General features: G+C 35.2%; 3 protein-coding genes across 4 annotated transcripts in view; 1 reads left to right on the forward strand and 2 right to left on the reverse strand.

Annotated features, from left to right (window-relative positions):
* Positions 1 to 395: 395 nt before the first annotated feature.
* Positions 396 to 39,218, reverse strand: LOC149785277 (sorting and assembly machinery component 50 homolog). The gene is made up of 14 exons (XM_089979146.1): positions 39,116 to 39,218; positions 34,412 to 34,465; positions 32,097 to 32,198; positions 29,163 to 29,250; positions 22,635 to 22,738; positions 19,967 to 20,100; positions 16,490 to 16,577; positions 14,487 to 14,615; positions 13,119 to 13,190; positions 11,907 to 11,990; positions 9,033 to 9,174; positions 6,436 to 6,582; positions 4,877 to 5,018; positions 396 to 971 (listed from the first exon to the last, which is right to left on the reverse strand). The coding sequence occupies exons 1-14, from the start codon at positions 39,134 to 39,136 to the stop codon at positions 926 to 928; spliced, it is 1,353 nt and encodes a 450-aa protein (XP_089835272.1). The 5' UTR covers positions 39,137 to 39,218; the 3' UTR covers positions 396 to 925.
* Positions 39,219 to 49,629: 10,411 nt separating this feature from the next.
* On the forward strand, positions 49,630 to 90,013 carry LOC149785278 (putative GTP-binding protein 6). Of its 2 annotated transcripts, XM_089979143.1 has the most exons (11): positions 49,630 to 50,256; positions 52,829 to 52,936; positions 57,771 to 57,877; positions 59,446 to 59,627; positions 62,746 to 62,835; positions 67,557 to 67,662; positions 71,185 to 71,302; positions 75,799 to 76,007; positions 80,345 to 80,499; positions 82,612 to 82,761; positions 88,318 to 90,013. In XM_089979143.1, the coding sequence occupies exons 1-11, from the start codon at positions 49,902 to 49,904 to the stop codon at positions 88,451 to 88,453; spliced, it is 1,716 nt and encodes a 571-aa protein (XP_089835269.1). In that variant the 5' UTR covers positions 49,630 to 49,901; the 3' UTR covers positions 88,454 to 90,013. The 2 variants fall into 2 exon arrangements, with proteins under 2 accessions (XP_089835269.1, XP_089835270.1); XM_089979144.1 differs by lacking the exon at positions 82,612 to 82,761.
* A 5,506-nt stretch (positions 90,014 to 95,519) lies between these two features.
* LOC149785279 (ankyrin repeat domain-containing protein 49-like) overlaps positions 95,520 to 120,463 on the reverse strand; it is a 31,573-nt gene continuing 6,629 nt past the window's right edge. Inside the window, exons 2-4 of the mRNA XM_089979149.1 lie at positions 116,883 to 116,979; positions 110,110 to 110,270; positions 95,520 to 107,285 (exon numbers count right to left, since the gene is read on the reverse strand). Coding sequence (XP_089835275.1) covers positions 106,938 to 107,285; positions 110,110 to 110,270; positions 116,883 to 116,979 — 606 coding nt within the window. The 3' untranslated portion in view covers positions 95,520 to 106,937. The remainder of the gene's footprint in view (positions 107,286 to 110,109; positions 110,271 to 116,882; positions 116,980 to 120,463) is intronic.

Raw genomic sequence — 120,463 nt, forward strand, 5'->3', positions numbered from 1 at the left:
CAAAAGATTTCATTAAGAAAAAAATGCAACTTTGTAACACGGCATGCATTGCCTAGTGTACAAGAGAAACATCAATAATGCAGAAATGGACATTACTGTCCAAGTAGCCACACCGAAGGAAAGAAACACTTGGAAGTAAAGAAAACAAGAGTCTGCTGTTATGATTTCAGCATTCATGGGGTCAACACCAGCAGTGTTCAATTCTTTGTAATCAACGTTGTCTGCATAATAAAAGTCAATTTCAACTTTATAAGCAGGTTCTACTTTTGCTATCTGGTTTAATTCAGCAATGTGTTGAAGGTTGAAATATGGATATTGGCTTCCTTTTCCAGGCAGCCAACAAAATGACAGAATAGAAAGGGAGAGTGTGTGATTTAGATTTTTAACAGCACTGATATTCTTCCTGTATTTTTTATTATGTATTTATATATATTATAAGAAAAATTAAATTCAGAATCATTACAAAATATACTACTAATGTATTTAATGCGGTCCATGTTCAAAACTGAATCTAGTTTATCCACAGATACAAAAATATTACATTTTGTTTACTAAATCACACAAATGCATTCACAACTAATGATTTTTAATACGTTAATATCATTGATGCTCCTCAAATTAGACATCAATTCATCAAAAAAGTTATTTTGGTTCTACACAACTTAAGATGTAAACTGGCAATATATTCATCAAACAAGTATATTTGAATCAGGGTCCAAGATCAAAGTCCTAAAAAAAAAAGTTGTACCAATATTTTTTACATGTGAATTTGATCCCTGCTAAAATTGACACATGATTATCTAAGACAGCATTTCCTTTGTCAACGTACATGGCAATTCCAAACATTTCTTTGGGTAAAAAAAAAAAACCCTCACAAATCACAAGCCACTTTCAATAAGTACCAGGTGTCCACACCAGGAAGATATCACAAGAATGTGAGCCCTATTCCAAACTGCAATCCTGGATTGGCACTGAAATAGGAAAAAAGTAGTACTTAATGAAAACAATTCAAACTTTACATTTTCAACAAAACTACCCTCAGTTTCAGTGTACATATAGACCCTGACCCACCTTAACATAATTTGCTGGCAGATCAGTTTGTTGTACTTAAATGATGACTTTTAAAAGAGAGATTTTTTTCAAAAGTAAATACAGTGTGACCCCGCTATAACATGGTAGTTGGGAGCCGTAGAACCCGACCACATTATAGACCAAACCATGCTATAAGCAACCAGGTCAGTTAGCTGAAGAAAATGTACCCAAAAAAAATTGGAGGGGGTGTAGGTAATAAATGCAGGCGGTAAAATATGTGCTTCATCAGCACAGTTACCATCTTAAATTGATGCATATTAAATGAGAAATACACCTGTAGCGAAAACAGAAGACATAATAAATAGTTGAATTTATTTAGAGAACCATGAATTGGTACATATAAGTGAATCCTGTTTATATATAAATGTCTAATGTATAGCATGAATAGAGTATCAACACCGTATACTTACCCGCAAACCTCATCATATACATTGAATCCACAATACAAGCGATTCCATTGAAAAAAAGCACACACACAGCATTAAAATATTCAATAATTTTGTAACAGGTCATATTGGTATGAATTCAGTGGAAAAACATAGCACAATCACGTAATGAATGACAAAGTACATTTACTTCTCAGTACGTTCCAAATTGTTAAAAGTTAGTTTGCGTTTTAAGCCACCGTTGGTAGCGTTCATAAACTTTTTCCTACAAAAAGGAAACTTTCCAAGCACAGTTAAAGTGTTCCAGTCATGTTGGAAAATGCAAAAATCCAGATTCCATCACTTTTGTTTAAGTTTGATAATGACTTCCTTTGAAGAAAAGTTCTTTGCTGTTATTGAAAGATTGTAGTCAGCTTTCTTTGATGAAGGGTGCATGCGCTACTGAAGTCACCGCTAAAGGACAACTTTGGAGAACCAAACAAATGTTCATTTCTTATTCTGGTGGCATCATCAAATAACAGTATTGCATGATTGAGACTGGTATTTTTTCCATTTGCTGAGTACGTTTTCATAACGGTCGGTGCTTCAAATGTAATCAGTTTCCTCTGAAATTTCAGCAAACCATTTTATCTTGGTACATTTTTAAAAAGGAATTGGCCATTGTTTGGACTATTCTAGTTACTGTCCCTCCATGCCTTTTGAATAAACCAATAAGTAAGATGTATTTTTCTTTTACATTTGTGGTAGCAGCAGCATGATGCAGCCTTCCACGCATGCGTCTGAAAATTAACAAAGGGTCAATGGACAATAGAGACGCAGGTTTTCTGATGACAGGGATTATTACAGAAAATGTTAGTGTTCTGAAGGATTTAATTCTGAGTGAAAAGAAGAGGAATTTTACTTACCATCCACATACAAATGTCAGTCTTTATAAATATATTAATTACTAGCACGCGGCCGAAAATCCGATGAAAGATAGATTACGAGACAATTCCTTGTTCGGTTGATCTCCGTTACCAGAAATGTCAACAACAAAAAAGCGGATATTTCACAACATAGAGAACTCATGCTAGCGGATTATGATATAACAATGCACTGTTTAGATGGTTTGTCAATATGGACAAAGAATTTGTTTATGTAACAATAGATAAATTTCAGTGCATTTTATATCCAGTTTGCGGCTTCCTTTCATGGGGCCTCTGAATTTCTGCACTCCAAACCAATGGTTGTATATAAAAGTTTAAACAGCCAACAATGTCGCCAATAAATTAAAAAAAGCCACATGGTATGTTTTGCAGCCAATTAGGAAAAACAATCCAAGTTTGCGACATTGGCGAAGACCTAACGGAACCCAGAATGCACTTTTTATGCGGTTTTTTCTTTGTACTTTTAAGGGGAAAAAAATACTTTTTCGTGGACAAGAAAAATATAAAATTTCAGGAGCCAAGCCACAATCATCTTGTATTATTCATATGCAATCTCTTCCTCAAAATGATAACAAACCTTTTGCTTTTTTTTCTTACTTTTTAAGAAAGAATATTTTTTGTGCACAAGAAAAATACATGTATATGAAATTTCGGGAGCCACACAATGACCATATTATATCCGAATTCGCGTTATAACGGAGCACACTATAGCAGGGTCACACTGTACCAGTTTTCTACGTTGCAATTTTAAATAGTCATCAAGCATGCCAGCATGAGGATATTATACTAATAAGAAAGCCAGGGCGACCATGTCAAGCCCATTATCAAAGCACTGTTGAAAAACCCTAACCAAAATCTTAACTATTGATGCCTCTGCTATCAGGAATGACTAATTTTTCACTTCCCAAAAAATACACCCTTGAAAAAATGTATTTATCTTCCAAAACAGATGCCTCTTTATCAAGTCATTATAAAACATGACATACAAACAAAATATGGCTTTCTATACTGTTCGCTTCATTGATCTAGTACTATATAATTGCTGCACATGTGATGATGTCAGAATGTAACAGCATATAGGACATTACTACTAGTGATGTGCAGGCTGCCAGAGATCTATTGTTCAATAAATTTTTTTCTCTGTGTAAAGTATAGGGAGATGAAACGGATCGATTTTTTAATTAATGCTAATAGCAACAGAACCTGCTCAGCTCACACTGTACAATGGTAGATCAGGGTCTATTATTAATTCATACAACTACATGTTATACATGAGAAATATGACATAATTTTTTGGTGTCCAATGTGTATTGGAAATGGATACTGTTGTACCATTTAAGTCAGGTCGAAAATGTCATGTCAACTACAAAAAAATTGACCCTGATCACAAAATGGCAGATTGGTGTCTATTTTGTTTGTTCTACTGATTACTCCTAACAAACTGCATAGACCCAGAACTGCAAGTGCATTATGTGACAGCAGATCTGGGTCTGTGCAGTTTGCAGTTGAACTCGGATTGTAAGCAAATATATACGGTATTCTACTTATTTCACTCTTGTCTGACAGAAGTTATTGCCAATAATAAAGGTTTAAGTAATGTGTTTTGATCCTGTTCATAACCAAACTTTCTAAGATGTTCTAGAAGATATAACCATATTTGCCAAGTTCTGTTGAAATCAGTCCTTGGCGGCTTAACAAGCTTAAATATTCAGGTGCACGATCACCTCATTAATATGCAGTTTTCACTTAAAATATTTATCTGAGACAATAATGATAAAAGCTTACTTACCAACTTTCAGCAAACTTCAATAAAAAAATTCTGTCTCGAGTGATAACAAGCTCAGCCAATCTGATACAATATTATCTTGTAATCAAGCTCATCAAACATTTTGATGAAGCAAGACTATTTAACAAGTCTGATCAGAAAATAAGTTGCTAGGATCACATCATCAATATGCATGGATCTTGTCCAGTATCAAAATCTTCCAAGATCTTGATGATAAAAGTCCATTCCAAGTTGCAATAAAATGGTACATCAGAGGGGTAACAAGCGTAGCTAATCAGATGAATGATGACCTCATTAATACGCGTGGATCTAGTTCATAACATTTCATGCTACGTTTATATATTCTTGGTCTGATCAAAATCAGAGCACAAATGTGGCATCCTGAGCAGTAACAAACAATTTATATAGACAGAAAATTATGATATGTATTAGATTCAAATCCATACAATAAACTTGCTTGGTCTAACAACCAGGTGAGCTAAAAACTAAATGTTAACATGAAGACAACATGCCTGATCAGAGAACTGCTAGAAGACATGAAAGGAAACCAAGCAATCTGCTTGAATAATATCTCTACTTCTTGTTTAAGTCTTGTGATGTATTGAAGAGTCGGCCATGCTATTTTGTTTTGTGTTGTGATTAACAGGCTAATAAATTGTGGCAAAAGAAGAGTTGATACAACTTACCTATCACATGACTGGAGCCATCTAGGAATTACATAATTCAACTCCAAGCGAGCTACTCCTCCTAACCGTAGAACAATACCTAATCCATAGGCCAATCGTATGTTTTCTCCCAATAAGCGGGCATTCTCCCTCATATCCCTATCTAGAAATAACATAAATTGAAATCAGGTAATATGGTAATGTTAAGATGTATTTTCTTTATTATAAATGTTCATTCTGTTCCATTACGTTAGTTTGCAATTTTGTACTGGATATTGCTAATAAAAATGAGTTTATACGATATCTACATTTTCTTTGTAGATATATGTAGATATTTCACCTGTGAAGTGAAAACATTGTATTGTCATGAGTGGTGAAGCCACAAGTGACAATGCAAAATGTTTCCAGTTCACAAGTGAAATATTTCCATGCTGTCTGCTAAATAAAGCAGATTTTCTTTTTATTATACATTTTTTATGGCAATTTGCTTGGGTTTTCTCCATTCTGTGACAATGAGATGAACAACTGCATTACTACATCAATAAAAAGAAGTTTTTTAATTTTACAATGTTCTGTGACTGAAATTTTACAAATTTTCTTCTATATTGCTTCTTTTGTCAAATTTTTTGTATACTATTCATACGTAAATAAAGAGATTTTTACCTTTGTTAAAACATTTTATGCAAGGATTGATACTGTTTGGTTGGTTAATGAAGAAATATTACACTGGTTATATCACAGTCTTCAGAGCATATCTTTAAACAAAAGATTTATTTTAGTTTACTTGTAAGGATTTTTATTCTTTATTTTGTTTATTTAGTTTTTTCCTTATAAATGCATACCATCTGTCAAAGAGTATTATGAGTGATACAAAGCAACAGATAATGTAGTTCAGTCACTGCCTGTTTCTGTGATTGATGTAGAAAACTAATTATAAAAAAGCAAGTAGCCAAAGTCTACTTTTTGCCATGTGGAATTGGTTTTTAGGCATTTCATGATGGCACCTCATTGACTGCATAAATGTACACTAGAGGGACTACAGTTGACACATTTTAAGATCTGTACATCCTGCTGTGGAGAGAGAGAGAGGGAAACAGAAGATGAAAAATGACACGGGCAAAACTAAGAAAATACAGGTTTGAATAACATACATAAGACCAGATATATTTCCAAAATGGGGGGAAAACGTTCCAAAAGTGATATCAGCACTGTGGCGACATCAATTTTCTCATAAAAATATATTTTAATATCTTGCTATGAAATGCATAAAAGAAGCTTAAACTTTTAAGAAATTTTAGACAGCTATGTTTGCAAGATGTTCTTCATAATAACTAACATACACGGTGACATCATCATTTATCCAGGCACACAAATCCATGCATTCCATTTATTTAGGTTAATCAATCATTTACTTGCATCATACTGCAGCCAATTATAAGAATGCTTTAATGTTAGAAAGCATTACTTCTGAGCTTTGCTATGCATAGACTGCTTCACCACTGTGTTAACTGTTACTGTATCAGAAGTGTTGATTGCATATACATGATGAACAATCAAATGTATTGTACTGCAATACCTACCGTAGTCAAAGTTGATGCAGTTGCCTACATTTACAAAGAAATGTGACTTGAACAGATCTCCAAATCCACCTTTGCCAGGCCTGAATGGAAGTGGAGTGTACAGATGTAAGGCACCAAGCCAGAATGTGTCAGCACCAAGGGCATTACCTTAAACAAAAAATGTGCACAGATACAAATTTGACACTAAACACAAATATGATTTTTTTAAAAACATATTTGCCAAAGTAACAAACTTACTGTTTGGTCCAAAATGACAGCACGAAAATTTACAATAAGAAAATATTCAACAAGAGTTACATCAGGACGCTTCATGTGTAATGTATATCTGCATCAGATCCTGTACAAAATTAATGTATGTGCTTGCTGGGGAGCAAGTCTTTATTTCAGGAAATTGTAAATGTCAATGCTGTTTTCAATGTTGCAAAAAATAAATCTCAAAAAATGTGCTGCCATGTTGCTGGAAAATTCAATTAGCAACACTAAATTCACTACTAGCAAAAATGAAATGACTAGTATCACATAATTTCATTCTACATGGGAAAAGCAAAATCTCTAATACGCTGAAGTCTAGATTAAACCTCTGATGAAACTGAACTGGGGTCCAGATTCAATCTCTGATGAACCAAGTCCAGATTAAACCTCCCAAAAACCAGTGAAGGTCAAGATTAAACCTCTGATCAACTTAGATCTGGATTAAACCTCCAATGAATGAGTGAACTGGGATCCAGATTAAACCTTCAATTATCTGAGGTCATGCTTAAACCTCTAATGAAGTGAGTACCATATAAAAAAATCAATCTAAATTTCACATCATCTCTACCTCTTAACAATATAAGGAGTTTAAAATGGAAAAGACTTTTACAAAAACAGGTAGAAATATCTTTTAAATATATTATTTCACAGGTACTTTATCTATTAAGACATGATACAGTATGCAAAATTGTGCTGTTTGGATGCAACCCTTATTGGTTCAGGAAGCATAATAGACCCAACAAGCAACTGATGGAGGCAGGAACCATGGTGGCTCATTGGTTAGCAGCCTAACTTTCAACCAAAGGGATGCAGGTTTGAATTCTATCAATGCATCAACTTGTGTCAGCTACCAAGGATTGTCCTTGGGTAAGGCACTTTACTCAAATTGTCTCGGCATGTCATAACATAATTTTGTTATTGTGCTGTAAAACAACAAACCAAACCTTTTTAGATATACATCCAAGTCAAACACATGCAACAAAATCTGACCCTGTCAAATGACTAACACTTACAAAACTTCCAAGTTATTAAAAGCTATGTAACTTACTTGGATAACAAAATATCAGAGAGCTATCATAAAATGGCAACAAAGATTTTGAGGCAGTGGTAGTGTTAACAACATTTTAACACATTCTTGGCTATATCATACCAAGGAATGGGAGTTATGCACCTTTCCCAAAGGCATTTTGAAGCAGGCTGGCCTGGACAGGTATCAAACCAATGAACCTTGGATTACAAGTTCCATTGTTCTTAGCAACAGAGATACTGTTGCTCCCTGACCACAAAGAAGCAGTACCAAGCACTAATTGGTAGGTTCAGCTGAATATGCTAAAACTCATGTTAAACTATGGTCATAAGATATGCCAAATAAAATGACAATACACAGAAAATTCAATACTACTGTCTATTCCTAATGCAAAAAAAAAAGGCAAAATCGTATCAAATGTTAAATACTACTGCATTTCCTGTGTGTTATTCAGATTATGCATTTTGATTGAGGGTGCTGGGCAATTTACTGCCAACATGCATGACACCAATGTTGCACTTCCAATTTAAATGTTAGCTACTGAAACTGGACAAATATACATCTCAAAAGTATGAAGGCAGAATTTAAAATAATCCCCTGCACAGTGACCTAAACATATAAATTTTTAGAGTGGACCAGTAATTTTTTAAAAAGTATTTTGCTTCTTGTTTCAACAGTAGTTGATCCTTAAATCCATCGAGTTCTGGAAGTTAATTTTAAATGCAGGACTCCTTCATTATAATGTCATTGTCCATGACAGCCATGGAGTATGCCATCTTATCACTAGAGTAACCTTATAATGAAGGATATTACGCATATATTTTTAATACTCTGAATTCATCACCATATTCATCATATGAAAGGAACCATGTTATAATGATGTGCCTTATAGAGCTGTATTCCATGTAGATGAATTTGCCATTCCATGTAGATGAATCTGCCATTCCATGTAGATGAATTTGCCATGTAACTATGGGCATTAATGCAGCTTCATTACCATTTAATCTTCCGATTTATATTGTCGCTTAGTTCACTCTGCCATCTTTCTGCAATCTAATTCAAATCTTTTTATAACTGCATCCTCTTTATGTAACCTCCATCTCAAGTTCACAAAATCTTTCTTTATTGATGTTTTCTAGCCTTCACCACATTTTCATACTGATCTGCTTCCTTGAATGTGAAAGGACCAAGTAACCTCCTCCTGGCACAAAGCATAATTGTTAACCAAAGTGGTAATTTTGCTGTGAATTTGTAAAGCTAAAACAAAGAAAAATTCATACTGCTGCAAAAATGTCCTTTTCATTGCACAAATATTTACCATTACTGTGAGGACCAACTCCATGTTTGCTGAAGCCCCTGAGAGTAAGGGGTCCTCCCAGGAAAAATTTATCATTGATTTTTATCTCCTTCTGGGGATCAGTGGACTTCATAAACCCTCCAGCCAAGGACATCTGCACAACCTAGAATGATATTAAGTGAAGCTGCTAGTTTTTGTTTTAAAAAAAACATTTCAGTTTAACTTTGGACATTTTACCATAAAAGCATGATTTAAAAAAAATTAAAAACAACAATTTCTGAAAAATGGGTGCAAACATGATCAAAATGGGAATTTTACAATATAGATATTAAAACAAAAGGCCCAAGTGAGTGTCATATCACTCACTTGCATACAACATTTGATCATTTCACAAAGCAGGCTTTTGTAATAGTAAGAACACATCTCTATGAAACCTACTGCCCACATTTTATATATGGATTAGATCCCAAAATAAAGGTATAACTCAAGTTATTTAGCAATGAGTGCATCACAAAGGGACCCAATCATTACAATTTTTTTTCTCTGGGCCCTAAATACAGGAACTTGAGTTAGGAAATCAAAGAAAGGAGAATAGGAATCTAGGGGACATAATAATAGTATGGAACATTGGAAATCCAGATCATTCAAAGTCTCAAAAATATAAAGATGTATGATAACCTTGGTTGAAATCTATCATCCCTTAGTAAAGTTATGCTGTATGAACCAGATGATGGACAATATAGAGATCTCAATGATGTTGTGAAATGCTAGAAATTAAACTTAAGCATAAAGCTTCAGGTTAAATTTGGTTGAAATCCAACAATCCTTGGTAAAGTAGTGCCGCAGAAACCAAAGTAAGAGGATAAGCTAACGGGGGACATAAATCCTGTTAATGATGTCACGGTGTACTGGAAATCTAAATCATTCAAGGTCTAATCAATATAAAAGCTAAACACCATGACTCACTTAAAATTCGTGCAGTACACATTTTCATGGGTTAGCTAGACCACAAATTTAAAGTCACAATGAAATATCTTCCAAACAGATATTGAATGTGCCCCTGGTAGTATTCATTATATTTATAAAGGTCTGAAAGTAAAATTTACCATAAAAGCGAGCTGAACATGGGAGTCATGGTTAAGGCTACTACTGATGACAATTCCTAGTACTAACTGCTGAATAATAAGGAAAGATTTATTACAATACATATTCATTAACTTTACATAAAATGAAATTTGAGAAGATAAGCTTTGTTATTTTTCTCTTAAATCTGTCACATCACATGTTACTAACAACATGATGGCATGGTCTAGTCTTTAAAATATATCAATATAGAGTGCCTGAAATAACCAAGGTGTGGGAGGATGGACATGAGGACACGCAAGGACAACACTGCTAAGATGAAGTATTAGGAATCTTTGTGTTCCCATTTTTACATGACAGCCTTTGGACATTTTACCTCCCAAAAATAATGTCACTAACCATAACTTTCCTGTTCCAGCTCACTTGACTTCTGCATGATTACATGTATGGATTGAAATTCAACTTAAAAAACTTTGCCCCTGATTACAAACTAACCTGACTCTGTAAGAATGATAGTTTCAACATTCTGAAGCAAGGCAACAAAATGCCAAAACTACTGTTTCTTCAAGATGTACTTCTGATGACCTTGATTCTGGGGCCTCAGGTGGCCAAGTTGTCTAAAGTGCTTACCTTTACCAACTACTGTCATATCACCTGTGTGTGGATTTAAGTCATAGGCTCAGCCAATGTGGCATATGGGCCAGTGGTTCTTGCAGAGGTTTTCACAGGTTCTTTCTTCATCACAGTATGATGTTTATCCTTCCTGATTTGGAACCAATAATATAATTAATTACTTTGAGGGATGACTCCACTTGTGGGTCATGAAAACAACTCAGTTCAGACATGACCATCATTGAAAGACAAAGGTATCTAGCAACAATATCATCACTTCCTTGTCAGTGATCTGTATGCTGTCCTTCCTTACTTTCTGGATGCAAATCCAACTCCTTCCCACTTAACACAGAAACATGGTAGACACTAGTTTTGGCAATAGTACTTCAAATCTTTCTGACAAAGATAGCAAAATTCCATATCATACTGGTCCAACTCTTCACTTAGCATGTCAGATGCTCGAGTTGTCCTTATCATAAAAATATACCTGCTTTCTCTGCAAGAAATACATAATAAAGAATATATGCAGTTTCTTTTTGGAGATGCTGCTCCAAACTCCAGCCATGATAGAGTAGTTCAAGTCTTTCTGGAAAACATCAAAAAATGCTAATCCGCTTGCATTCAGTTTTCTTACAAATTGACCAACTACTTCTCGTCAACTTTGTGTTCAAGCTATTCCCATTTGCACACATTTTTCAAACCATTATCCATACTTTTTGTTTCTGTGTCTCTATCTCTAGCTTTAATTCAAGATGCCATATTTTGTAACCATGCTTCTTTCTTTCCATATCCATCAGTTTATATTACAAAACGATTCATTGGATGAGTAGAAACTATTGACCAATCAGAATGCTCTTCACAACAATCATCTGTTAAATAATATATGGAATGAATAATATTACAAGGATCATTGTGGAATGGGACCAGACAAACCGTTATTTAAACTGATCTCCTCCTTTACAACCTGAAATGCCTATGCAGCAAATGAAATAAGATGAAAAATTGTCATTTATGCAATTCTACTATTGCATACAATTTACCCATATACAGAATTCTTCCAAACAAATTTTTTTTGAAATTCCAGTAATTACTTTCAGCCTATCAGCAACCTTCATTCACTTAAACAGAATATTTAATACTGCACCAAAGAGAGACTGGTTCCATAGCTCATAAAATAGTCAGTTCAATGTAACCACCTACAGTGTCCAGGAACAAGGATTTGTTGGCTTGAAGTTCAATGTCTCCCTTCACAAATTCAGCTGTTCCTCCAAGGCCTGCAAACTCCTGGCAAACAGAAAACAAAAAAATTTCAAAATATTCATATGTAAAAATGCTTTTCTTAAAATTGATAATATCTGAGTGAAAACAAGTTTAAAAATTAATGATAGTTATAATATTTCTAAAACGGATTTTGCTAAATTTTTTGCAAAATTATGAAGTTTCTAAAGAAAACAAAAAAACAAGTAAACTTAAATAACAGATTTAAAGAAGAGGATCAAGAGATTTTACTAACTGATTCAGGTCATATAAACACTGTTACCTATATGTCTAAGAATAAAATGTGCTCAGAAATGGTTTTAACAGGGTTCCTACACAAATCTTAGTTTTTGCTCCATGACATCTCCATGACAAATTTCTGATTTTGCTTTCCTAAATTATTTAATTTTTATTATGAAAAGGATGGAAAGTTGGATCTGCACAGAGGAAATAATGATAACATTGAACAACATGATAAGAAAGATAATCACATAGTCAGCTAATTTATCAAGGTGGCCTCTACTCCACATACAGCCATATGATTCACCCACTTTAACACTAAAGAATGGCCAGGTAGTAAATAGACTTTCAATTTGTGGTAATTTTCCATGACAAATTTCTTTCCCTAACTATTCCATTACTTTCCATGACAATATTTTTACAGGATTTTCCATGACCATGGGAACCTTGTATTAAAGAATTAAACTAGATTAAAAGCCAAAAAATTTGCAGATGATCATGAATCTGTATCACAAAGATGCATACAAATGCCATCATTTATCAAGACTGGTAAAGTGCAGCTCATGCATGACCAGAATCTTTGGAAATCAAGCTGAAAGAACCATCCCACCCAACCACCCACCTGCAAACTTGTACTAATAGCTTGGTCCAGGCAAGTAAAATAGTAAAACATTTGCCCAACTATGCGAGTGAAATTTTTTAGCTTTCATATACCCAACAGAGCCTAACACCCCACCCCTTCTGGCTCTGCAATATAGGATGAAGACAAATAAACACTGTTTTGTTTCTCTTTGCTTTATAAGGCAGAAGGGATACATTTTGAAATATCCTCAAATAAATGTGTTGATATTCAAGTTTAATGTCTTTGATATTTTAGCTATCAGAAAATCTAATCAACTCTAAGGATGTTCTCACCTGAGAAGTTTTAATAAATGTCCCTGTGGTTGGAAGAATGGCATCATCTCTTCTGTCACGAACAAAGGTATGCTGCAGTGAGGAATAAAAAAAAAGTAAATTTCGCAAAAACAGTATCAAATGAATCCACATAAATTGTCTATATATCCTGATCTGTCAGTTTTTCTATTTTTACTGAAACAGCTGTACTATATGTTTCCAAGATAGCAATGTCAATTGAAGTGCGGGTACTTGTGTGATTTACATTAATTTGTAATAAATATCACTCCCAAAATTAACTGAATACACAAAAAGCAGGCATATGTTCAAATTCTACCATAATGGTTTCATTAAATCATACATATATTTAGAAAAATATCCCTTTTCTGAAATGGAAGAAACAATTCCCCCGCCACAACTTTTTAGTTGTATAATAGACCCTGAGTTGGAATGTTCAATTCCCTTGGATGATCAATCAATGAACAGTAGAATACAGTGTGCAGAGCTTAATTTGGTAAAGGACTTATATCAACAAATTAAATCAGTAATTTCCCAAATTATAAGATTTGCTTCATTTTTCTTTTAAAATGACACTGCGAGATAATAATTCTAATTTTACTCTACTCAGACAGAATCAGTGAATTATCATAACCTCTGACTTTAAATTAAAAATATTTACAATAGGCATACTGTACATTGTTCGAGTACATACTGTAAGTTGTTCGAGTACATACTGTAAGTTGTTCGAGTACATACTGTAAGTTGTTCGAGTACATACTGTAAGTTGTTAGAGTACATACTGTAAGTTGTTAGATTACATACTGTAAGTTGTTAGAGTACATACTGTAAGTTGTTAGAGTACATACTGTAAGTTGTTTAAGTACATAGAGCCTGTACAGTCAATGTAGAATAAATATAGCTGAAGTTTACAATGAGTCAAAATAACTGATCTATTAGAAATGGATACTACTGCAAACACATGCATGTTGTTTTCATTTTCTTCTGCCCATAGGGTTTAAATCCTTCACTATCATTTATTTACACAGTAAAATGTCATACAAGTTATGGTCACCATCCCTCAATCATTGGTCCGGTTTGAGGGAACAGTAAATATAACTTATTAAAATATGACCTTTAGATTCCAAACATTATCCATCTACCCCTTGGGACTCCATCATGGATTCAGAAACCTGTGTAGTCATCTGCTCATCCAAACGAAACATGAAACCCAATATGATGAGACTTAAAGTTTGTGAAGTCCATGTTCAGCTTACAAGCAGAACCAGCTGGCACGCACCAACACTTGGATTGATGGGCAGACAGACAAACAGACACATTACAACATATCTGCACAAGTGTGAATACAAGAACTTGTGATGCTCAACAAACCTTAAGGCTTGATTTAAGACTGTGTCCAGCCTGCTCTCTCACAGCAAAAGATGTTGACCTTGACAAGGATTTAATTTCCCTCCACTCGCCAGCCCATTTTATGCCATGTGCACCCCATCGGGTTGGAAACTGTGAACAAAGATCAAAACAGAAATGATAACTGAAATGCTTAATCTCGTGACCAATATGGAGGATGTATGGAATGCTGTCCCAAAATAAGAATTTTGTTCAGTTTTTTTTGGTCTATCATTAACCAAGGGAAACAAATTTGCAAATAAAAGGAACAAATATATAAAGGTTTTTAATGGTGATCCCTAAAAGTGCCTATTATGAGCAGGTGTCTCCTACAAGGAGATGTCCACTAAGACAGGTTTTACTGTATTTTGAAACCTCTTTGAGATTTATAACTGTTAATTGATGATACACTAAAATTCTTTTATAAAGTTGAATTTAGAATGAGTATTGTAGCAGTTATGTAGCTGTACGGGTGACCCAGCTAAAATGTGTTAATTCCAGTTCATAACAACTGATAATTCTATGTAACTATTTATGGTATAGCGAGAATGATCAAAATTGTATGAATACATATATAAGTGTCAGGGATGGGGACAATCAATACCAGATGGATGTTCAACTTTACAACCTGCGAAGTTACTTGACAATTAGAATTAAGATAGCCCAGTGAAAACTATTCACTGCTGTCCCAAAAAATTAATTATGATCCGAAAGATATAGTTCTGAAACTTAACTGAATTATTTTTACATTCATCAACATGACTAATGTTGCAAGTAGTTTCATGAATAAGAAAAATAATTGGGTGCCATGACATGACCATGTTATATCTTACTTCCTGTTATAATGAAGCGAATCATCAGTGTTCTCCTGCAGCAGGTAAAATAAGACTGTCTTTTTAGATGCTTAAAGAGGCCTTGTTATTTACTTCATTCATGGGATAAAAAGACAACAAGTTTATATCATTTAATCTATGATTAACTCTACTGGCTTAAGGCACCAATAATCATAGACTATACCATGATACACTATTACCAGAGAAAATATTGCACTTTATCAATGCATGGATGCTGACCAACCACCTCTAATACTGAGAAAATAGTACCAGTGATTTCATCAACATCATCATAATCATTATTGTCATCATTCCTATACTCACCATTTTTTGTTCTCATCATTACTACTGTCATGAATTTTTGCTAGTTTAAACAGTATCAGAACTCAATCATAATCCTATTTATTCTTTCATCATAATCCTTGATGTCCACACTGTCATAATCCCTGATGTCAGCATTGTCATAATCCTTGATGTCCTCACTGTCATAATCCTTGATGTCCACACTGTCATAATCACTGATGTCAGCATTGTCATAATCCTTGATGTCCTCACTGCCATAATCCTTGATGTCTGCATTGTCATAATCCTGTCTTCACTGACATAATCAGATGTCCTCATCATAATCCAATGTCCTCATTGCCATAATCCCTGATGTCCTCACCGCCATACACCTTAATGTCCTCACTGCCATAATCTCTGTGCTCATTGTCATAACCCTTGATATCCACAATCTCATAATCCTTGCCATCCTCACAGTCATAATCCCTGATGTCCCCATTGTCATAATCATTGATGTCTTCACTGTCATAATCTGTGATGTCTTCATTTTCATAATCCTTGATGTCCTCATTGTCAAAAGCATCTGCAGCTAAGTCATATGCTTTTTTTTACTAATGTCATCTTTTTGTACTAGTAGATTTAAATATTATGCTTGCATTTTTGATAATGATTATTCTAACATATCACTGTAGGATGTTTATGGTAAGGAATACAAAATTCATGCTTGCTTTTTCCATTTTAATTTGCACCTACTCAAACAATTTATTCAGCATATTGCAACTGACACCAAATTTATCTTCATGAGTAGGATATAATTCTTATCTCACACTGCTAATATGTAGATGAGTCTAACGATAGGAGATAAATACTTACAGAGAGATCAAGAGATACACCTCTGTCAGTCTCCTTGTAGCCACTCCAAGGATACTCGCCTTGGGTCTGATACACACTTCCTCCCAGTCTGTACACAAAAAACAAAACAAATAATAAGGAACTTGATCAGTAATCTGTAGTGAGTCTGCAACATCAGCAGCTGCACAAGACCAGTTACTGCACAATCATTTCTAACTCCTAAATCTCCAAAGTAATTTTCTAATGATTTATTTTGATTATTTTACAGCACCTCAGTACAAGAATAAGTAATGTCATATAGTAAATGGCAACTACTGCAGTATTACTAATTTACGTGATGTATCAATTTTTGTGGATTTTGTTACCATGAGCCACAAATTAATGACCAAATGAAAACTTAGCAACATATGATACAGAAGCCCACCCACCCATTTTTTCTGCAATTCGGTCCAAGAGATCTTGCTATTTGATAATTCAATGTCATTTCTGTAATCTGATAATAAAATATTACCCTTAAATGTGTTGCTTTATTTTTTTAACTATTAAAAACAGAATTATAATGCATTTTATGTTTCAACACACATATATCTATATCATATCTGGTAACTGTAATGTGCACTTACTGCCTTAAATCAATATGTTGTTAAACTATTTCGGCCCCGGAGATTTTTGTCATTTTTGCATGAAATTGGGGTAGTAAACACATTTTGGGGGTTAATTCTTAATACATACAAATACATCTCCTTCCAAGAGGTTTTTGCTTAGACCAATGCCTAGCTGTGCTATAAGCAATGTTTTTCACTACTACTGGGGTCATGCATGTGCAGAAGGGTGAAAGTTGGAGTTTTTTTTCTTTCTTTTTTTGCTTATTGGACCCATGTCTCCTGGCCACTTCTTACTCCCAATCCTCAACTAATTCTATGTTTTGCAAGGTTTCATCTGTCTCAAACCAGTCTGCCTTAGATCACAGGCCAAAAAGTCTAAAATCTGGACACAAAATCCAATCCCGACAATGGGCAAATTTTTGGTTTAAAAAACTTGGGTCTCAAATGACACACTTTTCCATCTGCATTTTGTACTGCAAGTAGAAAGACCAGATTATCTGGTATCATCTGTCTGCTTTTTTGTAATACCACCCACTCTGCTGTACCTCAAATGACCTTTACTATACAGAGGTCAGAAGTAGGGTACAGCCTCATCACACCTACAGACAGGATTGGGGCTGAATGAATTAATAATGATACAGAAAAGCAAGAAAAAACTTAAGGTATTCAGACACTATTATTACTGAAAATGAAAGAAAGAATATAAAATGATACTAGCAGATGAAATTAGATTAAAATTTTATTTAAACTGATTCTTCAAACGTATGAAACTGTTTGTCAAAAAATTTAAATCCTCATGAAAGCATCTCTCATTTTATCCATCCATGCTTAATCCCATGAACAACACGACTGCAAAACACTAGAACTATTGCTTGAAGCACAATTACTAATGAAACACTACCTATATAACCAAATTACTCCAGAATATTGAAGGTCACACTTCACTGACTTATGGACAAAACCACTGGATCACCATCATGTTAATCAAGTCTGCTGGTAGACACAAATGTCTGTCAGGTAAATAATCCTGAAATTGTTTATCAAATGAGTCCAGCATTCTTAAAGCCACAGATAATTAGGTCCAATCTTTCAAAATCTTGTGTGAGCTGCAATTATCCATTCAGTATGAATTAGCTTGAATGATGAAGTCTTAAGTAATGTCTAGTGACTGAAGCTAATTTGTTTATAAGCCAGACTCAAATAAAGGAATGATTCCATTATTTTTCAATTTAGTTAGCATCTTCACACTTTGATGGGCTCTGAATACCTCAAATGCTTGTTAACTGCATTGAGCCATGGACAGTTGAGTCATGTGTTTAGTTGACATGTGTACATCTGAACTGACAGGGATCTAAGTTGAATTTTACCATCCTTAAGCCACTGTGCTAATGCCTTGATCATCAGAAAGTAATAGATAGTGCAACTTTATGGACAGTGCTTTAAGGAAGAGATCATACACTTATACTTTATTAACCAATTAACTTCGGTGGTTGTCTTGGCTCCCTTTGATGCTGAGCATAAGCGATTGATCTTGACAGATGTTTGATCTATGCTCATACTGGCAGTAGTGCTGTTTCATCCATTTAAGTGACCACTATTTGTCGTCAGCATGGTTTTGTTCTTTTGTATTCTTTATCTGGGGTATTTGTAGAGGTTAATCGATGAAATTAAATATCGACAAATATTCAAACTTTGAAAGGCAAAGCCACAAAATTAAGTACCCTTGAAAATATCCCTTTTTTAAAGAACCACAAATTGAGACCCACAAACAATAAATGATACTATGGTACTGCAGACCATCTAAAGTGCTCAACGTTTTTTCCTCCATTAGTACGATGCTACCATTTATTATTGGCCTTTATTTGATTCTGTCAATCACATATTTTCAGAACATAAAATTTTCAAACTTAGACAAACATTTCAAAACAAGGACAACTTGCAAATACTTTATTCAATCTCATAAAAACATATCACTAATAAGCAAACTGCATAGAAACATATCACATGTAAGAAACCGCATAGTAACATATCACATACAAGAAATTGTAGAAACATGTCAGAAATAAGCAAACTGCATAGAAACATATCAGATATAAGAAACTGCATAATAACATATCACATATAAGAAACTGTGTAGAAACATCACAAATAAGCAAACTGCATAGAAACATATCACATATAAGAAACTACATAGAAACATATCACATATAAGAAACTGCATAGAAACATATCATGAATAAGCAAACTGCATAGAAACATATCACAAATAAGAAACTGCCCAGAAACATAGCACCAATAAGCAAACTGCACAAATTTTCAATCCTATACATGCTCAGTTTTACTTAGGTCATCAAAATATAATAACATTAACATATGATTCATAATATTGTCCTACCATCCTGCAAACGTCTGTTACAAGTGTACATGGGGGAAGCGAAGAGGGAGGGAGTGTAAGTGTATCTCTGTGATTAGGATTTTTAACATAGCTTTAAAATAAATTCAGTCATATCACTACAATGTCTGCAGTGTGGCAGTTTCTAGTGATGTCTAGCACTGGTACATCATGCCGCAGACAGGTAGCATCATGTCCCACCCAGCCACATTATCCTGACACAAGGCCGACCAGTCCTAACACTAACCTCTTAATGCTGAGTGCCTAGTGAGACAGCTGTAAGTACCATTTTTGTAAGTCTTTGGTACAACTCAGCCGGGGTTCAAACCCACGACCTCCCGCTTCTGAGGCAGATGCTCTAACCACTAGGCCACCAGAGCGGTCCAAAAAAGAGGGAGGGAGATAATGGTTTAAGCTTTATCTCAAATTAAAAACTACAAATAGGGTGAGTTTATGTTCAAGTTTAGTGCAAATACAAGAAATCAAAGCTGTAACCTTTACCTGGTATCTGGGTCTCCTCCAACTGGCTTCTCTAATTCAACTCCAAATCCACGAGTGTTGTTAGTGCCATAGGTGTGCTCCATACTAAGCCTCTCTGCTCGACCAAATATATTGGGAAATTTAAATGCAAAAAGCTGAAAATGGAGAAATTATATAAATATAAAATACAGTTGTTTGCCTGGATTTAATGGAACTTTTGAACACATTATTGGCTATATCATGCCTATCAAATGGAAACATGTTTTTCCCAGTGACACATCATGGGAGCTGACCCAAGATGATCTGTGTAGGTATCAAACTTGCAAACCTTGGTTCACAAGTTTCAAGCTCTATTAACAGAGATGGCACATCTAAGAATTATAAAAGAAAGTGATAAATAAAATACAATGTACTTCAAAACATAGATCATGTCTTTACAGACCATGTCAATCAGTAGAGGTCATGTCATTATAGGCCATGTCTGCACAGGCCATGTCATTAGAGACCATATCAATCAGTGGAGGCCATATATGTATAGGCCATGTCTGTAACAACCATATATGTATAGGCCATGTCAATCAGTAGAGGTCATGTCTGTAAAGGCCATGTTTGTCAAGGCAATGTCTGTATAGGCCATGTCTTCAGAGACCATGACTATCAGCAAAGATGTGTGTATGTTTTGGACTTTTGACATAGCTTTAACAAGTTTTTAGTCATACTGCTATGATGTCTGCAGTGTGACACTTTATAGTGATGTCTAACATTGGGGGATCATGCCGCAGAAATGTAGCATCATGTCCCACCAAGTCACATAATCCTGCACCAGGCTGACCAGTCCTAACACTAACCTCCTAATGCCAAGCACCAAGTGAGCTGTGAGTACCTTTTTACAAGTCTTTGGTACAACTCGGCCAGAGTTCAAACCTGCGACCTCAGGCATCCAAAGCAGATGCTCTAACCACTTAGGCCACCAGAGAGGTCAACCAGTAAAGGTCAAGTCTGTATTGGCCATGTTTGTATAGGCCATGTCTTTAGCAACCATATCAATCAGCAGAGGCCATATCTGTATGGATCATTATGTAACAACCATATCTGTATAGGCCATGTCTTTAGAGACAATGTCAATCAGTAGAGGTCATGTCTGTATTGGCTGTGTTTGTCAAAGCCATGTCTGTATAGGCCATGTCTTTAGAAATCATGTCAATCAGCAGAGGTCATGTCTATAAAGTCAATCAAAAAGAGACTATATCTGTATATCTTTTAGGACACATTTGTGAGGATATATCTGTATAGGCCATGGTTTTAAGAGCCATGTCTGCATAGGACATGTCCATCTGTAGAGGCCATGTCATTCTGTAGAGACTGTGTCTGTATATGCCATATCTTATAGAGGTGATGTCAATAAGGGACGATGTCAATGACTGAGGCTATGTCTGTATATTTGTCCTATCCATAAGCCTAAATTCAACACATTTAAATACTTCTATACTTAAAAATTAACTTATGATATAGACATGTATTTTAAAGGACATCATTTTACATGCACGCATAAACTGCATCATTATTTATCACATGCCTTTCAAATAAGGACATCATTTACATCCGCACATAAATTGCATCATTATATACCAAATGCCTTTCAAATAAGGACAACATCATTTACATGCACACATAAATTGCATCATTATTTATCACATGCCTTTCAAATAAGGACATCATTTACATCCACACATAAATTGCATCATTATATACCAAATGCCTTTCAAATAAGGACAACATCATTTACATGCACACATAAATTGCATCATTATTTATCACATGCCTTTCAAATAAGAACATCATTTACATGCACACATAAATTGCATCATTATTTATCACATGCCTTTCAAATAAGAACATCATTTACATCCACATATAAATTGCATCATTATACATCACATGCATTTCAAATAAGGACAACATCATTTACATGCACACATAAATTGCATCATTATTTATCACATGCCTTTCAAATAAGAACATCATTTACATGCACACATAAATTGTATCATTATATATCACATGCCTTTTAAATAAGGACATCATTATTTTGCACCCACACATAAATTACATCATTATACATCACACAAATTTTAAATAAGGACATCACTGTATATACAAACATAAATTACATCATTATACAACCCTTTTAACACTTTTAAAGGGCAACTTGATTGTACATATACACATAAATATATATCACATTTTTTTCCTTTAAAAATGCATTGTATGGAATTATCTAAACATTTTCTTTTTAATGGATTCCAAGCCTTTTCAACACAGTGAAATTAACTACAATTTACATGCATTTTGTCTTGTTTCAATTTGCTTAGTTAATACATAACTATTGAGCTGCCAATATACTTAAATTCTCACAAAATCCTGTTTTATTTACAAATAATGTAGCTAGTCATGCAAACATCAATATACATACATGGGCCTGTTGACACTATGCTGCCATGACGAATTCTGAAGGCTGAATCAATCTTAAGGTAAATCTACCAACCTAGCATGATGATTGGTTAATGATGTAATGGGATCATAATCAAACAAACTGACAATTACATTATTTAATCCATCAGGGCTTGATTTAGAGCTCAGCACTAAATGAAAAATACCCCCCAAATCTGAATAATAAATATTTACATACCAGACTACCCTCGTTGTTTCCGATTAGAGTGTTGACACTGCCTGAAAAAGTCCGTTTCTCTTCAACCTCATACAATATTTTGTAGCCATCATTTCCAAAGGATTCTGATAGGAATAGGAGAATATACACTAAATTAAGTTTAAATGATGAGAAAAAAATTGTCAGATTGACAAAATTTATTTAGATTTGATCTCTTATCGTAAGAAATTCTCAACTGTGCACAAGACAAAAAAAATGTAATCAAATGGGATACCCTTTAATTCATTCTTTATGAACTAGAGGCATTGTTCAGACTCTGCTCACATAAATATATCCCCACTTATCCAGCATGCCACCACTATACCCTTGATGGAGTCTATAGCACAGAAACTGTGAAACTAGTTGTCTTAAGTCATGGTTAATAACCCTAACAAAAATCATGAAGCACAATGAATTGTCAGAAGGCAAATTTTCATATGATGACCATGCTAAATCTGTCAGTAATTGCAAAACTATTTCAGTTCACATGATTCTGTCATGTACCAAATCCAGCTATATGTCAAGTCAACAGGATTGCTATAAACAGTAAATCACGTGCACCCCATATTTTAAAGATCTCAACAACTTTGACCTTTGATTAAGCTTCCTTCTCATCTATGTGCAAGTAATGAACATGGTCCGGTCAATGAACTTTCTAAAAAAATTTTTTTAATAAAAGTCCAATTTTTTTTCTTCAAGTTACAATGACTACGAACTTTGTTCTTTAAACCTCCAAATAAAGAGACTTTTATCTTAACTCGAGTGCATGACATCCAAAAAGTTTGTAATGCAGAATTTCCTCTTCTTTCAATCTGTACCATTGACCTTTAGACCTTAAAATCAATATGCTTCTTTCTTACCCAAAGTGTCAGCCATCCACAAAATGTTAAAAACGTTGATGGTATAAACCTAGTTATTTTGCAAAAATGAATAATTTAAGATGTGGACAGATAAATGGACTGACAATGACATAGTATTATATTCCCCATGTTTTTATCTCACGTGGCCAGAAATCCAAATGAACTTATGATATGCCTTACATCCATTATATGTTATAAATCATGTGTCCATCAATATTTGCTATTTATTTAAAACTTCTCAAAAACCACTTGACCTGCTTAAAACAAATCTGGCCCAGAGAATTTTGTCATGAAGGACTTTCAATTTGTACAAATAATACTGATCTGCCATCAAATATGACTGCTGTTATTAAAAATAGTAAAAACCATTTTTAAAGGTTTGATCAAACCTGACAGAAAACATACTGTCAAGAAGATATTACAAGTCCATCAAATGATGATGATCCACCTTCAGAGATGGCTGCTGTTACTAAAAAATAAATTTAAAAAACTTCAAACAATTTCTTTCTAAATCCTCTGAAGAGAATTGGACCAAACCTGACTAAAAGTATCCTTCCTAAAGAAAATAGGTCAGTGCACCCAGCCTTAATCTGGGCTGGTTCAGAAAGACACAAGGAACACCTTTTTAAGTTCCATTAAGAAACACCTTTTTTAAGTTCCATTAGCACAACCAGCTACAGCTGTGGATCTGCCAGTAAGATGAAACTTCCATTAATATTAACCTTTAAACAAATTAATTAGTATTAAAAAAATAGGTCACTGAAACCTGGGGTCTTTCAGAATAATGCTAAAAACAAACTGACCAAGTTCCATGAACTATAAATACAGTTGGAGATTTGATGGGAAGGCAAAGTTTTTACACATACATAAACCTTAAACAACAACATTAACTATGCAAACAAGCACCTCTGTATGGGTCTGATGCTCTCATGGCCAAAGCGAATTTCCAGGAACCAAATTTGGTAACAGAAATACCTTCGTACATGACTGAGTTAACATGTTCACAAGATGACTGTTAAGTGCAGGACAAAACTTTTTGTCATGGCCAATGACCTTGAACCTGGTATAACTGATAGAAAAACATTCAACTCAACTCAGACAATGTCATGATATAAGCAATAAATTTGGTCAAATCTATAATTATTATTTCTAGGGGAAATTGATTAAGAGGCATGATTCCTGATATTTGTTGACTATATCCACTTGATTTTTTAAATTCATTCTTTGTGTTATCATTCTCACAAGCTAGTACAGCACGAAAAATGGGACCTTAGATCCAGGAGGTCATGAAACTGAAACCCGGCCAAGTCATACCAAAGACTTGTACAAAAGGTACTAACAACTGCTTTGCTAGGTGCTCAGCATTAAGAGGTTAGTGTTGCAACTGGTCAGCCTGGTGTCAGGATAATGTGACTGGGAGGAATATGATGCCACATGTATGTGGCATGATGCCCCAGTGCTTGACATCACTATAAACTGTCACACTACAGACATCATAGCGATATGACTGAAAATTGTAAAGCTATGTTAAAAATCCAAATTGTACACAAACACACACAAAAAATGAGTCAAGACATTAAAATTAATTACAGTGAGGATTATTAATTTGTTCATTCTAAAGTCTGGCCAAACTTGACTTATATGTACATGTCACTCTGTTCATAAGCTCAGTGCAGTACAAAAATGCAATAAAAGACCTTTAACCTGACTCGGTTCTAAAACTTCTTAACAAAATTTTGATTAAGATGGTGCTCACCCTTTTTGTTCAGAACCAATTCAATATTGCAATAAGTGTTGGCATGAAAACCCTGTATCCAAGACACCATTCATGACATGCAGTGATAAGATTTTCAAGATGGTCACTAGGGTGCTATGTTGGACGTCAGATGAACATCATCAGCTACATATTGCTACTATTGTGTTTCAATCAAAGCATCCTTAAGACTATCAGCTCAACAGAAACAGACATATAAATATTTTGAGTGTAACCATCAAGACAGCCATTTTAGAGGTTAGAGCAACATCATTTTAATATAGACAAAAATACATATTCCATGGAAGTTGTTTTCATTTTAATGCTAGTATTGCCATTACTGTTGAGAAAGCAGAAGTTACAAGATATTTCACATTTTAGGTACTGTGTTTACTGTATATGTTGGGACACCAAAAATTAATTTTAAAAGTATTTGTTTTGGTGCACTGCATGTTCTGGGACACATCATTTTTTTCAAGTCATAAGTTGTGGGACACCTTTTAAATCATTCGAAAATTAATATCAGAAATTGCACTCCAACTGAAATTTTATTTTAAAAAATATAAAACTGTGTACTTGAGATAAAACTCTTTAATCCACTGCAGCAGCATCTCATCAACACAACCCTTCACCTGCACACGTACGATCTATTCTTTCGGTACATGAATATTTTTTTAGCTTTCTCATACCGTGAAAATTTTTTACAGGCAACACATCACCTGAAGCAGAAACTGCAAGGACAAAAGTCAGATTTGTTCCAATCTGCACTAGTCTTGCTAATTCTCACACTTTTGACCCCCATCTTATCGTCAGTCCATCCAGGAATGTGATCAAAGTACACTAGAGTTTCATCTATGTTAATGATCATATTGTCGGCGAAATGATCTGTTTCTCTTCTGGCCTTCACAAATTATCACATGATTTTATTTTCTCCAAATCTTCTGGGTGATGCTGGGTTATCAATGTCCGTGCACAAAGCACTATATTGTGTAACTTTAAAAACTGTTCCATTGGTTTCACTTTATTTTCAAAATATTCATGAATACCAGTGAATAGGAACCGAAGTTAGCTTCCATATCTCAGCCATCTCTGTATATTCAAAAATAAAAAATAAAAAATCAGCACACTTAAAAGAATCCATAGCTGGCTTCTGATTTCAGCTTGCTTTGCAATAAAATAACCTTTGTATAGACATCCTTTAAAAAAATTCTGGCTTATAAGTCCAAAGATGGCTTCTGAGGTCGGCTTGCTTTGTCTTTGATGTCCTGTTGGTCAGTTCAAAGAAGAAGTTTACTGCTGGCTGCCAGTTGTGTTTATTTACCACCAAGGCTTCTAGGTGCTTGGCATCTGTAGTAACAATTAATACTAAGGTGCAATGATGTCTGCGGGTAAAGAGTAATGATACTTTTGTAATCCGCGCTGGAGAAAAGATTGTCACTTGCACTCAAGTGAATGTGTTTTCAAATAATGATTTTTATTTGCGAGATACTGTCATACAGTAGACCTGGATATAGTTCAATCTTTGCTATTTTGCACCTAATACTGTGTCATGCGTAAACGGCAGTTGTCTTCAATATATCAGTTGATTATTTCCCTCTCGTTTGCGAAATCATTTGCTTCTCTTCTGGCCTTCACAAATTCATCACCTAATTTTATTTTCTCCAAATATTCTGGGTGATGCTGGGTCATCGACATCTATGCACAAAGCACTATATTGTGTCACTTTAAAAAAATCCATTGTTTCAATTTATTTTCAAAATTCCCGTGAATACAGATGAAAAGGAACCCAAGTTTGCTTCCATATCTCGGTCATCTTTGTATATTAAATTTTTTTTTTTAAAAATCGGCTCACTTCACAGAATCCATAGTCAGCTTCCGATGTCGACTTGCTTTGCAATAAAATAACCTTGTATTGATATCCTTTACAAAAAAAGGTAACCAAAGTCAGCTTCTGAGATCGGCTTGCTTTGTAATAAAAAAAAAACTTTTGTCTTTGGCGTCTTGTTGGTAGTTCAAAGGAGGAGTTAACTGCTTGCTGCCAGTCATGTTTATTCACCACCAGGGCTTCTATGTGCTTGGCATCTATGGTTACAATTAATACAAAGGAACATTGATGTCTGCGGGTAAATAGTATGGATACTTTTGTAACCAAAGCTGGTGAAAAGATTGTCACTTGCACTCAAGTGAATACGTTTTCAGATGATGATTTTTATTTGCGAGATACTGTCATACAGTAGACCTGGATATAATTCAATCTTGATTATTTTGCACCCAACACCGTGTCATGCAAGAATGGCATCTTCAAGATATCGGCTGACTATTGCCCTCTTGTTTCCGATTTTGTTGGCTCTAGTTTTCAGTCAGATAACATGTTCAAACCTTTGAGCACTACCACGCACAACTGTTTCTCAATGTTCATGTCAATGAACAACATGGTGTGTGGTATCGGACATAATTGATACATGCTACAGTATGGAAGCATACGCTACTTATACGGATTTTGTGGATATATTTTATTCTTTAATGCTCATGTTGAAAAAAAGGAATAAATGATAACAACACAAGGTTAGTTTCTTTCTTTTTATTATCAATTAAGTGTTTTATTTATCTATTATATTGAAACGTGCAGTTGGGGGGGGCAAGCACAAATGCAATAAAATAATTTTTGTTTCTTAAGTCTTGGGACATATGATGAAAGTGAAAAAAATGTTTCAATATAAGTTCTGAGACAGGAAAAATAATATTTATTTTATTGTGTCCCAATATATATGGTAAATTCGGTAGTCGCACTGGCATCGTTTTCATTTTGGACCAACAGGATGTAGTAAGACATGTTCTAATAAAAAAGAAAACCATGATGAAATGACCTTCCATTTGATAGTAATTGTAATAATAAGATTGTCAAGGCAGCCACCACTGATCAGCACCACTTTTATTTATGACCAACCAGACATCGAATCAAGATTTTGGGTGGAAAAAAACCATGACCATCCACTCAAGAGGAATAGTGATATCAAGATTTTCAAGATGGATGCCATGGCAGGCATACTGACTGTCAGATTGGCACCAATTTCATTATAGCTAGTCATTATAAGAAGTCTTTTGGTGAAAACTTCAAGTCAATATGACCATCCTCTCAGGATGAATAACAATATAATTTTCTAGCTGACCATTGTGGTAACCATACTGGATTTCGGGCTTGCCATTCAGGACCAACTAGACTTCATATGAAGACTTTTAGTGAAAACGCCATGTTGATATGTCTGCTGCACAATCACTGATGACAATAACAATATGATTTTCAAAAAGGGTCATTGCGGCAGCCATACTGGATGTCCAAGTGGTGTCATTTTCAGTTATGACCAAGCAGGCCTTGGAATGAATGTGTATGTGAAGTTCCAAGCCAATCATCTAAGTTTTTCAGGAGAAGTAGCAATTACGAACTTGAGCAAATGGACAGACAATGGCCAAATGGATACTCCATAAACTCTGATAGTCTGTGACCAGTATAGCTAGAAATATAGGTCAGTGTGATCTACTATCACCTGAGATGATTCAAAAAGCTGCTACTAATTTTCATGATAATCTAGATGCAGATGATACTGGCAATACCAGTGGTATAGCCTAAGCTATTCTGTACTTCAGACATGAAAGTTACAACACACAAGAAAACACAAATATTTCCAATATGGACAAACACAAATATTCAATAATAAAAACTTCCATTACTTTCAATTGGACTTGTGAATGACAACTAATGTAGGTCTACACAACCAAAATAAATCACAAAGGTCTAAAGAGATGTCCTGTGTTTAAGAATTTCAATCCATTTGTGGGGGGGGGCCTATATGCATTGATGTGTGGACTTATAAATCGATTCTGTCAGCTTCTGCTTACCATCAGCGGTGTCTATTGTCATTTGTACCCTTTTAAATATCCCCAGTCTGTCTAGTGTGGACTTTACTTCAAGGCTCTTAAAAATCAACTGGAAAGAAACAAAGGGTGTCCATGTTAAAAAGATATTTCTTTGTCTTTGAATCCTGTGTACCAGATCTAAATATTATCAAACTAACCACTGATAACACAGCTTGTCTCCACATATGATTTAGTAATCTTAAGTAGCAATTATAATGATGTACAGAAATATATGAAGGCTAGAATGACCTTGAACGCTCGGTGGCCTAGTGGTTAGAGTATCCGCCCCAGATGCGGAAGGTTGTGGGTTTGAACCCTGGCCGAGTCATACTAAAGACTTCTAAAAATGGTATTAACAGCTGCCTCACTAGACACTCAGCACTAAGAGGTTAGATTTAGAACTGGTCGGCCTGGTGTCAGGATAATGTGACTAGATGGGACATCATGCTACATGCCTGCGACATGATGCCCCAGTACTAGACATCACTTTAAACTGAAACACAGCAGACATTGTAGCGATATGACTGAAAATTTGTTAAAGCTACATTAAAAAAAACAAAGTAACAAATCAAAGCACAAAGAATAAGCTTGAATTTTGACATCTGTATTCAAAATTATATAAGGGCTTAGACAATAGGTGAAGACAAGCTTGAATTATTATGCAAAAACAGTGTCTGAGAAATGGACTTAATTATTAACCCAACTCAATAAAACATGAAATATATGTAACTGCAAACTACTATAATTATGGTAGAGATGCCAACATTGTTACTATGAAAATGGAGTCCTCATTGGCCAGTGGTATGGTGGCCACCTAGACCACAAATGGAATCCAGGGGAAAATGTCCCAATGTAGGAACCAACACAATCTCAAGTGATGAACCCCAACTACCACATTATTACATATAAGATCTGTAATGCACATTAAGTACCTCTAAAACACTACTTTCATAATGAATTTCAGCAAGAATTATTATGGGTTGGTGGTAATTTTATCATTACATCCTTATTTCTTTAAAAAAAATCGTGAACAGCCATTGAATCTATATTTATACACTATGAAACTGATATGTGACTGACAAAAATCAATAAAATAACAGAAAAGTTGTATTCTTGGAAAGCCTCATATGTTTTCATGCTCAAAGTTTCTATTTTTCCTAGTTGATGTTCCTAATTAAAAGTGTACTTGACATCCATTCATAAAAATGGCAACAGTGTAAATGTTAAACATCTTGAACATAACTAAAGATGAGGTTATCATGTGGGTGGACTAATCCATCTTGCCTTTAAAGCTGCATTTCCTCTTGAAAATGGTAGACTGAGATAAAATGATTATTGTGTCATTATAATAAGCTTATGTGATTTACAATACATTCTCTTCATGTATGCATACCATGATGAAAAAGAATCAACAAAACTGACCAAGTAGCACATGCAACTGTAAACAGCCAAGAGATATTAACTTGGGGGGGTCAACAATGCAAAGTTTTGTGCATGTACTTGTTTTCCAACTCTCACTATTGGACAATTTGCATGACACTGCTACCAGACTTACCTAAAACTACGCAATGGTCTCATTAAAAAAAAAAACAGAACATTCTTGTGGACATGATGCATTTTCACAATCTGTCACCAATACTTGAAAGCTGGCCTCATTTTCAAAACTGCTATGTTTCTGAGTGCAATCAATATTTTTAGTCTGCAAAACTGATTTCCTGAACAGTAACAGCGATGTATCTGAGAGGACCACAGTACTAGATGGTATGGGGGAGTATGGTACAAACTGGGTGATCTGGGTGGATTACAGTATGATCTGGGTGGATTAAAGTGACAAATGAGTGACCTGGGGGAATAATTGTACATACTGACTGATCTGCATGGATTACGTTAAAAACAGGATTATCAGAGGGAATTACAGTACAAACTAAGTTATATGGATGGATTACAGTGCAAAACTGGGTGATTTGGGTGGAGTAAAGTACAAACTGGGTGATTATGGTGGATTACAGTACAAACTGGGTTATCTGGGTGGACTGCATTACTAACTGGGAGATCAAATGGATTACGGTACAGACTGGGTGATCTGGGTAGATTACAGTACAAACTGGGTGATCTGGGGGATTATTGTACAAAATGGTTGATCAGAGTAGACTATAATACAAACTGGATGATCTGTGCAGTCTACACTGCAAAATGGGTGATCAGGAGGGGTTATAGGACAAACTGGGTGATCAGGGAAGATTACAAACCAAAACTGGATATGTGGGGGTTTACCCTGCAAAATGGGAAATTTGGAGGGACTACAGTATATACTGAGTGATCAGAGAAGATTACAAAACAAACTGGATGATCTGTGGGGATTACACAACAAAAAGGGTGATCTGGAGGGATTACAGAACAAACCAGGTGATCTGGGAAGATTACATCCCAATACTGGATGATATGTGGGGGATTACACTGCAAAATAGGTGATTTGGAGGAACTACAGTACAAACTGAGTGATCAGGGAAGATTACAATATAAACTACATGAACTGTGGGGCAGTACAGTGCAAACTGGGTGATCTGGAAAGATTACAATCCAAACTGGATATGTGGGAGATTACAGTGCAAAATGTGTGATCTGGAGGGATTACAGTGTAAATTGGGTGATCTGGGGGATTACAGTGCAAACTGGGTGATCTGGAGGGATTACAGTGCAAACTGGGTGATCTGGAGGGATTACAGTGCAAACTGGGTGATCTGAGTGGATATCAGTGGCCAGACAATCATTATCAATAGTTAGAAGCTAGGCAGAAAATGTCATTTTGTGAGCTTAGAGCTGGATTGGGAGAATGCAGCATGAATGAGGAACATTTGTCAGCATCTTGAGATCTAAGGTATTACATAAGTCACTATGCATCTTATCTATACATACTTCTTCAAAGTTGTTGGCACCAAAAACTGGTTGAATAGCCTGGACAACCAAATCATCTTTTGTTTTTGCAAGTCCATCTATGACAACCTTCTCCACCTTCACCTAAAGTAAAACAAAATGAAAACAAATTAATTAAAATATGTTTAAACTCTACTACTATCAGATATATAAGAACTTAATAGCTCTTTCAAAACATACACAAATTTGTTTTTAGTACTCAAAGTTATATAATCCATGTGGATACATGTACAACAGTCACATGTACTCCTTCCTTTTCCATCATATCCCAGACTACATCATTTTTTGGACATAATATCAAATTAAAGAAAGAAAAAACTGAGATACAAGTATAGAAATACAGGTATACCGGCTTTGTTTCTTCATCTACACTAAAATGTCCGGAACTAACTTCTTACAGACCACTGCCTTCCATCAGGCTTAGCATTGTTATCAACATGGCAGCTTCTAAATTTTTAGGAGTTCATAAATATAACCCAAGAGCAGACAGTTCTATTTGGAGTTTGGCACCAATTCACTTGACAAATCAGTCGCTGTTTGTAATATGTGCAAACCTGAAATCAAATAAGTAGGTGGAAAGATTAACCTCTCAACTCGTTTATGATGCACCATTACCGTGCAACAACATGAGACAATCCTGGCACAAGATTCCAATAAAGACACACCTAACATTTCTGGTTGCATTATGCTAGTTGCAAAGACTAAATATAAATCTTCATCACAAACAGCCACAGCCATCACTTATGACATTGCCAGTTCATCAATTATGACTTGCATCACTACAGTATTATGGAAAAAAGGGATTCTTAAACAATGCATTGGTGCTTGATTCACGATGTGTTGTGCCATCTAGACATGTTCTAGAAAATTATCCCAGATAAGTATTTAAAAGTAAAAGAGGACAAAAAAGTCATGCCTTTCCCTGGCATCTAAAGTTGCATTAATGGACAGGTGTTTGTATCTCAGGTTGAAATCATTGATATTACTAATTTTCTATATTATAAATTCATGTTTCCAATCAAAGCCAGACATTTGTCGATGTGAAAATTTAAGATTACATGTATCTTTTTACTTATTTTTGTTCCTTTCATGATTATACTGCAGTATATGAACCTTTTAATCATTTTATTTATTGACCAAACAATTTTTTTATAAAAAAAATAATACTGCCACTCTTCTGCAAATTTTTCTTTCTGGCTGATTTAAGTTTTCACTCGTGTTTATTGTTTACAAAATCATTCACGTAATTATTATATTTAGTGGGTGTTTTGGTGAAATAAAATGCAACATGATTATATTGTCTTTATTAAATGCAAGGAAATTGCTATTAATACAGGACAAAATAACCAAAATTAACATTAGAAACATAAATGCTGTCAATGATCAATATGTATTGATATATAATGTAATATAAACATGCTGTATTGCTATATATTACAATACATTTTTCCTGGCAATATACTCATCCCTATTCATTAATGTCACAAAATTATATTAACACTGTCATGAAATGTATGAAACACATGTCTTAGTTATTCTGCTAATGCATAGCAGATACACTATGTGCTTTTATACTTAGGGCTGTTGCATACAGACATACACGGAATGCATTTTTTTTCTTACAAATATATAAGAGACTCTGATTACTGAAAACAAAATTCTAAACTGCATCTATGGGAGACTTCTCCACATTGGAAGATAGAAAGTGCCTTCCCAAAAGTTCCACGTAAATTTTACTGGAACAAACCTAAACATATTAAAGTATGATTTATTATTATATTTTGTATCTACAATAATTTTTTATCCTAAGTGCATCAAGGGAGAATATTAAGTTATAACCATGTCACCAAATAAATTAAAATTATTATTATTCTATGAGTAAAATAAGTATTTCAAAATAATATTCAACAAAGCATTGTAGGCACAAACTATTAATTATTACAGCACTTCTCCCATAAAACAAGTGAGCCAGACAAACAAATTTGTTAAATTGTAGTCAATGGGCTTATCAGCCAAACATAATCAAAATAGATATTTGCCAAACTTTTGTTACAGTGGGCGTGGGGGTATCAACAAGCATGGGCTCTTCACTGGGTAGGTCAGAAAAATTCCCTCATAGTTACAAATCCAGCATCTTTTTTAACTTATTCTACACAGTAAATAACACTGAACCTACTTAAAATTCTAGTCATTCAACTGGATGATCATCCTGAAAAAGTGATGTGTCCTTCTTCAGTCATCAATCGTACATACAAGTAGTTAAGTGCTATTTTTTAACCTTGATTACTGATACTCACAGGGAGATTTTTAATATTTGCACTCCTCCTCACATTTGGTGGCTTCTCAGGTTCCTGAAAACATAAATATATAAAACCATCATCAATTATAACATTTATACATGATAGAACAAATTAAAATGATGTAGATTTAGCATTACTAAGACCATTGTGTGAAAGGACCAACATTACATGAACTCCTTTACCTGTGTGACATAGCCAACATATGTAACATCACCATCTTTGGAGCTGAACCTGAACTATGGGGCATCAGAAAAGAGTGAGAAGAGGGAATCTTTGCAATAGAAGCAGGTAAGAAGTACCTAATTGATAATAATCCTCTTCCCCCCCCCCACCGAAAATAAATACATTTTAATAGCAGTAACACATTACCTTGTACCTTTGCATCGCTGAGTTTAAAAGTTAGAAGGGAGGCTGGTGGCCTCAACAAATCTGGTGCAGAGAACTATTATCCTAACATTAGAAGTATTAACTACTGTATGCTGGTAGAAATGTTGGGCCACATGTTGTGCTGTCACTATAGAGCCCAATGAAACAATGCCTTTACTCTGATGTGCCAAAGATCAAATGAAAAATGAGAAAGTAGTATAAGACTGCCATCATCCAAAAAGGAGTGGTTCAAATAGCCCCTAATTTCATGGGTTTGTTCTCATGAAAGAAAGGTTCATCTCAGTGAGGGACTTGAAAGCTATCTTCAAAGTTAGAATATCCACCTGAAAATAGTCGCCCCAAAAATATCAGAGACACCCTTAATAGAGATGCTTCAGAACCTTTCATCTTCCTTTAGAAGCCAATCAAATAAAACCTATGAGAACTATGGGTAAGGTTCTCAAAGGTAGCTCACCTAAAGGGTTCATAAGGAGATTTTGTCATCACCCAAAGAACACAAAAAGATCCTCACTAAACATTGGTACATGAGATACCTGTCATTTAAGATCAAAATAACCAATAAGATCAGAGAGATATGCGTCCAATCCAATGGCAGAACCCCAAGAGAACTTGATGCCCGATAGCCTTTAATAGTGGACATGAAACATGAAAGCTACAAAAAATATGCAACTGTGCTCCTCAAAGGACAGCTAGGATGAACATGTTTCCTACTGCACCAGTTGAAAAAGATTCTCCACTCTGCTTCATAAACCCTGGAAGAAGAATGCTTCATAGCCCTGAAAATGCAGTTGGCAACCTTGCTTGAAAACTGGTCCTGGCAGACTGATCACTTCAAATGTGCCAAGTATGAAGGTGGAGAATTTGGGGGCTGCGGTGAAAGAGAGACCTCTGTACTGTGCTGGGGGATTTCCTCAGAGAGCTCACCTACCAACAGGTACAGTAAGTTGTTGAACCAAGACCATTTGGGGCATGGGGGTGGGGGTAGGTTGTGGCTACCAATATCAACTGAACAACGGAGATCCAGACTTGGTGTAAGAATCATTTTCAAAGGTGAGATGTGTGTGAACAGACAATCCCACTTTAGACTAAAAGCTTCCGCCACCCAGGTCTCCAATCTGGTACTGAAGAGACATAAAAAGGCAGCTTGATGTTCTGTCTTATAGCAAACAAATTCACCATGGGTCTTCTCTCTCTCCCTCTCTCTCTCTCTCACACACACACACACACAGACATGGAAAAGAGACTCTGCTACCAACTGGTGTAGAAAACATTATGAGGACCACATGGCTCCTTCTGGACAAACTGTCCACACAAACATATTCCTCTTACAGACCTGAGTAATCTCCACCGAGTCTGCCCAATGGAGGAGCTTCTAGACTTCTACACAAGGAGTAGTAATGTGTAGCTCCCTGATGCTTGAGGTATGCTACTAACAAAGTGTTGTATGAGACAACCATAATGCAGTGGGAATTCATGAGGTACGCTACTAACAAAGTGTTGTATGAGGCAACCATAATGCAATGGGAATTCATGAGATACGCTACTAACAAAGTGTTGTATGAGGCAACCATAATGCAATGGGAATTCATCAGGTTGACACACCCATACATACCTAGAAACACAGACCACATTTCCAAGCTGATTTTAAAAAGGGTCACTTCTTCCCCAAATCATTATCCCTAAAGAACTAGAACTTTTGGCTCCAGGTGAGCATCTCATCCTGAATATGATGCATTGGTGGACAGAAAAAATTGAGTTCAGGGATGCTGTTATACACATATATCTATATTTTTTGCAACAATTGGTAAATGATTTTACTTAATTTTATAATTTTTATTCATAGCTTTAAATTGTACAGAATATCTTTCGTAAGTTTTGCCTTCATGACCTAAGTTTCTTAACAGCATAATATTGAGTTATTAATAATAATCTTAATAATAAGACTTAATGACACCTATGGTTTAATATCTCATTGGATGATGGGGTATTGACTTTTTAGAAGAATTCAGTAATTTTTCATTGGTTGGGCTAGGTTACATGAGTAGGCAACTTTGACATAAAATGCGTAATGTGACTGTCACATGGGGGTATATTGTGTGTGTATAAGGAGTGAAGCAATCAGATTCCTTCCAATTTTGAAGACATTCTCATTTCTTGTGTTCCTATTTTTAGTCTGCATACATGTTTTATGCTGTGCTGGTGAGTTCGGAAATAAAAGGAACTCATCTCTAATGAATATACTAGTATTGAAAAACAATTAATTTTGTTCTGTTAAAGATACTCATCATCCTTTAACCAAATTTTGGGCATTCTCTGGCTTCCACTGCATTCCATACAAATGATATGTATGTCATCAGAATTTGAAAAAAATGCATCCATTTGCTTCTGAATTTGACTCCATTGGCAAAAGACATCAGAGTGAATATAATCCATCTAAGTAACTGGACTTTTACTTGTGAAAAATGTGCCAATAAGGGCTGACAAGTGTGTGAAATATTCCTGAAAATTTGGCCTCTTGTTCCCCTGTCAGTTAACCTTACTCAACACCATTTATTTAGGCAGTAAAATGTCAACCCAAACAACATAAAATATCAGGGTAGATGTCTTATATTGTAGAACTACACCTAGTTATGATATTGTTTTGGTGCTACATCTTACTGCCTAAATAACGGCATTGTGTAGCATGTTACAATGTTGACTAAGAATCTGTCATGCTTGGCTGCACATATCAAAGCTTCTCCACAAGCTAAAGCCATGTTGTTGTTGTTGTTGTTGTAGGGCTTAACGCCATTTTTCAGCACAAGATAGGCTATACATGGCGGCCAGTATTAATGGTGGAGGAAGAACCCGGAAAACCCCCGGAAAGAACCACCGACCCACGAGAAGCTACTGGCAAGCTTTCTCACATAACCACATTAGCCGAATCCGAGACTCGAACCGACGCAGACAGAGGTGAGATGGCAGTGATCCGTAACGGTGAGCGCTTTAGACCACTCGGCCACTCGGGGCCCCAAAGCCATGTTGATTTAGGCAGTCTTGATTTACTCAGTCTTCTTTTTGATAAATTCCAATTCTCATACAAGCACATGGAAGTGTTTTCAAGTTCTGTTGACCTATATTTCATTCGGTTTGAATGTGATATAAGCATGGAATGCCAAAACTGGTTAAATGGATGAAAAAACAAAGCTGTCTTAACATGTTCATCAATATTAGTATATTTTTATTCATTTCATTAAAGAAACATTCTTCAACCTAATCCAATTTCAGCATTCCCAGCTTCCATCACATTCCAACCATCTGAATGCAACATGAAGATGTGTTCATTTGCTACTGTCAGATTTTGATTCCTCAGGATAAACACTGCAAAGTAAGTATAATCACAGGAGTATGATGTTTTGTCAATAAAGAACAATGAAATCTCTGACATGAAATCACCTTATCAGTACTATAAATGAACATATGGAGTGCAGACATGACCACAACCCTCCGCTCGATTAGACTTTTCTCATGCGTCTTTTATCATTTCAGAATCGCAAGTCCATAATGGTGAAAATAAAGGTTAATTCGCCTGATTGGATTCATGTGATGGTTGACTGAGAGTTATGTGTTGGTATGTTACTGTCTTTTGAATGGATACGTATAATTTTTCAGTCTTCTTGCAATTCTGAAATGATAAAAGACACGTGAGAAAAGTCGAATCAAGCGGAGGGTTATGATCATGCTTGCTCTCTCTGTGTTCATTTATAGTACCGATAAGGTGATGTCATGTTGTCAGAGATTTCATTGTTCTTTATTGATAAAATGTCAGACTCCTGAGGTATAATCAATTAGGTTTAAATTTGTGTAAGAGTGTCTATATGGGCTGCCAAGTCTGTGGGATATTCCTGAAAATATTACATCTTGTTTTCCTGTCAGAGGACTTGGGAACATGCTTTACAAGGTTGTAAGACATAGCACCAATTATAAATAGCATGTAATACATCCTACATTGTAGGACTAGACTACACCCGGGTATGAAAATTTACACCTAACCCAAGACAGACACGTTTGTTTTGACCTCAGGATGGTTTAATTCCTTATGACAGTTATTGCCATCAGCTGACACGCAGCAATTAAAAACATCAGTTAGAAAAGAAAACAAAAACCAATAAGGCGGAGAGTAATTTGTTGGTCTCTACAGTACTAAGCGTCAGAGAGCGTGCCACATTAACATCCATAATCAACCACCCGTGCTAATACAATTAAATGCTATACTGATAACTTTTTAACAGAGTAAAATACATGCAGATATAACATTTCATATATTCAACAAACTTTTGCGTGTACTGTTCCCATGTTTGTTTAAATAAAGTAAAATTGCATTTAATGTAAAGAAGGTCGTCCGGCAAGGTTGAACTCTTCTCTTGCGAAGACAGAAAATGTGGTTTGAAAGGGAGGTAACTTTTCGAATTGGCAGCTGAGAGTTTTATTGATAAATGTTGAACAAATTTAATATCTAAGCCATGTTTCATGAATTTTTGTCACCATTAATACCTGCTTAATTAAAATCAAAATTTCAAATTTGTGGATGCTGTTTTGCATGGTTCCTTTATGTGGAAAGAATTAGTACAAGTAAGGTACGATTAGTGCGGTATTCTATTTTCGATGCTTTCTTCCAGAAGACCCTATTTTCGATCAAACAACGTTTTGCTTTTTTTCAGTGCATTTGTAACATCCAAATATATTGATTTCTGCAGAAGCTGTCATAAAATATCTAACAGATGAATAGCAATCATGTAACTGTCACATTCAAACTATATTATTTTATGGTAACATGTTCGTTACCGGAATGCAATATAACGTGCACTTAGTTCTTGACGTGTCATCAATATTTGCGTGTAACATTGTTTTGTGAACGTCGAACGTCGTCTACTGGTAAGAACGTGCACCTTTTTGGAAACAGAAGTGACGAGAATAAACGTGATGTGTGATGCTCCTTGTTTGTTATTCTAGATAAACTACTTGTTAGGTTAACTCTAATTGTTAGGTAGTTTTTGAATGCACACAGCGGAAAATGTGTATTTGGCAATTGAATAAAATCACAAGAAAGGTTTCCTGAAGATGTTCTTAGTGTTTAAGAGAAATTTGAACATTTGCACAACCCAAGATCTTAATTTTGTATATCATTGACCATCCCAACATCATTCCCATCCTTAATTTGTGTGTGGTGTTTCTTGCGAACTCATATGCTTGTTTGTGATTAATATCATTAGCTGGGCCACCAACATTTATTTACAGTGAAAGCAGGTGTTCATTAAAAAATATTTGGTGAAATGAGATTTAAATATGGCCTAATATTCAGATCAAAGAAAACACAATGTACCATGGTACCATATTAGTGTCAAAGTTTGTGGCCCTGGAGTGAGAGCTAGCAATTCAAGTCAGAGCCACCATTCTTAAGTTTTTCATTTATTGGAAATCCACATCAGACATTTATGAAACTTCAAAAGCAATGTACAAAAATTGGTTTCTATAAGATGTACTTCTTATATTTTTGAAAATATAATAAAGTATACAATAATCCTGTCTGTTTCATATACAAAATATACACACAGTAATACATAGAAAGAGAAATATTGTTACACAAATCAGATTGTATGTTTCTTACAAAACACTGTACAAGTGATTCTCATTATTCAACATGAGACAAGAAATCTTTAACATCATTTGTTTCCACCAATAACGAGAAATGACAGCTATGGGATCATGACTGTCCAAAAGAATTGACTCTCAAGATTTCAGTTTTGACTCTTGTGATTTTCATTTTTGCTTTTGAGATTTTGGAATAAAGGGTCAACTGACTCATCAGTTTTTGCAATCTATTGAGAACCTTGCATTGGTACATTACTGTTGGTGCTGTAGACAAACTTGATGCCTGTTTTGCACTTCTTTTTCCAATACACCGTGTGGCAATATTGTATTGTATTGTATATTGTATTCTTGGAGAACTTAAAAGTCTTTGAGTATAGAAATAAAATCAACTGCATTTAAAACTTCCAAATTGAATAAAAGCAAAATTTTTTCATTTTGGTTTTCATCAAAAGTACAGAAAAAACAATGTGCTGGTATGTGAAGAATTAGTAACATTTGTACCTTGTGACCTCAAGCCTCAAAGACACGTATCTGTTTATTCCTTTACAATTGTAGACTTGATGTATTACATCACAGGAATAATTCTGACTAGTTTCCTATCATTTAGGTTAACAGTAGTTAAAGTACAGAAAATATCTCTCTTTTTGCATGGTACCAAAGTTGTTTTTTTTCTTTCTATGTTGGTAGAATTTGGTACTAGTGCCAAATTTTCATTGGATGAAATGTGTGGTAATAATTGAGACAAATTGTATAAGTGCATTAGATACAAATATGTCAGCTATATAACTCATAATAATGATAAAGTTAGTTGTTGTTGTTGTTGTAGGGTTTAACGCCATTTTCAGCACAAGATAGGCTATACATGGCGGCCAGTATAATTGGTGGAGGAAGAACCCTGGAAAACCCAAGGAAGAACCACCGACCCACAAGAAGCTACTGGCAGGCTTTCTCACGTACCAATGTTAGCCGAGGCTGGACTCGAACTCACGCAGACAGAGGTGAGATGGCAGTGATCCGTAACGGCGAGCGCTTTAGACCACTCGGCCACTCGGGGCCCCGATAAAGTTAGTAACAGGATTGAAGCCATGTTGGATTGTATCTTGTGGGAACAAGAAACACAATTACTTGAATGAGATGTTTATTTCAATACATTTGAATGATGAATGAATGTGACACCTGATTTATGTGCATAAAGTCCAACAATGGATACAACAAAATGATATGCACAAAATTAACAATATACAGTATATAAGAAAATGATAGCATTCCTAAATGGAACCGATCAAAAACTGGAATATCAAGAAATAAATACAAATGATCCTGTATATGAATGGATATGATCAACATACAGAACTATCACCATATATGATTAGTATATGAAATTATTTACAAGCATTGTTACAGTAGTCCGAGTTTCTTCTGACCCTTGCCATTTTGACATTTATGTTGGGATGTACATACTAACATAAATGTCCAAATATCAAAAATGGGGTGCAAGGGTCAGAGGAAACTCCAACTAGACTAACAGATGGATCTATCAATATGATATGATCACTCTATGAAATTTATAAGCATGTATGACTGGTTCGTTGACAAGCATGGTGTGTGTGTGATTGAATTTCACTTCAATACTGACATTGAATTAAAGTTTCACAGAAAAAATGGTATTGAATTAAATTTTGCCACAAATAGTGATATTGACTTAGATTCAGTTCAGAAGTGGAATTTATAATGTTATCTCATGGTGTCTGGCTGAAATTGCAGATTCAGTAGCAGTAATAGCTTACCCATCACTGTTGTGAAGCTTAATCTTTTTCGTGTCAAATTATCAATAAAATATAGACAACTCATGCACCTTGCGTGCACTTGCATAGAAACAGTCATCTATTTATTTCAATGATGCTGTGTTAATGGTTGTCATTCATAACATAACCAGAGAAAAATTGTCGTTGAGTTTTAACCTGTCTGTTCTCCCTTCAATAATATTTCATCTAGTGTTGCATTCATCCATCTCATCTTCTGGGGGTTTTTGTTGTTGGTAATCCATGCCATTTTTCATTATTTAGTACTGGAGATGTCTTCTTGGGTAGCTACATTGTATCCCACCCTAAAGGGGCTAGGTTACACCTTTTTATTTTCAAAATCTAATTGGTTCATGGGTAAGGCTTCTTTATTAAATTATAATGCAACATGGGTCCAACTTTTATTAATAAGGATTAATAATTCCATTAATTAAATAATTCATTAACATAATTTGGTGGGTTTGTCTGCTTTACCATTGTATTTTAATCAATTTGTGACTCATTGCTTTGTTATTGTGTGTGTCTGGATTGCTCTTATTAACAATATAGGTTAACAATTGAATACCACTTTATTTAACAAAAATAGGAGAGTGAGAAGACAGGAAATTTCTCTCAATGAACCATTGTTTACCTTTGTGCAAATAAACAGGGATATATATATAGCATCCAGTACATACAAATAGATGACTTTCATTTTAAAAATAATATAGTATTATTATTACTGTTCTCTTTCAGATAACTTTTAATTTTGAGAACAGTTGTCTACCTTGTTCAAATACACTGGGGTGACCATAGCATGCTGTTCATTAATAATAGGTTAGATGTGTGAAAATAATGCAATATTGTTATTATTGTTCTGTGTTATTATTGTTCTGTGTAAAATGACCTTTATTTCAGAGAACATTTGCCTGCCATGGGCAAATACACTTGGGATTATAAAGCCCACCATACATACAAACTGTTGTCTGAAAATAATACAGTATTGTTATCATTATTATTCTTGTTCAGATAACATTTATTCCACTACTGTGAGAAAATGTGGTGATTAGAAGGACCCTTGAGACACTCACCATGACTGCCTCACATGTTCAGAGTGTGCATGTAAGAATCGTTGTACCTTTTGCACAAAATGGACAAATAAAGTCTGATATCTAGCCGATTCCAGGCGTACATATAAATTGTGGAAGAAACTTCAATCCCCTTTGTTATCTGAATTTTCAGAAATTTCTCTTACAGAGCCACAAAAAGGAACAGTTATTCAGCTCAGAGGAAAAGCTATGGGATCAGTATCTTCTGCGGTTGTTAAGGCATTTCCTGTAGAAGGGAATGAATGTTCAAAGAGTAGATCACCTCCCCCCCAAAAGGGAGAAGTTGAACAGGTTCACGGTAGCATGAGGAAGGAAGTATAATGTTCAAAACAAGATAGCTGATTGCTGCCTTACATGAGGGAGGAAGTGCACTGCTTGTCACAAGGTAGCATGTCATACCCTTGCAAGAAGGAAGATCTGCACCTCATCCAACACTTCTGAGGTAGTGTCATGTGCTTATGAATGGGAGAAGCAGCACCAAACTTTGATGAGTGATGAAGACAATCTAGTCTCTTTCATATCTAGGACCAGACTTTGATCACCATTTACAAAGGATGGATTTCTGGCTGGGGTCCCTGTGCATGCACCCAACTCCCAGTCCTAGCTGTTTTTCCAATGTATCAAATTCCATTTGGGTTGCTCATTTAGAGTCAGGGGGCATAATTCTTCAGGGGTTCATCTGTTGTGGTCTTCTCCTCACATTCATCTTAGCATATCTCCAATGCCAGGGAGGCACAAATGCTTCTCTCTTCTCTCTGTGTAGAGGTCTAGAACCTCCTTCACTGGAACACCTCCAAGCTTGCTACAGTCCTTATGGAATGGATTCTTCACTGCTCCATATATGAGTCCCATTTGTTACAAGGGGGAAAGACTCTGGTGGATTTGTTTATGACTAAGTTCAACAACAGACTTCCCTTTTTCATCTCTCCAGTCCTGAACCAGAGAGAAAAGGCAGTAGATGCATTCAGCTTCCAGTGGGAGTGTCTGTTCATGTACACCTTCCCACCTTTCTGAATGTTACCTCAAATTCTGCAAATAGGCATAGGGGCACCGAGTGGCTGAGTGGTCTAACGTACTCTCCGTTATGGATCACTGCCATCTCATCTCTATCTGCATGGGTTCAAGTCTCAGATTCGACCAATGTGGGTATGTGAGAAAGCTTGCCAGTAGCTTCTTGTGGGTCAGTGGTTCATTACGGGCATTTCCTGGGTTCTTCCTCCACCATTAATACTGGCGGCCATGTATAGCCTATCGTATACTGAAAAATGGCATTAAACCCTACAACAACAACAACAACAACAACAGCAAATAGGCATAAATTCACTGCTGATATCATACCCTTAGCCCCATTGTAGCCCCAACAGTCGTTTCAGCAATCTTCTAGACCTCTTGAGAGATCAACCCAGGACTCTTCCTCACAGGTTTGATCTTCTGTTGCAACACAGGGTCTTCCTTCTGCACAACAGCACACACCTTCTCCACCTTCATGCTTGGCTGATCTCAAATGATCTATCTGCCAGAACAAGTTTTTGGGGCAGATTGTCAGTTGCATCATTCAAGCCAGTAGAGCTTTGACAATAAGATCTATGATGCTTTGTCAAGAATCCTTTTTGATGATGCCATAGGAAAAACATTGATCCAGGCTGTCTCTGTAACTTCCATTGCTGATTTCCATTTCCTTTTCAAGAACAAACGATGTTTAGTATCAGCTCTGAAGGGCTATAGAGCTGAGATGCAGTTTGATTCATGCATTGTCTTTTGACACACTGTTTCCAGTTTAATGTCAGTTATGATTCCATTTCCTTCTTTTGTCCATTGGGAATTTTAGCCTAAAATCAGTTACCTTCGGTAGCTCCATCACCAGCAGCGATTCCCAGTCTTGGTCAGATCTGTGCTGGAGATGATCGAGATAAGCTTTCGAGCCCAGTTAAGGCACTGAATTTTTATCTAAATGGCTCAGAAGGGAAAACAAAGGGTAATAAACATATTTTCTTTCCTCTTAAAGGCTCTATTGATATTTTTATGTTTTGGCCTCCACTGTCTCATGTCACCACAATCAAAAGATTATCAGTCTCATAATAATAGAGACACCCCTTTTATGAAACTAAAAGCCCATGAGAGTGGAGCTGTCACAGCCTCGTGGGCCTAGTCTTCCTTAAAATCAGATCTCCACAGTCCTACACTGAGATCTGATGGATGGAGCCCCGAGTGGCCGAGTGGTCTAAAGCACTCACCGTTCCGGATCACTGCCATCTCACCTCTGTCTGCATGGGTTCAAGTCCAAGGCTTGGCTAGCATGGGTATGTGGGAAAGCCTGCCAGTAGCTTCTCGTAAGTCAGTGGTCCTTCCCTGGGTTTTGCAAGGTTCTTCCTCCACCTGTTATACTGGCCGCCATATAAAGCCTTTCTTGTGCTGAAAAATGGCGTTAAACCCTCGAACAACAACAACAAAGATCTGATGGACACCAATAAGAGGTCATGTCCTGTTGACCCTCCAGGTCACTAGTCAATTCACTGCTTTCAAATTTCAGAAAGGGATGCACAACATTCAGAAAATATTACTGAGAGTAACTCTCCCTAACTTGAATTTGTGATGCTTTAACTGATAGGATACTAAAATTAAGTGGACGGGAAATTCCAAAGGTCACCAAAATGTGTATGTCACATCTACACTTAAGATGCTGGAGATCTGATTTTAATCAGATTGTCATGAAGGCAGTATTTTGGTGATCCCATACTACATTCTGTTCTTTCTACCTCTGCTCATTAGCACAACAAAGCACAGGTATTTTCTCTCTGGGACCCATAGTTTCAGCACAACATGTGGCCCTGAGAAACACTAACATTCTGTAAAGAGGATTTCTCCCTGAGTCCAGAGCACTTTCCATTTTTCTTTCTATTTGATCAGTTTAGCACGTCAGCCTACCCACCTGACTGACAAATTCAGATGTGCAATAGCAGTGGGTAAGCTGTTGCTGCTATTAAAATGTTGGGGGTTGTGGGGTAAAACTAATTTTTTATTATCCAGTACTTACCAGTCATTATTGCCAAATGCTCTCCTCCCAAGCCGCTCTGATGTCCTGACATAATTGTCATTTATGAAATAGATGACTGCTTCTACAAACGCATGTGATAGTTGAATGAATAGATGATTCTCCGCTCTGTGGGAGTATGTATTCACTTTAAATGGATGGGATTTATTTTACATGAAAAAGAGTTTACAAAATAACATTTACACAGTTCCTGTCCAGTGGTGAAGGAACAGCCTCATATGGTCCACTCCTGCCAGAGCCCCCTTATTCTGCAGACCTATTGGTCCAGAATCTTTGGCCCCTCTCAATGTGTAGAACACAGCATACAGGTTACACAAAATACTCTGCCTTAAGTGATTCCCCATGAACAGCTAAAAATATAATGTCTCATATACATTACACTTGCACACACTTTGTTATGTATTAAATTATTTTTTAAGAACAACTGTTCAGGATTATTATAATAATAACCATGTTCATTTATGGATCTCTCTCTGGCAAGAATAAATACACTGGATTACATGAACTCAAAAACTACTCATCACTGAATGCACACAACGTATATTTGATTCAGCTGTCTGTTCAACTATAAAAATGGCTGATTTGAAACAGACTATATTCTATCTAGTAACATGGCATTATGTAAGATATGTTTGACTCTTTAAAATGTAGAATAAATTCCAAAATGTCCAATATATAAAGCAATTCTATCATATAAAATGAATAGTAAGAAATAGTATATTTTCATCTTTGCATACCTCTACAGCTGAAGATTGCTTCTGTAAAGTGGTCAGCTTCCTGACTACACTTATCTGTTTTGTGATGATATAGAAAATTTTGGCTATAAGTGCCCTGGTTGAGGTGAAATCCACAGCCAGAAAACTTGATAATTGTAATTCTTGCCACTGGCACTTTCTGTGTGGCATTGGGTGAAGCAAATTCAGTATTTTGAAGGAGCTGAGGTTGAAACTATATTCTGCATACAGCAAAAATAATCCATGTACATTTTTTTTTTATTTATTATTAAAAAAAGGTATTTTGGTACAGCACTTCTCAAAAACCCATTTATAACACAGGGTCAAGTGTGGATCAAGTTGTTTTTTTCTTCTTGAAAATACCCAACGAATTGGTTCCTATTTGTTGAAATTAAAGAAAATTGTTATCAGAACTGGTAAATGAAAGCTTGGCATATTGCTCATTTTATCATCAAAAATGTCTGGATATTAGAATCAACATCATGAAATTCATAACCTTTAATAAGAAGTCATATATTCTGTTAAATTTTCTTTACAGAAATAAAATTTTGAGTACACTGTAAATAAAAGTATGGGATGAAATTCCATTGCATGAAACTCAGTAATGCCTACTGGTGGCACAATTTATGAAATAAACAGCAAGTAAATAAGTTTGGTCAAGTAAAATTCATGTTTTAGTTTTAAAATTCATTCACCTTTTAAGAAAGTTTCAGTGCACTCATCATAAATATTCCCTCTTGTATTCAGACATGAAAAGTGTCAATCTACTATTACAGCAATGTCAGCAAGAGTTTTATGAGAACCTAATTAAGTGACAACAGTGTTTTGATCTCCAATTTGCAGAAGTGTTTGTTGTACATGTATTGTTACAATCAATTAAAAGTAGATCTGCTTTGTATTGTCACATTAATTATGGCTTTTGTGTCAACTGAAATTAAGGGGTGGATTAAAAAAGTTAAAAGGCATGCAAATCCTACCCATGTAAAAGCTAGCAGTGATGTTATTAGATTCAGTTCATTACTTTTCAATTGACCAGTCAAAGAATGTTATAAATATTGTCATGCAAGTAACTTAATTAAAATGTCTAACATTAATTAGTGGTTTATCATACTAATGTGATCAAGAATAGAAAGGGAAACAAGCATAAGGAGTACTCAGTGCATGAAGAGCTTTGTTTCACTGATGTTTCATTATGGAGAAGTGAGATCCATAGTTTTTACTATGGTTAAAATTCCCAAATTGATGAGCAGAAATTTCAATATTACTTGCAGTAAAATCACAGCATCAATATTTTACGAATAGAACAAAAAAATAGAGTTTCAGCATTGATGGTTGTTGTTTCATGAAATAAATGTCCCTATTTTTTTAAAAGTCAATTTTGTTTTGTTGTGAATCAGTATATCAACATTTACATGCATAATATGTGATGTGTGTTGGCAAATCTTAAAGTAATGTTTTTAACTGTCTGTCAGAGGTTGGTTATCCTGGAAATAAAGGTAATTTATACAGAAAAGTGAACAACTTCAATAAAAATAGACAATTAATCGTTGACAGTGATTCCCAACACAAAGGTAAAATGAATATTAAACCATCATCATGGCTACCCATCACATCTCTCACATCTTTTGCCATCCACTGAATAAGTATTTTGATGTCATCCTGACTCACCATGGAGGGCAGCATTTTCAGTGGGGTCTTAAAAGTTTCTACTCCTTGCAGTTTACGTAAAATACTGTAAAATAAGATTGATGTTGGCAGAAACCAATGCCAAGTTGGTATCATTTAATGCTATATTGTTTGTAGATAGATTGCTTCAAACATGATGGAACAGTTTGAGGAGTAGGCCTGTATACTCGGCATTGTGGGATAGGTAGCAGATGGGTCAGAGGCTTGGGCTTGAGCAGACTGATCTCCCAGTAATCTTGTGCAGAGTATCTCATCACACCTTGTCAGGTCCATTGTAGGCTGAATATAGCTAAATTATACTTATTTAAATTTAGGCTCACAAATATCTTGTAAAATTTTTCAATAAATGGAAAAGAGATAATTTATTTCATAGCATATGCATCTGCAAAGACGGGATTGTGTGCAATTTCAGTTTCCTTCTGTCTGTCAATGTTATAACTCACTCAGTTGGAAGAAAATAAATGTTTTTATGAACAGAATTTACTTCTAATTAAAAAATATATTTCAACTACTTTTGCTAATCTTAGATGCCTTGTTCATCTAGTAGTGAGAAAACGTGCATGTACTTTAAATAGTCTTATCTTTTTAGTTGCAGAATGTTGCGAAGGAATCCCACTAGAATTGAACTTAAAGTAGATGACATTGACAAAGAATATGAATTAATGAAAAGAGAAAAAGAACTGGACCTGAGGAAGCAGACACCTTTAACTGAGAGCCCTTCTGTGTCAGAAAGCAGTGTACTAAAAAGCAGGACTGAAATTATACATGAGAGGATTGGGTATGACCCAAAACCTCAACCTCAACCTTCCAGATTGCCATTACATTAATTGTTTTCTCTAGTTGACTATATAAGTAGGACAATTTTATCTATGAAATGTTTTTTTAAATATACATTTTACAATTTACTTTGTACTCTTCTGTATTGACTCTGAGTGTAATTAGAATATTTTATCATTAGAGGTAATTATTGACATGACACAGACTGAATTTATGTGTGCGAAAAGAAACTTTAAGCTTTAATTTGTGAAATACATGAATATATATACATGTGAAGTGTATATTTCATACTTTTTATCATAAAGGACGTAAGAACAGTACTTGTGAAAAATGCGAGCCTTATTATATTTCCCAGGATTAAAAATTCTGAAAGAGGCCTGCATGTCAAATATCATCATTAGCGGAAGATGCATCAATTCCCAGCTGTCAAGAAAATATGCAACATTTTACAGGAAAATCTCTTTATATCATGGTGTGAGTTTGCAGAAATGTCTGAAATTCTGGTCCAGTAATGTTTCTTCAGGTATCCTGCGTAAAAGCAGAGAATTGTATTCAGGCTGTCCCCATTATTTGTCTGCTTACGATTCATATGGGATATGCAGGTCTTCCATATCAACAACAGCAACAGTGAGATCAGACAATATATCAGATGAGGAGGACTTGTATATATTTGAAAATGATGCAGGTAATATTTAATTTCAGGTAAGTTGCCTAAAGTAAATTTATGTATTGTTTAGTATTTACTGTACCGGGCTGATCAAATCCCATAGCCTGACATCTGAGACTATATGTTTTTAAAGTTTTACATGTAAAATTCTCCAAGGTTCTTGTCTGAGACAAGTGCTTTTTTCCCCCAATTTTTCAGGCAAGCACTTTTTTCGTATTTTAATCACTTTATCTGGCCATTTATACTATCGGGGCATACTGAATGCTTGAATGTACCTGCATTTGTTCATTGACATCCACAGTAAGTGGTCATTGATAACTCTGTTACTGCTTGACTTCATATTGGGCTGTGTGACCAAATGATAAGCCAATCAAACCACTTAAAACAAAGAAATCCAGCATGATTAATTAGCATTGTTTCCAGAGATGGAAAATTCCTATGAAAGTTGAAGGGTAAAACATGAGGCTGCCACTGAGTCTAACGTAACTATTCCTTCAAAGATACATATCCCAGACTCAGGCAGCAAGAAATATCAAAGTTTACACTATTAAGAGACGAAGAAATTTTCAGCCACATTGGATTGATAATTATCCATGGATTGAAAACATGAATTCTGAAATAAAGATATTTTGCAGTTATTGCAGACAATATCCCAGACTGGCAAAAGTTGAAAATTCGACCAGTATATTTGTCAATAGAGCTGACAAATTCATGATTTAATCAGGCAAGTCTCATTACAGTTTTGGACCTCATAAACCTGTGCAGCCCATTAGCCTGAATTGGGCAATATGTGCAGAAAGTCACTGAAGTTAGAGTGGTTAAAACTCCACTAGGAAAAGCCATTTTAAAACTTACTATGAATGAAATGCAAAGCAAATAAAATGGGACCTCTTTATTATGGCCTGCATGTAACAAGATACCCAGGTTGGATTTTGGGTTTATAACAGAACAGTTTTGATGGTGATACAAGTACAATGTTTAATGATGAATGACTTGAATGAGAAAAGAATTATGATTACAGTGTGCATGTATAAGATCCAAATATTGGACAAATTAACATAATCCAAATGAACCTAATAATGCAACAAATGAAAATACAAATAAATGACCTTACACAGAACAAGGACATGGGTGAATGAGTCACATAAATTCACACGACAAAAAGAATGATGTATTTTACTCCAGTAGTAAAAATGAATTCACTCAAATAGCTAAAAATGAGATATTTTACTCAAATAGCAAAATGATGAAAACAGGGAAAGATATCATACAAAATATCTTTACAGTCCCAAAACACTGGGTATTACAAACCCCAAAATTAGCCCATGGCTAAAAGATTACATGTATGGAGTTACACACTCTGTTACCAGCACACATAGAAGTTGACCAAAGCAGCTGTAAAACTGAACCATAGCAGCCATAGAGCTGAGTGAACAGTGTTGCTGATCAAGTAGCAGGTGATCAGGCATTGCTGACCAATTGGTGGGCGCTGATTGCTTGATTGACCAAGGAACTGAATGGTGGTTGGAGACTACCTGGAATACTGACTGCTTGATTGACCAGTGAGATTGAAATTTGGGGGCACGTGAAAATGCAGGTGCGAGAAGTTAATTTTCTAAAACCACATGTCCTGGACAAGTGGTTGAATAAAACTTTTTATCAATTCTGCTCTGTACATAAAGGATCCATTGTAAACTTTTTGAATATGTTTGGGAAATATAGATTTAACTATGCCCACCCATATGTCCATCCAGTTCAGTTTTGTTTCATTTAGATTTTATTATAGTATTTTCCTTGGGAACAAAAACATATTTATAACTATGTACATAAAGCATAAGTCAATGTAAAGTCGTTACATATAGAGCTAGGAATACACATACATTTCGAACAAGAATTAGCTGCGTACAGAATCTTGTGTTTCATCTTTCATAATTCAATTAATTGTGTTCAAGTCTGCCAAGATTTTGTCATCCTGTTACGTATTGTGCATTATAGAGCAAGGGCCCCACATCCCAGAACATCACCATTTGAGTCATTATCTTTTTATATCCCAAAGTTGGAAGAGTTGCATTGAGTATGGCACAATCTGTTTTGCTTGCTCCCATTTTTCAGGTAGCCTCAACTCTGCCATTATCTGAAAATTATAATAGTATCTCCTCAAATTATGTAATTTCTGAATTAATACCATACATATCTCTTCTTCATTTTACAAAGTATTACCAAAAAGTAAATACTTTTGTGTTTTAAAAATTTCAATGGCTCTTTGTATGTACAAGAAAGCCCTTATGTCCCTGAGATCTTCCATAAAAATACAACATCTCAGATCCTGAAGAAAACATTGTTAGCTAGCTAATTTAAAATAAAGTTGCAAGTTTAAATCTTATTCAATGAAGTGAATGTTTGGAGAACCTGAATTTCATAGATGAGGCTTAGGAATTTATTAAGGTAGAGAAAGTCGGAGAATCCTTTTGAATCAGTTGGGACCATGGATCAAACTTGGGACTGCATAAATGTAAAATAAATATGTTACCAGTTTGTCAATCAGAATCATTTCAATGATTGATGAAACTTTTTTCTTTTCCCACCACAGATCTTGAGAATGAAGAGGAGGACCTTTTAGCCCATGAGATTGAACAGTACTTGAGGGAGTATTCTGCCATTCCAGGAATTGGACACAAAGTGTTTGTCATCCAGCCAGGTTAGATGTTTTCTTTAGCTCAGGACTAGAGTTGAAACAGTACATTAAAATTTATGAAAATATTAATATTTCTCAGGCATATAAAAGATATACATATTTTGATACCTGTTATGATAGACAAATGATGCAGCATTTTGTTTTTAAAGTCTCATTACATTTTTGAAATCATCATTTGTATTTTTATTTCATCTGGCCAGCGATAGTGAGAATAGTATATTATTATCCATCTTTATGTGTAACTATTCAGGAGGACATGTTTTTGATGCAGTTTTTATCAAACTTGGAACATAGGCTTATGTCATCATTGTCATGAAAAAGTTTGAATATTAGCAAGATCTGTGCATGTTAATGAGTTGACCTTGCATCTCATTGGTTGAGCATGTTTCCACTCCAGATCCCAAATATCTGATCCGATTTTTATTAAACTTGGAATATGTGCTTTTCATCATTAAAATCAATAATGAGCAAGAGCCACACATTAATGACAGTATCTTCCGTCTGATTGGATGTTCTTGTTTCCACTCTTGAGTCCATATTTCTTATCTGATTTTGATCAATTTTTTGCAACATAAACTTATACAATCAGATCTTAGGTTTGATGATGATCAACATACACACTGAAGTGGTATTGTGTCTGATTGAGCTTGTTACCATTCTATAAGCACTATTTCTAACATGGTTTTGATCAAACATGGAAAATGGGCTGATTAAACTCTTGGATAAGTTAGTAATGAGCACGATCCATGGTTGTCAGTGAGGTGATCTTGCGTCTGATTAGATGACCTTGTTTATCATTCAGGAGGTTACATTGGTAACACTTTTTTGAAAAAAGGCCTATTGGATCAAGATCTCACATGATTTTGATAATGAGCAAGATCAGTGCATATTTATAAAGTGATCTTACAACTGATTGGCTCAACATTTTATTACTCTATTGACTGTTTTTGATCCAAATTGAATAAACTTGCTGAATAGACTCAAATGATAAAGATGTCCACTAAATTATATTACAGTGCAATGTTTGAACATAATGAGATTCAGCACAGTTAGAATTAGCTCTGAAATGAAACAGTTCTTTTAACTTTTAAATGACCTGTTCTCTCTCTTGCTCTCTTTCTCTCTCTCTAACACACACACACACACACACACACACACACACACACATGCAGTTAAAGTAAGGGAAGTAAACCATGATGCTGACTATTGTGAATTGGATTTGAGGTTACATAGTTCTTCCCCAAGCAAAAATAATGAAAACCAGATATGACAGATACATTTTAGAATATAAGATGTATACATGTACTTTCAGTAGAAAATATTACAAATATTAGCAATTTAATACACTTTAAGGATTAAAATGAATAATTTCTGATGTAAAACTGAACAAAGTAGAAAAGAAGTTGTTTATAGTGACAATGCTCAGTTGCAAGCTATATTCTTATTAAGGATGAGAATTAGGTTTTCACAATTATAGGTATTTGTTTGCAGGTGATTGTGTTGCTTTTTTTTCAATATTGATTTTGTTCCAATAAAAACATACTTCTTTTTTTATAAAAAAACATGTAAAAGTTTATACATTTATTTGCATAAAACAATTTCTAAAAACCTTGTTGCATTTGAAAATTCTTAAATATTTGAAAGTAAGTTTGATATATTTGTGAAAATAGTTTGACAGTTTCTTGTATGGGAAGGTTAATGTGCTAGAAGCATTTGTCATTTATGTGTATTATTTTATGGCATTGCACATATTCATTGCCATTACTCACAAATTATTTAAAATTTGTTTTTTATATTTATATTTTATATTTCTAGCTTTTAATAAGGAAAATACCCCATTGATATAAATTTTGGGAAATACTTTACATAAATTGTGTTTTTATAATACTACATAAGCCTTCTTGGTGAATTTGGTCAGCTGTTATGTAAGCCAGGTGAGTGATTTTAAGCCCATTTGGGTTTCTTGTTTGATAAAAGGATTTGTTTGGTTCATAGAATGTTTGATTTTTATATATCCACTGTTAAGGTCAAGTGTATCAAGTTAGGATCTTTTCTGTCCACCCATTTATGTCTGTTAGTTTTAGCTTCTACGTGTTAATTGATGTTACAGACCATATACCCTAACCAGACCTTTTGCATATAATGTACTTGCAGTAAAAGGGGAAAAAAATCATTTTGCTTAAGAAAGGTTGAAATTTGAGGTCACAGAGACTCAAAGAAGAATATGGTTTTGACACAAAAACTTCATTTATTAGCAATATACTTGCTTCAGTTTTTATGGATGGAAGGGACTTGGCGAGAAAGAAACTTTTCATTCTGTGAGACAAAAAGTCAGAGGTTCTAAATGATGTATTTGTAAACAAATTTATATTACTCTATTGCAATAGAAGAATGGGGTATATTGCCTGCTATACATCCACATGTCTCATAAGTACATATATCCATCCCAAAACTAATTTAGCATGATAGGACAAAATGTATTAGGAGTAGTGCATAGATAACAACAATTACACTTTTGTCATAATCATTAGACTTTTTCACTGAATTATGTCTTACACTTGCATGTACATAATTATGCTATTTTGATACATTAAAAGAAAAATTACATACATCATATAAATTTGAGATTGTTCTTGAAAATAAGGCTTCTGCATAACAATTTGCATAAGAGTACATTTGTCCATCATAGATTTGCATGTACTTTCCCAATACTCTCATTATCTTATAGCAGCTGTATAATTTCCATAAAACAGGTAGGTTTCTTCACTTTAAAAACATCTCCTGCAGATTCAATATATTGTTATGAAAATAAACTTCTTCTTAAGGTCTGGTGGTTGCTTAATGAATTGGGAGTGGGTTGGTTCTCTATTCTTCTGTATACAACCTACAAGCATTGTTTAATCTTCATTTATTCTACATCTGGTGTTCAATGTTTTATATAGCAGTCTCATCCATACAAGATGAACATTGTGAAGTGAGTATTCAGCTGATGTTTTTAGGTAATACTCACTGTCCTCCCATTGTTTTGACGTGACCATACTTGATTATATTCGCATGAGCAGTCTGATTGCTTCCTATACATTGTTAATAGAATGGCAGGTATAAAAGCTGTGCAGAACAGTTCCCAGCAAAACAGATTCAATCTGGTTTGATTGCATTCAGCTAGAAGATATATAGCTCTGCCTGTCGTACTCACAAAAAGATGACTTCTGTTTCTGCTGCAGTAACACTACTGCTTTTCCCGCCATCCAAAAACCAAATTCTTTGACCTTGTAGCCAAATGATAAAAACTGTCTTGCTTTTAAATTTGACATTTTGACGCCTTTGACATACACTGTGAACACAACTGGAGCGTTATGAGTACAGGCGAGATAAGAAATGTTTGCACATTGATTCACATGATATTCCTTGATATAAACAATGGCTTCCTCTTGAAGGAAAAGACAGAAGTCAGTATAGATATATTCCTTTGACTGCTTAAGGCAGGGAGAAACCACTGTTTGGCTAGGAAACACCTGACCCCTGATTGCAAAAGGCAGGTAACATTTAGATACAGGACATTTATATAGGAAATTTGTAGAAGCAAATTAGAATGGCCATTGTGAACAGGTGACTGCTGAGTTAAGGTGACCATCAGGACAGGTTTGACTGTATGTGTTGTATATGTAATTTGTCACTGTGTTTTGTATTTATATTCAATAGCTAATCCACATGAATTTTGCCCATTTGTGATGAGATCTTGAACCATCTCTATGTTAATAGCAAAAAATGTATATGTTTGATTTACTTTATTGCGATTGTGAGATGTAATACTGGTATGTAGATTATACTTTTTATGTTCAGACTGTATGCGTATATCAGGATCTCAGATTAACTTTGTATGACATTATGCATATATGAGGATCTCAGATTAACTTTGTATGACAGTATGCATATATGAAGATCTCAGCTTAACTTAGTATGACTGTATGCGTATATCAGGATCTCAGATTAACTTTGTATGACATTATGCATATGTGAGGATCTCAGATTAACTTTGTATGACAGTATGCATATATGAAGATCTCAGATTAACTTTGTATGACAGTATGCATATATGAAGATCTCAGATTAGCTTCAAATATGAGCACATCGACACAAACTTAATCAGGCTGCAACTCCACTATGCAAAAAAAAGCCACCTATATTTTGGTTCTATGTCCCCCAAATGCTGATTTTGTGTGCCACCACCACCACCAATGGCATGCCTTTCCAATCAGGAAATAAGTTTAAAAATACACCTACAACTTTTCTTTAGTTGATGTCCATCCACTTCTGTGTTGGCACTTGCAGTGACCAAAGTTTCTAAATGTGGAAAGAAAGCTGGAAGATGACAATGAATATCCATCTTTAAAGAAGGAAAATGTGATGCCGGTAATACAGTTAGGGTTGCCACCTGATGAGCTCCAAAATATTGAACACATATGTGAACCCCTAGGAAACTGACATGTTATGACACTACTTTTTTCTTTTCAATACTGAACAGTTCCTTCAAATAGGTGGCAACAGTAAATACAGTTCAGACAACAAAGTTAGGGTGACAAATCTGTTAAAACCAAATTAGATTGTCTTGTTTTTAACACTGCTTATGCATTACGTACTACAATTTCCCTTTGTCCCCATAAAATGTTGTATGTTCCCCACATTTAGAGGGTGGGGAACACAGTGTCCCTAGCACTTGGGATCCCTAGGTGAATTACTGATGATATTAGACAAATTGACTATGAGCAACATTTATATGTGTTTATATAGCAAAAAAAAACAATAATGTTGACATGTTAATGGTTTTATTTTACAGCAATAAGATGGGGACCACAGAAAAATTACAACACCACACCAGCTCTCCAGTTAGCTGAAGCATGTGCACTTGTAGATTCAATACCAGGCTGGAAAGTTGCCAAAACGGTAAATGTAAATGCAATGGGCTCCCAACTGCAAATATTGTTGACACTAATCTATCATTCCATTTTGCATTATCAGATCAGTATGTATTGTACATTTGAAATCATGAAAAACTAACAACCCAGACCTGTTGGTGCATGAAATGGTGGTAGTCTTCACTGTTGCAGCTGGGGCTGCATTGTAATTACAGAGTTTTACACAACCTTTGTAACAAGAATTTAGATTGGTTAAAATCGTGATGCAGAAGACTAGAAGTTATTAGGAACCATTTATGTATTCATTCACCTTCTTGTGCACTTTGGCAATGTTTGTGAACAATTATTACAATTATTTCTTGAAATTCATTATTATTTTATAACCAGGAAATTATTTATCCAGGAAATATTATTTAAACCCACGAGAGCACAATAATAAATTCTTTCAACCTGCTGATATCTTTACTAGAAAATTTTACACCACACAAGACATAACACTTTTTTATTGCTTTTCCTGACAGAGTAAAATGTGTCAGTGAAACATATGTGCATTGGACCTCGACCAGTATAAGATTATTTGAAATATCAATTACACATAATCACTCCCATTTACTGAATTGAATAGTGAGTGAATTGTTTGAAATATGATCACCTCTTGATTCAAACATTTTTTTCACAGTCTAATTAATGGTCTTCTTTAGGAGGTTTTACTGTGTATGAATTAACACATGATTAATCAAAAACATTGACCTCAGTTTGATAATGATGGACATGTAAGGAACAGTGCTTACTTGTAAACTGGAAGAGAAGGTTGTATGCTTAAATCCAGAGTTTTATTTGTACTGTACAAGTTGCAAAAGTCATAATTGTTATGTTTTGATTATTGATCAACCATAGGCTTAGAATTATTTGTAGGTGATAATAATAGCTATTATAAGAGTAAGGGGGGGGGGCGGTGCAGTTGGCCAAGTGTCTAAAGCACTGGCCTTTATTGATCATTACCATCTCACATCTATTCATTTGGGTTCAAGTCTCAGTCTGTGTCAATGGTTCTTACTGGGGTTTTCATGGGTTCATCTCCACCAGTTTTTCTGGCCACCATGTATAGGCTGTAATGCACTTTAAAATGGTGTTAAACCCAAAACAGGGGCCCTGAGTGGCTGAATGGTCTAAAGCGCTCTCCGTTATGGATCACTACCATCTCACCTCTGTCTGCGTGGGTTCGAGTCTCAGATTCAGCCAATGTGGGTATGTGAGAAAGCTTGCCAGTAGCTTCTCAAGGTTCTTCCGGGGATTTCACTGGTTCTTTCTCCACCAATAATACTGGCTGCCATGTATAGCCTATCATGTGCTGAAAAATGGCGTTAAACCCTACAACAACAACAACAACAACAAACCCAAAACAACTATAACAACAATTAATTTTTGTCTGCACTGAATTTGTTTGGTGAATTATGAGTATCACATTTCTGCCAGTATTTGCATTATGTGTTTCAACAATGTTAAAGTTTTTGTAAGTCACAGGGATGACACATCAACAAAAGAATGAGTTTAAACACCATGATCCCTATTGGAATGCTTGTTTTTATTAAACAGGATGTTGTAAATGCTCGGGAGCCACACAGAAAGGATGTTTTTGGGACTGGTAAAGTGAGGGAGCTGAAAAATTTGATTAAGGAACTTTCAGGGGTGACTGCTGTCTTTGTGAATGTGAATATGCTGCAGAAACATCAGACACAGTTCTTGAAAGATCTATGGGAAATCCCAGTATTTGACAGGTAATATCTTGAAAAGTTTCCATCCTGTATCTTGTTTGTATGTGCTAATGATTCTTCATGTACAAGGGCACTACTGTTTTGGTGATGGGTTATATTTCTCATATTTAAGTTACTACTGTTTTGGTGATGGGTTATATTCCCCATGTACAAGGGCACTACTGTTTTGATGATGGGTTATCTTCCCCATGAACAAGGACACTACTGTTTTGGTGATGGGTTATATTCCTCATGTACAAGGACACTACTGTTTTGGTGATGGGTTATATTCCTGGTGTACAGGCATAACTGTTTTGATGGGTTATAGTCCTCATGTACAAGGACACTACTGTTTTGGTGATGGGTTATATTCCTCATGTACAGGCACAACTGTTTTGATGATGGGTTATATTCCCCATGTACAAGGACACTACTGGTTTGGTGATGGGTTATATTCCTCATGTACAAGGACACTACTGTTTTGGTGATGGGTTATATTCCTGGTGTACAGGCATAACTGTTTTGATCGGTTATAGTCCTCATGTACAAGGACACTACTTGTTTTGGTGATGGGTTATATTCCTCATGTACAGGCACAACTGTTTTGATGATGGGTTATATTCCCCATGTACAAGGACACTACTGTTTTGATGATGGGTTATATTCCCCATGTACAAGGACACTAATGTTTTGGTGATGGGTTATATTCCTCATGTACAAGGACACTACTGGTTTGGTGATGGGTTATATTCCTCATGTACAGGCACAACTGTTTTGATGATGGGTTATATTCCTCATGTACAAGGACACTACTGTTTTGGTGATGGGTTATATTCCTCATGTACAGGCATAACTGTTTTGATGATGGGTTATAGTCCTTGTGTACAAGGACACTACTGGTTTGGTGATGGGTTATATTCCTCATGTACAAGGGCACTACTGTTTTGATGATGGGTTATCTTCCCCATGAACAAGGACACTACTGTTTTGGTGATGGGTTATATTCCTCATGTACAAGGACACTACTGTTTTGGTGATGGGTTATATTCCTGGTGTACAGGCATAACTGTTTTGATGGGTTATAGTCCTCATGTACAAGGACACTACTGTTTTGGTGATGGGTTATATTCCTCATGTACAGGCACAACTGTTTTGATGATGGGTTATATTCCCCATGTACAAGGACACTACTGGTTTGGTGATGGGTTATATTCCTCATGTACAAGGACACTACTGTTTTGGTGATGGGTTATATTCCTGGTGTACAGGCATAACTGTTTTGATTGGTTATAGTCCTCATGTACAAGGACACTACTTGTTTTGGTGATGGGTTATATTCCTCATGTACAGGCACAACTGTTTTGATGATGGGTTATATTCCCCATGTACAAGGACACTACTGTTTTGATGATGGGTTATATTCCCCATGTACAAGGACACTAATGTTTTGGTGATGGGTTATATTCCTCATGTACAAGGACACTACTGGTTTGGTGATGGGTTATATTCCTCATGTACAGGCACAACTGTTTTGATGATGGGTTACATTCCTCATGTACAAGGACACTACTGTTTTGGTGATGGGTTATATTCCTCATGTACAGGCATAACTGTTTTGATGATGGGTTATAGTCCTTGTGTACAAGGACACTACTGGTTTGGTGATGGGTTATATTCCTCATGTACAGGCACTACTGTTTTAGTGATACATTTTATTCTATTGACAGTTGTCACTTTTGAATAAACAGTTAATTCCTGATTTAAGTATAAGTCCTTGTTGTATCACAGATGAAACCACATAGTTATGCATAGTTATTACAAGCTAATAAAATATACATTGTGATCTGGTTGAAACCAAATTATGAATGATTTGTTAGCAGATATGCTGCCCATGCAGTTGTGGAGAAATCAAAAATGGATTAAGTGTATACAGCACAGATGGTATCAGATTAGAGAGGCTATCAGTAGTGGAGAAATCAAAGATGGATTGAGTGTATACAGCACAGATGGTATCAGATTAGAGAGGCTATCAGTAGTGGAGAAATCAAAGATGGATTGAGTGTATACAGCACAGATGGTATCAGATTAGAGAGGCTATCAGTAGTGGAGAAATCAAAGATGGATTGAGTGTATACAGCACAGATGGTTTCAGATTAGAGAGGCTATCAGTAGTGGAGAAATCAAAGATGGATTGAGTGTATACAGCACAGATGGTATCAGATTAGAGAGGCTACCGGTAGTGGAGAAATCAAAGATGGATTGAGTGTATACAGCACAGATGGTATCAGATTAGAGAGGCTATCAGTAGTGGAGAAATCAAAGATGGATTGAATGTATACAGCACAGATGGTATCAGATTAGAGAGGCTATCTGTAGTGGAGAAATCAAAGATGGATTGAGTGTATACAGCACAGATGGTATCAGATTAGAGAGGCTATCAATAGTGGAGAAATCAAAGATGGATTAAGTGTATACAGCACAGATTGTATCAAATTAGTGAGGATATCAGTAGTGAATGAAAATAATAGCTGTTTGATGGACATTTTGGTTTTAGCCACTCATATAAATATTAGAATTATTTGCATGTAACAGTAAATGCATATTTGAAAAACAATATTGACACATGTATATAGAAATATTTATAATAAGAACACAAAATGTTGTTCAAGTATGATATTAAACATTTACCAACACAAGTGTACATACACACACACACACATCATTGGCACAGCACAACTTGTTGTCTCTGATTCTTGTAAAATGGCCAACTTTATAAAGGATATTCATTACCAGTACTGGTTAAGGACTTGTGGCTATAAAAGCCATTGTCCTGCTGCTGTTGAATATCGGGAGATACTATAGTGAAAACAAGACAACAGGCAATTATACATGTTAATTATTCTTTGCTTTTGCTGGCAAAACTAATCAGTGGGTGAATCAATGAATAAGGTTACAACAAAAGGTTGAATTGAATAAGCTTCAGCACAATGTTTGTGGTTGTCTTTAATGGAAATAATGAATGCATGTGATTACTTGCTGTAATTACATCATCAGCTGATATTCATTACATTACATTACTGTGAACACTACACATTTGTCTGGGATGTATAATCTTCCTCATTTAAGAAATCTTTGTTTTCAGATATACTGTGATACTTCAAGTCTTTAAGCATCATGCAAAAACTAAGGAGGCTAAACTGCAGATAGCTCTGGCAGAAGTACCATACATCAGGTGAGTATTTTTTAATGCTGATAGTGGTTTTGGTTGATGATTGTGGTTTTGGTGGTGATAGTGATGACAGCAGGTTTTTGAAAAAATTCTTACCTAAAACATTTAAGAAATCATATGCCCACAGGGTTCATACGGTCTTTGAAGGTCTTTGAGAGTTTAGGAAATATGAGGTAGCATTTTCGAGGCCTTGAAATTTTGGGAATATCGAGCAGATTACCCTGAGGTCTTTAAAAGTCTTTGAAAATTAAAATAAACCCAAATTTGTTAATTTCTTTCCATAATCACAAATAAAATTATCCAAGGTTGTTAGATTCGGATGTATAGTCTAAACATACCAACCCGTTTGTTTGTGCTCCTGTACTGATTTCAATAATGGAAACCTTTATTGTGATAAAAAGTGCAAGGAACTTAATCAATTCATTCATTGATTTGAAATTTCTAACCTGACTGTGAGTATACTGGCCCTAACACCATCATAATCTGCAAGTTTCATGCTTAACAGAAGTTTTCATTATAATAGACAGACATGCTCGAGATCCATTTACAGTTCCTGGACAAGTCCATTTTTATCAAAGGGGTATGTGCACGATTACAGATATATATACATATCTCATCTGCTTCTGATATTTACAATATCGAATCAAGCAAAGGAAAAGAATGAAAACAAAAAATTTGCCTTTCACATTGATTTAACAAGCAGTTTAATTTCTATGTTCATGTGTGCAAAGGGATATAATTCCAAACTCTCAACGTTATGGTAATTTTCAGAATTATCTGGCAGTTACCGAATAGAATGAACTACATCATTATGTTGTCTGATGGAAAAAAGTATCCCATAGTGTATGCAATATGGCGCCTTGTTGGTATGGAAAGTCTGTTAAGCATGAAAGGTGCAGGGGATGCCAGTATATGTGCCATTCTGGTCACAGTCAGGTTAAAAATTATAAATCAATGATTCAATTGACTTACTTCTGTGCACTTTTTATCACATTAAACGTTTTCGTTATTGAAATTGGTGGTGGGGTACAAACAAACTGGGATGTATAGTCAGACTACAGTCAGGTTTTCGTGGTTTCTTTCTTTTGATGACCCATTCATTTTCATTTGTGCCACAATAACAAGCAAGCATTTGTTTGGCCATCCAAAGGTGGCCTTGGCTGTGACTTCAGTAACACATCCACTCTTCATCAAAGTAAGCCTGCTACATAACAACCTTCTTCAGAGGAAGTCAGCACCATAACTGTTTTCAGCACATTTTTTTGTTTTTTAATTTCATGGTGTGTTTTTTGTAATCATATCATTATATATGTTTTTAAGTGTTATCTAATGTTGTAAAGCACTTAGAGTTTCTAAAGATTAGGCACTATACAAAGTCCTCATTATTATTATTATTAGTGTTATTATTATTATTATTATTATTATAATCACACAAAAAATTGCCTAAGGTCGTTAGATTCGGATGTAGTCAGTTTTCCTAGCTTCTTTCTTTTGATGAATCATTCAGTTTGATTGGACGAGTTCATCAGCTTTGGCCAATCAAAATGTTCATTACACTAATTCACTTTTTTTTTTTAACAAGACATTCAGCCAGTTGAATTTTGGTTACATTGAACAAGCACTCACTTTATGTAGAAAGTGTGCGAAAGTAACAATCGCGAAAGGATTCAAAATTTGTTCAGTCGATTTACGTCTTAAGTTTTGTTTCACCTTGTGTTTAAAAATGCCAGGTCTTTGCTCTTTCAACGATAACTGGCTTGAACAAGAGAAATACAAGGAATGGCTGAAAAAGGATAAAACATGTAATCGAAAGGCATTTTGTACATTGTATAAAAAGACGATTAACTTGTCTTTGATGTGAGAAGTCATGCCAAAGATAAGATGCAAATTAGTACCTAGTAACTACACACTATTATGAATCATGTATGAGCAGGAAGAGAAGTAGAGTCCCGATGTGATTTAATATTGACTCAGTATGGAAAATTAGTGGATTAAGTTATCCAATCGGACAATCATCCCTTGAAATGCTTCAGTAGAACAGATGACAGCCTTGATGAAGTGTTTGGAATGTTCTCCAGAAAATGTTGTTGTCACATGGGCAGGCAACAGAGGAGAGAGGATTTTCTGTCAACAAATAAGTATCTGTTGAGAACCTCAGCAGTCAGCAGAGAAGTCCTCAGAACTCAAAGGCTAATCATTGACACAATGAAAAAAACAGGTGGACCTTTGGAAATCATCATTAGCAATGAAATGATGACATATGCCTCCTCTGCAAGACATAAAAAGTACCATGCCTATCTGGATAAGAAGAAAGCAGAGGAGGAGCATGAGGAGAAAATCAGAAAAGGAGAGAAACAGGAGTCAGTCATGGATGAAGTGGAAGAACTTAAAGCCAAACAGCTGCATCTTGAAGCTGACATTGCCAGCCTACATGAGTCTTCTCTTCACAAGGCAGAAGAGGCAGAGTTAAAAGTATTCATTGTGTTTGCCACAGAGTCAAATGCTCTTAGGAGAAGAGCAGAGGAAAATATGACAGCGGTAGCTTCTCGTTCCAAAATGATTGAAGAGAAAAAACAGCAACTATAATAATGCATTTAAAGCAGTGCTGAGGTCTGTTAAGAGAACAATTTATTTTATATTAAATCTGATGCATAAGTTACATATTTCTGAAATAACAATGAATGTTAACCTATCTTCCAGATCATTATAAAGCAATTGTAGGAAATTAATTAGTTTGAATTTCATCTTTAAACAATATTGTAGTATTTTGCATTCATTGTTTTCTCATATAACCTGTATACAAAATGTTAGCAAAAATAGGTCTTGGAAATCTATGTTTGTGGTCTTTGAAAGTTTGGGAAAAGTCTTTTAATTTATCATTCAGAGTTCAGTGTGAACGCTGGCCCAGCTTAAGGCAGAGCATATTCTGTTATGATGTCCATCTGTCACAGATTTCATTTGCATACAATAGCTTTAGTTCTTCAACACATACAGGGACAAAACTTTGTAAATGGCATTGCCTTTGGGGTAAGGAAGAAGCCTGTCAATTACAGGGTAAAAAGGTCTACAGTCAAGGTCACTAAGACTGAAAAGGAAATATGGTTTCCTCACAATAACATCAAGTCTACATCAAATACTGGGGGCCTCGAGTGGCCGAGTGGTCTAAAGCGCTGTCCGTTATGGATCACTGCCATCTCACCTCTGTCTGCGTGGGTTCAAGTCTAGGATTCAGCTAACGTGGGTATGTGAGAAAGCTTGCCAGTAGCTTCTCATGGGTCGGTGGTACTTCCCGGGGTTTTCCCAGGTTCTTCCTCCACCATTAATACTGGCCACCATGCATAGCCTATTGTGTGCTGAAATATGGTGTTAAACCCCACAACAACAACATCACATACTTGGACCAAACATTGTGGATGGTTTGACCTTGGGGAAGGAATGAATACTATTAATTTTGGAATCTAAAGGTCAAAGGTCTAAAGTCAAGGTCACTAAGACTAAAAAGGATAAATGGTTTCTTCACAATGACATCAATTCTACATCACATACTTGGACCAAATCTTGTGGATGGCTTGAACTTGGGGAAAGAGTGAATACTATTGATTTTGGGATCAAAAGGTCAACGGTCTAAAGTCATGGTCACTAAGACTGAAAAGGAAAAATGATTTTCTCACAGTAACAACAATTCTATATCACATACTTGGACCAAACATTGTGGATGGCTTGACCTTGGAAAAAGGATGAATACTATTAATTTTGGGATCAAAAGGTCAAAGGTATAGATCGTTGTAACTGAGAGAAGAAAATGGGTTTTGCAGAATAACTTTCATTTTTGAGAAATTTCCTTGACCTCACTTTGTGGATGGTTTTCATTTAGTGTAATAAAGAAACATATAGATTCTGGTGTCTAGGTGTCAGAGGTCACAGTCATGGAAGTCTAATAAAAAAATAATAGTTTCTGCACAGTAAGTTTAGTGCAAGACTACATACTTTGACCAGGTGATTGCAGCCTAATTAGTGCTTACATAAAGGACTGTTAAACTTGGGATAGACATAATGAGTCACTCATGGTACACATGCTGAAATTGTGTAATGTGTTTTATATAAAATTCAGTTTTTAATTCTTATGCCATATTACTAAAAGGTAAGAAAGATAAGGTCATCATTGTTCATCCACAGTAAAATCTAATGACTCTCAACAAGTAAGTACCACTCATATTTCTCTTACATGGATGCAACTAGTGTGCTTCATTCTAATAATTTACTGTGTGAATTAGATAATTTATCAAATTTTAGCTTCCAGCATGACTATGACACGTCATCTGTGAAAGAGACCATGATACAGAAATTTAGCACCAGATCAGAACTGATTGGAAGCACCTGCTCATTTTTGTTAACAACATACAGTTATTAGTTACTTTTATCACATCATGCTTCTGTGGTTGAGATTAGGCAAGCAATAGTTTTAAATTCAGTGCAAAAGAGTAGTTTCTTGACATCAAAATGACTTCCTAAAAGAATTATTACTTTGTGTTAGTAATTGGTTTGAAATATCTATTGATTAACCAATTATTTGTGATTATTTGAATTATCTTGGCAATCCTATCACTTGTTGTTCTCAGTATAGTGTTTTACTTATCTGTTAAATTATGTTCATCTTGTAATGCAACAATTTGTCAAGTCTTAACATAAAAAGTAATTTTGTTTGATGATGTATTTTTCTACAGGTATCGAATGCGTCAGTTGCAGGAAGGGGATGTGGACCGACAGATTGTGAGCGCTAACGATGTAGGGGGAGACACATTCATACAGAATAGGCACAGAATACTTCATGTGAGTAACTTTTTCCACATTACTTAAAAATTCTCCCAGTCACCCTGCCTTTCAAGCATCCTTGTAGGTATTTCACTCAGCTTAAAAATTAACAACAGCCAAGGGCATCAAGGGAGGTAATAGGCAAGAGTTATTTCCCTTTGTCTATGATTTAGACAGAAAAGATGAATTTTCATGTTTTAATAGGATTCGATTCATGAGGTGGCAGGCTTATATCCCTAACAATAACGTCGTCTGGTAAAAATTCTTAGAGAAACATAATTTACTGAAAAATTTGCTTTTCATGTCCCTATTCACCTGGCCTCATGCAAGTTCCTTTGATTTGCCTTTCAAGAAGAAATATACGAATTTTGTGCACTCCCATTTGGGTTCAACATCATTGCATAAGCATTCACAAAAACTATTAGCTGCATCATCACCCTCTTCGGGTCAACTTCATCCATAGCAATTGCAGCATATCTGGACAATGTCCTCCAAAAGTACATGGTAAGTTCATTTCTTGTGAAGGGCAGGAATGATCCGACCCGACCCTTTTAGGTTACTTTAGCTGTTTTGTGAATTGAGAACAGTCAATCTCAACTCATCCCAGCATTTCGTAGTTTTTTATCAATCTCATCATCATCCTTCTCCCTGACACATGGCACAGATTATCAAACTTGTGAAGTACTGTACATTTCCAAGAAGTAGATTACAATAAAATAGGTCATATATATAATGCCTCAGTTTGCACAGTGCAGTAGCAAATCTGATTCTGCTTGGCGACCTTTTTATGTGACCTTTGCAGATGGCCCAACTGGCCCAGTGGAAGGAATTCCATTGCAAAAACCCCAACCAAAAGTTAAGGTATGTATGGACACCAGTTTATACCATTTGGGAGCCCACCCATAGCCATACATTGATACAGCCATTGGTAAGTGAGTACCAGAGGAATTACCTCTTCACATCAACCTCCTGGAAATGTGACTATAATCAATGCATTTCATTTCTGGAATGATCAACTCTTTTCCGCTGGTCACTTTCTCTCCCAGCTAAATATAACTATCCGGAACAGAAACATTCTGGGCAGACTTAGCATCTTAGATAGTTTGCTGTCAGGAAGGGGCTAGATCCTTCAAACTACATGGTTCAATTATCAATCAGCCTTTCATCGGATTTTTGCACATTGAGACATTCAGTGATAGACCTTGTTTGCAACAAGATGGAGTCATAAACTGCCCATCTTTGTATCTCTAGTCTTGGACTCAAAAACTTGGAAAGGGTTTTGTACCTTTGCCTATCCTCTCCCCCTGCTTATAGTTTTGGTACTGAAAATAATAACAAAAATTGAGAGGAAAAACTCCAAGCTGATTCTGACAGCACCTCTCAGATGGGACAGCTTATGGGTTTTCAGTTGGCGGAGTCTAGCCATAGATCTTCCCAAAAAGATCCCAGTGAAACAGAACTTGTTCAGATAGCCGCAGCCACAGGTATTTCACCCCATTCCAGGCCAACTACTCCTCCATGTGTCTAACTCATTTCAGGAGAGCCCAGCAATGAAAGGAATTTAAAATTTTGATTGGGAGATAATCTAGTGAACTTGAAGGCCATCCACTTTTGAGACTTAAAAGAGAAAGTGGCTTTTGTTTAGAGACTGGTATAAGGTCTGTAACATCATCTCTTTGAGTGTCTCAGTCATAAAGCTGGCAGATTATTTTCTCCGACTGTTTGAGTAGAACAAGTTAGCCCTGATTACTATCAAAGACTACCATTCCAAAATATCTGACACTTTTAGGCATCATGTCAGAGGGTATATTGGTCACGATAAAGATCTATCCGACCTGTTAGCCAATTATGATGTGAATAAGAAAAAATTTCCTTACTCTGTTTCCAAAATGGAACCTCTCATGGGTTTTAATATAGCCCTATTCAAATCCAGTTGAACCTTCAACCAGATCCTTGCTGAAGCTACGATCATGTGGGACTTGCTTTCGGATAGCTGTAGCCTTGGCATTCATGGTGAGTTACATGCCCTTTCAATGGACCCAAACTAAATACATCCAAACTTTATAGAATAAGTTGATTATAGCTCAGCTTAAATTTGGAACCACTTGAATTACAATATATCAAAAATTATTTTCCCAGTGTTAATGTCTTTGGGTAAGTATTATCAGAGAAACATAATTTACTGAAATATTTGCTATCTTGAACTTAATTTATTAAAATATTAAGTTACCTTTTTCAATTATCAGAAATAAGTTTGTTAAATTTGTCAGTTTTTGCTTGTTTTTTTCTTTATTCTCCAAAGCAAGTGAGGCTCAGCAGAGCTTGGGGCCAAAAGGGGAATTCTTAATTGGTCTCACAGTGCCAATTGCAGATGTGACATAGCATTCTGCAGAATCCTTGTTACACAGTTAATGTTAGAGAAAAATTAAAACTAGTTCCAAGTTATAATATTAGATGGGGAGTTTAAATTTACTTAACACTCACTGAATTTTATTTCAGTGGTGTATGCTGATTATATCTGTATACTGTGTATACCTGTATACTGTGTATATCTGTATACTATGTATATCTGTATACTGTATATATCTGTATACTCTGTATATCTGTATTCTGTGTATATCTGTATACTCTGTATATCTGTATAATGTTTATCTGTATACTATGTATCTGTATAAATGCTATGTATATCTGTGTACTATGTATATCTGTATACTTGTATATCTGTATACTGTATATATCTGTATACTGTGTATATCTGTATACTGTGTATATCTGTATACTATGTATATCTGTATACTGTGTATATCTGTATACTATGTATATCTGTATACTGTGTATATCTGTGTACTGTGTATATCTGTATACTGTGTATATCTGTATGCTGTGTATATCTGTATACTATATATATCTGTGTACTGTGCATATCTGTATACTGTGTATATATGTATACTGTTATATTTGTAACCTATATATAACCTTAGAAATCACCATTTCTGTATGCAATTATTTAAACTTGACTGCCAGGGTTTTTGTGTTCTGCATCATGATTTCTGGATGTGACAACATATTTTTAGTAATATTCTGGAAACCACAATGTTTAAGTTTATTGTCTGTAATGTTTGAGTTTATTGTCTGTGATGTTTGAGTTTGCTGTCTGTGATGTTTGAGTTTCTTGTCCATGATATTTGAGTTTATTGTCTATGTTATTTGAGTTTATTGTCCGTAATGTTTAAATTTATTGTCTGTGATGTTTGAATTTATTGTCTGTGATGTTTGTGTTTGTGGTCTATGATGTTTAGATGTGACAATATATTACAATTCTGGAAACGATGATGTTTGAGATTATTGTCCATAATGTTTGAGTTTGTTGTCTGTGATGTTTGGGTTTATTATCAATGATGTTTGAGTTTATTGTCTGTGATGCTCAAGTTTATTCTCTTTGATGTTCGAGTGTATTGTATGTGATCTTTGATCTTATTGTCTGTGGTGTTTGAGATCATTTTCTATTATGTTTGAGTTTTTTTATCTGTGATGTTTCAGAACCGTGAGAGGAAATTACAAAAGATGCTCATTGACTTGAAGAAGCAGAGAGAGGTCAACCGCAAGGGTCGCTTGAAGAAGATCCCCACAGTTGCTGTTGTTGGCTACACTAACTGTGGTAAATCATTAAGCAAATTACAATATAAATGTGACACCAGCTGTACAAGAATTTCTTTGTATGCCATATCTAGTTACTAACTGAAATTGAAATTCATTAACTTGTTCAAAATAAATGAGCTCGTATGATGTCAGGGATTATAATATTGCTATTGATTTTTGAAGTATTTGTACTTGAGTATAAGTCGACTCAGCTATAAGTTGACACCCCTCCCCACCCAATTTTATGGCTACAAAAAGCCAATTTCTCTTTTACCCTCCTATAAGTCAGGGTTTATTTTGCAAATCTGATCCATCTGAAGGTGTGACTTAATCAGCGAGTCAGAGTCACACTTTGTAAAAATAAAAAAGTAAAGTTGGATGGATGGATAAAGACAAAACCAAAGTCAACTTCATATATATTATTGAGTGGAATGTATCACAAATAATTTGACAAGTTACAATTTGTCCTGCTTTGTGTAATAAAATCAGTAATGCTTAACATTTTAATTCCATTTGTGTAATCTATTCTTCAATTCAATTATTGGTCACATACCAGTATAAAAACAGTAGTTTGGAATGGTCTGATTCACATTATCCCATAATGTTAATTCCAAACATCGTACAAATAAACAATGAAAGTTAAGTCCATTTTTTTGTATTTCACAGTATCCATAAATGTCACTTTTTAATGTTATCTGCTACATAGTCAAAGAAGTCATCTTCATTGTCTTATAAAGTTCTGAAATCCTCCATCATCATCTACTCTTTGTAAGTTATCACTGTCTGTCATTATAAATATCTGACAACTCTGTTTCCTTGCCTTCACTGTCATTATTTTGGTGCTTTTGAAGAGACAGAGCTTGGGCTGTGTAAGCAACACTTTGATCATACAGTCAGTGAAATCTATCAAAGGATGCAACTGAACATGTATCAATTGTGTGGCAAGATCACAGGGAGTTCAAATAACCACCTTCTGTCACTTGGCACTGAGCAAGTATCAAACTTGTGGCTTGATCAAAGGGTTGTCACATGGGAAAATAAAGATGGTGCTGCCTTTACAAGCTAAGCAATTAAGGTCAAACATGCACATGAAGTTGTAGAACTCTACTTGGCTCTAAGCAAGTATTAAATTCTTTGCCCAATCAAAAGGATTGTCAACTTGAAAGCAAAGTGAATGCTGCCTTTACAAGCGAAGGGCTTATTGGGCTACATGCATGTGCAAAAAGCTTGGGATATATGACTTGGAAATTAAATGACTTTTGGAAAAGGAAATTATAATTAAATCAATACTTTTAATGCATAAAACTCAGTGTTTGTCAAGCAAAATACAAATATTAACACAGGTTGTTCAGACTTGCACTAATGGAAACAATATACATGCTAGTAAACATCCATGGTAAGCAACATTGAATGAAACTTGATGTAGCTTTTGGTAGTATTTAATTTGCTGGTAATATTTTCAAATTATTAAATCCAAAAAACTGTAGATACAGGTATTGCTTCATGAATACTGTCAAGAAAATGATAAACACAATGCATACTATATATGCATTTCTTAATGGAATAGTAACATAAAAATGTACAATTATTTTAATTGACAGTACTTTTATGTTCTGAAAACATCTTGAGTTTCCAACATCACCCCTAGGTTTATCATATTTTTGGTGATGTGCTTATCCAGTGGTAGCTGTGGCTAATTGCTGTTTCTAGTTGGGTGATGCAATACATGTAAATACGGTACCTGATTTAGAGGTACCCTGGCAGTGGTCATGGTCAGCTTCTCATTGCCATTTGATCCTAAGTACAGAACACTAAACCTCTGATTTAAACCAAGGAACAGAACACTAAGCTGTGTGCCTCCCATTTGAAGCAGTGCAAAAGTTCAGCATGTTGCTGTTACAGTCAGTACTATTGATTAAAAGACATTCATTCAGCCCTTCCTTCAGTCTCGCTTTACATGCAAATGCTTGTACATTAGTGTTGAATAAGGTGTTTGAATGTGGGCATATCAATGCATTAACATTAGGTTTTATTTGGTGTAAATAACCAAGTGTTTTGTTATTTTCTTCTTGTTCTGTGGCCTTACCCAAACATTTGACTTCATATTCCTTATCTCATGTGATTTCTGGATTATGTAACCATGTTACATTCACCATTTGCTCAGTAGCAAGAAATTTTATGAGAAGGGAAGTTAAAGGTTAATGTGGTGTCAATTTTCATCACTTGGTAAAAAGTGGTATTTTTATATGTACTTATATTTATGGATCTGAGGAAGTTTTTTTCTTTGCTGAAGAATCATTCTTCTTTGAGTTTCTTATTTCCTGGTTTGAAACAACCATAAAATCAATCATAATTGATACCCATGAAAAATTGCATCTTTTGTACTCAGTGATAGGGAAAGATCTTACAGTTAATATACTTTTCAAGCCAAAACTCATATTTCTTTTTATAAACTCCCAATATCTGATTTAGACATTATATTGTCTGTCAAAAATCAGCCCCCTTGCACACATCCAGCAAATGTGAATGTTTTGGAAATTACATTTTCACAATTTAGTGTGAGTGTATTAACGAGAAATTATTTATTTGGATTCAAATTGAATGTAAGAGAAAAACTACAGAAATAATGCTTCTATATGCACATTTTTGATGGAATTACTATTATGGATACAGCCAGATCAGCAGATGAGTGTGCATACTCTATTTACTTCAGTTTTATTTGTAAATTTATATGTATGTACCATAGTCTAATAAATGAAACACCAAATCTGTGTTGATACTGATGGAATATGTTTTTGGGGTCTAACAGCATCTATTCATAAAATACAGGAAAGATTTGCAGACAAATCTGTCCACAACATATCGGTGCACATTTTAGACACTTACCATATTTCTCGCATCTCTTGAACTATTGTCGATTGAAGGGTCCTTTTTATATGTACAGAATATTTCCAGATTAAATCCTATGCTTGGTGACTTGTAAATCCATGTGGAATAACACAACCCTATATCCTTTGGCCATTTTGAATTTTGTGATAGATATGGCTGTTACCAAATACTGGTAAGTGTCTAAACTATGTTTGTTCCAGAAAGATTTGCATGCAGAAAAATTACACATTTTAATCGACAGGTGAGATCAGACCAACAAATCCATCAGTATCAACACAAGTTTGGGTATCTAATTTATTGGACTATACATACCAATGAAAATGTTTTCTCTGTCCCCCAAAACTAAATATTAAATATGTAAGAACTGTTTTATGTATTTCTATTTTAATTTGCATCAAGTCGGTAATTGTATCAGTGAAGTCCATTTTTTTCTATCAACAAGGTAAGCAAGATCTCCCTAAATTGTTATGAATGTCTTAGTAGTTTCAACCCATCCATCCATGCAGAAAGACTATATTAGTGTACTGTGTTTTACTTTACTTTATGTGGTATTGATTATTTTTTAAATTTGGTCAATATTTTTTGCAGTTGTGGACATTGTTTATTTGCAGCAGCATTGGTGCATGTTTTTGGTTGTTTATTGGCACTCACTGCGTATATGTATTCACTCAGTTAAGTAATGGGTGTTATGATTTGTGAACTCTTGTGGGTTGGTATTTTCCAACTTTTTTGTTATTCTTGTCATTTCAGTCAAACGGGTGACAAAATGCAGTAACAAAAATCCCATTGTCACCGCTTCTCTTGCTGGAATGGTGTCATTAACATCCAGTTTTAGCAAAAACACTTCTTGAAATATTTAGTTGGTTCTTAATTTTTAAAGCTATACCTGTTTGACCTGGGGGTCAAGTCAAAATTTATTGCTATAACTTTTGTACTTGATCAAATTTATGAACAAAGTAACTAGCACGTATACAAGTCAAGTTTGACGAGATTTTGTTCAATAAGCAAGTTGATAGGACATTGATTTTAATGTCAGAGGTCTTGAGTCAAATTTTTAGCTGTACTTGCTTGTGAGCATGATAATACAAAAAAATATGAATTGAGTTTTATCATACCCAGTTTGTGAATATATCTGATGCACAGTGTTTTAACCAAACTTAGCACGTTCATTTATCTTGACATTTTCTCACATGAATTCATTGATTTTCTGTCCATGATATCAGATTCAAGGTCAAAAACCTTGACAAAGAATTCCATACTGTACTTACTGATATTTTGTGAACATGTTAACTCAGACTTGTTAGAAAATATTTTTATTTCCAAATTTGTTGGAGTTTCTGAAGAATATTAGAGGTAGTTTCTATATTCAGCAGTTAAATAGAATAAAAGGACAAAAAAATATGGAATTATTATGAATTCCTGGAAATTTTTGTCAGTCAGGAGAACATCATTCCTTGCCAGGAAACTCTTGTAAGGGGGGGGTGCAGTGGCATGCTTAGGGGCTTTATACTAACATCATAAGGAGAATGAACATTGAACAAAGTAAACCCTGATCTTCTTTGGCATTAAGCAATAATTGGCAGATCTGGGTCGATGCTGAGAAGACAATAAACCATTTTTCTTCAGGAAAGACAACATTGATAAAGACCCTTACTGGAGATGCTGACATGGAACCCAAGGACCAACTTTTTGCCACAATGGATGTGACTGCTCATGCTGGATTTTTACCAAATAAAATGCGTGCAGTTTTCATAGACACTGTGGGATTCATTACAGATCTTCCAGCCAGCCTTGCCACAGCCTTTGCAGCAACATTAGAAGATACACTGCTTGCAGTGAGTAGCTTAAGTTCCGAATATAAATCATAAAATTTTCAGCATCACCGAATACATGTTTTCTGTAAATTAAGCACATTTTTTCTTCAATTACTGATTGGCATAATGTGTGTTCGATATGCAGTGGAACTGGAATATAAATTTTTTAGGATTATTTAATTCAGATAAATACCAGCTGTATTTTTTTATAACTTTAAGGAGGATGTAATCTACCTTTTTGCAAAAATCAGGGAACAAGGTATTCACAGTTCTGTTTATCTTTCACACATTCATTTCTGTTCTATAATTTTTAACCTTTTTTAAATAATGGATGAACTTGGTGTTTGCATGTGTGTGTGTGTGTGTGTGTGTGTGTGTGTGTGTGTGTGATTTGGATTTTTAACATAGCTTTAACAATTTTTCAGTCATATCGCTACGATGTCTGCAGTGTGACAGTTTATAGTGACGTCTAGCACTGGGACATCATGCCGCAGACATGTAGCATGATGTCCCACCCAGTCATATTATCCTGACACCAGGTTGACCAGTCCTAACACTAACCTCCTAATGCTGAGTGCCAAGTGAGGCAGCTGTTAGTACTATTTTTATAAGTCTTTGGTATGGCTGCCGGGGATCAAACCCATGACCTCCCGCATCCAAGGCGGGTGCACTATTAGGCCACCGGAGCAGTCCTGGATGAATTTGGTAGATATACCTATATACAATCATTAGAAAGTGTTTCATGTACCTCATTACCATCCTCATTTCAAGGTCAGGGTCACAGGTAAATAGTTTGCAGATTTCTGTTACACATTCCTTTCAGATCAATAACTTAGGAGACATTTAAGATGAATGAATGAAACTTATATGGTCACTAGAAAATGTGTCAAGTAATATATTGTGTGTACTGGGGTGTAGACTTTTTTAAGGTCACAGGTCTGTATTTCAAGTTTTCCATCATCTTTTCACTTCTATTCCTTAAATCTTTAGGGCCGTTTGTAAATAATAGACTAAACAAATGTATGCTTATAGATAATATTTTGAGATATATTGCATACTTCATTCGGCTCCAACCTTCAGGGCCAAGGTCACTGGTCCATATTTTACATTTTCCATAACACTTTCCTTTCTCCGCTACAGCTTTAGAATCATTTGAAATAACTGAGTGCAACTTAGTGTACTTTACACATCATTGCTAAAATATGTTTTGAATACCATATTTAGATCTTTCTTCATAGTCAAGGTAACTGGTCAAAATTTCTACTTTTTATCACATTTGTTTATCTATTTAACTTAACAGCTGTTTGAGAAAAATAGAAGAAGTCGGTATACTTATGCATCATTACCTGAAAGTGTTTTATAAATGACTTTTGATATTCCATCTTCATTGTCAGGTTTACATGTTATTATTATATGCTCATTTTTGTCTCTGTTAACTTTACATTGTCAGAATCGTGCAATATTTTATGATATTGCACACCTTCATATTGCACTCACATGCACAAGACATGTTCCCAATAGTGTATTAGGAACTACTTTGTAAACAAATCGTGTACACTCGTGTAGTAGACGCTTTATGTTTTGGTTGATTAAATTTGTTTCTGAATGAACTAAAACAGATGTTTTATGGACTGCCACATACCAGCTGCTTTACAATATTCCACGTTAACTTTTTTGATACATTTTTTCTGATTTAGGCTAGCAATAAACAAAAGATAAATCATAAAATTGCTGGGTCCCTACAAATAACATGCAAGTGACAAGGCATAAACATGTCTTCCTTAGCTGGTAATAAGAATGGCAAAAAATATACTTAAAGTTTTACATCCTGAATTTTCTCAAAATGTACTTACTTAGTTCAGCAAACCCGAACTACATGAGCCATGTCATGGGTTCTAAAGCTTCATTACACATTTCAAAAATGTACTGTTATTTTGACTACATTCCAAGTGCAATTACATCCTCCTTATTGCGCTCAAAATGAAATGAGCATTATATTCCATAGCATCTTTTTGATAATTACAATTGAAAGACTTCATATTTTTCCCACATTATGATTCCAAACATTCAATGACAGGACAGAAACACACTTGCAGATGTCAGCACGCTGCTCCCTTGCTGCTGAAATCAGATGTACTTCACACAGAATTGGCACAGATAAATCCAGTACATAATCACGAAATTTCATAGAATCAACAAAAATACCAAAGTCTATTCATTCCAGACCAAATGGAAAAGTTGTTGCAATGTGCATTCATTCACAATATGACTCTAAATTTCAATTTTATGTACACCAAAATGCCATTTTCTTTTGAAAGTGATGTCCAGTGTGCAACTAAGTTCAGATCTGGGTGGAGTTATGTGAACATTAATAATGTTGTTGTTGTGTAATGCTGAATCTGCACTTGTGTATTTAGTTTGGAATATGGCATACATTCAGTTAATTTGTTTCTTATGGTGTATTTTGTTTATATAATTAAGCCTTATGTATAATAAGAAAATAACATTTAATAAAAAGGTTACTGCATTTGTACGTGAAAATATGAACTTTTTTGTCTGATCGATATACTGCACTCCCAAGGTCATGCAGTATATCATCCGAAAAACTTGTTCATATTTACCCATACAAATGCAGTAACCTATAATTATTGTATGTCTTTTTAATTTTTCTCATAGCTTGAAAGTTGTTGATACCTTTACATCTTGAAGGTCAAGGTTTCTGCCCACCTCAGTATACAGTTTACAGTATAACTCATATGCCCATAGAGCCAGACACTTGTTTACTTCCATGTTTGACCATTAATTCTACAGCTCAGTCACAAAGGTCACCACCAGGGTGCATCATGGTACAATTTTTGGTGACCCCACCATGATATGTAAAGAACAAAGAATCAGTGGAATTGCTTGCTTGTTTCTGATATAAAGAAGTTAGCAGTTAAAAGTCAGAATATTTTTCCTGCCCAATGAATTACCTGAATTTTAGTCTGCCATGTTAAATCAAAAAACCAAGGTAGTATACATTCTGCACTCAGTCAATAAAAGGAATAATATTTGTCATTATCAGAGGCCTTTCTTCCACCCTGCTCTGACATACTTCATTAGTCAATGTCCAAGAAAAGAATGAGTCACTATTGCACATAGGTCTTTGATGTTGACTCTAACTGGGTCAGTGTACATCTTTAAACCTTTTAGAATGAGAAGATGGTACATATAACAGATGATGGGTTTTTCCCATTGGTGGAAAGGGTCAGTTGTATAGTATTACATCATTAAAATTGGTTTTACCCTTAAAAAAATTACATGTCTCTGGCCAATATGCACCTAAAATACATCAAGCATGTAGAAAATAGTAGTATTTTTGTTTAGTCAAAATTAGCAAAGAAATACCATAGAACTGGTGCCGAGTGCAAAATTACTAGGAATCTGGCACCCCTGCTGAAATGTATATGCATTTGACCTTAGCTCAGAAGTCATCACCATCACATGTATATGCATTTGACCTTAGCTCAAAAGTCATCACCATCACATGTATATGCATTTGACCTTAGCTCAAAAGTCATCACCATCACTATAACTTGAGGACTTACAGTGTTAAAGTAACCTCAGCTAGATCAATGTGGTGCTTTGAAGTCTCATAACAAGAGTGAAAAGTATATAAAGAAATATCTTTAGTGGGAATGAATTTCAAATAATACTCAAATATAAAAAACTCAAGGTATTAAAAACTGGAAAACAAGCTTGCCTACTCCAAAACTGTTCTGTTTGAGATGACTGCACCTCTACACACACACACACACACAGACACACACACACACAGACACACACATACACACATTCCCTTGAGATACTCTGTCTTCACCTAGAGTGTAGTTACCAAAACCTATTTAAAATTGAAATACTTTAATCTTAAATTCGTTGACTGTACATACCATAATGAACATTTTTCTTAAGTTTATACATTGTTAATTATAGTGCTTGAACAAATTTTGGCCTTGGAAAAAGCTTGAAATATCTGTATGAACCATGATGGGATGGCAACCTTGTTTTTTGAGGCTCTGGAGACATTAGTGGTCAGTTAAACTGTCATTAACTGAGCCTTTAAAATAAATATTTGCAATCATTAAAATTATGAAAATAAATACATGATTTGTACAGGTTCAGACAATTTTTAGAAACTCTTGTTGAGAAATTGTTAAGAATGTAGCTGGAAATTCTCAAGTAACAAACAGAGCTCCCTTTTGTTGCAGTGGCATCATTTTTCACAATTTACCAGAAAATTTGAAGTTCAACAGATTTGCAAAAAGTGTTAGAATGCTACTTTAGTGATAACATTTGCTTACATTTCATCCCTCTTTCAGGATGTGGTGGTGCATGTTCGTGATATTAGTCATCCCGACACAGTAAATCAGAGACAAAGAGTATTGGAGACACTAGAAAAAATGTTACCTAAAACACAATTAGACACAGTGATAGAGGTCTGTAACAAGGCTGACCTTCTGACACACATTCCACAGTAAGTACTCAGGGAATCAAACTACCCGCTATATATAAAACAAGAGGCATACATATTGGTTACAAAAGTGTTGCCATTAGAAGCCAAATAAGTAAATCAAATATGTTTTTATTTCCAGGGTTCTGTAGGAGGAATGAATCACAGAACAGACAAATATTATTTACTTTATAATAAAATTGCTTTCATCTGAACTTACTATTTTATCATACATGCCAACCATTACGCTTTTTGCATAATCATTACGCTTTTTTTTTACCAAATTATACTTTACACATAACTGTATTTGGATTACGCATTTTTGGTATATCCCCTCCAAAAAAATTGATAATTTGTTTTCTCATTTTTATTAACATCCCATTGATCCCACAGACAGTATTCTAGAAAAGACGGCTTCTGTGTAACTACAACATAAGAGTACGCTTGTCCGAAGACTTGCATGCACTTTCCTAACAGTATTATGTTCTATTTATAGCAGTTGCCCTACTTCAAGAAACATGCTGGTTTCTACTTTCAACTTTGACCTTGGTTTCTATTTATAGCAGCTGTATGGCTTAGTTAGGAGAGAACAGACTGGTTTTCTAACTTTTTATCTTTGCTCGCAGATTCTTTGTTCTAATTCAGAACAGAACCAATCTGTAGGTATTTGACGCCAAAAGTCAAGTCAGATTTATTTTAATCGATTGCGTGTTAGAGCAAAATTGTTTTTCAAATAATTTCACAAATGGATTAGGAAAAGACGAAAAACCGATTCAGAGATGAATACATGAATTACACAATACAGCATTCCATTCTAGGGATCTTCATGCCCCTTGCAGGCTGTGTGGAAAGGATTTTAATATTGGTCATGATGGTAAAACAAGAAACCTTGAATTTGCTTATTTACTAACTCCGGTACTAAGGTAACTTCTTTTTATACCGCAGAACTAAATTTGGACACAAATTTTATAAATGCAGATGCATTATCTACCAAGTTCTTAATAAAACTAGGACAACCTCTAGCGGTAGAAGACTACATTGGTCCTTTGTTCAGATGGATGTTTCTTAATTCCAAAATTGCAGAAAATATGCATGTGCAAGAACAAAATCATCAAATATTGTTAGGTGTTTAGCAGAAGATACTTCACTTAAAATTGCAGAAGCCATGGAAATTGGGCCATTTAGTATTGCAACAGACAGGAGAAGTGATTATGACAAAAAGTTGTACCCAGTCTGTGTAAGAGACTTTGACAATAAAAAGGGCAAAGTCAGAGTGCTCTTCTTTCATTACCAGATTTAACAGTAGATTCCACTGGAGAAAATATTTTATTTATTTGCTTGATAATACTTTGAATAAACTTAAGTTGGCATAATTGTATGGGATTTTAAGCTGATACTGCGTCAGTGATGACTGGAATTCATAAAGGAGTTGCATTCTATATTTTGAAAAATGTCTCCATCATTGTAGATATCAGGTTGTCTCTGTCTTATGATGCACCATGCTGCAGTAAAGGCTGCTGATAAATTAGAAGAACTCCTATATCAAGTATCAAGTTGGCACTCCATTCTACCTGACAATATACTTCATATGGATAGTATTGATTTTCTCATCTTATTTCCCAGCTAAAAGACCCAATAACTGTAAGACATAAATTTCCTCTTCTTTGTCAGGTTATGAAAGGAATATTGGTTCTTTACCATTCTAATGCTGACTGTGAGAGATTGTTCAGTATTGTTCACAAAAATAAAACTGAATTCAGATCCAGGCTCTCTAATCCTGCACTTAGTGCTTTACTGGTGTACAAAACATTCATAATCTCAGCTGGTACAAAGTGTTTTGAAATGTAATATCAGAGTTGGTTGCTTTTTAAAGCTCAAAGTGTTATATACAAAAACTTGAAGCAGTAATTGATGTTAAAATTCCAGAGGGATAAATAAATCATTTTGTTCATTTGTTCATTGAATTTTTATCATGTTATATGTGGTTTACTCTTTTTCTGCTCGGATTACTCTTTTTGTCCACTTGGATTACACTTTTTCCTCACCAGGGGTTGGCATGTATGTTTTACATAATCTGTTCTATGCTTGCTGCTGTCCCTACCATGTGTGCTTAGGAGTAACTATCAAATTTTTCAGGGGCTGTAACAGGGAGGGAGATTTGTATGTCTCGGCAACCTCAGGTATGGGACTAACTGCACTTCAAGAACGTATTCAACAAAGACTGATTGTGAACCTTGGTCTTTTGGCAAAAAAGCTGAGAGTACCAATGCAGGGGCCTCATCTGAGGTACTGTTACATATATACTTTACAGAGAAGCTAAATTAACTTTTATAATAATTAGCATACAAAACTATTTTCAATGATAAAACAAATTACAGTATTTTCACATTTTCCCCCTACACTGAACATGCAGACTATTGTTCTGTATACTTGAAATCTACTAATATCTTCTACTTCAAAAACTAAGATTGAAAATTATTTTCTTTTATTTTTCATGTGGACTTCTGAGTATCTTTATTTTATGATGTGAACTTCTGAGTATCTGTTATATGAACTGATGTTATTTTACAATGAAGTTTTGAGTAGATCATTTTATGATGTAAACTTCTTAATATGTTATTTCAGATGTGAACTTCTGAGTATGTTATTTTATGATGTGAACTTCTGAGTATGAAAAGTTTTATAGGCTTTATAACCTCATAATATTTGACATATTCATGAGCCATGATGCATACAATTCTTTAAACCTGGAATGTGAATACAGTCCATTGATTGAAAACAATAACATTAAGTATTGATCCCTGACCTAAATCTTGAAGATACAGCCCAACATGTGGTACAAAGATACAGCCCAAGATGTGGTACACAACACATCACTAAGATACAGCCCAAGATGTGGTACACAACACATCACAAAGATACAGCCTAACATGTGGTACACAACACATCACAAAGATACAGCCCAACATGTGGTACACAACACATCACAAACATACAGCCCAAGATGTGGTACACAACACATCACAAAGATACAGCCCAATATGTGGTACACAACACATCACAAAGATACAGCCCAACATGTGGTACACAACACATCACAAAGATACAGTACATCACAAAGATACAGCCCAACATGTGGTACACAACACATCACAAAGATACAGCCCAATATGTGGTACACAACACATCACAAAGATACAGTCCAATATGTGGTACACAACACATCACAAAGATACAGCCCAATATGTGGTACACAACACATCACAAAGTTAAATTCAATTAATCTCAATTAGTTTTATGGTTAAAGAAAAAGTGAGAGAAACAGACACATGGATGAACAGAAATGTGAATTCTGAACCCCGTTCTTTTCTCAAACTGGTTGGGACAATAAAACAACCATAACAATCCTCACTATTACAAATGCCTGCAGAATACAAAATGATTTCTGTATTATCACAATGCAGATCATTGACATGCTTAATAAGAATGTCAGCTTCCAAGGTTATGTTAATTTAATGCAAATAATAGCATCAGAAAGAGAAAGAAAAAACAATTCAAACAAGTGATCACTTCGTGAAAACAGCATAGCTTATGCATGGATATTTTTCCAGAGGGTCAGCATGACCCCCTTTATATTTCAAAGGGTCAGGAAGTAAAAGTAGAGAATCAAAGAGGGACAATAGCTTTTGGACATAAAATATTACATTGTATTAGAATTCTGCAATATTTTGTCTTATTTATTTAGTTCTTTTGTGTACCAGAAAATTTTATTTTCCATATCTGTAAACCCACTGTCAACTCTTTTCTTTAATAATTCCCAACAGCATCCCTTTCTTAATTTTGTTCAGACTGCAATGTATATATTAGATTGTACTGAAGGGGCCCCGAGTGGCAGAGTGGCCTAAAGCGCTCACCATTATGGATCACTGCCATCTCACCTCTGTCTGCTTGGGTTCAGCCTATGTTATATATGTGAGAAAGCTTGCCAGTAGCTTCTTGTGGGTCGGTGGTTCTTTCCGGGGTTTTCCCAGGTTCTTCCTCCACCATTAATACTGGCCGCCATGTATAGCCTATCTTGCGCTGAAAAATGGCATTAAACCCCACAACAACAACAAGATTGTACTGAATACTAAATTCTGTGTTTGTGTAAATTGTCCTCATCAGATTTTGAGTCTGTTACATTGTCAATATAACCTTGAAAATACATACTGGCAATCAACAGTGATTTTCCATGGCAAAAATGTTTGAATCTACTGAAAGAAGAAGAATACTGGAAATTTTCAGTCACCAAATTTATTGTTAGTAAAGAAAGTACCATCCGAAAAATTGATCACTGTTGGCAATTTCAGAGTCTATGCTTGGCAATTAATCAGTACCAAATTTACTTGTACTTCAGCCAGTGAAAATGGGTCTTCAAAACCATGTAGGAGACCAAATTGTCTATTTAAATTCCACACATATGGTCTACCCAAGAGCACATTATCTGCTGATTACGCTTAATTAGGATATCATTTTACTAACATACGGAGGATAAGTTTTGCTTGACCCTATACATCAGCAAAACATGACGATTTCAATAGAGGATTGCATGAAAATAGCATTACATCAGGTTGACACAGCAAATTTAGGTTGTGAGCAGCAGCCTTGAAGCAATGGTACCACTCCAGTGGCCTAGTGGTTAGAGCATCCGCCTCAGATGTGGGAGGTCGTGGGTTCGATCCCCGGTCAAGTCATACCAAAAACTTACAAAAATGCTACTAACAGCTGCCTCACTTGGCGCTCAGCATTAAGAGGTTAGTGTTAGGACTGGTCAGCCTGGTGTCAGGATAATGTGACTGGGTGGGACATCATGCTACGTGTCTGCAGCATGATGCCCCAGTGCTAGACATCACTATAAACTGCCACACTGCAGACATCGTAGCGATATGACTGATTTTTTGTAAAAAGCTACGTTTAAAAAAATAATTCAGATCCAAATCCTTGAAGCAATGAGATTTTATTAACATTGTTTACATTTACTAGTGTCATCTCTTCACCTCACAGCAACCACAATGTAACATGACATACAGCAATATCACAAGGCAGCATCATTGCATAATTCAGTCTTTACAATTACTTGGTAAATAAACTGCAGTTAGAACCCCAGCTGTTCCAAATTAGCATTACTTAGCTTTTAAATAAGATGATAATTACATTGCTACAACCAGCCACTAATACTTCTAATTGATTTATTTGTATGGGTATCAATTATCAGGGTTAGGGCAAAATAAGGCTTGGAGCTTGTTTCACTGCTGTACATCTTTGACCTCTTGTTAGAACATTATTCAGTTTTCAAGAATATATCTGACAAAAGAATTGAATCATCTATAGGATAGTCATCATATTGTTTCATACTGCTACATATATTTACATGATATTGTTTCATACTTCTACATATATTTACATGATATTGTTTCATACTTCTACATATATTTACATGATATTGTTTCATACTGTTACATATATTTACATGATATTGTTTCATACTGCCACATATATTTACATGATATTGTTTCATACTGCTACATATGTTTACATGATGTTGTTTCATACTTCTACATATATTTACATGATATTGTTTCATATTGCTACATATATTTACATGATATTGTTTCATACTGCTATATATATTTACATGATATTGTTTCATACTGCTACATATATGTATATGATATTGTTTCATACTGCTACATATATTTACATGATGAGGTATATTGGGAAGTATATTCAGACTACAAGAAACTGCACGGCTTACAAACTATAAATGGTGTTTCTTTAAAATCTCACTAATTCAAGTTTCTGGTTAAGAACAAGTTATTCAAAGGTAAATTATATAGTTTTAAGAACTTGTTTTCGGCAAGATCTGTGGATCAACCTGATGTGTAAAATTTGTGTTTTGTGCACTATACCCAATTCTCATCAACTTTGGCTTCCATCTAGAATGCCACATATGATAATCATCCATACTTTAAGATAAGAATGAACAGAAATATCAAACTAAACAGTCATCTTGGCAGAGATGTGGAAATATATAGTTTAACTTGACCAGATAGTTCCATGATTACTGAATTTGTAAATGTTAAACTTTTCCATTTACACATTTAAATGCTGCCATCTTAAAAGCTATGCCATGTTGTATTTACGATGAAGAGTAATGTTCTTTTACCCCAAATTACATTTGACCTTGCATGAAGAGTAATGTTCTTTTACCCCAAATTACATTTGACCTTGCAATAAGAGTAATGTTCTTTTACCCCAAATTACATTTGACCTTGCAATAAGAGTAATGTTCTTTTACCCCAAATTACATTTGACCTTGCAATAAGAGTAATGTTCTTTTACCCCAAATTACATTTGACCTTGCATGAAGAGTAATGTTCTTTTACCCCAAATTACATTTGACCTTGCATGAAGAGTAATGTTCTTTTACCCCAAATTACATTTGACCTTGCATGAAGAGGTGTTATATAAAGTGTTCCCTCATTAGGACATTGTTCATCTGGGGTCTGAAAATTAGTGGTCTGAGGCCCAAGATTGATTTTTTTAGCTGCGGACCAGTCATATGTAAGCAGCACTGGCTTATTGGACCTTTAATATTTCTTTTCTACAAATTGAAGAAAATGTGCTTTTCAGTCCTTGAAAAATCTTAAAAGAGCCATTTAATGTGCACTGATACAAGCAGATGTTGACTGATAGTGAGTGACTGGTTTTGCACAGTTTGACTGGAAATCTGCAGATTTAGTATGCAATCCTCTGATCACCAGTCTAACCATGATCTTCATCAATCAAACGTTTGTCAGCTCTCTACCTTAGCTAAAACTAGGCATCAGTAGTATTGACTATCATATATTCAAATCTAGATTCTGCAAATTTGTTTAAGTATTGCAGAAGTCATGACTCAACCACAGGGAATTTATTTGTTACAAGATGTGTTCACTGTAGGGCTTTAAACATCCCAGTTCCAAAAATGATGAAAATTAATATAAAATAAACATTATCGGACTTTCCAGGATCAGCGGGAAAAGGTCTGGCCATTGTTTGATTATGATGACAAGAGGTTATTTATATTTTGTTCAGCATGTATAGCATACCCAAGGACAGTCAATTATTCAAGTACCTTATTCATCCAATTTTATAACTGATCCATTGATAGCATATGAAACAAGCAAAGTGCATATTACTTGCACCAGTCCAGATTTTGATGGTAAATAAACATAACCCTCTCAATCATCAATTCCCTGACTCACTGAACTTTTACAAAGCAGTGTGCATAATGGGTTATTTACCATGTTAGAGGGATCAGAACTTAGTCTAGTTGATTCATATCCCGATGAGACCACAGCACAGGGACTGCTTGTTTTTGAGATAGCTTGGCATTTGACACACACTGTACACTCTGAGGGCCAAGGGAAAGTTATCCAACAGTACATTACGTGATGCATGGTGGATAAAATGAATTGCCCAATAGCCTTATACATGTTGGAAATTTGCTGGGCAGGTCAAATTTTTGTTTTTTTGGAACAAATTTCATAGCTTCTAGAAAATTTTGTTTCCAGGCAAGCAGTCGATTTAGAATATTTGTAATGTGACGTCTGGTTGGGCCCACATTGAGCATGATTTATATGTGTAAATTTACTTGCTTGCCATCTTTGCTTAGAGATTGTGTTCACTGGCAAATTATTTACAAAATGGCATATATTTGTATCTGGATCGCCATTCCTACACGATTTGTGTCTTAACCAGATAAGTGCTTATATTTGATTCCTTCAGGAATGATATTTTCTTGTGGTATTTTCATTCCAGCTGGTTGTACAAGGAAGGAACTGTCTGGTCAGCAGATCCAGATGAGAGTGAGGAAAACCTGATTGTCCATGTTCTTTTAAATGAAGCAGCCTATGAAAAATTCAAATACCACTTTGGAAAAGTTAGAGTGAAATGAACTCTTGTATGCAATATTTGCACATATAAAACTGTGAGATATCATAATTAAAGTGCAGTGGCAGATACCATACAAATTGCAGCACTACTATATTACCTACACTTGTTGTGCAAGGTTTCGTCAGCCTGTAAATAATGTATATGTAAAGGGTTTGACAGCACATAGCACACTCCTGGCTATATGGTGCCAAAAAAGTTCAGGGTATCTCCAGAAGTGTACATGACACAAAGTAATGGAAGAAAGGGTATAATCCTTAAACATCTTTCATACAGACATAGAAAGTTAACTTTTCAGTAGGCCTATAAGGAGTTCTTACAGTTTTCAAGTTATTTTTCTTAAATAAACTGACCTTTTTTATATTACTTTGCTTATCACTGTATAAATAGATACAAAAGTAGAAGAACGACATAACTAACTACAACAAAAGGATGCTACTCTTTCTGTTAACTTTCCATTTCATTAATAATTTGCTGCACCCAAATTTTATCCCTTTATGTTATTATTTTTTAAACACATGTAGATAACAAAAACTCAGAAATTAAAAAGTGATATATTTTATTCAGTTTTAACATTTTTTTGTATTTCAGCAGAGAAATTCAATAATAAAACAAACCTGATCAGAAATTCAAGCTTTTTCCAGGCTGTACAAATCATGTTAAAACATTAAAAACAATTTGTATCAACCACACTCTTGAAATGTCCAAGACCTCCTAAGATTAAACATCATCATGGTACACATCCTAGGGTCAAAACATGGTACACATCCTAGGGTCAAAACATGGTACACATCCTAGGGTCAAAATATGGTATGCATCCTAGGGCCAAAACACAGGACACATCTTTTAGCCGAACACAAGACACATTCTTGGGCCAAAATGTTACCTCCATTAGTCACCCCATAAGACATTCAGGAGGACATGTTTTTCCTATTCTGCATCCGAATGCCAAAATGGGAGTGTATTTCTGTAGAAACAGACAAAAGCCAAAGTAATGTCAAATATGGAATGTAAGAGAGTAGTTGACATACTTATTTTCATAAATTTACATTTCTAAAACTACAAGGTTATAGTCATGTAAATTGTATTGGAAAATGATGTTGCAAAGAGATGAGTTCTTGGAATGATCAGATTATTGTATTGTAAGATGCTGCTGTAATGAGATGAGTTCTTGCAATGCTCAGTTTATTGTATTGGAATATGATGCTGCATAGAGACAAGGTCTTGCAATGCTCAGTGTATTGTATTGGAATATGATGCTGCATAGAGACAAGGTCTTGCAATGCTCAGTGTATTGTATTGGAATGTGATGCTGCAAAGAGATGAGTTCTTTGAATGATCAGTTTATTGTATTGGAAAATGATGCTGCATAGAAAAGAGTTCTTGTAATGATCAGTTTATTTTGATATTTTTTCCCTAAAACTGCATAGTTAACATTAAGTTTATAGTACTAGCTGATGCTAATGGTTAAAATAAACACTATATCAGCAAGAATCTATATTTCAGGTATGTAAAGTAGATGTAAAAATGTTGCCTCTAGGAACATTAAATGAAGTACACATTATTTCTTTTGTGTTTTATATATCAAATAATAATGTTTAGCTTTAGTTCTCGCTTTTCACAAAATACAGCACTTCCTCGTTATAATGCTGTCCATAGAAACTATGAATTTTAATGAGATCACCTTGTAATGAAGCGCATCATATTTTTACTATTACATGATAAAATTGAATCCATGATCATACCTGCTTTGTAACAAGAATTATGATATAATGGAAGGTCCTATAGTGAACGGGCAATATAGTACACAGCACTTTCTTTTGTAATCTCACTTAAAATCATGATGAAAAAAAAAAATAATTTCAAAACATTTTTTTTTTCTAAACAAGTCTGCCACAAACTGCACATGATATGCCCATGTTATAAAATTGTATATAAAATGACCTTGACTTTGAGCAAAGGAATTGATTATTGTAGGATAATGTGTGAACCTGGGTCAAGTTTCATCAAACTATCTGAAGAGTTTAAAAAACGAACAGCCTGCTTAAAACAAAACAAACAACAACAAAAACAAGCCATAAACAAACATTATCTTTTACTGTGCCCTTGACCATGAGTGGTTTGGGTTGGACTGTAAATAGGTGAGATATTGTCAAATCAGGATATATAACATGATAAAGTTTCATTAAAGTATCTTCACTGACTCAGACTTGAACCTGCTTATGAATAGAGTTAACCAATTTTATATTTTCCCTTGCCATGATTTTGACCTTAAGGTAGGAGGCATTGCTATGACATGTGACACACTGTCTAGTCATGATATGTAATTAACTGATGAGTTCGAACCCCTGCAGAGTCATACCAAAAACCTATAAAAAAATGGTACTAACAGCTGCCTTGCTAAGCACTCTGCATGAAGGGGTTAGTGTTGGGACTGGTTGGCCTGGTGTCAGGATAATGTGACTGGGTGGGGCATGGTGCTACATGTCTTCAGCATGATGCACCAGTGCTAGACATCACTATAAACTGCCACACTGCAGACATCATAGCGATATAACTGATTTTTTAAAAAAGATACATTAAAAATCCAAATCACACACACACTCACACATAACAAACGTTTCAGTGAAATATCTTCATTTGTTCAAAAGATATAGATACAAGTCAAATTTCATGTTTCCTTACCATGACCCTAACAGTGGACTTGCTTTAGTATGCAACACTATGTATACATTGATAGATAACTTGCCAAAATTTATTTTAAAATATCTCAAGTAGTTCAGGTCCCCAAGTGGTCTAAAGTGCTCACCATTACGGATCATTGCCATCTCGCCTGTCTGCGTGGGTTTGAGTCTTGGGTTCGGCTCATGTGGGTATTTGAGAAAGCTTGCCAGTAGCTTCTTGTGGGACAATGGTTCTTTCCAGGGGGTTTCTCGGGTTCTTCCTCCACTATTTATACTGGCCGCCGTGTATAGCCTATCTTGTGCTGAAAAATGGCATTAAACCCTACAACAACTACAATACTACAATCTCAAGTAGTTCAAATGTTATACTCTGGGCAAAGATAAACATCATTTAATTACATTTTCCCTTGCAATTTCCATCAATTTAGACATGATCACCAACACATGATACATGCTTGAATATGGTTGCATTCAGATATCCAAAAGATGCACTCCACAAGTCACAAAATTATCTTTTCAGTTGCCATGACCTTTAACCTTGACTTTGAGGTAGGGAGCATGAATAAGGTACACAACACACTGTCTAGTCATGAGACATTTGTTCAGAGTTTCAAGATTTACACTGAACAAAGACACAAGTCACAGAAAAACATTTTCCCATAATATGATTTTGAGACATGGTTCTGGTACTAGTATGCAACACACCATCTAGTCATGTATGTACCTGGCCAAAGTTTCAAAGTTATGGACTTCAAAAGGAAAACCACTTTTACCCATGTAAATGCAAGAACCATGAACCAATCCCAAAACTTTAGTTTACACAAATTGATGCCCTACATAAATTTCTTTTTATTAAGACTGACTGTCTTAGTGCATTTATCAATATATTAACATAATATACGCATGTTCCATTTTAATACAAACATTAAAAATGTAATTATTTCATTATTGTTATACACATGTTAGTAGACACTGTGATCACAGTTCTGATGGTTATGGTGTTGTCAATAGATTTATTCAGGTTTTGCTACAGATTCTTCATATGATAATGGGCTTCATGTACCTGTCATCATTATCATGTTCTGCAGTTTGAGCCTCCATAATATAGAAGTACTCATTGCTATGACATTTGCATGAAAATTTAGAAATCAATTAACCAATGATTGTTTAAAATAAAAAAAATCTGCACATTGTTTGCAACATTACCCGAATTATTTTTTAAATGAGTAAAATTAAAGAGCAATAAGTTTTTGGAAAGTCATTCAAAAAGAAGTTCACAATCCATTTACTTGTACCCCTGGAACCGGTTTCACTAATATTCTAAAAATTTCTCATGTGATTGGGATTTTACATTATCTTATGGTACTGCAGACAATATCAATAAATTTGTCTGAACTAAATGGAATCATACAAGCTTAAGTAGTTACCTTGACCTTTTCAGAAATATAATCCATTTACACTGATGCCACTCAAAATATTTCAAACACAAGTTCTTCAAGTAAACTATTTATATGAAATATCAAATGATATATTTCCTCTTATTATATACTTCATATATAGTCCCATTAATTTACCATTGTTGCTACAGGTCAATACCCAGCTGTATTAACCAGAGTTAAGTATAAAGATTCACTGCTTCCTTATATGGTTATAATGTGCCCACGTTCAAAGAACTATTTTTATCTACGTTGATATAGAAATGACAATGAATGCTGACCTCATCCAAAATTTTGACGTTTTTAATGGATTGCTCAAGATAAGTCCAGAAAAGATAGATTTGTATATTCAACAGTTTGAAGAAGAGATAAAGGTGGAGGCAAGAGATCTACAAATAAATCCAGGTGACATGGAAAAATCATATAAAATCAGAAAAAGCACAATACCAACAATCAATGAGATGTATAAAAAAATGTTCAGCTAAGGCTGGAATGTGAAGAGAGAGCCTAGGAAAATAGCAAGGGCATTCTTTGTCACATGCACTTGGGACCAATATTTTCCAATACTCGGTCAATAACATAGATATATTCTTCTTACCATGCTAACAATCAAAGGATCCCTTGTTGGAAAGTTTGTTAGTCACATGTTTTGACAAATTCCTATGAATCTCCTCTATCCTATGCACTGCTGTACATTTGATCTGTGTCAAAAATGTAGTTTGTGGAGGGTACTACTAATATTAGTTATGTAATAAGTGCCTGCTAGTATTGCGTTGCTATATCTCTTACTGTTGCAAGTCCCTAGTCCAAGGACACTATTCCTTCCTGCAATAGGTAACTGGAGCTGAAAAATAAAAAAAAACAGAATCCTAATCTGATACTGTAGTCCACTTCCGACAACCAGAATATCCTCCTCCTTTCACTTGGACCAAGACTGAAGCATATTGGAGTATGGAGAGAGGAAGGTATTGTGCAATAATTGCAGGTTAAGTACTACATAATTAGATTAGACCTGCCTCGAAAAACCTACAATTTAGTAGGAGTAATACATTACCTTTCATTTCATTGCTGAATTTCCCAGCCAATGCAAAGGATGCTGGCCTGAAATAAACTGGCAAGCGAACTTGTCATTGTTGTCAGTAGGATGTTCTACTGCTGACTGGAGGATGACATCACAACTTATTGGGCAGATAAAGCAGGAGCAAAGCATAAATACGTCACTCTGGTATGTCACAGAATGAAAGTAAAATGAAGCGAGAGTGGAATAAGAAATGCATGTGGTTTTTATAACATTATCCACCAAAGTGACATGATTCAGAAAGGCCGAGGATGTTACAGTTTTGATCTTCATGAAAGAGAAATCTCTCAGTACATGAAAGAGAAATCTCTCAGTACATGTATGAGAAATCTCTCAGTACAAGACTGATAAGCTCTTTTAATACTCCAAACCACCTTGAGATGGTGGCTACCAAAATTTCAAAGGTATGACCCTTTATTTCTTCTTTCAGTTTGTAACAAGACAAAGGGTTTATGAGACGGGATTTCAGTGGGAACATGTGCTACCATAGGTAACCGATTCTTGACCCAGAGAAGAGGAAGACTTTTAACTGCAAGGTTCTTGAAAGAAGCTTTACTCAGTGGTTCGTAAGGAGGTTTAGAAAGCAACACCAAAGTACGAGAGGTCCCACCTTAGTATTAACAAGTGAGTCTGGCTATATTATGGAGTCCACAGAGAACTTAAGAATGTTTGGGCTGCTCTCTATCTCTTAATGGTGAATATTGAGCAGTCTGTTTTTGTTCAACAAGAAAAAAAAATCTATAACTGCATTTAAAAGGGGGCAAATAGGATCAACATATTTCCAACTGTACCAATTACAGATAATTCTTTAATTGGAGGTTGATTGCTTTCTAAGCTGAACGATGTGGCAACCTTGCTTGAAAGCTGGTCTTGGCGGAGAGACCATTTGACATAAACCAGGCATGAAGGTAAAGGATTTGAGGAGTGCTATGTACAAGAGACCCTCTGTGCTGTGATAGCAGGTCCCTCAGTGGCCATTCCCTGGGATCTTCAACTAAAAGGTAGAAGAAATCGCTGAACCACAATTGCTAGAGCCACAGGGGAGCTATCAGGATGAGCCATGACTTGAAAGTCCTGACTCTGTAAAGAACCTGAGGGATACTTTTGAAAGGTGGGATATAAGCATACAGTTAATCCCTGTACAGACTAAAGGTGTCCACTGCCCATACCACCTGGTCTGGCCGGAAGAGTCATAAAGAAAGAGTTTGATGTTCAGCTTCATTGTGAACAAGCCTCCTGCTGGTTTTCCCCACAGATGAAAAAGTGTTTCTGCTACTAAATGGTGTAGAGACCATTCCATGAGGACTGCTTGCCCATGTTCTGAAAAGTTTTCCACCAATACATTTCTCTTGCCTGGAATATGGCCGACTCAGAGAGTGATATCTGAAAAAGCTGTCCAGTGAAGGTTCACGGCTTTCAACCTGAAAGGGTATAAATATACTGCCATGGTGTTTGAGGTATGCTAACATCTAGTGGCTTGAACAACAGTCTCCAGCCTGAACTGGTGTTTCATAATGAACTTGATTAAAGGGAAAAGATCAATGACAAGTTGAAACTAACCCCTCTCATTTAAACTAAGAAAATCAATGAATACAATCCTAGATTTCTTATTTGAATTACCCACTCTAATGTAACTTTCCTAAGAAGGGAGTATACCTTATCCCATAGAGATATCAACTGAGACTGGTGAATCAATATAATGGTCCTTGAAAGAGACTTTGAGTCCTGGAAGCAAAGCTGGTAACCCTCCTTTTTGTGGAAATCTCATGGGTCTGGAAAATTACTCAGGATTTTAGCTTTCTTTTTCAGACCTTGAAGTTACAAGGGTTCAACTGACTCTAGCAATAGAGATAAAACAACAATAAAGAAAGATTAAAAATCCAGGACAGATTTATTCAATAATTTCTCATCTGTAAAAAACTACACCCTTTTTACCAGTTTATGGATTCAAAATTTACGTACAGAAATAAATGTCGATAGAACCATAGTGGATATATCTCGAGTATCTAAACAAGTTTATAATTTACTAAAACTAAGCATGAGTGTGAAAAATATAATGTGGGCAAATTATATTGTTTGAAATAGTTTTGAATTTCAGAATCCAAATTTGGGTTCCATAATTCATGTGTAGAAAGTTTGTCTGCTTATGAGAACTTGTAGTTTAAAGTCTAAGTTCCAAATTATTCTTCAAAATTTCATACATTAAATTTTTCTTTTTCAACAATTACTTCTCATTTATCCTGAGTTAATCAATCTTTGTCTGAGATCTTTATTCTAGGGCTTTCCTGTCCTATATCCTTTTTCCATCTGCCCCCTTATCTTCCTACCCCTATCTGACTCCGACTTAGAACAATGACGCTCTTCATATACAAGTTTGGCATGTGTAAGCATTCTGGTAAACAAAGCATGGATTGGTGGGTATTGCAATCGATTGGCCAATCCAAATCGACTATGCTGATGGAACATGACCTCAAGACAGTAATACACACAACTCCATGTTTTAATTCTTCTAATTCAACATAATATTAGACAATATGATCAGTCATGACAAACCTACCCAAATATATTATTCTCATCTTAGAATATTTGTGCAGGTAATTTAATTTTAAAATCTTGTATTGTTGTACAAAATACACTAACGGGTAATGAACATTTTGATGTACGAGGGGATATCTCAAATGGCAATGCTTGACTACAACAACATGTTGTGACTAAAATCAGCGGATTGGAAGATACATGAAGTAGTGGCATAGCAGTTTTTTCTGTCCAGAAAAGCTACATAACAGCAACAGGTTATGTATTACTGATGTTAAGTTATCATATACAGCACAAAATGAATACAACTGACAGCAGAAGTGCCAAGATAACTAAAGTGGTGAAGTATCGAACACCAAGAGACAAAAAAAAATGCACAAAGTCCAAGGAACCAAAAGCAGGATATTCCAACTATTAAAAGTGGACTAAGGGATTAGACTGGGATTCTGTAGTTTTTCATTTACAGTTCCAGTTACTAATTAGAGAGGGGAATAATATCCTTGGACCAAGGTCTAGCACCAGAATAAAACATAGCAATGCAATAAATCAGGTAATGCATTTACACTATTAACAATATTGCAGAGCAATAACAGTATCAAGCACAGAAAGAAACTAAATTTAGGAAACTAAATTATTTTTTGCTAATTTTGATTTGGTGAGAGTTTTCTTCTCTAAAGGATTTTGTTGGCTTTTAAAACATTTTTAACACATTACTGGATGTATCATGTAAAAGAAATGGAAGTTAAGTGCCTTTCCCAGGACACAATGAGGCAGCCAACCGTGACTGTTCTGGCTGAGTATCAAACCCACAACCCTTGTATTATGAGTAAGATGTTCTCCATGCTAAATTAATCAAATTGGGGGAAAATCATGATGTATTATATTAAGAATTTTTTCTTGTACCAAAAGTCAAGGATTTTTCCAAGGCTAAATCTAGATTTAGGTTGTGAACCATCTTTAAAGTGATTGACAATGTAGGTATGCAGAACATCAAACTTACTATTTTGGATGTTCAAAATTTACTGGCTCTCATCACAACTCATTTCTCCCAAAGTGCATGGATAGAAATACATTAAGTTGCAGAAGAAATGTTTTAATTTTTTAAAAAATTAATTCTTACCATTATCTACTAATAAATAAATTATATGGGTCAATATGTCAAATATCGGTATTAATTCAGACATCAAATGAAACTAGATCCCTATTAAGAGACTTGCAGTCTCCTTGCCAAAATTTCCAGGAATCCAAGACAAGTCCATTTTTTTCTGTCCTTTTATTCTTTTTAAATTCTGAGAACTGAAACCATCTCTGATATTCTTGTGAAATTTCAAAACAAAAATATTTTCTTACATGTCAGAGTTAACATATTCATGACATATGTAAGTGCAGTATAGAATTCTTTGTCATGACCTTTGACCTTGAAACTGATAGCATGGATGGAAAATCAGACACTGTCAATCTATTCCCATATGCTAAGTTCAGTTAAATCTCAGTTTGTTTTTTATTTAAAAAAAGCTATTTAAGTCATAACATGTATATACACCATATATGTGTGCAACAGATAAAAAAAAAATACATTCATACTTGTTTGTTTCTGATGTAATGCTTGAAAGAAATAGTCAAAAACCAGTCATAATCTTGAAGCTTGTAATCTATGTCAGAGAGCTATCAACTTGTTCAAGTGACTGCAACTAATTACAATGTCTGGTCAAAATTTGCCTGTAAATGTATAAGTCAGTGTATCCATAAATTCAGTGAAGTACAAAAATGCAAGTAATGACCTATGACTTTACCCTAGATGTAATGGTATGTATGCAGTATACCTTACTTCAGCCTCCCTAGTCTGTTTAATGTTAAAACAGCCAGTTTACAGTTAGACCTGGAGTCCCCACAGATATCATATTATTGAAACGTATATTAAAGTCCAGCTTAACAAGTGAGGGAGATTAGTAGCCAGTTTCATCATGTAAACATCTATCAAATAGCATCTTAAGTTATTAAACTCTATAGCCTTTAAAACAAACTTATAGCAATCATTACATGGTGTCAGAAGTTTAAAAAGCTTAACACTATTGTGAATAAAAAAAAAAATATATTCCAGCACCAATGGCTTTATTATTAGAAGATAAAGTTGCTAAAAACTGGAGATACTAGTTGCAGCAATATAAACTGTATAAGTGTGCTACTGAAAAAGACCAGAAAAGTGAAAAACTGCAATGTGCTACATTTCTAGCATGGCTGGAGAGGCTGCAGTGAAAATATTCAATACATTTTCCTTTGACAAGGAGGAGGAAGACAAACTGAGCATATGATACAGAAATTTGATGAATATTGTTCCCAAGGAAACACGAGACCTATGAGGCATGTTTCAACAGCAGATTACAAAAGTCTGGAGAAAATTTCAATCAATTTCTGACAGATTTAAGAATCCTAGCAAAAGATTGTGGATTTAGTAACCTGAAAGATGGTTTAATACGTGACAGAATTACTGAAGGGATAAATGATGATCATACAAGATCAAGGCTGTTAAGAGAGAAAGATTTTATCACCTGAAAGATACACTGAAATATGCAGAGCAACTGAAGTAACAGCAGTAAGAATGAAAACAATCACTACCATGGAACAACCAAATCACTACCATGGAACAATCAAATCACTACCATGGAACAACCAAATAAATCTGCTGAGGCAGTGAATAAGATAGGAAACCAACAAAGAGCTAAGCCTCAAAAGAGCGTTAAAGAAAAAAGCAATAGAAAAGAAGAGATTTGTTACTGTACAAAGTGTGGATTGGATTATGGAAGAAGATGCTGTCCAGCAAGAGACCAAATATGTAGAAAATGTGGAGGAAGAAACCATTATCAGAAAGTTTGCTACAGTAAGGCAACAAAATATCAAAACTCGGGACATATAGGTGGTAAATATCAAGTACACAGCAACACAAGAAAGGTTAATTCAGTTGATACTGGGAGCTGTTGTTGTTGTTGTTGTGGGGTTTAACGCCATTTTTCAGCACACGATAGGCTATGCATGGCAGCCAGTATTAATGGTGGAGGAAGAACCCAGGAAAACCCCGGGAAGAACCACCAACCTATGAGAAGCTACTGACAAGCTTTCTCACATACCCACATTGGCCGAATCCAAGACTCGAACTCACGAAGACAGAGGTGAGACGGCAGTGATCCATAATGGTGAGCGCTTTAGACCACTCGGCCACTCGGGGCCCCTGATACTGAGAGAGAATTGTTCATAGATACAGTGGATCACACCAACCCAAACAGTCCATGGATCATTTCCAAACAGTGTCAATGGCACAGTTATGCCTATGAAATTAGACACTGGAGCTGATGTCAACATACTTGGATTATCTTCAATTAAAGCACAGACCAAGATTACAATGAAGCAACATTAAACTGAAGGCATATGATGGAAGAGACATCCCAGTAAAAGGTCAATGTGTGCTTGAACTAAGACACAAACACTACCAGTATACAACCCAATTCATCCTAAGTGACAGTGATGTCAGACCTATTTATGGATGTAGTACTTGTGTTTCAATGAAATTAGTCAAACTTGTACTTATCATGTAGGAAACACAAAAAATAAACCTAAGATTAATGTCATTGAGGAATATGCAAATCTGTTTGATGGTCTTGGATGTTTACCAAACAAGATTAATATCAAGCTTAGAGAGAATGTGGAACCAATCGTTGAAGCATACAGAAAAGTCAAATTTGCACTTCATGATACCTTGAAAGCAGAACTTGAGAAAATGGAAGCTCCTGATGTAATCAAGAAAGTGGAAGAGCCTACTGAGTGGGTTAACTCGCTTGTAATTGTTCACAAGCCAAACGGAAAGTTAAGGATTTTCTAAGATCCACAGAATCTGAATAAAGTTATCCAAAGAGAACATTTCAAACTTCCAACATGTGAAGAAATTATGTCATGCTTTGCAGGAGCAAAAGTATTTAGATGCTTCAAATGGGTTTGGGCAGATTCAACTAGATGAGGAAAGTTCTAAACTGTGCATGTATAACACACATTTTGGCAGATATCATTACTTATGATTACCTTTTGGAATATGAAGTGCCCCATCACAGAACAATTAAAATAGATGGATGATATAGTCATATGCGGAAAAGACCAACTGGAGATTGATTTACGTCTAAGACAAGTTTTGGACAAAGCCAGAAAGGTCAAACTGAAGCTACAGAAAGAAAAGTGCATTGTTAGTGTCTCAGAACTCACATTGTTAGATGATGTATCAAAAGTTGGCATTAAACCAGATCAAAATAGAAGCCATACAAAGCACGGAGAGACCAACATGAAGGAAAGAATTGCAAAGATTTCTAGGCATGATCAACTACCTGGCAAGATTTCTGCCCGACCTATCGAGTTATACAGCAATATCGAGAACTCTATTAGACAAGAAAAATCAATGGAATTGGACTCCAAATCATGAAGAAGATTGGGATCATAAGAATCTAGTATCAAGTGAACTGGTATTACAATTTATGACCACAAAGCAAATCAGAATTTCAGCAGACACAAGTCAAAAAAGGACTTGGTGCTGTACTTTTGCAAAAACATGGTAAGAATTGGCTTGCCAGTCACTTATGCTTCTAGAGCTGTTACTGACACAGTCATTATTCCCCGACTGAAAGAGAAGCACTTGCGCTGACATTTGCATGTGAAAGATTTCATCAGTATATATATGGTCAAACAGTTGAAATCAAAACTGATCATAAGCCACTACTTGCAATATTTTCCAAGGGATTCAAAGAGTGTCTGCCAAGAATTCAATGATTATGACTTCAAGTTCAGAAGTACGATCTTCGTCTTATTTATATGCCTGGAAAAGAAATCTTTACTGAAGATACATTGTCACAAGCGCCTTCAAAAAACATGGAGCTGAACAATATAGAAAAGGAAACTGAGGTATTTGTGTAATGTCTACTGTACAGGAATTGGACAGAAAACAAGAGAAATTAAGCGTGAAATCACTACAGACAGAATCACGAAAATTCTGATGGAGACTGTCAAGAATGGATGGCCAGTTGAAAAAGCCATGTGCCCTTGAGAAATTCGACCATAATGGAATTTCAGAGATGAACTGTCCGTGACTAATGGCGTGATTTAAAAAGGAACTAGAGTAGTCGTACCATACAAATTAAGACAAAATGTCCTTGCTCAAATCCATGCAGGCCACATGGGAATGGAAAAATTCAAAAAGAGAGCTAGAGAAGTAGTATTTTGGCCCACTATGAGTCTGAATATCAACAACATGGTGAAAAGTTGTGAAACTTGCCAAAGATATCAAACGAATCAAGTGACTGAACCACTGATGTCACATCCCTTACCAGCAAGACCATGGCAGAAAGTTTCAAATGATTTATATGAGGCAGATAAGAAAGACTACATTGTCATAGCGGATGCTTACTCAAACTATCCTGAAGTTGTTAACCTTTCAAGTTAATCAACTTCCGAAGTAATAAAAGCTATGAAAAGTATCTTCTCAACACAAGGCATACCTGAGGAAATACTGAGCAATAACGGTTCATGCTACAGTAGCCTGGAGTTTAAACAATTTGCGAAAGTTTGGGATTTTAGACACATGAAGCCATGGATATCCAAAATCAAATGGTTTAGCTGAAAAGCATTACAAATTTTAAAATCAATAATTCAAAAATGCAAACAAAGTGGATAAGATCCACATCTTGGACTTTTAGCTCATAGGTCTACTCTGCTAGAAAATAAATTGTCCCCAGCACAGCTACAAATGGGAAGAAACCTAAGAGCTAATCTACCTACAAATCAAAAGACATGTTAAAAATTCTAAGAAAGTTAAGCAATGGAAATAAAAGCAAAAGGAAACTCAAAAATTCTACCCTGACCGGTCAGTGGTTAAACCCTTAAAGCAGCTCAGTCCAGGAGAGACTATCAGAATTCAGAATAGTAATCAATTGACTGATCAAGGTACTGTTATTAAAGAAGTCATACCAAGGTCCTACTTTGTGAAAACAAGTCTAGGTGAATACCAAAGAAATCGGACAGACCTGTTATTAGTGCTAAATAAAATGTCAAATGCTGAGGAAACTGATGACCAGTACAAGTCATCAAACAATGAAGAGGTAGATGATGAATCGAATGGATCAGATTTTCCTGTGGTTTGCAAAGAAATGAATTTTCAGTGCAGAACTCGAAGTCGAAGAATTATATGGAAACCTGAAAGACTGACAAAACATTGTTAAAGATTGGTGACATTGAAACTACCTAAACAAGTTTGATTCTAGTAGAATAGTGCAGTAATAAAGTAAAGTACTGATTTAAGACAGGATAAATAGTTACAATGAGAAGGACTTTAACATCCATAATATTAAGTAGTTTTATTCAGTCTATTCTGGATAAAAGTTAAGTTTAAATTTTATAAATCATGTTTTAGATTATATGGTTTTAGAATGTAGATTAAAGTTTCATCTGTACATTGTAACTCATTAACCAGCCATAGATAGGATCAAAATTTCATGTAAGAAAATTGTACATCTGTAAATGATACACAAAGGTAAAATTAATAGATTTTCATTTTTTTAAAGAAAAGGAGATATAATGGTATCTATACGGTACATCTTACTTCAGCCTCCATAGCCTGTTTAATGTTAAAATAGCCAGCTTACAGTTAGGCCCGGAGATTCCACAGATATCATATTACCAAAACATATACTGTAGTGCAGCTTAACAAGCGAGGGAGATTAATAGCCTTTTTCATTATGTATGTGTGTGTGATTTGGATTTTAATATAGCTTTAACAATTTTTCAGTCATATCGCTATGATGTCTGCAGTGTGGCAGTTTATAGTGATGTCTGGCACTGGGGCATCATGCTGCAGACATGTAGTATCATGACCCCCACAGTCACATTATACTGACACCAGGCCAACCTGTCCCAACACTAAACTCTTAATGCTGAGCGCCTAGCAAGGCAGCTGTAAGTACCATTTTTAAAAGTCTCTGGCATGACTCGGTCGGAGTTCAAACCCGTGACCTCCCACATCTGAGGCAGACTCTAACCACTAGGACACCAGAGCAGTGTTTAATGATCTAAACAACTATCTAATAGAATGTTTAGTTATTAAACACTATAGTCTTTAAAAACAGACTTATATAGATCATTACACTAGGGTCAGTTAGGTCTGATTTTTAAAACGCTATCAAAAGTTTAGTTATGTTGTTATAAGATCTGCACCATTTCAAATCAGAACCAGCTACATATTGCTATAATAGCATTTAAGTGAAAAAAATCTGTGTGTCAATAAGAACATCTGGAATGTAGGCATATAAAGATTTTCTGGATGGTTGTCAAGCAGCCATTTTGGAGCTTTGATCAGCCTTCATTTTATTACAGGAATAACTATATTTAAGAAAGAAAGTTTTTCTTCTTTAAATATTGGTATAGCTAGCTATTTCAGAGAAGTAACTGTTGAGGAATTTTTCATATGCTGGGGGTCACATTGGAATCATTTTATTTAATGACAAACTACATACTGTGAGAAGTGAAATTTCGCATGTAAATATGACTATCCCCTTCAGAAGTAGTGGTAAGATTTTCAAGATGGCCAAAATCAGTAACATTTTTATTTTGGATCAACTAATCATAAAAAGTCTTCAGTGACATCCCATATGATTATTTATTCAAGAGAAGTAGCTATAACATGTTCAAGATGGCTGCCATTGGTTCCATGTTCGATGTCAGATCAACCATAGTAGCCACATTAAAATGTCTGATAGGCAACATTTTAATTTAGGACCAAGTACATACCACAAGAGGTCTTTTAGTCAAAACCCATATCATTATGACAATACGTTCTAAAGTAGTAATAAAAGGATTTTAAAGATGGCCACCACGGTCATGAAACTGGACAGCATATTAGCAATGTTTTCAGTTAGGACCAACCAGATAGTACAATAAGTCTTACTGGATGTCCGAGTGGCAACATTTTCATTTGGGACCAACTAGACATCAGAAGATGTCTTTTAGTGAAAACTCCATGTCAACAGGACTATCCATTCAGGAGCACATGGTAACAGGATTTTCAATATGGTGGCTATAATTGGTGTCAGAACAACACCATTTTCATTTAGGACCAAACGGACATCATATGATGTTTTTTAGTGAAACCCTAAGTTGATATGTCCATCCTTTAAGGATGCGTAGGTATAACAATATTTTCAAGATGACTGCTATGGTAGCCATATTGGATGTCAGATTGGCACCATTATTATTTAGCACCAACTAGATATCATAAAAAGTCTTTTAGGTAAAACCCCAAACTGATATGACCATGTGTTCAGGAAGAGTAGAGAAAGATTTTCACAATGGCAAATGTGGTGGTCATACTGGATGTCAAGTCAACACCATTTTCATACAGGACCAAATAGAACTTCTGATGAATGTGTTTAGAGTTTTTTTTTGGCAATCCTCCAAGTAGTTTAGGAGAAACTGTGAAAACAAACTTCTGCCTACAGACAGATGACAGACAACAACCTATTGCATAAGCACTTCTGGTATATGATCTACAGAGCTAAAATATACATTACTGTTCAAGTAATATTTCTAATCTAATTAAAGAGCAAAATACTAATACTTTGATAAAAAATAAGAAAAAGTCATAGAACACTGAATCAACTACAAAAATATGTACTTAAAAAATAAAATAATCACAAATTATAATAAGGGCCACATCTGAACATTAGTGATGACAATTCCACATGAAACTTTACAATGTAGTATGCCATTCTAAACTGTGTTACTGATGCAACTTTCCTCTTCAAGTCACATTGCTATCACATTCTCAGTTGCTAAATGAATGTCTGTTATGGCATAAAGTTGATTCACACTGTCAGAGTAGTTAGTAAGGAATTTAATGAGGATCTAGTGCAGGAAGTTGATTCACACTGTCAGAATAGTTAGTAGGATTTTAATGAGGACCTCCTGCATGAAGTTGATTTACACTGTCGGAGTAGTTGGTAAGGATTTTAATGAGGACCTACTTCAGGATGTTGATTTACACAAAGTAGTTAGTAAGGATTTTAATGAGGACCTCCTGCATGAAGTTGATTCACACTGTTGGAGTAGTTGGTAAGGATTTGAATGAGGACCCAGGAAGTTGATTCTCACAGAATAGTTACTAAGGTTCTTAATGAAGATCTCCTGCAGAAAGTTGATAAGTCAGAGTAGTTGGTAAGGATTTTAATGAGGACCTACTGCAAGAAGTTGATTCACACTGTCAGAATAGTTAGTGGGATTTTAATGAGGACCTACTGCAGGAAGTTGATTCACACTGTCATAGTTAGATAGGAATTTAATGAGGACCTACTGCAGGAAGTTGATTCACACTGTCTGAGTAGTTAGTAAGGAATTTAATGAGGACCCCTACTGCAAGAAGTTCATTCACACTGTCAGAATAGTTAGTAAGGAATTTAATGAGGACCTACTGCAGGAAGTTGATTCACATTGTCAGAGTAGTTAGTAAAGAATTTAATGAGGACCTACTGCAGGAAGTTGATCCACTTTGTCAGAGTAGTTAGTAAGGAATTTAATGAGACCCACTGCAGGAAGTCAATTCATACCATCAGAGTAGTTGGTAAGGAATTTAATGAGGACCTAACAGGTTGGAAAAAACAGAATTAGTTAAACAAAATTATTTTCATGCTGTTTATCTTTTATTTTAAATGACAACTGTTAATAATTGGACTTTCCTCAAGTTTTTCTGTCCATATGGATTAATATTAACAAGTGTAAACAAACACTCTGGTCATGACATGAATGAATTTACATTCTCTTTTGAACCAGAAGTTCAATACACTGCATAAAAGAAAGAAACATCAAAGTTGCTGGTTGTTAGGTTTTAACAGCACATTCAAGACATTACTGGCTACATCAAGCCAAGGAAATGGGAACTACATGCCCTTCATAAAAGATACACCAAGCAACTTATCTTGGTGGGTATTGAACCAGAATCCCTTATATAACAAGTCTGATGCTCTATCAGCTGAGCTACTGCATCTCCCCATCAAAACAGGATGCTAGTAGCAAGGATGCAAAATCACTTTTTAGTTTTAAAATTAAACATATAAAAATCTTTGTAATCTTAATGATGAATTGAGTAATTCCACCAACATAAAGAAATGTTCAAAATTTCCTACAAGATAAAGCAAGACTCCTTGAAGGAAAATTCAAGATGTTATGACTGCATTTTAATTCTTGATGCATGCTGAATGGTCTGTGAAAAAATCATTACCAACCAAGCAATAAGAAAGATATTAGAAAATCAATCTGAGGAAGAAAGAAAAAAGATGTTGAGTGAAACGGGGACCTGATCCACTATGTTCACAAAGGGCCAATGCATTTAGACACAGCAAACGATGATTACACTGATGACCATAAGTTTATGAAAAACGTAAGCATGAATCAATAGTTATCTAAGGCAAACAAGAAACCCTCATTAACTACAAGAATTCCTACCTGTCAGACATTATGTCTCAAATAACATAAAACTACTAATTACAAGGAGATTGTTCATAAACTGATCGATGTATCAATGAACAATTAGACTGATGAAAAGGACAAAAGCCACGGAGCTCTTGCAAGATCCAGCATGCCATATGCTTTAATTTTGAAGATCACAACTTTTACATAAAGAAGAGATTACGTCTCCATTGGAATTTTATGCATCTACATTGACAGCAATCAAGAATTTCAACATTTTTGTTTTAACATATTCACACTGTCCTCCACCATTTCAAACAGTTCACACAAGTTACTAGTTCTCTTGCAAATATCTAAGGCTGTTTCACCAAGGCTGTTTTGAAGACTGGTATTAATGTCTTTGTTCCAGAGAAGTACCTCCACAATCTCCCTGTTTTCTGGATCTGAACATGCTATATGTAAAGCTGTCTGCCCACCATTAGTCTGGGCATTAATGTCTGCTCCATTCTGGAGAAGCAACATAGCCACATCAGCCTGGTTCCATCTGGAGGCACTGTGAAGGGGATGCCATCCATCTAAAGTCTTTGCATGTACATCTGCTCCATGAGCCAGTAACACCTGATAGGAAGTACATTATTTATTACTATATATTTGTCATATATATATATATATATATACACACACACACGCACGCACACACACACACACACAGAGGGGTGTAGTGCTGTGGGAATGGCATTCCCTTACTTTTGTTAAATGTTCCCTTACATTTTATGTGCCTGCCAATCAGAACACAGTTTATAACAGACCTAAATAACTACCAAAATAACTACCAAACAGCACATAGCTTGATGGATACAATTGGGCACACATTTACAGTACAGCACAGGCATGATTGGGTAAATCTGGCATTCTCAGAATGAGAAAAAGCATATAATATTTGGCCTGACGTGCCATGGACAGCCAATACTTTAATTAATCTCATGAGCAGTATTTTAATTTTAAAGGTCATAAGTCTCTCATACACAGCCTTTTAATTTTTATAGGACATAAGTCTTTCATAAGTAGTCTTTTACTTTTTATAGGACATAAGTCTTTCATAAGCAGCCTTTTTATTTTTACAGGACATAAGTCTTTCATAAGCAGCCAGATTTTCATTGCTCAGGATGGAAGATAATAAAAGCTATGACCTGAGGTGCCACGGACAATAGGGCATTTAATTTTTAAAGGTCACAAGTCTTTCAAAAGCAGACAGAATTTCACAGCTACTTTTTGCATATAAAGCTTATTTAGGACCCAGTATTATCTGAAGACTCACCAAAATATTGCAAAACATAGTTTCAAGGCACAATACAATAGGCTGACATAAAAGAACATGAGAAACAAAGGGGTTCTTCCTAAAGGGAAACAACTATTATCCACTGTCAGTGCATTCAACACTGAAGGCAGATGATCATTTTACCTACAACCTTGATATATTGCAAAATCAATGACCATAATCTGCTATATAAAAAAACAGGACCACTTCACCCTTGCATGAATTTAACTACTTATAAAAATTGCAAGTTTTTGAAAAACAATGAAAAGTCAGAAAAGCAAATGTTTTCATTGCCGCACATATCTCCGACTTTCTTATCCAAATGTGGACCCAAAGTTTGGGGCACTATGCAAGCAGTTTTCATTCATTTTTGGTCCATTTGTATAAGAACTTCTGTGTGATTTCCAAGTCTGGGAACATTATTTTGACTAGATCTCAAACATTATCTGCTCTCATAAATGGGAGATTATGTTCACTTATTAAAAGACTGGCAAACAATGTCTCAGTGCATATATCTTTATCCACATTTGCTGCAGAACATCTAACTTTATCCACATTCAATGCAGATTCCACAAACATGGATTTCAGTGATGGTGTATTTGTTGTTGCATTTGATATGCTATAAAATGCTGTATGACACATAATATTCTTGCTAACAAAGCAGATTTTAAAATCAGCTTTACATGAAGGGCAGAATGCATATTTATGTCCTTTGAACATTATTCCAACCGATGAAATTCCAATGTCCATTCATCACTGAATTTCATGTCATATTTCAGTTGCACAGATTCTGATGTTTTGGCATTGGGAAATAATCTACAGTTAGACATTTCTACAAATTTTAAACACTGAAACTGACCTTGTTTTATTGAGCTCTTTAGTGATCCAACCATAATCACTTATTCTCTTTAATCTTTTCAGAATTCTGATCACACATAGTATAATCCATGTTGACAAACTTAAAAGACTAAGCCATCTGACCTTGCTGACAGAATCAAAGCAGTGTTAATTGTTTTATGCTGCATGAATAAAAATCACACTGCCCTGCTGAAGCCAGTTCACAGTCACATGATCACAGTCAGTATTACCATAAATATACTACACAAGGGAGAAAGGTGTGAAAAAAATGGAAAAAATACAAATTTTCAAAAATAATTTTGTATACAGTGAGTGTCAGGGAGACCAAAGCCCCCATCATCTCGGGTAGAAAACACTATGATCTTGGAGGTTCACATTTTGAAACTCTTATTACTGTGGATTCTACTTACTGGATTTCCTTGAATAGAGGGCAAATCTATCCTCATCTACGATATCTTACAGAAACAGCATAACAATTTTACCCGTTTCTCTATGACTGAGTACAGCCTTTCTGCAATAATCTGACCTCCTTTATACGGCTGCTAATTTAACACAGTCAAAACCTTCTATGGTGGCTGTCTGCTTATAAAGACCTATATATACAGACTAATTTCCAGAGGTTAAACACACACATGTGCACGCAGAAACACATACATTACCTTTATAAGACCACCTGCTTATTCAGACCACTTTTAAATAGTGTTGGGAATAGGATAAATTAAATGATTAGTTGCTAACCAATCAATGATCAATTAATAATAATTAATTTTGCCACATTATTTCTTGCCAAAACAGGGATTATTTTTGAGAAAGCCTTAAGCCTCAAAAAGAGAAAATGGTGATGAACTGACCTGAAACAAACCTAATCATGTAACTGATCATTTGGTCATTTCTTTGAAAGTGATTAATGCTTTACCAAATCAGTTCAATGAAATCATATTATCCTTAAGTGACTGTTAAACTGGTCCACCTGTACATAAACAGGACTGATTAAAATGTAAAATTAAAATTTCATAACTTGTATTGTTTATCAATCATCTTTTACAAGAATTCATTAATTTCACCAAAAGTCTATATTTTTCTGATCTGACCCCAATTTTCCCATTCAACTCCACTCTTAAATTTACTGACAGTCTTTAATGAACTGCAAATTAATTGTTCTCCAAATAGTCCTTAATTTTATCACATAGCTAGATACATGATACCATGTAGTCCAATTAACCAAATAAGACTATATTTTGAAATGAGCACTTTTTGTGTTATGACCTCTATCATTTCCAGATGCCCATTGTAGGATGACCTGTGAAGTGGGGTGTATCCATCAGCATCTCTGGCATGGATCAATTCAGGATCATCAGCTAGCAGTGATTGTACCACATCTAAGTTATTGTTCTCTGCTGCCCACAGGATCTTCTTACTGGGATCCTCTGAAATGTTTCTGCTGTATTTGACTTTGAACACCAATTTGCAACATCTGAATTGAGTACAGCTCTCTATCATTTATAGTGCCCTCCATTATAACATGATTTAGGATAAAATGTGGTAACAGTAAGCACAACAATGATTAAAAACAAATTTAAATTTTAAAAATAAAAATAAACATTTAGAAATTTTAACATCCAGCAGCTCATAAATGTGTGCCTGAACAATTACACTTAAACTGGACATTGCCTGAATGCATTTTCACAATATGTCATCTCCAGTTAGAAGCTGTTGAACTTTGTAAACGTAAGATATGGTACACCTAACAGGACAAAACACATCTGAAAGTACCTATGTCTCTAATAAGTCTGTCTGTAATCAATTGATGTTGTCTACTTTATCTCAGTAAGAGTACACAGCAGCTCTAAGACCACTCCCTCAGGTCCATCATGTAGACACACCAAGCCAATCATGCAGTTCTAAGACCACTCCCTCAGGTCCATCATGAAGACACACCATGCCAATCATGCAAATACATCTAAGACCACTCCCTCAGGTCCATCATGAAGACACACCAAGCCAATCATGCAAATACATCTAAGACCACTCCCTCAGGTCCATCATGAAGACACACCAAGCCAATCATGCAAATACATCTAAGACCACTCCCTCAGGTCCATCATGAAGACACACCAAGCCAATCATGCAAATACATCTAAGACCACTCCCTCAGGTCCATCATGTAGACACACCAAGCCAATCATGCAAATACATCTAAGACCACTCCCTCAGGTCCATCATGTAGACACACCAAGCCAATCATGCAAATACATCTAAGACCACTCCCTCAGGTCCATCATGAAGACACACCATGCCAATCATGCAAATACATCTAAGACCACTCCCTCAGGTCCATCATGTGGACACACCAAGCCAATCATGCAAATACATCTAAGACCACTCCCTCAGGTCCATCATGTAGACACACCAAGCCAATCATGCAAATACATCTAAGACCACTCCCTCAGGTCCATCATGAAGACACACCATGCCAATCATGCAGTTCTAAGACCACTCCCTCAGGTCCATCATGAAGACACACCATGCCAATCATGCAAATACATCTAAGACCACTCCCTCAGGTCCATCATGTGGACACACCAAGCCAATCATGCAAATACATCTAAGACCACTCCCTCAGGTCCATCATGTAGACACACCAAGCCAATCATGCAAATACATCTAAGACCACTCCCTCAGGTCCATCATGAAGACACACCATGCCAATCATGCAGTTCTAAGACCACTCCCTCAGGTCCATCATGAAGACACACCATGCCAATCATGCAAATACATCTAAGACCACTCCCTCAGGTCCATCATGTAGACACACCAAGCCAATCATGCAAATACATCTAAGACCACTCCCTCAGGTCCATCATGTAGACACACCAAGCCAATCATGCAAATACATCTAAGACCACTCCCTCAGGTCCATCATGTAGACACACCAAGCCAATCATGCAGCTGCTAATCTTTCCTGTCATTTTGCTGTCATCCATGTGTTTGTAAACAATGTCCTACAATATGTTTATCCTATCTGTCACACAAAACTATTCAAATCCTCCAATGCAGCAATGTATGTATTATCTAGTCATCAGAGAGAAAGTGACAATCACTGGTAAACCTTATATATTGACTTAAAAGTCAAGTTCAACTGCAAACTGCATTGATACAAACCTGCAGTTGCATAAGGCACCTGCAGGCCTGGGTTTGTGCATTTTGTTATGAGTAATCAGTACAACAAACATCACAGACCCTGATTTACCTACACATTATAATATCAGGGTCTATTACTTTTGCAGTTGGATTTGATTTATAAGCAAGTATACTCATATACTCTGTGCTAAAAGGCTAAACATGAAATGGATTTAGTCATCATTTACCATATTTACAGTTTATGTTAGGAAACTGTATTTGTTGGGACACCATCAATTAATTTTAAAAGCAATTTTTTTTGCACTGTATGTTCTGGGACACATTGTTTTTTTCGAGTCATAAGTTGTGGGACACCTTTTAAATCATTCGAAAATTACATGTTGGAAAATGCACTTGAACATAAATTTTATTAAAGAAAACTTTGAAAAAGAAAATGCTGTGAGTGTTGTTTGTTTACACTTTTCTTCCTAGATGCAAATTTACTAAGAACAAGAGCTCAGGTAAGAATGAATCATTTGTGTATACGAAAACAAGTTCAACTTTTTCTGTTGTAATTTATGCTTCAACAAAGTTTTTTTAAAATTAAATGCCGAGGTTTATTTGCTGTTTGTGCTCATTACATGACTTATTTTGGCAAAATAATTATTGCTGAGCACACTAGAAACTATGCACTGTAATTACGTACAAATAAATTCAGAAAGAGAGAAAGAGAGAGAGAGAGAGATACTGGTAGATAGATAGTGATGGTACAGAGTGATTGAAAAACATACTAATTCCAAAACCGAGCATCTTTAATTTTCACAGCAGTGATGTCTAACATAATGACCAGTACTGCTGAACAAATTTAAATCCCGCTAATATATTTAATTTAAAAATTTCAATCAGTCCACATTATTAATTGCCCACTCAACCTCCTTAGGCTCAAATCCATCAAATTTGTCCTCTTCACTGTCACTGCCATCACATTCAGTATCTCTTATGATATTGTCCTCACATCCATTCAAGTTACTGTTAATACCACAAACTTTAAATGATTTTCAGATCAGACCAGGCTTCTCGAAGCAATTTGAGTGCTTTCACAATCCAGTCCACAACTGTTTGTTTATCTGCACTCTTAATACAAGACATGTTGTCATTTTCCTTGGAAAGGCCCTCTGCTGCTTTAAAAACAAAATTTGTCCAGCTTTTCCTCATGTCGGACTTCACTGGTTTATTTCCACTGATGTCTAGTGGCTGTAGCTTGGAGGTACATCCACCCAGAATAATTGCAGGCACCATGTTACCCCTTCTCAAAGCCTGTTTTACAGCATCTGTAATATGTGCCTAGAACGAATCCATCACTAAAAGAGATCGCTCCTTTCCTGTATACTTGAGATATATCTCTTTAATCCACTGCATCATCACCTCCTCATCAACTCAACTCTTCTCCTGCACACGTACGATCCATCCTTTTGGTGCCTGAATATCTTTTAGCTCCCTCATACCACGAAAAATTATCATTGGTGGCAACACATCTCCTGCTGCAGAAACTGCAAGCACTAAGGTTAGATGCTTTTTATCCACACCAGTCGTGTGAATTCATTCTCACACTTTTAACACCTTTCTTTTCAACAGTTAGTCCGGGAATGAGACCAAAGTACATAAGAGTTTCATCCATGTTAATTATTATCTTGTCTTCAAAATCATCTTCTTCTCTTCTTGCCTTTGTGAATTCATAGAATAATTTTATTTTCTCTTCTAAATCTTCTGGGAGATACTGGGACATCATTGTCCGTGAACGAAGCACAAGGTTGTGTCGCTTTAAAAAACCTGTTGCCCAGTTCCTACTGGCTTCAAACTCAATTTCAGGATGTTCACTTAACACAAATTCCTTGGCATAAGCACATATAGTGTCCACACTAACAGGGATCTGCAGATTGCGCTGTATGAGAACCAACTTTGCAATTTTTCCATCTAACTCATTGCCATATGATACTGGTCTCCCACTCCTTGCTAAATGTCCCCATTCATTCAGCTGCTGAGAAAAATCTATTTTGACCAATTTACAATGGTTGATTTGGATTTAAAATGGAATATGAATGTCAGTTCATGATTTCTGTTATTTTGTGCTTTAGGCTGCACACTGTGTGACACTGTCATTAATCATTTTAACTGGAGATAAGATATTTAACTGACAAAATTAACTTGACATTACCAAACTTGTGTTTTTATATAAAGTTATTAGATATTCATTTATTTCATTGCAAAATCTCTTTAGAAATGGTAAATAGATTGTTTGTTCTTACCATATATACTCACTTATAAATCGAGTCTGCAAACTGCACAGATCCAGATCTGCTCTTGCATAATGTGCCTACAGATCTGGGTCTGTGCAGTGGAACAAACCTCATAAACTCTGATCTGCAAGCACATTATGCTACATTAATACTGGCCGCCATTTATAGCCTATCGTGTGCTGAAAAATGGCGTTAAACCCTACAACAAAAACTCTCTCATCAAATGTAGTGTTAAATCATTATTTTAATGGTTCTTATATGGCCTGGTTTACCAAATATATGACAATATGGATTCAAAGACACAATATGAAGTTGAGCAGTATATCTTGATTTCCTTTTAAAACATTTTTTGACAAGATGGTTGTTGTTGTTGTTGTTGTTGTGGGGTTTAACGCCATTTTTCAGCACGATAGGGCTATACATGGCGGCCAGTATTAATGGTGGAGGAAGAACCCGGAAAACCCCGGAAAGAACCACCGACCCACGAGAAGCTACTGGCAAGCTTCCTCACATGCCCACATTGGCTGAATCTTAGACTCGAACCGCCGCAGACAGAGTGACAAGATGGAACACAAACATCAGGTAGTCAAAACTATATTTCACTGACTTGAACTTAAATTATTAAAATATGTTTGACTGATATTATGTTTAACCCATCCACCCCATCAAAAAACATGTATTCATCCCATTATCGATCATTCTCTATAAACCACTCTGGTGGTCTAGTGTTTAGAGCATCCACCTCGGATGCAGGAGATCATGGGTTCGATCCCCGGCCGAGTCATACCAAAGAATTATAAAAATGGTACTTACAGATGCCTCACTTGGCGCTCAGCATTAAGCGGTTAGTGTTAGGACTGGTCGGCCTGGCATCAGGATAATGTGACTGGGTGGGACATCATGTTACTTATCTGCGGCATGATGTCCCAATGCTAGACATCACTATAAACTGCCACACTGCAGACATCATAGCGATATGACTGAATTTCATTTAAAGCTAAGTTAAAAATCCAAATCACACACACACACATTCTCTATAAGGCAACGTTTATGGACCATAACCACTACCTTATAAATGATGTAGAGCTGTACTTTGTGAAGGTAAAGAAGCACATAGATGGATATTTTATTTAAAATCTGGAATTCTCTGAAAAATTTCAGGCTATAATTTAATGTACTATATAAACTCACTTGTGAATATATACTGTAAACTCTAAATGTATTCATACATGTCTTTCCCTTCATATATTTTGAATATAATTGAAAGGATATCAGTTATACCATTCTAATGAATTTTAAATTAGGATTTACACAAAAATTTGCCATTAATGGTCATCTGTGCTGAAAAACCACTTTTTACAAGATCCTGAAAACTAAATTATTGTTGTGATTAAACTCGAGTTAACTTCTTAAATGTGGCTGCTTAAGACAGCCTTGACTATATATTACATAAAACTAAAGAAATTTTTTTTCTTTCTCAAAATATTGTAAATATTAAAAAAAATGTAAAGATTTAATTTTGAAACAGGGTGCTTGTACCTGCTGATATAAGCAGACAGGCATGGCTATCAAAACAATCAAACACATAACTGACCAATCAAGTGCTTTTTCACAAATCAGGTGAAAAAGAACCAGGTAAAGTTAATCCACCTTTTCTATCATTTAAGCAACCTATAATATTTAAGCACCCTATAATAATCAATATAATATGTAAAATAATAATTCCCATTACTTTATCAGAAATTGAACATAACCTAAATGTTAACAGATCAAGAACAGTGTCAGAAACATTCCCATGTTAATTCTACAGCTTGATGTAGCCCATAAGTATATTAAAAATACCCAAATAAATTTTAACATACAATTTGTGCAAATTACTGATTGGCATTAAGTACTCTGTATTTACTAGATTACTTCAAAGTCATTATTAGTCTCAGTATAGCTTCGAGTATCTTAGCACTAAAAACTGATCTTTAACTTCTTGATTTTGATGTCAGATGTTAACATAAAGGTCCAAGACATTAAAAACTCCTACAGGATTGCTGGTCACTCACATCTGGCGATTTCAGAAATGAAAAGCTCCTTTAAAGTGACATGTATCACCATGAATTTTCAGTTTTGTTCTTCGACCATTCTTTTGCACATTTGGGTTACAGAGATGTCACAATTCCCTGTTACATTTTGAACTTAAGCAGCTCAATAAGCTGGCATATCGAGTTTACATCTGATCCATCTGTTGAACTTTGTATTTCTAGACTCTACACAAATTTGTCATGTTTCACAAGGTAAATGAACTTTTGTATCAACAAATGTTTTTCAGTAAATGTACCATGAAATGAATGGACAATATAATCATGGAGTTTCTTGGTGGTATAGAATGATAGCTCTGTCTTGTAAAAATCTTCCAGATCTAAGCAATGTGGGAATCCTGTAAGATTTTATAGTGTCATGGACCTTAATGCTAATGACCAGCAGACAAATCAACAAGTCAATGAATGGCATAATGTGCGTATGATTCCTCTGCTAATTTAAGTGTCCTTCCTGACAAAATCATTATGCCTTTTGCATTGTGATCTACAGCAGCAAACAGAACAAATGAAAAAAGAATAGCAATAATTTTACTCTCAATTTCTTCCATGGAATCTTCCTCAATACCCTGTTCATCCATCTCCCAGTAACTCTGAAAGTGCATTGGATCATCAGCCTTTGCAGCCATCACCTGTAATGTATCATTATATTTAATTCTCTGCATTACTTTTGATAATACAACCAAGACTTTTGTGCAAAGAGCTGAAACTAACACAGAAAGTTTTATCATCTTGTGTTTTGATTTTCCAGGGATATATTATTATTATTACTATTATTATTATTATTATTATTATTATTATTATATGAATTAAATCCCAAATATTCCTAAAAGTTCTATTGCAAGACCAAATATATTAAATTCCAACTGAATTCCAGTGGTATTCCAAATAAATTTAGATATTGAATATGCTGACGTGCCTGTAGTCTCGAACATGCTAATGTGCCAATGGCCTGGAGCATGGCAATGTGCTAACAGTCTCCTGATGTATCACAATAATATGATCCAAAATTTACTTATCTGAATTCACTACAACTCCAAATTAAAGTTTTAGTCCAAGAATATTAATGAACACTTAATTAATTTGAATGAATAAATCCAACCAAATTAAAAACAGCACAACAATAAGCCCAATTATACTTCAGATATTAAGGCAAGATAGAGTAAATTTTCAAGTAAACAACATTGATATAAAAACCTAAGACACAATAATACAGCCAGGATGTAGGTCAGTTTCCTTTATAAAACATTCAAAGTTGTCAACAAGTTTAGGAATTTCCTGGTGGAAAACTGATGCCCATGACTCTGATTCAGATAAACATGTCTACCTCCACTGACAATGATCCGACTATTTAATCTATAATCTTACAGAAATATTTGCTATGTATAATGTTGTTTACAAAATAAATGTCACTGGTCAGGTACACCATGAACCTGGTTTTAGACAAGGTTAAGTTCAAAATACACATGTACCTAACATATACTCTTTAAGAAAAGCCAACGAACAATACAAATTAAATATACATAACACCTTCCCTCATAAAGAAAAAGAATGATTTATAAAATAAAGCTTTCTTTTAATATTAGTCAAATGTACACATGATTAAAATTACATCCAATGAAGTCTTATGAATGACATCAAATATGTATAAATATAATACTTCAAAACATGTGAAAATGCATCTGCTATTACAGATAGATTATCTTTTCCCTTGATGAGCCTGATGTCAATAATGTATTCCAGCAATATCAAACTCGACCTTAATAATCTCTGATTTTTGTTTTTTATCCTGCTAATGAAAGTACAGGGGTTATGATCACTAAATACAATAATTGGACAAGGAGCTGAACTAATATATCATTGATGTAAGCAACACAATTATCTAGGCCAGATGTAAACATGTTCATTCAACTTAAAAAGCACAAATTAAACCTTTCATCGATTCTTGGCTTCAGAAATGAATCTGTTTTAGCGATACTGTTCACTTTTCTATAGTCAGTGCACATGCAAAAAGTACTATCTGCTTTTGTCGCAAGAATACATGGTGAACTCCAGTCACTTTTATTTGGTTCTATAAAATCATTCTCCAGCAAATAATGAATTTCTTTTATTCAAACATTTCTGTCTGAGAGTATTCATCCTGTACAGATGCTGCTTCACAGGTGTTGAATCTACAATTTCAACATCATGATAGATTTTATTTGTTCATGTTAGAACATCTGGAAACAAATGCTCATATTCAAATAACAGCTGTTGTAGTTCAGCTGCAGCTGCAGATGTGGAAGTTTCTTGTACAGAAGTTTTTTGTACAGATTTAGGTAAGGGACTGACACAGTCTATAATTATTTTGCTAAATGGTTCCTGATAGAATAGGTTGCAAATGAGCCTTAGGTATATTTTGATTGGGTTTTCCTAACATTTGATAAATGTGACAAGATCTACAATATTTACAAACATCACTTTTAATTTTCGGCCAAAAATATTATTCAAGATCTTGTGTTAAATCTCAATGACCCCATAAATGACCAGACTAAGGAGTTTCATGGGCTAGACTAAGAATTTCATGCATATAAGTCATAGGAACAACAATGTGATAGCTCACTGACTACTCATCACCAGCAGATGCCTCAGGGGTCTCCATTTTTCTCATAAGGACCCAACTTTAACAAAGTAGCAAAAATGTACTTGTGTTGCTTCAGTTTCACTAATAGCCCTCTGACATTAACCTATCTGATGATCTTATTCCGTTCAACAATGAGTGATTCTTGTTTGTCACCCTGATTAGAATAAAAGAGAAGTAGTAAAAAGAGGATCACTGTGATCAATACCTCTTGACTGATCAAAATGAGCGGCAAAAGGACCTATCAAAAGCCTGACCAACAAATGTGTCAGCTAAAGGAATAATTTCCTGATCAAGAGCTTTTATGAGATAGCTCTAGTAACTGCACAAACTGGATTTAAAACCTAGGATTTCTTTTTTAAATGGGCTGACTTTCTGATCCAAACAAGGCTTGACAGTAAAAGTGGATTAACCAGATCCTTATCTCCAGCAAGGTTAATGCCTGATAATAAATGAATACACTTGATGGCTAAAGACATTACTATTCCAAATATCACATGTCTTAAGACTAAGTCTGATGACAAATTTACAAAATGGAAAGGAATATTAACAAAACTGCATCCTAATCACTGAATAAGAACAATTTCATTAGAAGATGTCTTCTCAAAAAAGGCAAAGTACCTGACAATAAGACTGAGAAGCTCCTGTATCCCTTAAAATTTTAATAGGGATAGGATTGGCAAAGTCTCTGATAAGTGATATAGAACCTTTTGACAATGGTTCATAATATGCCATAATAAAATCAGAATGGGGTTTGTTTGATGCAACAAATGTATCGATTTCAATACATGACCATGACCCTGACCTCTTAGAAATAAAAGCATTTGGAATAGTACTGTCTTTATTCTTTTGCTTATTTTTCTGTAGCAATCAGAAATAATGTGCCCGTTCTTTTTACAAAATAGGTGTACATAGGAAGAGATAAGGATTTCTGATCAGTCTTATCAGAAACCTGATTCTTAAAAATTGTGCCAAATTGAGATTTAGAAGTGCTCATACAAAACTGAGATGTTTTTTAACCTAAAAACTGATGATTGGAAGACTTATTGACAAAAGAAACTTTGTGAGTCAAGGAATAATCATCAGCTATACCAGCAACATTTTCTAAAGTTTCAACCTGTTGCTCATCAAAGGAGGTCTTAATTTCACTGTGGATACAAGGACTCACTTGTCATACTCATAAAAAAAATGTTTGAGCTAATTAAAATAATTCTTCATAATAAATCAATATTTCAATTATAAAGAACCCAATTTCGCAGTTTCTGTACAATGCTGAATATTTAATTTTTAAAAATAAAAAATGGCATAATGTCACCATTTTTGGGCAAGTTTTTCACCCAGATTGTTATTTTAGAAATAACATTCCCTTCCCCCCAAATTTTTTTAAAATGGTACTTCTATTTGCAATAAATGGACATGTGGATAGCACATAACTTGCGTACACCTAAGGTAAAATTTGAAAAGTTCTGAGATCCATTGGCCTTTCTGGAACTACA

The sequence above is a fragment of the Sinohyriopsis cumingii genome, chromosome 13 (genome assembly GCF_028554795.1).
Source record: "Sinohyriopsis cumingii isolate HCF-2022 chromosome 13, ASM2855479v2, whole genome shotgun sequence".
NCBI classification, from domain to species: Eukaryota; Metazoa; Mollusca; class Bivalvia; order Unionida; family Unionidae; genus Sinohyriopsis; species Sinohyriopsis cumingii.

Coding starts and splice junctions, on each gene's coding strand:
- LOC149785278 (XM_089979143.1), top strand. CDS start 49,902: ATGCGAGCCTTATTATATTTCCCAGGATTAAAAATTCTGAAAGAGGCC. Junction 67,663..71,184: donor ATAGGCACAGAATACTTCAT/GTGAGTAACTTT, acceptor GTGATGTTTCAG/AACCGTGAGAGGAAATTACA. Junction 71,303..75,798: donor TGTTGGCTACACTAACTGTG/GTAAATCATTAA, acceptor ATTTTTCTTCAG/GAAAGACAACATTGATAAAG.
- LOC149785277 (XM_089979146.1), bottom strand. CDS start 39,136: ATGGGAACAGTACACGCAAAA. Junction 34,466..39,115: donor TGGGAACAGTACACGCAAAA/GTTTGTTGAATA, acceptor TTATGTTTTCAG/GAACCTGAGAAGCCACCAAA. Junction 32,199..34,411: donor CAAATATTAAAAATCTCCCT/GTGAGTATCAGT, acceptor GTTTTACTTTAG/GTGAAGGTGGAGAAGGTTGT.